At 37.6% G+C, this 144,179-nt stretch overlaps 1 long non-coding RNA gene across 1 annotated transcript; it reads right to left on the bottom strand.

Moving 5' to 3' along the window:
- Nucleotides 1-41,808: 41,808 nt before the first annotated feature.
- On the bottom strand, nucleotides 41,809-113,549 carry LOC149207239 (uncharacterized). Its single transcript, XR_016252617.1, has 2 exons — nucleotides 113,428-113,549; nucleotides 41,809-42,129 (listed from the first exon to the last, which is right to left on the bottom strand). It is a non-coding gene; the product is annotated as an uncharacterized LOC149207239 (long non-coding RNA).
- Between the last annotated feature and the right edge of the window lie 30,630 nt (nucleotides 113,550-144,179).

The raw sequence follows: 144,179 nt of genomic DNA, 5'->3' as shown, positions 1-144,179 counted from the left end.
TTAAGGAATGGAAAATCCCCACATCCATAAAGCATCTGCGAGGATTTCTTGGGTTGACAGGGTATTATCGCAAGTTTGTTAAGAATTATGGGAGAATAGCAGCACCTCTAACAACATTATTGAAGAAAGATTCATTTTCATGGACTCTGGAAGCAACAAAGGCCTTTGAACATCTTAAAGAGGCAATGTGCCAAGCACCGGTCTTAGCTACACCGGACTTCACAAAAACCTTTATTGTGGAATGTGATGCTTCAGGAAATGGAATTGGTGCTGTTCTAATGCAAGATGAAAGACCCATTGCTTTTGAAAGTCGTCCAATCAAGGGAAAGTTTTTAAGCAAAGCTATTTATGAGAAGGAAATGTTGGCAATACTCCATGCACTTAAGAAATGGCGACCCTACCTAATGGGAAGACACTTCAAGGTAAAAACAGATCATGATAGCCTTAAATACTTTTTAGAACAAAGATTATCCTCTGAAGAGCAACAAAAGTGGGTCACAAAGATGTTGGGTTATGACTTTGAAATCATCTACAAAAAAGGGAAGCAAAATGTGGTGGCAGATGCACTCTCAAGAAAGGATGAGGATGTGGAAGCATTGTTGTGTGCCATTTCTATTATCCAACCAGATTGGATAAACGAAGCAAGGGAGGAATGGAAGAATGACGAAGAAGTGTGGGCACTTATTCGAAAGCTACAACAAGATTCCAGTACTTCTGATACATTTAGCTGGAAAAATGATTCGTTATGGTACAAAGATCGCTTATACCTCTGTAAGAATTCCCAGCTAAAACAAAAGATTCTTATGGAATTGCACACTTCTCCCTTAGGAGGGCACTCAGGATTTTTAAAAACTTACCACAGGGTTAAGAAGGAATTTTTTTGGGATGGCCTTAAATCAGATATTCAAAAGTTTGTGGCGGAATGTTTGGTTTGCCAGCAAAATAAAGTTGAAACAATTAAGACACCGGGTCTATTACAACCTTTATCCATTCCAAGCCAACGTTGGGAGGAGGTTTCAATGGATTTTATCACAGGTTTACCCAAGTCTGAGGGAAAGAGTGTCATCATGGTGGTAGTTGACAGACTTACCAAGTATGCACACTTTTGTGCATTATCACATCCATTTAAAGCCAGTACAGTTTCTACTGCATTTATGGAAACAGTTCAAAAGCTACATGGAAACCCAAAGATTATTGTAAGTGACAGAGATCCCATTTTCACTGGAAATTTTTGGACAGAATTATTTTCTTGTCTTGGTACTCAGTTAGCTCATAGCTCATCTTATCATCCTCAATCTGATGGGCAAACTGAGATAGTAAACAAATGTTTGGAAGGATATCTTCGTTGCTTTGTATCTGATAAACAGACACAATGGGTCAAATGGTTGCCTCTGGCTGAATGGTGGTATAACACTTCCTTCCATACAGCAACAAAAATGACCCCATTTATGGCACTTTATGGGTATCAACCACCATCCATCACATCATATTTAAGAGAAAATTCTAAGGTTCAGGCAGTGGAACATCACATCGAACATCAACAACAAGTCCTCCAACTCTTAAAGGATAACCTCGTGTTGGCACAAAATAGAATGAAACAACAGGCAGATCAACATCGCAGTGAAAGAAGTTTTGATGTAGGTGATTGGGTATTCCTACGGCTACAACCATATAAGCAAATGTCCCTAAAGCAAGCTAAGAAGGATAATAAATTATCACCAAAGTATTATGGTCCATACAAGGTGTTGCAAAAGATTGGTACTATGGCATACAAATTGGAGCTTCCTGCAGCTTCTCGATTGCACCCAGTTTTCCATGTTTCATGTTTAAAGAAGGTTATAGGTGACAAGCTTCCAATTCAAACAATATTGCCAGAACTTGATGAGGAAGGAAAAATTATATTGGAACCGGAAGCAGTCACAGAAACAAGAACTCGACAGCTACGAAATCGATCAATTTCAGAGTATCTTATCAAGTGGAAGAACTTATCCGCTGAAGATTCCACATGGGAGGATGAGAATTTTATGCAGAAGTATCCAGAACTACTCAAGCGTTGAGGACAACACTTTTTTGAAGGAGAGGGGCATGTTGGGTCCCTATAATACTAGTGATTACCCCATTACTATTGTAGTTATACCCCTTATATATATTGTTGTGCCCCTATTACCCCCATATTGTTATTTCTGTGCCCCATAGAATCCCTCTATTGTTATTTTTGTGGCTTTATATTATTATTGTTAGGTCGGCTGGATTATATGGTGACTCCTTAGACTCCTATATATAGAAAGGAGGTTTTTTCATTTGTATCATCCAAGAATTGTTCATTTATGTAATGTAAAGGAGGTTGCCCCCTCGAAGAGGCTGAATTCTAAGGCGTGGATCTCTCTTTTCTATCTTTTTGTGAGCTGGTTTCATAACAGAGCGGTCAGGTGCACAGAGGACATGACCATTAGGTGCGGGACCGCAGGTAATGCTAAGAGAAAGTGCGGAACCAGAGTTTTAGAGACTTTTAAGGGCTTTCTCTTATTTTCAAGGCTTGACATGAAGAACTTAGGTTTAAGACTTGCAAAGGAGGAAAGTATGTGTGGTGATAGACCCACACAGACTGCAGAATGTCATGGTGACAGTTTTTGTGCAACAAATTGCCCCATAAAGTGCGAAGTCTGTAATAGATGAGGATAGCATTTGTCATCTAAGAAGAGTGAAGTACTTTATCATTTCAAAGATCATCCTGTGGATGCCCTGGTCGGAACCTGTAAAAACATTCAATACAAGATACATATATGTGAAGATATCATCGTTGAGGTAGGCATTCCCATACTCAAATCAAAACTAACTAGAGAACTAACTAAACTGCTTTGATATAGGAATGATTTTGTAATACATCACAAGTATAGACATATGTAGACACAGTATGGGTGCATCCATTTGTTTATGAATAGTCCACTGTATAATGAATAACAAAATTCCTCACAGCCTGGATGGTGGAAACTAGATCCAGGGTCTTGATTTCTACTTCCCGAACTAGTATGATTCTATCCATGTGAGTGAATGTGTCGAAGTCGAACATGGTAGAAACCACTTGATTACCAGTCAATGTTGTAAATTGTTAGCAAGTGTGAGAGAAACCACCAGTAATGTCAATGGCTCTCAAAGTACTCAGTACAATCCATGAAATGTGAATAAATGAGTTGATGTCGAACATGTCACAGAATCCTTTGATCGAAGGTCAATGATGAAACCTGTCGTCGAAGGCGAGAAACTTGCCATTGAGGCATGTAGATTCCAAGGTACTGACGGTTTCTAGATCATCTTTCTAGATAATGAGCCGAAGTCGATAAAAAGCTATCCATCGTAGGTAAGCCCACAACATCAAATCATAGATCAAGTTTGAAGAAATATATTTGGCAAGGACTAACTCAGGGATGGTCAAAGATGGATGACAGATATTTTGCAAATGAATGGTTTATTTGAACTGACCTCTTGAACACATAACGACACTGCAGATGGTTTGGTGACAATTGACCCAAAGCTAATACCCGGAAACTGGCTAAAGACTTTCAATATGGTTTAATTAACTGTTAGGCAAAGGATTTCCCAACCCAGGTGAACAAAAAGTGTCATGTTCAAGAGTGGTTAAATGCTTTTCTAAAACACAAAGTGTAACAAACAAGTTCATTTTTCTCTCTTTGCCCCCACCATTTCTGGCAAGTACCTCTTTATTTTTGACAAGCTTGAGGAGGATAACATTTGCTTGGTTATAAGCTCATCCTTCGGATGAGTCCAACTTAGTTTAAAATACGAACCCTAAGAAGGAGTGGTCTGTTCCTATTTAAATTGAACAGGTCCTTTACTGTTTGAATTTTAACGAGTCCAGTATAGGAAAAACTCGGTGTTTTTCAATTTCAGGGAGTCAAAAGAGAAACTTAAGGAAACTCCATGGTTGTCCTTTTTCGTAAATTTGTGTCTCCCAAGCCCGAAAAAGTATAAAATAATACTTGAGAGAACCGCTTGACCATTACGATCAAGAAGTACTTTTCATAATTAGTGGCCTTGATCTGAAAAAGTAAAAAGGTGATCAAAGACATGTCGTTTTATTACCAATATCGAACTTGAAACGACAAAAGTCCGGCAATCTTTTCATGTTTATACGGTCAAAAAAGCACTGTAAGTGGACCGTCCTTTTAATTCCGTTTTAACGAGTTTAAAAAGAAAAACTTGACAATCTTTTCATATTTTACGAGTCAGAAAAGAGCTTAAAGAGGACTCCAATGTTTTTCGTTGAAGATGATCAATTATCCCTGAAATTCCGGTATTTTGCACAAAAACTCATAAAATTACTCATACCTGTTTAAAATAAATAAAACTACATCAAAAAGTTACCTTTTTAAAGTGAAAATTAAACAAATTAAAAATTCATTTATTCAAAAAAGCTTATAAAAAGGGCTTTTATAAATTCATTTTTACCGTTTGAGTTTGGTGTAAGAAATAAGAGCTTTTGGGTAAGAAACTTCTTCTGAAGATTGCGGAAAATCCAACCGTTGGAATCAAAAACCGTCAGCTCTAGGTAATCCACATCATCCCTATCTTGCATTTCAATCATTTAATTTTCATTTTAGGGCTTTAAAAATTGATTTTTTAAGGAAAATTTTGTTTAAAAATCCGCTTGCAGGGGTCCAGAGGTACAACATGTGGCCCCTGCAGACCCTGACTTTTTCGTACAAAGGAAAAATCCGGGGTCCCGCACCTACTCTTAAGGATGAGTGCGGACCTATGCATTGTCCCTAACTAGCGGGTGTGGACCCCGCAGAATACGTTTTAAAACTTCAATTTTTTCCATTTCCGCCTAAAAATTTTGAACTAAAATGTTCTAATCTGCCTTTTTGCAATGTAGGATATACAAAATGCTCATTTGGCGGGAACGGGAGCACAAAGATGTGGACCTAGCCGCATTACTTCATCCACCTACAATATAGGCATTAAAAGCATGCAGACTATTTAAATTCTGGGCCATACTCGGCATGAGGGCTCAGGTAGACTTCTTGCAATGGCTGGTGGATAGGTGGAGTACATAGGACCAGTGCTTCATTATTGGTGGCCACTGGCTCGAAATTGAGCTAGAGGAAATATACTTCTTGACTGGTTTGCCCAAGAGAGGCGAACAATTATCTCTATTCGGGACTAGGCTAGGTGGCTAGTCTGTCGCTAGTCTCTAACTAGAGTTTTGTAATGACCAAACAGAGGACAAACAGATAGATATTAAAACTATTTCCCATCCTGAACTTAAAGTGATTTCATTTACTGTCACCAGACTATGTGGGAGCATAGCATTGCATGTAGCTATTGGATCCCATATGCGAATGGTAGTAGACTGTTACCGAGGCACCATATTCAACTGGTGCGAGGCAGTGTTGGCGAATGTAAAAAGCCAACTGACTAGAGCAAAGAACAGACAACTAAAAACTTTGGATATGGTTTCTTGGTTGTGAGCTTTGGCCTAGAGAGGGTCCCTATGTTGGACCCACAACAACTTTCCGTTGAGAATGGATTTCCTCGAGAGCCTAGGATTATGCGCTGGGTTGCAGTGATGGCCCGTCATCCTGAGGAGGGTTCAGAGGTTGTCCGATTTCCACCTGAGTATTTTCGTTGGTTGAGAAACCAACTTTTTGTGATTCAGGATTTTCCATATGCTGGGATGGATTATCGTGGTGATCCAGACATGGCTCTTCCACCAGGAGAGCAATGGGATGATTCAGGTAAAATTATTTTCAACACTTTCTAAATTTTAACTAATTTTTTTTTTGTTTTTTAAATCGTCCAAAACTGATAGTAAAAAGTTTTAAATGCAGATGTGGGTCCACGATGACCAGCCGCTCTCCAGCCCTATGAGAGGAGACACCCAGCTACAGCAGCACCGGCCCTATAGGACCCATCTACAGAGACCCTAACCGAATTGGCGAATCATCTAGAGCGTTTGACAGTAGACATTCCAGAGACTAGCATAGATGATATTCCACTTAGGTTACAGCGTTACGTGATTGGGGTCCTAGGACCTTTTAGGAGTTCCTTTGTAGGATTTCCTGAGCAGTGGTTTCTTATCGTGATCATCACCAGTGATAGGATGATCGCCTTTGTAGACTCACATGACATTTTATATCTTTTGTACTATCATTTTTGCTGATCATAAGGTGTTTTTCAACCTATGATCGAAGACGCTGTATATTTGGCACACTTCTACACTATGATATATCATTATTACTAGCTATCTTGTATAACATGTTATGGAATGTTTTTAGATTTATTGTCTTGATTATTGTAAATGTCTATTTAACATTCGAGAAGCAACTGCATCTGCTAATGTATTTAAATATCTTGGAATATGTTGATATTCAATGTAGTCAAATTCACGTTCCAAGAGATGAGCTCTCAAAAATAATCTTAATAACACTGGATTTCTAATGGAATAAACTCTGTTAAGCTGTAATACAACGAGTTCAGAATCTAACCTAACAATCAAACTCTGAATCCCAAATGAAATGGATTCAGATAATAACTCAATCTCTGCACTATACTCTGCAATATTGTTTGTTGTTTGACCGAGGCTTACCCCATGCATAGATACTAACTCATCAGAGAGTGAATAGATAATCCAGGCTGCAAAAGAAATGTTCCATATAGTACGACAAGCGCCATCAGTAAAACCAATGTATGTTTGAAGAGACGTCGACATCTGCAATATCAAGAGTAAAATCAAGATAAGCAGGAATAATGATAAAAGCACTCTCTAAAATAGGCACACTTTCCTAATCTAAAACACGCCAACTAGTAAGAAACTATTCTAACAAAAATATCCACACCAAACTTTAAGCATAATATCTCTTCAGATAAAGCCCATTTCTAGGTCTACCTAAAGAGACACCGTCAAAATCTTCCAATTCATAGGCCCCTTTTGCTAGCTTTTGCTTAACAATATAAGGACCATGCCACATAGGTAAAAATTTTCCAGCCCCTAGCTTATCGTTTTCTTGATCGTATAGTAAGACCAGATCTCCTTCTGAAAAATTACGGGGTGTAACATTTCGATCGTACTGAGCTTTTATTCGTTTTGCATGAGTCTCGATTGCTAATGCAGCATCACGTCGATTCTCATCTAGCTGAGCTAAGTACAACAAACATTTCTCCTCTTCGGAAGTGGCTGGGAGTAATTCTATGGCTATTTGCAATGACGGAATTTCGCATTCAATGGGTAACACTACTTCCAAACCATAGACCAGTTGAAAAGGAGTGAAACCAGTTGATGTTTTTACTGAGGTTCGATATGCCCAAAGTGCTGAAAATAACATGTTATGCCAATTCGACCTATGAATCCCAATGATTCGTTGGATCATAGTGACTAGAAATTTATTGATTACTTCAACCAGACCATTAGCCTATGGGTAATATGGAGTAGAACTATCGTGATGCAGGCCAAGTTGATCTGTTAGTTCAGTCATCATGATGTTTCGAAAATGACTTCCATGATCAGTAATAATCACTTGAGGAACACTGAATCTAGCAATTATATGATTGAAAACGAAAATTGCATCAGTTTTGCCATCTGCCAAAAATGTAGGCATCGCCTCGGCCCACTTAGTAAAATAATCTACTGCAAGGATGATATACGCATGCCCCCCAGGTCGAGTGAGGGTTACATGTAGTAAAATCAATACTCCACTTTGCGAAAAGACCGACAACAATTATAGGGTGGAGAGGAGCAGGTGGAGCACGCATCTTACGATAAAAAATTTGACAATTGTGGCATTTCTGGACTGCATAGATACAATATTTAAATAAGGATGGCCAGAAATAACCAGCGTGCAATATCTTTTGGGTTGTGGCATACCCAAACATATGACTGCCACATGCTCCAGAGTGACAGTCATTTAGAACTTTTTCAGCTTCTTCATGAGTTAGACAACGTCAGAAAACAGAATCCGCCCCACGACAATAGAGTGTATCTCCAATAATATTATATTGTTGGGATTGGAAATGTATTTTTCTTCGCTGAGATCGTGAGATTTCAGGCCGAAAAGACTGGGTTTGGAGATAAACAATGATATCTCCATACAATGGATCAAGAGTACTGATAAGAAATAAGGATTCATCCGCAATGGGTTCTTCCGCCACAGTTTCAGTATCAGTATGCGGGAAATCACACATCAGTTCTGCAAAAACCAAAGATTTCTTTGCCTTGGCTTTTTCAAATTCCAAGTCAAATTCTTGCAGGATAACTATCCATTTGGAATACTTGCTCCCTAGCAATTCTTTGGTCAAAATATACATCATAGGGTTACAGTCAGAAATTACCGTGGTTTTGCGTAATAAGATGTAATGACGAAATCTTTGGACAGCTTGAACAGCTGCCAAGGCCAATTTCTCCACATGCGAATATTTAAGCTCAGTCAGATTTAGGGTTCGACTAAGATAGTAAATCACATGTTCACTGTTGAATTCATCTTCCTGCACTAAAACCATCCCAATGGTGGAATGAGAAACAGTGAGGTACAAGAAGTAATCCTAGTTGTAGTTGGGAGGATGCAATAACGGTGCATGGGTCAACGCGTGTTTAAGTGCATCAAAAGATTTTTCAGCTATCTCATCCCAAAAGAATGGAGTATTCTGTTTCAACAACCTGGTAAAACCTTTCGTTATCTCGGCGTAGTTAGGAATGAAACGACGTAAAAAGTTTGCTTTCCCTTGCAAACTTTGGAGTTAGCAAAGATTCGAAGGAGGAGGTAATTTGACAATACCTTCAACCTTCGAGGGATCGACACGAATGCCAGATTTCGAAACAACAAATCCTAGTAAACGACCTGTTTCTATACAGAAAACACATTTGTGTGGATTCAACCTAATTCGATAATGCCTACATCTCATAAAAATTGCTTGTAAATGAGTGACATGATCGGCTCTACGTAATGAATGGGTAGATAAATCATCGAGATAAGGCTACACAATGTGCTTGATGTCATGAAATGCGTAAGACATAGCCCTTTGAAAAGTTGCTCCAGCGTTCTTCAATCCAAAAGGAAAATTGCAATAAGCAAATTTCCCCCATGGACAAATGAAATCCGTTTTTGGTTGATCAGTAGGGAGTATGTTGATTTGATTGTAACCAGAAAAACCATCCATAAAGGAGAACATTTCACCGCCGGCAAAATCATCAATAATTTGATCGATAGAGGGGGTTGGATAATTGTCTTTGGGACAAGCTCGATTAATATCCCTATAATCAATACATATTCTTATCATTCCTTACTTTTTATTAATAGGAACAATATTCGATACCTAATCCGTCAAGGGAATTGGATAAATGAAACCTACTCGAAATAATTTCTCAACTTCAGCTTTAATAGTAGTAGCTTTTCGTGGATGTATCTGACGCAAACGTTGCTGGATGGGTTTAGCATCTGGGTAAGTTTTAATTTCGTGGACAAAAATTGATGGATCGATTCCTGGCATTTCTTCATATGACCAGGCAAACACGTCACAGAATTCTTGAAATAGGGCTTTATAAGTTTGGATTTCATCGTCCATACATGAAGCACCTATATGAATGTTTTCAATAATTATGGGTTTAACTGAAATGTCAATAAGAACTGTTCGAGAAATATTTCCCAAATTCAACTCAGAATCAGGATGTTCCAATGGATTCTGTGGTTCTTTGACATAATCAGTAGTAAAAATAGATGAAAAATCATTTTCAAAATGATCAAGCTCAGGTAAAAACAAACATCGATGATGAAGATCTTCCCATGGTAAATCATCAACAGATAAAAGTTCACGAATCTACTCATCAGTATGAACAGGATCAGAAAATGTTGTTGAATATGAGGTTGATATTGAAAGTGATTCCCCATGGATCACATTCATTGGATCAATTTCGGTTGAACAAGGGTCAGAAAACGACTGTACAACCTGATATGCAACTTCAAAGGGACTCAAAGGCATCGTATCACCAAATGAGTCCACCTCAGTAATGGAAGGTACGATCCAAGGATCATCAAAAGCAATGGTGTTTGATGAAATCATATGAATAGTTGCAAAAGAAGGCGATCCATTAGGAGGAAATGAAAAGTTCCTAGTAAACCCAAATCTTTAACTAAACCTACCCCAACATCCTTGTAAGGGATAGATGTTTTACCGACATGTTGAATACTATCAGAAGAGGCTGGGTCGGATGAAAAATAATTTAACTGGTCTATTGTAATGATCTTTCCATTATGAGGAAACTTGATAAACCGAAAGAATGATGAAACAACAGCAGTTATATCGTAAGACCAACTGAGACCCAAGAGAAGGTTGTAATCTAGAGGGGCATCAACCACTTCCACATCTAGACTTACAGTTTTTCCTTTAACCCCTATTGGTAAATCCTGCAAAATGCCATAAGGATGAAACCCTCGGCTATCAAAAGCCTTTAGAATCATTAGGGATTGATTGAGTATCAGAGAACCAAGCGATCTCCAACACTGGATCGACATAATACACGTAGAAGGTCCCTCATCAATTACAGTCCTAAAGAAAGGTCCGTTTTTGACTAACACTGAAATCTGGAAAGCCATTTGATGAGGTAGGCGAGGTGTACTATTCTCTACATCGAAGATTATAAGATTTGAATCCTGAGTATCAACAGCTCCTATAGCTGACAATAGTAATTTACGCTATGCTGGACATGATTGCAGCACCTCCAAAGCCGACATTGCCGAAGGGGAAACAGCTAAGTCCTCAACAATGTTATAGTTCTGAGCAGCTCTTGCATGTGGATTGAAAGCTGACTTTCGAAGTATACCTTTAGCAGGCAGTTTGATTACTAATTCTGGGTTAGGTTTCTCGATCTGTAGTGGATCAGAACCAGAAGGAGTTGAAGTTGATGGGTTTGAATTAGAAGATTCTGCTTCCTTACCACCAACAGGACTTTTACTACCGTAATCTTGTGATCGTGTCACAATCCTAACATGGGACATCATCATTATGGGTCCTTATGAGGCATTTGAGGAAAAACCTATCATCTTACTATCTTGAATAGGAAAAGAATCCTTCAAGACAGCAGGTGTTTGAGAACCTTTGATGATTTTCGTAACCTCGGCTCGATGTGGGCAGTCTCTTTTAAAATGCTCCTCGTCACAAATGAGACAAGGATATCGAGGTTTACGTTTCTCGTCAGTAGATTCAATTTTATCTGATTTCTCTTTTGAGTTTTGTTTATTTTTCTTCTTCCCCTTCTTTTTACCACCGGATTTTGATTTGGTCGTAGATGATTCTATGACATGGATATCGGCAGGAATTTCAGTGGAAGAGTCTCATGTGGGGGAATTTGGTAAAGTTATAATAGGAGAAGAATTCTTCGAAGAATTCTTCGTGCGTTTGGTACTAATTGAACCAATCATACCATCAGCGGCATGAGACCCTGAAGGAGCTACAGTTATTTGATTGTTTTTCGGAAGGTCGGGGATTTTTTCATGTAAAGTACCTGACTATGTATAAACGAGGTCAAGGTACTGAGCCTGGGCAATTACTTGCTCTTTAGTAACAATTCCCGCCTTAGCTACATCCTTGGTGATTTTAGGCAATAATGATTTAACGAACCATTCTGCTAAAATTTGATCCGGAATAAAAAATTTCACTAAACGTCGTCTATGTCGCCATTCATGAATATGATCTGAAATATATGTGGACATTGACTGTTTTAATGAAGTTAATAATTCTGTGCCATTGTCATATCTGACAGGCAACTGAAAATGAGTTAAGAAGGAAGTGGCTAACTGACTAAAATTATAAAAAGGGCCTCGTGGTAACTCAATGTACCACTTGGCAGCAAGACCAATCAGAGTGCGTTGAAAAAGACGTAAGTGAATTGAATCATCGATAATGGAATTGGATGCACACTAGAGGTGATAAGTCATCACATGATTAGACGGATCTTCTCCTAACTTACCCTCAAACTTTGGGATATCACTAGGCAACTTATTTGGCATTGGCGGCAAAAACGGAAGATAATTAATTAGATCGTTCGTAAGGCGTGATAAGTCAGGTAAATCCAAAGTTGCTATAAATGGTAATTGACGGTTAGGGTCTCGAAAACCTTGGGTCATAATACCAGCCCCAGGAGGAGGATATCCAGGATAACTTGGAATTGGATTTGCATTTGGGATATTATATCCTCCTAGAAAACTAGGATTAACCAGACCAAACTGGGGTTGTTGAGGTTGCTGATAAGTATATCCAGGGTACAGTTGATACTGATAAGTTGGGCTTTGCACAGCAGGACCAAATTGGTACTGTCCCTGGTACGGTTGATAAGTGAATTGTGGTTGACTTGTGACAACCATAATTGGACCAGGTTGTCCTACAGGCATTTGAACCGAAGTCTGAATTGTAGGTCCGGACTGTGGTAAAGAGGCTTGAGGAGTTGATGCAGGAACAATAGAAATCGGAGCTGCTAATACTCCAGAAGTACGTGGGGTATATTGAACAGAAGCTGCAGTAGTCACAGCAGTCGTTTGAGGCGGAGTCCGAGGTGAACTAGGCCCAGACTGATGAACTACACCAGGTGCAAAAATTTGAATAGTAGGCTAGACAGGTTGCTGGGTTGGACCAGAAACCAAAGGTTGTCTAGATTGAGATGACAACTGCACATTGGGTTGCAAAGTCTGTTGAGATGAGTCCCACACCACATTCATTCCGGGGTATGGACCCATAAAAGGTTGAGCATATTGAGGACCATAACCGGGTTGAGTGTAGGGCTGATAATTAAATGGTACATTTCCAGTTCCTTGAACAAATGGTTGACCAGAAGGTGGTTGGAAACCTTGAGTTGGGTACTGACCTTGAGGTTGATAACCTTGAGGCACGTACTGAAACTTGGGTTGAATTTGAGGTACATATTGATACTAGGGTTGACCTTGAAGTATATATTGAGTCTGGGGTTGACCTGAAGGAATGTATTGTCCTGAAGGTATGTACTGTCCTTGAGGTTGCCCCCCAAGTGGTAACTGACTACCTTGAGGTTGCCCCCCAGGTGGTAACTGAGTACCTTGAGGTTGCCCCCCAGGTGGTAACTAACTACCTTGAGGTTGCCCTCCAGGCAGTAACTGACTACCTTGAGGTTGCCCTCCAGGCGGTAAATGACTACCTTGAGGTTGCGGATTTGGAATAGTACCAGACATCATAAGAATTTCTTCTACGCTCAACGGTTGAGTTCCGTTATTACCAGTTGATATCCCATGTTCAATTGGTTGAGGAGATGCTCCTGAAAAAGTACCAGAGAGTGACTGATACCCAGAAGGAACAGAAGGACCACCATATAAAAATGTTTCCGGTGTTTGGGAAAACATGGATGACCGTTTCGACATATTCAAAGGAGGATAATAACCTCTGGGCGTAGGATGGAAAGGAATTCGAGGTGGTGAAGAAGCAAGACCCGGGTTTTCTCAAAAGTTTGTCAATGATACGTACCAAGTGTCACTTCTAAAAGGACTGTAGAAGATTGATTCATGCTCCCTAAGTTCTAAAGTTTGTTGATTTTCAGGGAGAGTTGTATCTTTGTCCGGACTAATAAGTTCTTCAATGGAAATGAGTCCAGAAGGAAGATTTTGGGTAATAACACTTCCTACCCTAGGTGAAATAGGACCACTAGAAGTTGGAGAAGCAAATCCTGAAGATGGAGTAGCAGCAGGTTCAGTTTTAGGGTCAAAAATTTCAGGTTCTTCAGCTAATTCACTAGTAGGAGAAATACTACCAATAACTTCGGAAAATGAAATTGGTTCAGAAATATACTCTGTTGCTTGAACTTGATAATCAGGATGTATAATTAAAGAAGACTCTCCAGCTTCCGGTGATCCAACTCTACTGTCACTAGGTGATACAAGAGCTCGTAGCCCTTCAAGCCGACTTGGTGTATATTCGGGAGGTTTCCCCCGAAGTCTACGGGATTGCCTCCGTAATTCAACCACGATTAAATATTTAATTACTTCACACGCAAACAAAGAAAATGTCAATAAAACCACCTAAAGTCTCTAAAGAACCAAACAATTGAATCACACGCCTAAAAAAATCTAAGATTTCAAACCACGCACAAGTAGTAACTTTTCATACCAAAAACACTAGTTGGTGATGAAATCCAACGTCGCAGAATTCAAAACAGAAATGGCGGTTGGAAAAGTTACCCTGACAACATGCTTAATGAAATAGACTGGCACAAGTTTCTTCACAAAACCGTCTCGAGTGAAGAGAACCCCCCAGAAAGTCCAAGTGAGTCTAGTCGACGTCTGCTCCAGGTACAGTGAGACCCATCCTTCACCGTCACCTTAGGAAAGAATCTTAAGATTATGGTCACTAAGGTTACCAACAATAACAAATACAACTGGGGGAACAGTCTACAATCCGATCTACACACAAGGGTAGAGTAACAAAGCTCAATCCCCTTGAAGGCTCCTCGACATGATCAATCCGAGGTTTACCAACAAGTGACCCCAGGCTCCTCGACAATGGTTAATCCAAGGTTTACCGTTTTTAATATGCGCAAATCTTCTATCTTTCCCAATGAGACAGACTTGATTGTCTCAAAGGTTCGGACATGATCTCGTGATTGACTCCTTTAAGAGGAGCTTCCCAGATTATATCAATTACAATTGGATTTATTTCCTACTGCAAGATATAGCTACTTGTTTGTTTTAACTATCTTGGAGAGTTAATTACTCCCTACTCCAAGATACTAGCCTAAGCTATATTGGTGATAAGAGCCCTAGAAATAAAAAGATTGCTAGATCGATTTTAATTAAGCGTTATTTTTATGGGTTGTTTCTTAAGTCAATAGGTATGGAGATGAAACTTTGATGGTGTGAAGACTCGATTCCAAAAACACTAAAAAATGCACCTAAAATGATAAACAATTCATTTTTCCTTTCAATGAATTTCTAGCTAAAAGAAAGAGTTGAGAATGCAATTCTTTGAAAAACAAAGCTTTCCTTCAACATGTAAATGAAAAGATTTTTTTTTTTTTTTTTTTGTCTTTTTCAACAAACTCAAAACGAGACTACTAATTACGCTCACAAAAATCCCTTTTCTTTTTCAACAGTCAAAACTACAGAAAAAAATTCTTTCAAAAGAGAATCTATGATTTCTAGAAAACACTCAAAACTATGAAAAACTAATCTTGAGATCTAAAAACTTCTAAAAACCTAATTGAAATAAAAGCTTCAAATCTTTTTGAGGACGTTTTACTTAGTTATCCAGTCAACTAAGAATTAATTCGTTCTAAATAACAAATCAATCAAAAAACACCCAGTCGTGTTTGCTTTTATAACAATGAAATTCAAAACATACAAGCAAGTTCATTCAAAGTTTTGCAAAGAGAAAACGAAATCTATTTCTCTCCAAGGACAGATTTCACAAACCAGTCAAACTCATCAAGAAGACAAAAGAGACCAGGGTGATCTAAAGTTTCTTAGGCTTCTAATCTCTGAGTCACTACAAAGACCAAGCAAAAATCAATTCGGGCATGCAAAACTTCTAGAAAATCACCTAAAACAAAAACAATAATGGAACTCACTCACAAGAGACTTTTGACAGGACACATGCAGATCTGGGCAGAGACTAAAAGTCGTAAATAAAACCTAAACCTAACTGGACGAAATTTTTTTAGGTTTTTCAAAAATTTTGACAGGGTCCGCAGGCTTCCAGAGGAACCAGATGCAGTACTGCTCTGTGCACTAAAGGAACAGTGCGGAGATGTCTACACTCTATTGTAAACAGAACGTGCGGTCCTCTTTAAAAATTTCGAAAAAACAAAAAACAATCCAGAACTTAGAAACTACCCAATTCCACATACATCAAGCAAAAACCAGAAACAAGAACAAGTTTCTCAAGTCAAAGAGAAAGGAAAATAAAAAAAATTAAATTCAGATCCCCAGCGGAGTCGCCAATTTGTTGGCCAGATAAATCGTTCTTGCGGGCAAGACCGATCTCCCTAGTATCAAAAGATATCTAGCGACAAGCAGGACAAGAAAATCTACCTCTCTAAACATATTGCGATTCATTAATAAAAACTAAAGAGGTGTTTTAGACCCTACCTTAAGTCCAACACTAGTTTGTGACAGCCATACTTCAACCATCTGAAAGAGTTTCCTTTTGAGAACCTGCAATCATGAACAAGCACACATCAAATAACACTTGCATAGCTAATATAATAAATCATGTTCATTATGATGATCAAGGATTTCATAAAATAAACCATAAAACACAGCTTATTGAGAAAAATAAACTTGATTGTATTAACTTTGAAAAAGAAGAACTTTACAACCTTGGTGCCTTGATGCTGTACAAGCTCTTCCCAAGGTCCAAACAGGAATCTCCTCTACTTTGACAAGCCTCACTCTCTTCCAAATGAGATCAAAAGGTATGTAATCTCTCCTCTCAAAAGCTCAATTAGGAAGACTAAGTTCCAGCAGCATTTCACCTCAAAAATATTCAGCTTTCAACCTCCTCAGTAACCAGCCCAATGCTTCATTTTATAGTGCAAAGGAAGGAGGTTACAAGTCCACCTATGAAGGGATAGAGTCCTCCTTCAAAGGGATAAGCTCCTCACATCAAGGGGTTAGCTCCTTAAGGTATGGAATGCATGAACCTTAAAGGAATGAACTTGCCACCTCAAGATTCCTTCTAGAAGCTTCCAGAAATGACTCAAAGTGCGTTTTTAAGAATGTACTTGCGCCTTTTTGACTTTTACAGGGGTCCGCACCCATTACATAGAGACAGAGTGGTCAGGTGCGCAGAGGACATGACCATTAGGTGCGGGACCTCAAGTAATGCTAAGAGAAAGTGCGGAACCAAAGTTTTAGAGACTTTTAAGGGCTTTCTCTTATTTTCAAGGCTTGACATGAAGAACTGAGGTTTAAGACTTGCAAAGGAGGAAAGTATGAGTGGTGATAGAATCACACAGACTGCAGAATGTCATGGTGACAGTTTTTTTGCAACAACTTTAATAGCTGCTGCTTTCCTAAGATTGACCAGCCAAAGCTTCTGATGAATCGGCATAGTGTTTTCATACGTCTTGATCTCATGTTGAACAATGGATGGATCAATACCAGGCATTTCTTCATAAGACCAGGCAAATACATCCTGAAACTCTTTAAATAGGTCAGTGTAAATTTGAATCTCTTCAGGGGAACACTCGGCTCCGATGAAGACATTTTCTATCACATTAGGATTCCTAGAGATGTTTATCGATATAGTTTTTGAAATGACCGACATATTACCTTCGGCGCGGATGTGTGCTGGAGCCAAAGGGTTTGAAACCGTACAAACATCACTAGTAAGTAGATTGGAGAACCTAGATTTGACTTCCTCCAATGGGGGAAGAGAGTATGAACAATGGTGTAAATCTTCCCAAGGTCGATCTACACCCGTCATTGCTTCTAAGATTGCTTCCTCAGATGGTAAAATTGTATCTAAGTAATCCATAGCAGAAGTAGAGTCAAGGGTCCAAATTGGGGCCACATCACCATCTAACTCTTCCTCTGAAAAAGGAGTAGGATGGTCATCTGGAGAGCTAACGATAGACTAATATCTAAGCTCTGCTGCAGACATAGGAAATGACATTCCACCAACTTGTCCTTCATCTAATGTGGTTGTAGGCGAAGGTAAGGTCCAAGGGTCTGAAAAATAATGAGTCCGCAAGAACTCTTCCCGTGAAGACTCTTTGGAGGACGAAATGGCATTGATTCTAGCTATAGGAGTGGGAAGATCAAATGTACCCATTAATGAAGAATACATCCCAACTCCTAGATTCTCGATAGGTTGACGGGGGTTATCCACCAACGGAACAATAGAATCCGAAGTTGCACGAGGGTCAGTTGGAGAATAATCCAATTGATCAACCTTAACAATTTTCCCCTCATGAGGAAAACAAAGGACTCGAAACAGAGTCGAAACTACAACATCCATTTCATAAATCCAATTCCGTCCTAAGAGGAGATTGTAATCTAGGTTGGCATCAACGATTTCTACTTCGATATTAACGACCTTTCCTCCAACACATATAGGAAAGGCCGGGATAATCCCATGTGGCCTATGAGAATTCCCGTCAAATGTTGTCAAGAGAGTGGGTGAAGGAACAGTTGAAGGTGATCCAATGGCCTTCCAACATGACATTGACATTATGCTCGTGGAAACTCCCTCATCTATAATTGTTCGAAAAATATTAGTTTTCTGGTAATTAGACTTTATTTGAAAATCCATATGATGAGGAAATCTCTTTTTGACATTGAGCATATCAAAAGTGAGCACTAAAGAATTGTTTGGTTCGACTGCCCCGATTTCTGAAAGCAAAGCACTTCGTTGAGCAAGACACAACTGGAGTACCTATAAAGCAGACATAGCGCAAGGACTTTGAGCCAGATCCTTGACAATAGAGTAGTTCTAGGCTTCCCTAGCATTAGGTTTGATAGTCGCGCACTTAGCAGAACCTTTCAGTATCCGAGGTATAGACTCGACAGAGGGTCGCTCAATATGAAGTGGATCCGTAGTTCTGGGAACAGATTTATCCTTAGATGTTTCTGCTTCACCATAATCCTGTGACCATGTAGCCACATTGACATTAGAACTCATCATGAAAACATTTGAGGAATTGTCCCCCTCCTAGTTGCCCCCTGCAAAGGTACCAGGGTTTGAGTTCGCGCCAGCAAGCAACTGCTGCCCTTGGGGGAAAGGGTTAGTTAAGACAACTTGGGAGCTAGAAGAACCTTGCTGCACTAACAAGCGCTGAGCATCTTGAATTTTCAGGCAGAGATGAGTCAAATGATCTCCACTTCATAACTTGCATGGAAATTTAACTTTCTTCTTAGACTCTTTTCCACCCTCACCAGCACCATTGCCGGGTTTGTTCACATTACCATTCTCATCTTGATTCTTCTTTTTACCTCGTCCATTCTTCTTCCCATCAGAATTTTGATTTCCTTTGGGGTTAGAAGCCTGAACAACGTTTACAGAAGAAGGTTGAGAAGGTGTAGGAGTAGACGGTGCAGCCTGATTGGAAGAAGTAATTTGTATAGACAATTGCTGCAATTGGCTCAGAAGGTTCACCACATTCGCATCAATCGATCCAACAATACCATCAGCATGCGGGCCTAGCTTCAGTTTGGCTATATCAATCGTGGATCTAGGAGCATCAGGAAAGATCTTCTGAAGAGTCCTAGACTGAGAATATATCAGTTCTAACTGCTGGGCGCAAAAGATAGCCTGCTCTTCGGAATAAACTCCGGACATAGAAACATCCTTGGAGATCTCAGGTTGTAATGATTTTAAAAACCATTCGAGATGGAATTCAGGTGGAATTTCAGCTTTAATGAGCCTCTTTCTCCGTCTCCATTCCTGGATATGATCCGAAATGTGAGTAGCCGTGTCCTGATGAAAATTGGCCAGAATTTCAATTATGGCTTCATAACGGACAGGGAATTGAAAACGGTTTAAGAAAATGTTAGCCAAATCGGTGAAAGATGTAAAGGTGCCCCCTAACAACTCTATATACCACTTAGCCACATTCCCAGTTAAGGTATGCTGAAATAGTCTCAACCTAATCGAATCATCGATTAGAGAGTTAGATGAGCACCATAAATGGAACGTGGTTACATGGTCACTCAGGTCCTCACCACTCTTCCCTTAGAATTTGGGAATATCTGATGGAAGTTTGGTTGGGACCGGAGGCCAAGCTGGATTGTATCTGATTGGATCATTCGACAACTTAGTCAAGTCTGGCAGATTAAGCGTGGCCATAAACAAAAGTCGTGGAGGACCTTGGGGATTCCACCCAGATTGGGTGGGGTTCTCGAAAGTCTGAAAAGAATGACCTAGATTTGGAAAGGCACCAGGTTTCCCGAAGTAACTGGTAGAACCTGTTGGACCAAAAGGTGACCCTTGTGGTCCAGTAAAACTCGGAGTTTGACCAATTCCAGCCGAAAAACCTCTGTAACCGGTAAAGTTTCCCCCTAACGAACTATTGTAAGGAGCTGACAGCCCCTGGTAAGGGTGGAAAACTTCGAAATGAATTGACCGAGGGGTATGACACATTCCCTTGTTGGCCGAAAAACGGATTCCCAGCTCCGATCCCACTAACCGCAGGGTTAGTCCAACTCTTAAAAGGATTGCTTCCTTGAATCGTGAAGGGAAAAGGCATAGACCCTACCATTGGATTGGAATGTGGTATATGACCACTTCCAAAAGGGAAACCCCGAAAAGAAGTCGATCCACTCATCATGGACGTGGAGGCGGTTGATGGAACATTCAACGGAGCTGAAGGAATACCTTGAGAGGGCATTCTAAAAGGGAAGAATCCAAAGCTGGATACATTAGCTTGGGAACTTCCACTCATCGACGGAATGGAAGTAGACCCAAACAAGGATGTGCTGATAGTAGACCCAAATAAATATGTAGAAGGGATGGAAATAGTTCCTCCCCCTTGTATTGATATACGAGTCTGCATACTCATAGCACTCGTGGTGGATGCCATGCTTCCAGTAGTGGTCATCGAAGGGATGTATGTGTGTGGACCTAGGCTTGAAGGCCTGTGCGTCAGATTTCCAACGTATAACAATACGTCCGGATGATCAGAAGGGAGAGGAGAATTCAGAGCCGCAATTGACTCTAAGAGCTCTTCTACCTCAATATTATCTTCTGATTGAAATAGCACTCGAGAAAGAACTGGTGTATTCCTTTCTAGCTCTGTGGTAGTACCAAGTCTATTTTGTACACTGATGCCCCCAAGCGGAGGATCAATCTCTGATGCACCAACTGCCACTGGTTGAAAACCACTGCTAGAATCGCTCCTACGCCTTCTTGGAGAAGGATCTGGACTCGCAGGTGAAAGCCCACAAAGTCTATGGGACCGTCTAAGTGATCAGTCAGCCACTTTGAATTATTTTAATAAGATCTACTTAAAGACTCAAGAAAATTGAAAGCTAGGTCGACTAGGAGCACAGAACACACACTAAAAATGTCCCTAAAGAATTCAGCAGTCAAACAACTTCCAAGTATTTCCACTCCGGGTGATTAGGACCGGACACTAAAATACAAGAAAGTGAATAAAAAGTGCCTTCCAAAAATAGACTGGGGTAATTACGCCCCAGGTCTACTAGCGAAGGTATCAAAGGTAGTTACGCTGACCTCCAGACAACAACCTTTGTTGGTGCAAGCCCCCAAGCTTCACAAGGGTGCCCTCCAAAAGTACTGTTGAACATGATGCAACGTCAACCTCAGGTGCCACGGGATTCCCCTCCATAGCCACTTGTGTAGATCCCTAGGATTGGAAACTAAAGACACCAACTCGTATCAAAAGTCGGGCGGAACAGTTGTGAGGTAAGATCCGACAAGTAAGAGAGGGGGTATCTCTCATCCTTATCTTCACAAACCCTCGTGCTTAACTCCCAGTCACGGAGCTTTCCCAGTATCCCTAACGCTATTGGATTTCACTCTTTATTCAGACTTCTATGTTTCACAATTTAGAGTGGCCTTGGAGAGTTTACTCTCCTCTCGCCTAATCCAAGGCCCTAAATAAACCTAAAACTTGTTGGTGTATCTGATTGACAATATAAAAATTTCTATTTTATTTTATTAAGCGCTTGATTTTAAGTGGCTGTTCTTTTTAAGTCAAAGGGACAATATGGAAGTGAAACTGATGGTGTTCGTATGATGCAAAAGAAATTAATGAAAAGCTAACTTATATGCAATGCACTTGTTTGTTCTTCGATGAAAAACAACTTCTACTTGGGTTCTAAGAAACTTCTATAAAGAAAAAACTTTTTTTCCTTTTCTTTTCTTATAGCAGACTTCACACTCACAAAAACTAAAAAACTATTAATGCTTTAATGATGCAAAACTACCCTAATGCAAGGTGTACATGATAATGCAAAATTCTAGATTACTCTAAAAAGAAATGAAAGCAATTTGTTTATAAGCCAACTTAAGTGTTTTGAAAGGAATATGAATTTTGAACACAAAATCTTTCCCAAACAAGAAGGACTAATCAAAACGATCCCAAATCACTCTCAAAAACCAAAAGAAACCAAACTCAAATTTGGCAAAAGAAAGCAAAAATAATGTTTTTGAAGGACTTTTCTTTTTCAAGAAATAATAAAAACAACTTTTCAAAAGCACTCAGAATGCTACCAAAGACTCAAAGACCGAAAGCAAATCACAAGGAAACTTTGCAAGTTATCAATTCAACATGAATGAAAACTTGAACAAAATAGGTGTTTCAACTTGTAGTAAACGATCCAAAAGTAGCAAAAAGAGCGAGAAACTGATCAAGAAATTAGGAAAGACACACTTTCAAATTCATCAACAAGAAACGTTCGAAAAGAAAGAAAAAGTGAATGGCCACAAAAATGACGGGAAGAAAAGCAAGCAAACCATAAAAATGAAGTTTGACACAAAGATTGTAAACAATCTTTTGTTCTTAAAGAACAGAACAATCAAGAACCTCTATAAGAAGCCTTGTATGGTCAAACACAAATCATAAAACTCACTGTAAAGCAAACCGAGGCCAAAAACTTTTCAAAGCAGGAGAGAATTCGTAACAGTAAGCTCACTGAAAAATTAAATTCTGAAAATAGAAACTGACCACTCAAAAACCACACAAACCAAGAAACAAATCTTTCCAGAAAGAAAGATTTGAAAAAATCATGCAAAAAATTGTATACGCGACTGTGTCTCTACACAACTGTGTGTACACGCGCTTCTGCCAAAATAAACTCACGTATACGTGGTTTCAGTTCACAGAAACAAGTGTGTATACGCCTTTTTAAACAGAAAAAGGTGCGTATATGAAGTTTTACAAGAAAAATAAAAAATGAGGCCTCATGAGAAAGATCAGACTTGAAGTCTGAGTTCCTATAGGAGCAAGCAGTACAGTCGCAACAAGCAAACTAAGAACTCAGCCCTGATTGGCAATAAATAACCCAAACTAGTGGAGTCGCTAATTCTATTAAGGGAATAAGTTCCCTAGGGCTTTGGGTCAAAAGCCTAGCAGAGGAGTAATCTATAACAAGAAACAAGCATTCAACTCAGGCAACATGCTTAAACAAACTAACTATGTGAGGATGAACATACCTGGATGTCCTTCATTTGGGTAGTTCCATCCAGGGTTCAAACCCTCTGCAACTCTTGATGATCTTCAAACCTGCAAATAAACCAATTCGAATACACATAGCAGCATATAGATAAAGCATTGTAGTGAAATCAACTTTATATCATATAAGTAGATGGTTAGTTATACATTGAAATAGTCATTCATATATAAACCATAACAATAACATCAGATGCATAAACAAAGTTGATATCAGGAACAAGACAACGTTTCTTTTTATTGTAGAAAACTATAATAAAACATGGAAAGAGTTCACCTGAGTCTTCCTCTTCCAGCTCCAAGCGAAACCATCCTCCAGGTCCGTCCAGTCCCAGTCTTCAACAGCCTCCTTCCATAACTAATACCATGATATCTCCAAGCATGTGAGAGAATATCAAAACTCAAGGAAACAAGGGTTTCTTGAACTTGGGGAAGTGCTTGAAGCACAGGGATTCTTCAGACTTGATCAAGGGATAATCTCAGTATAGTAATTCTATCATTTCTCTCCTCCCTAAGGCCTTCCCTTTGAAGTCTTTTTATACTTCTCCCAAATTAGTTTTTTAGTTGGGAAACAGTTGGGAACAGTTGGGCCACGAGCACTAGTAGGTAATCAACAGGTAAAACACATGATCTTTGCCCATAGTTAAGGAAATTTATTTTTTTTAAGTGTTTTAACACGTATACACGGGTTGGGTAGACTGACCCGTGTGTACATGCTTTTAACACAGGGAAAAGTAGCATACAGGGAGTAAAACACTATTTTTTTAAATATTTGGATCAATTCTGGAAGGAGGGGTTGCCCTAGGCCATAAACCAAGCATCGCAAATACCAAAAGTGATATTTGGAGCTATAACAATATTGTTATTGTTTTACCCCATAGAAGCCCACTATTGTTATTGTTGTGCCCTTACATTAATATTGTTATGTAGGCTATGATTATATTGTGACCCCTTAGACCCCTATATATACAAAGGAGGTATTTTCATTTGTATTATCGAAGAATTGTTCATTTATGTAATGTAAAGTATGTTTACCCCTTGAAGAGGATAATTTTTAAGTCATTGATATATTTATTTGTGATCTTGTTGCATAACATTTGGTACCACAACTTTGGATTCTAGGGTTTCTCTGCTTCAAATAGATCATCATGGAATTTTCTCTATAACTTTTTTTCTACAAAGCTTTAGAAGTGGAAATTAAAAATACAAAGATCAAAAACCATGGTGAACCTTGTGTACAAATTTTAGATCTTCTCTCATTATATTTTCGGAGATATGAGCCAAGGAAGTTAGGGTTTTTGCAGGCTCTAGAATTCAATCTCAAATAAGTGATCTTGGGAAAATTGTCATAACTTTCTCTCTGAGCATTGGATTTAAATTTTGTAAAATGTGACAGAAACAGGATGGATGGTAGTGTTTTAGGTATCACTTTCAGGGTCAAAGGTGGAAACAGTGACATGTGTCACTCCGTACAATTTTGCTCTACTAAACCAAGCTATAATCAGGTTATCGTGGAAGAATCTGATATTGATTAGAATCGTGGGGTTGGAAATAAGACTCAGAGGGATACCATAGGATGAAATTTCAGACCTTGGAGATCTACAATTACAAATATACAACATATTCAATATCGAGCTCCTACAAAGCAAGAAAAAGGTGTGTATTTTCTAAAAATTTGCAGAAGTTTTGTTTGCAAAAATAGTTTTAAGTGATTCAAATGAATAATGTAGCATAAATATCATTAATTTATGCCCCGATGAAAGAAAATGGAAACACCTAGTAAGCAACCCGAAATCTCTACTATGACACATGAAGAAGAGGAAGAAATGAAACATGATATATCAAAATTACCTGACCAAGTGCAACAATTTCGCTCTCACAAAAAGTAGTAGAAGCTAAGATGGATGGTTTGAAGAATGGAATGGAATCTAATATAGATGGTATAAAAATGAATGTGGGAGTTTTGAATGACGATTTAAAATAATACATGGAAGAAATGATGAATGTCAAGATAGAGGGGTTGAAGGAAGGTTTGGAAAAGTTGCTAGAAGAAAGGCATCCTAGTGGCGACAAGGCAATCCATGGAAATCATGATGAAGACAAAAGGAATATCAATTATGATTTTAGAGACTCCAATGTGGGGTTTAAGAAAGACCACATTCCAAAGATAGATATGAGGAAGTTTGATGGCAAGGATCCGATAACTTGGATACTACATATGGAGCAATATTTTGATCTATATGACGTGAAACCCTCACAAAAGGTACATATTGCATCGTTATATTTAGAACCTAATAAGTTTGTATGGTATAGATGGATTTGTTCTCGTAAACCACTTGTCACCTAGTCAATTTCTTTAGAGGAAATGATAGCACATTATGAAGATACAAAGAGTAACACCTTCTTTAACCAATTGATATATCTCAAACAAAAGGGTTCAATGGTAGAGCACATTGAAGACTTCCAAAAATTGAATATTAGCGTAACTGATATTGTAGAGGAGCATATGATTGATTTCTTCATAGGGACATTAAAGGATAACATCCAACATGAGGTTCGCCTTTGGGAACTTGATTCAATGGAAAAGGCATTCAGGGTGGCAAGAAAAGTTGAAAGAAAAATTATGGCGACAAGAAAGTATACCACTCACAACTATAAATATGGAAGTGTTGCTACTCCTTGTCTTCCATAACCTACAATGTTGAAACTAGAAAAATTGGAGGAAAAAAGAACAAAAGGGCTTTGTTACAAATGTGATAGAAATTACACTAAAGGTCATAAGTGTGCTGAGAACAAATTATTCTACATAGATTGTGAAGAGGAGGAATAAAACAACCGAGAAACATCAAAAGAGGTGGATATACACTAGGAACCAACACCAGAGAAAGAAGAAATGAATCTGACCATATCTTATAATACATTGGCAAGAATTACCACTCCTCAAACTCTCAAGATAGAAGAATATATCAAGAAGAAAAAGGTAATAATGTTTATTGATTTAGGTAGTACCCATAATTTTATTTATTGTAAGATAGATAAGGAATTGAATTGCTTCCTATATCTAGCACTAGAGTATCAAGTGATGGTTGCAAATGGAGGAACTATAAATTGCTATGGAAAGTGCCATAATATCAAGCTAAACATGGGGGAATATTCCTTGAATAGTTCAATGCTTTCCATTCCAATGGGTGGTGTTGATGTTGTACTAGGAGTCCAATGGTTACAATCTTTGGGGACGATAGCTTTCAATTTTCAAGAACATTTCTTGAATTTGTTTTGGGAAGGAAAGGAAGTTGAATTAAGGTGTATCACATGGAAACTAGGGAAGATAATTAGCTCCATTGGCCTGAAAAATATTTTGAAGAAAGAACAATGGGGTGTAATTGCACAATTATGCTTACTAGGAGTTCAAACATCAAAATCATCTATTTCTCTAGATCTCCAAAAGATCTTGGAAAATCATTCCAAGTTGTTTGAGACTCCTAAAGGCCTCCCACTTATTCGTGATCATGATCATGCGATTCACTTGATTCTAGGAAGTGCTCCTATAAACATCAGACCTTATAGATATCCTTACGCCCAAAAGAGTGAAATTGAACGTATGGTTGCAAAAATGCTAGAGGTTGGTATAATTCAACATATTCAAAGTTATTTCTCTGCTCCAGTAGTATTGGTGCATAAGAAGTATGAATCATGGCGTATGTGTCCAGATTATAGGGAGCTCAAAAATCTCACTATTAAAGATAAATTTCCCATTCCTGTCATTGATGAATTGTTGGATGGATTACATGGAGCAATTTAGTTCACCAAGGTGGATCTTCGTTCAAGATATCATCAAATTAGAATGAAGACTGAAGACATTTTGAAAACAACATTAAGAACTCATGATAGTCATTATGAATTTGTGGTCATGCCTTTTGGCCTTACTAATGCACCTTCCACATTTCAAGGTTTGATGAATTCAATTTTCAAACCTTTCCTTAGAAAATTTATGTTAGTATTTTTTGATGATATACTAATTTGTAGGAAGTCTTGGAAGGATCATGTTCATCATGTTGATAGGGTGCTCAAACTATTGGAGGAGAAACAATTATATGTAAGAACATCCAATTTTTTCTTTGAAGTGCAGGAGGTAGAATATTTGGGTCATATTGTATCTCATGAGGGTGTTAAGGTAGACCCTAAAAAATTATAGACATTAAGGAATGGAAAATCCCCACAATCATAAAGCATATTCGAGGATTTCTTGGTTGGTAGGGTATTATCGCAAGTTTGTTAAGGTTTATGGGAGAATAATGGAACCTCTAACATCATTACTGAAGAAAGATGCATTTTATTGGACTCCGGAAGCAACAAATGCCTTTGAATTTCTTAAAGAGGCAATGTGCCAAGCACCAATCTTAGCTATGTCACACTTCACAAAAAAAATTATTGTGGAATGTGATGCTTCAGGAAATGGAATTGGTGTTGTTTTAATGCAATAAGGAAGACCCATTACTTTTGAAAGTCATCCAATAAGAGGAAAGTATTTACATAAAACTATTTATGAGAAGGAAATGTTGGCAATACTACATGCACTAAAGTAATGATGACCTTACTTGATGGTAATACACTTCAAGGTAAACACAGATCATAATAGTCTTAAATTCTTTTTGGAGAAAATATTATCTTCAGAAGAGCAACAAAAATGGGTGACAAAGATGTTGGGTTATGACTTTTAAATCATCTACAAAAAACGGAAGCAAAATGTTGTTGCATATGCACTCGCAAGAAAGGATGAGGATGTGGAAGCATTTCTTTGTGCCCTTTCTATTATCTAACCTGAGTGGATAACCGAAGCAAGGGACGAATGGAAGAATGATGAAAATGTGTAGTCACTCATTCAAAATTTTCAGCAAGATCCAAGTACATCTAATACATTTAGCTGGAAAAATGATTCATTATGGTACAAAGATCACTTATATATTTGTAAGAATTACCAACTCAAACAAAAGATTCTTTTGGAATTTCACACCTCTCCCTTAGGAGAGCATTCAGGATTTTTAAGAACTTACCATAAGGTCAAGAAGGATTTTTTTGTGATGGCCTTAAATCTAATATTCAGAAATTTGTGGAAGAATGTTTGGTTTTCCAACAAAATAAAGTTGAGACAGTTAAGACCCCGGGTCTGCTACAACCTCTAGCCATTCCAAGTCAACATTGCCAAGAGGTATCAATGGATTTTATCACAGGTTTACCCAAGTCTGAAGGAAAGAGTGTCATCATGGTGGTAATTGATAGACTTACAAAGTATGCACACTTTTGTGCATTATCTCATCCTTTTAAATCCAACAAAGTTGCTACTACATTTATGGAAACAATTCAAAAGCTTCATGGAAATCCAATGATTATAGTAAGTGACAGAGATCCCATTTTCATTGGAAATTTTTGGACGAAATTATTTTCTTGTCTTGTTACTCAATTAGCTCATAGCTCATCTTGTCATCCTCAATATGATGGGAAAACTGAGATAGTGACCAAATGTTTGGAAGGATACCTTCGTTGCTTTGTATCTGACAAACAAACATAATGGGTCAAGTGGTTACCTCTAGTTGAATGGTGGTATAACACTTCCTTCCTAGTAGTATGGTATTTTTACGGCTACAACCATGCAAAAAAATGTCTCTCAAGCAAGATAAGAAGGATAATAAATTATCACCCAAGTACTACAGTCCTTATAAGGTGTTGCAAAATATTGGTACTATGACATAAAAATTGTAGCTTCTGGCATCTTCCTGAGTACACCCAGTTTTCCATGTTTCATGCTTAAATAAGGTTATAGGCAACAATCTTCCAGTTCAAACAGTGTTTCCAGAACTTGACAAAGAAGGAAAAATAATATTTGAGTCTGAAGTAGTCATGGAAACAAGAACCCCACAGTTATGGAAGTGATCAATTTCAGAGTATCTCATTAAGTGGAAGAACTTACCAACTAAATATTCCACATGGGATGATGAGAATTTTATACAGAAGCATGCAAAACTAATCAAGCTTTGAAGACAACACTTTTTTGAAGGAGAGGGGCATGTTAGGTCTCTATAATACTAGTGTGTCCCCCTTATTGTTATTGTTGTTACCATGTAGCCCTTGTATTGTTATTGTTGTACCCCATAGAAGCTTACCATTGTTATTGCTGTGCCCTTACATTATTATTATTATGTAGCCTCTGATTATATTGTGACCCCTTAGACCCCTATATATACAAATTAGGTCATGTCATTTGTATCATCCTAGAATTGTTCATTCATGTAATGTAAAGGAGGTTTCCCCCTCAAAGAAAATATTTTTTAAGTCGTTGATCTATCTATTTGTGAGTTGGTTTCATAACACTTAATTCATATATATATCTCCAAGAAATAGGAAAATACTTGCACTCACCATATTTTCAAACAACAAATTAAATTTCATGTCCACTTATCAGGATGTTATTAAAAATTGAATACAACATAGAGGTACTATTTAATATGCTCTCCCCCACATTGTTCCCCATAGTTATTTCCATGTTCATGCAACTGCAATTTAATTAAATTTGAATGCAGGACTATGCATTACACTTACCAAGTTACTATGACAACAAATTTGGTAGGCACTCAAGATTTTACTACCACATTCATTATCTCATAATGCACCACTATAGTGAAGAAATGACTTTTTTTTATTTGAATAGAATAATTGAAGACAACATTCTCATAAAAATCTCTTCTCTTAACATTCATTTGGAACACTCCACTAGCGACAATCTTGTAGAACAACTAATCTACTCTAGGGCATCTCTTCATGGAGCAAGATAGTTTTGGAAAAAGTCGATGAATGAACTAAAATATATGTTTCATAGTTTGGTTTCCCAATACCTTTTTCTTTCTAATATTGGGTGCATTTGACACTAAATGGATTGAATTACATACAATCATGGCTAATAACATATCCAATGATATTGGTGGCAAGGAAAATAATTAATGTAATCAAAACATTATCTTCAATCCATATATAGAATCTATATACATGCATCACATGTTCATATCCATCCATGATGAGGTATCAAAGAAACAACTCCATGCAAAAGACTATTGGTACAAGTCTATTCTCTAAATCTTCTACCAAAATTATTTAGATAGTAATTTTTTTAAACCAATATTTTCTATTAATACTTCTTTTGACAGATATGAATGGAAACATAGAGTATATACATATATTCATGTTATATTATGATTGGATAATGCACACAGTATGTATGCTCATGACTAGGTTAGTAAAATTAAGGTTGTGAAATCTAATGATATCTTAGAACAATTTATTTCAGCTAGGAATGCATATGATTCCCAACTCAGGAACACCTTTTTTTTCACTCTAAACATAATGATCCTTTCTTTTTATAAATAGAATACATATTCAAAACCAACCCAAGTCATGAATATGAAGAACTAGTCAACTGCATTTAGTGCCACACAAAATGCACATAAAGTATTTTCTTGAGAAAAAAATGAACTAGATATGCATACCAATATATTGCGCCACAAGAATGACACACATTTTCTAACATTTTCATCCATAAACATGAAAATACAATGTACAACCTTTTTCATAATGGTAGTTGGATCAATAATCACAACACTTCCATCCTTTCAACCTAGTGTCGAAATGTTGACTACCAACTAGTACTCTCCCTCCATGCTATTCAAAATTACATTGTCAAGTATGGATCCAAAACAAAAATAAATTTTGAAATGTTTCACTATATTCTTCATAGAATTTCCCTTGCTACACATGTTGTTGATCTTTTCATTATTCACGTTTCAAAATTCCTTATAAAAGAACTTGTAGATTGTGACATAGGAACACAAGAAACATGCCATATGTTGTAAAAATTACCCCTCCCAATTATTAGTCACCCTTCTTCTCATTAAATTTTGGAAAACAAAATTCATAAACATATCTCACTAGAATAAAAAAACATACTTCTGAAAATTAAACTTCATAGATGTATAGCTTTTTCATCCATCCATGTTGCAATCCACACATCTTCCCAATGTTGCAAAATCTTGGTCATATGATGCTCATTGAAAAAATGAAGAATGGAAATTAAGAGAGCCAAAGCTAATTGTCCATGATCTACCACACTACTCTACAATACCTACCAGAGATGCACATTCCTATGTAGATTTTGATAGGAGTGCACTTAAGCTATATAAACATTTCCATAATATTACATTGGACATAGTCACTTTCAACCAATAAATTAATACAAACTAGGAACAAATGAAGAATGCATATTCTCTTTAGCATGTCAACCCTAAATCTCCCTACAACTCTTCCTCTTGCAAAAAAAAAAAATATTTTGGTGATGAAATGCAAACCCCACACCACATGGATTTGGATAAATGAAAATTTCTCTCCCAACTCTATTCTAGGAATGACATCCAACTCAGTGACCTTGACATGCTAGGCCATCATGATTTTGAAAACCCATTAAGGGAATTTTGAGGTCTAAAATGGGTCTCCTAAGAAAAATGTACAACAAAAGTAAAATTTATAAGAACCAATAGGATTCAAGATGATGATGTCAACCATGATGATGATTCACCATTTTTGGAGTAAAAAAGTAAAAAATTTAAAAAATAATAAAATAATAAAACTACTTTTTCAACTCGTATTTTCAACTTATGCCCCCAAGGTTTTACAAATTTCGAGCGGGAGTACTCGTTGGGTGCAAAATTTAATTCCTAATCCAAGGAGTACCCATGTTGCATACTTTTGATAGACCGTCTACACAAAAAATGAGAAATACATGAAAAATCGTGATTGCAATCACATTTTTCATGTATTTCTCATTTTTCATGTAGTAGGGTCCATCGAAAGTATGCAACATGGGTACTCCTTGGATGAGGAATCAAATTTTTCATCCAAATAATGTTTCCACTCGAAATTTGAGTAACCCGATAGGGAGATCAGTTGAAAATATGAGTTGAAAAAATAGTTTTTCCTTTTTTCCCTCTAAAATTTGATGATCTAATCTAATCTTATTTTATTATTTCCACTATTATTTTATAATTTCCTTAGGAGACACATAGACCTCAAATTCCCCTAATGATAATTTGAATACTACATTGAACCCCTCCTACTTGTAATAAATAACCATATAGTTCATAGAAAATAATCACTCACACCACTGACTGTCACAACCATGATATTCTAATACACCTATTTGAAAGTATTGTCCCCCACCCAAATCAAAACTCTCTCCATTGTCTTAAAGAGGAAATGATAAGAACCATCCACTAAGAATGATTGTACAAATTTATATAGGTACTATAAAATGATACATTGTTGGATGCATTAAAGAAACACTTTCTTCAATTGTAGATTTCCTTTAAATTTCATTGACATTGGTTGCTCCAACCAGTGTCATAGCCATAAAAAACTACATATATACAATCCATTTTACGCTATGTATTCTTATAAATCATTTTCTCCCATTACAAGGAATCTCACTTTCCAGCCTCTAAGAATACCTTAAACATATATAATACATTTTCATTGATGAAATGAGTTTAACTAGGCCAATACTTTTCAACCACATCAATGAGCATATTTAGGAAGCATTTTCTCTAGAGAAAAACACCCCTTTTGATAGCTACACAATTAGTCTTGTCAGAGACCTTGGACAATTGCCACTTCTCATGGACATTCCATTATATAAGGGTGCATCACATGCATCTAAACTCTAGTATACCTTTAACACTTATGACACTCTACAAACTATATTTCATCAACAAGGGGACAACCGACCACATGTTATCTTCAAAAATATCCTTGATGACATTAATGCACTTATTTATAGCCAGCAAAATAGCTACCCAACATAATCAATGAATGCTAAAAGTCTTTAAAATTTCCAGTAACACTACCAAATGTTGAGCAAAGTAAATGAACAATTGGATCCTAAAGTATTACTATGCACTAGCCAAGAGTTGATGTTAACACTTAACTTATAGGTTGCATTTGGCCTTCTTAATGAACCGCTTGGATCAAATTATTAACATATTCTACAAATAAAACAATGAGCCTTCGTATGTACCAATTTTTGTGATGGTGAGCTTAAGAAAGTACATTCACCCTCCATGAGATCCAAACAATATTACTTTTGTTCCAAATTTGCCTATACAAAGGCATATTTGTAATCAAATCCCACCTTAAATGGCATGGGCATTAATAATACATACATATCAAAGGATGACATTACCAAAATTTACAAGTAATATTGGTACATTTGAACAACAAAGATCTAATTTTCACTACAATATGTAGAATCCCTTCCCTAAAGGATGTTCACGTTTTGTTGGCATTTAATTTCAAAAAGTATAAAGGAATGAAGAAAAATCCCCATATAACACAAGGGAAGAAAGAAGAGGCCTTATCCATTCTAAAGTTTTTCCATCATTTATCCTCTATCAATTACATTTTCATATTTGTTAACCCAGTTCTCATGACCTTTTCACCATTACCATTTTACTTATTATTTTTATTTCATATATCTTTTAATTAAGGCATTGTCTACCGAGGCCACAATTTTGCTCGGGATTTTTTTCAAAAATTCCAACTATAGGAATGTTTAAATCTTTTTTTATGGTGGAAATGGATTCAACACCATCAAAAACCCTTGGGACACCCAAAATTCTGAAGCTTGACAGCTTTAACCCAAATTTCCCAAAATTTCTCCCCGATTTTAATCACAATTTTACAGAAATTTCTGTTATTTTCCAAACAAAATTATGTCCTCATTAGACTACTCTTTTAATTAATGCTCTTACTTATTGACCAAATTGTTTTTCTTAAGCCATTGACGACTCTTTCTTTAGTTGTTTTTTTTTTTGGGGTAAGATTTACATTTCAATTCACTACCAAATTGTTTTTTAAAGCCATTGAAGACTTTTTCTTTCGTTTTCTTTCTTAAGATTTACATTTCAATTCACTAGCACTCCAGTTACGTTTTGATCCCTCAGCTGAGGTGGCACACTCCCGCTGCGTTTTGACCCCTAAAGAAACAAAAACATGTGAAATCATAACATCTGTGAGTGCTAAATGTTGCGTTCCCGTGCGCAGACAGTATTGGATAAGGTGCCTTCCACACTCTGAAGAAAGGTATAATTAAAGGCAGAGCCAAAGTTGAGGAGTTCATTTATTTGCAATGCCAAATTTTGCTAACATATAAATAGCTTTTAAAAAGGAGTCTGGTATATTTTTCTTATAAATTTTCTATTTTATAACAGACATACGTTTCTTTCTATTTTTTAATATATTATCATTCCATAATTAAAAGAAAATCATTTCATTTCACCCGAGGGCAGACAAAGTCCCCACTCGTCATTCCATAATTAAAACAAAATCATTTCATTTCACCCTAGGGCAGACAAAGTCCCCACTCGCACCATGAAGAAGGCCTCGTTTGTAACCCAACATAAATCAAGGTTTGCTTTTCCCATTTTCCATCAGGAATTTGGTTGGAAATACTCAAAGGGGGAAATACAAAGTTGAAGGGAAAATGTTCTTTGACTTTGTTCCCGACCTTTTATAATTGCACAGGAAAAAGGATAAACTTACTTGATACAGCTATTTTTATCGAGTGTCGGGCCAAGATAAACCCTTCGTCTTGTTATTTTAATGGATAGTCCGGGAATCTCATAAAGGTAAATGAACACTTTTTGCTTGTCACAGGACAAATAGCGTTTTCCTTTACAGATTGTCTGAGAATATTTATAAAATGGTAAAATCGATTATTTGGAATTTAGGAGGGCAAACGGCCATGTAAAAATGGAGAGGCTAAAATTCATTGAAGAAGGATATCTAGCTGGAGGAATTTGTTTGGACAGTCAAAATTGGTCGGACTTTTGGTGGTGTTTGAAATCATATTTTTGATAATAGAAATAGAGTCAACGCCATTAAAAAATTTTGACACATCCAAAATCTTGAAATTTAATAACTATAAACTTTCTTTACAAAAAAAATTAACACATCCAAAATCTTGAAATTTAATAACTATAAATTTCCTTTACAAAAATCTCAGCTAAATTTTATCAAAATCTTATAATTTTTATGATTTTCCTGGCAAAAATGCAATCTGTTTAGACTACCGCAAATTGATTTTCATGTGGGTAGGGCGAACTGCCTTTTCTCCGGTTATGTTAGAAACGGAACAGTGAAGAACTTTAGCATTGTTCACTAACGATCTATTGTGATTGCAAAGAAAAAAGATAATTTTATTTGCTTCTGCTATATTTCTTCGTTGTCTTGGAATACTACATGAGAAAAATGGGTTTATTTGCGTGGCATAGGGCAACTTGCAAACTAAGAAGTTAAATTGAATCGCGTCAACTTTGTTCTCTAATCATCTAGATTCCAAAGGCAAGAACTAACCTTCATCGCTAATGTTATTTTATTGATCATCACATAACCTTATAGAAGCGAAATGCATTCATTTGCATGTAGAAGTTTTTGAATTTGAATTTCATAAAATTAAAATGAACTTATTTGTAGGATTATATTCAATTCATTTGTACGATTATATTCAATTCATCCATAGCAGTACATAAACTAGTGAGATTTTAAAAGTTGTTGAATAATTATATTAAAATTAGATTTAACATTTTATGAAAATAGTTTAATATTTATAATTAATTAAAATATGTTTATTTGGTGAGGAAACAATGGAAATTTTGGGAAATTTGGGTTACAACTATGAGTTTCAAGATTTTGGGTATTTTACGAATTTTTAATGGACTTGAATTCATTTCCACCATCAAAAACAAGATTCACACACTCTTACTATCAGATTTTTGAAAAAAAAATGGTCAAATTCGTACGAGTTTTTGTTGTTGTTGTCCGAGCAAATTTGCCACCTCTATACACAACACCATTAATATATTGAATGATATTATATTTTGTTCTTTTTGGAATGAAAAAACATTAATAATAATGTAGATATAAATTTTCAACAAAAATTGCATTCAAATTTGTGAAAAAAACCTCAGATTAGAGATTAGAGATTACACAAAAATATATATATATAAAATTAATTATTACTGTCAAAAAATAACCATACAATATTATATATTTAGGCTCTGGTTTAGTCATTAAATTACTACTGTCAAAAAATAACGATACATTTAAAATATTATTTTAGACAAATTAAAAGTCAATATAAAACAACCTTGCTGCCATTCTGGGTTGGAATTACTATTATTATATATTATAATTTATTATATTAATATACTATAGTGTATTTTTAATACCAATGAAATTGTATTTCAAAATATATTAAATTATTTAAGGTTAAAATCTTATTAATTTATCTGGTTCATATTTAATTAGATATTAAAATTTTACTCTTCATATATATATTTTAAATGTTTTTATAAATTTGAGTTTTTAATATGAAAATAAAATAATACTCAGTGATGTGGTATTTTAAATGTTTTTATAAATTTGAGTTTTTAATATGAAAATAAAATAATACTCAATGATGTGGTTAGTTGATAGTAAAAAGGCATTGAAATATTGATTTATTAGACATTTATATTTAATCTCATCCAAAAAACATACAAAAATGTATTAATCCACAAGTATGGAGGGAATATTATTATGTTTTTTTATTTAAATAAAATATATTTATATTTTAATCTTTATTTTAGAATAATATTTTAACTAAAATTAATAAATTTAGAATAAAATAGTATTTTTTTGTCGAAAATAGAGGCTTAATTTTATTAATCAAAATAAAAAATAAAATTACATTTTACATATACTATAAAGAATTTTTCTACAAAGAACTAAAAATAAAAAGAAACATTAACAAAATCGTTGGAAAAAATGAACATTAGCTCATCTTTTTGCCCTTGTTTTTTGCACCTTGTGCCAAACATCTAGAGTTGATTCAATATGAACCATTGCCAATGCATTTTCAATGACCACCTATGGAGATTCTTTATCAAAATCATAGCTTTTTGAGACGTGGAATCTTTTTGTGCCCCATAACCATCTGAGGTCTTCTTACTACTAAGGATAGGTTTTTGTTGTATCTATATAATTGTTCTCATCGGTAGCTACGAGACCTCTTCCGGTTGATATCCAGAGGGAGCCATATTATCTGCATCATGTTGAGCTTTGAGATTCTCTTTGATTTCGTTTGGGCTCTTTTTGTGCCCCCATAACCATCTGAGGTCTCCTTACTACTAAGGATAGGGTTCTGCTATATCTGTATCGGTAGCTAGGAGACCTCTTCCCATTGATATCTAGAGGGAGCCATATTATTTGCATCATGTTGAGCTTGCAGATTCTCTTTGATTTCTTCTTCTTCCTCTTGAAAATTGCCATCGTTTTGCATGATTGGGTTACCTATTTTTCTTTTTTGGAGTTTTCTTAGCTTGTGGGCATGTAAGCTCGGAAAATTGCCATCCTTTTTGGTGATTGGGTTACCTCTTTTTCTTTTTTGGAGTTTTCTTAGCTTGTGGGCAAGTATTTTGCAGATGACCTATTTTAAAACATTCACGACATCAGAATGCCATGTTTTCAGAGTCCAAAACTTGTGTCCACTGAAAGTTAATTTTCTTCGAAATTATGTGATTTGGAATTCCTTTGCTCAGATCTATTTCCATACATATTCTAGTAAAGATGAAAAAACCATTTTTTATTCTTTCCATATCCCTTGTTTTGAACTTGCCCAACCCATTTTTTATGTCTTAAATGACTTTATGGTGCCAAAAAGGAAGGGGGAGCACTGAAACCCTCACCCAAATCAACATGGTAGTGATCACCATTGTTGAGGAATCAAACTCCAGAAACCATGGATTGATAAATAAACCTGCACTTCCCCAAAACCATAGCCCTTCCTGAATTACAAAATCCAGGTCCTTTTGGGTGTCAAATTGGACTATGAAAAATTCTTTGGAAGATAGGTATATGTCACAATTTGGTGTCCATAACATGAATATCCATTGGGTAATAGCTTCTGGTTTAGGCTAGAAGTCATTGAATCTACATATGATTTCCCTTTTTGGAAGGGCAGAAAAAAGAGCAGAGACCTCTACATTGTTAGCCTCCAAAGATAGGGCATGTTCCATTTGGTCAACAATATAGGGACGTGGATTCACAAATTGGGGTTGATTTGCATGACTAGAGGCCTTATCTTTGAAAGATATACTAATTCCATTTGATGTTCTAGTACCAAGAGCACTTCCACATATTTTAGAATTCATTATTATTGTTGAGTTTCTAGATATACTGGTTTGTTTAAGCAAGGAAAAGTCATGGAGAACCTTTCCTTTATATTGTAGACATTGGTATTTTGTGGATATGCCCCATTTCTTTTCAATGGACAATTTTAGGGATATAATTAAATCTGAGTTTCTTACCCATAGAATAATTGATTTTTCTCCATTTTTTTTTTGTAAGCTTAGGTAGGACCTTCTCATTTTCGAGTTTTTACATGTCCGTTATTCACCCCATTTTCGGGGAGGGTAGCACAAGAATTGAACCCAATATCTCCGGTTTGGTGAGACTTCATTTCCACGGCCATTGCCACTTGAGCTACCCCTTGCAGACTCCTCCAAAAAAATTTAATAAAAATATAAAAATTTGATTATTTTCCTGTTTTATCACAATAAGATGAAAATCTGAAAAATGATAAGATGAAAATCTGAAAGTTTGATTCATTTTCCTGTTTTATAATGGTTGTTATATCTTTGTTATTTCCGTGCTTTTATGTTGGTTATAAGCATGGTTAATTGGACGTTTCATGTCATGGTTACTTCATGTATTTACTTGTAATGGTTAAATGATGGATGCAAGACCTAATTGATGTTAAAATATTTCAAGGGAGAAGGTAGTGATCCCTCTTGTCATGTTTCATTGGAGTTTTCTGGCATTCATGCTTTGTCTTGTATCCTAGACCTGTAGATTGCATTGATGTCAAGTGTTTGACAAAATGTCAGTCCCAGTTGAGTATGGTCAGGCCTATTCCTGGAGTTGATTTTTGGTTTATTATTCTTTTCATCGTGTGTTTGATGGATTCTGGGAGTTACATCAAGTTTTGGGTAGTGGCCAAAATTCTGGGCTAGAAAAGTGCCTTAAATTCGACGGACGCTGGCACAGGTTTGCTGGTAGAAGTCCTTGGACACAGGCATGCAAGCTTGTAGGAGAGTCCAGAGGTCCCTAGACACTGGAATTCCCATAGCATGAGAGCGTTGAGAGGTCAAGAGTTAAAAAAACTCAGTGGGATCCAAGGGTAGGATGCCTGAGTGGTTTAGATAGCTTCTGGGAGTTATGTTGCTCATATGGAAGGTATGGTTGAAGTGTTTTTGTCGATTCCATTTCCTTAAGGTCACCAAGGAGATTGAATCATACCATAGTAGCCTCTCGTTACATGTTTACCCCGATTGGATGGTTACTTGGGTAGATGTGGGAGGAGGGCATTACATTATGGTTTTAGGGAGACACAAGGATGATTTTTACATGTTTGATGTTGTATGCTTGTGGATATTGGTATGTTATATATGTGTGGTTTTATGATGGCGGTGTTCTTAATGATGTCATATTTAATTATATTTTGTTACATGGGAGTTTAAGATGAATAGAAATATATTATGGATATAGTCATCAAAACCATATACTAATTTAAAATTAATTAATTAAAATGACCCATTCTTAATGCCTTCTTCTGAATTAAAAGAGAAAAGATTTTTAAAATAACACACACATTAGTAATGAGATAAATTTTCCCTCCAACTACCTAAGGGAGGTATAAAAATAAATATAAGACACATAAGGGAGGATAGAAAATTCTAGTGAGGAGAGGTATGCATAAGTTTTAAATTTGTCATTTTTCTTTTGATTCATTTATTCTAGAGTACTAGAGCTTACCTTTTTTGGTGACAACAAAAATCCTTTCTCAAGTGACAAGGAGAAAGTGAGCTCATCAAAATTTTGGTTCTTTTATAAACCTTGTTGTTTATTTCTTGCATTAATTAGTGATATTATAAGGTATGATATTTCAACATATCAATGTTAAATGGTAAATTTTTTGTAGAAAACATTGTTGTTAAAATCTTATTGAATGAGTCCAATTTGCCTAGCAATTTGTTTTGCTTGATTATTTGCCATTACAAGTGTCTATGTATGAATTTTGTTACATATTAGAAATTTTTAAGTTGATTTATGGTCCTGAATTTTGCAAAAATCAATCGAAATAGTATGGTATACTCTCACTTTTATATTTCCTCCAAGAAGTTTACTTTATATTCTTAATTTCTAGGAGAAGATTTCTTTGATGTTATTGGCTAAAAATTATCACACTTGATAAGATACCTATGTAGTCTTATGGTTGGAAGGGCATGATCTTTTAAAACTCAACATAAAAATTGATCATTTGGTTGTTGTTAGTCTTTTTTTAATTTGAGTTTATTTATTTTCAGCAATGTATATGGTTGTTTATAATGTTGTTTTTCTGCTTATTATTATTATAAACAAATTTTCTTTGTTTTATTGTACGACTTCGTTGTAAATAGTGGAATTTATCTTTGGGCATAAAACTCCAAGTCTAGTCCCATGATCTCACTGGTGTCGTGAGATTCGAGGTTGTCCACAAAAAAGCCTAAGGAATTTTTCTCATCAACATATTGTATTGTCATCCCATTTTAATATGTAGAAATGAACTTAGTTATTATATTTATGAATTTGGTAGATCTTATTAAGATAAAAATATATTGTAAACATAGTAGCATTGTGTTCATTAACGAAAGAGAAATCTATATGTAATATAATATAGTAGCGAAAGATCAATCTTATACTTCTAAAAAATGAACATTATAATATTGAAATAAACATACATAAGGAGAAGTTGGTATTATATTTTTAACAAATGTTAAAATAAATATAACTTGTAGGCAGTATTTTATATTATTGATGGCTAATTTATAATTTATCTTGTTTTAGAGCATTTTTTCTTATTTCAAGATTGGTACTTAGTTTAAAGAAGGTTATGAACACTATTGTATACTAACCTAGTAGAGAGAATGAATGAGGCCCACATACATAAAGGTAAGTAACTTGGATATTTGATTGGAAACCTCTTACTTGCTACATGCAACACTCTATCAATTGACCTAGCACACATGGCTATTTCAATCCATATTTATTCTTTGTATGATGTACATTATATTGCTATTCACTGTATAAGTATATCTTTATCCGATACTAATAAGTATTGGAAAATTATATATTTATGTGAGTGAGTGAATCAAGGGTTGGTTCATTATTTAAAATCTTATTAAGTTTGATATCTATGAACTCCTTGTATAAAATATCATTGTAAATGGGTGGATGAGATGAATTTAGGAGTTTTGGAATCGGTGCAATAAAAGTATCCATTGATGGACCACATGCTGTGACCACTGATAATCTCTCTTTTTTGTAATTTGCCACAACTCTATGCATTGCACTCTTGTACTTTCCATTGCTCAATATCTGCTCAAAATTACAATATAATTATTATTAGTATAAACATATTTAAGTATGACACACCTACATGAAAAATAATTGAGAAGTGGTAAATAGAAATAACCTGTATTGTATCACCAAGATTGATGACCAATGTATTGGGTGTAGGTGTAATATGAAACCGATGATCCTCATGCCAAATTTGTAGACCCCCAATGTTATCTTGCATTAGAAGGGTGATGCCCCAAGGATCTAAATGTGCTTGTAAACCAAGGGCCAAATCTGGATTGGGGCAAGTAGGGTAGAAATTGCATCCCATGATTTGAGAATGATCCCCAAACAAATTTTTTATATATTCAATACTCATTCCTAAGCTTTCTGATATTGCTCCTAGTAGTGCCTTTGCAAGTTTCCCAATTTCAGTACAATATTGTGCATTAATCTCCCTGAAAAAATATTGTAATGCATAAGAATATAATGTATTAGTTTCAACATACAATCAAATTTTGGAAAGGAAAGTATTCATTACTTGCTTATTATAAAAAGAAATTTGATTTATATTAAAGATAATGTTGCCATAGTAAAATAATGAAGTGGTTTTAAAATCGGGGAAGACAATAAACTTGTAAAGAAAATATTTGTTAAGTCCCTGGAGCATTTTATTTTTATTATTATATTACTATTGTCATAATGGTTTAAATAGCCTTATTATTTATAACTATACCCTTTATCTCATTTATATAATGTGGATATCTAGTTTTATAAATCGTCAAAAAGTATTTTTAAATACAAGGTGTAAAGTAGGTATTCTCACTAGAAGTGTCATTTCTATTCACCCACATTTTATCATTCTAAAGGCATGAAATTCATATTCTTTCTATTTCCATGGTATTTTGGGTATTTAGTCCATAACATTTGGTATCCAAGCAGATGATCCTTGGTTTTGGCTTCTTTAAATGAGTCACCATACCATTTTATTTAAACATTTTTAAGTTTATCTTCAATGATACAAATTTCCAAGGTGAATGCAGGACAAAATGAAGTACATTAGGTCAATATTTTATATTTTGGTTTAAAATACTTTTGGAGATAGTGTAAATGGAAGTCGGATTCGAATAGTCTTAGAACTAGTCTCAAATAAGGGTTTTCAGTTAAATAATTATATGTGAAGCTAGCTAGCTCCAAAATGAGTGACAATAATTACATTGGAAATAATTTAGACTAAGGTGCTTTAGGACAAACTTGAAGACCTAGAAATTAAGTAGTTTCAACATGGTAGTCCATGCACTTTTTCTCTCCCAAAAACGAAAAAATAGTAAATTCTAGTAATTTGGCCATACATTTCTCTTAGAAGGTCCAAATTGCATGGGATTTGTGGCATATTGAAGTGAAAATATAAGAGTATTTTCTTGGAAAATTTTAGCATCAAAAAATTGGAATTTCAGAAGCTATAAAAATTAAAGTTTTCTAGAAGAATGGCTTTCAAACCTCTACACCTATCATGTCTAAATGTATAAGCCAAATGTATTTCCTTAACAAGAGAAAATAACGAAAATGTGGGATTTAATTTTTCCATTATGTAATAGAAAATGGTAAGCATAGAAGCTACAAGGTTAAAGAAGGTTGACTTCTTAAATATGGTGTAAAAAAAGAATTTGATGATTTTAAAAATTATCACAAAGAAAATATCAAAAATAAATTCAAGGAAATTGTCAACAAAGATCATCTTAGAGACATGAAGAGTGGCATTTTGACTAAGATAAGACTCTTTAATTAATCATTAAAAATAATATTTATAATTTGATAAATATGTTTCTATTACTAATTCTAAAATTAAACAATGCAACATTAAATAAAAATCTTATAATATAAATTGTAATGGCACACGATAAAAAAAAGCATTCTCAAAAATTTGTCATAGGAAAAAATTTACAAAATGAGTTGTTTAAAACCCAAACTTATCTCTATTTTATTCCAAACTAACTTTAATCAATGATAAATTCTAAAGGATAGGCTGGAGGTGGAAAGCGGAACTGGTAAGAACTAGGGTTTCAAGAATATTCAGGAGTTGAATGCCATGGAGAGGTGTAAGGGGGGGAGCTCCACTCCCTCCTACAGACAAGCAGTAGCCAGTCGAGGTAAGAAATCGTTGGAGATGGCTAGAAGTCTTTCAGGAGAAGGGAAAAGGAACACTGACAAGGAGTAGGACTTAACCAATTTAAGGGAGGACAATAGTTTAAAAGGAAATGAGGAAGAGGAAAAAAAACAGGAAGCAGAAATCAAAACGCAAAAGGGTCCATGTAAGACTAACGCTGAGGTCACACCCAGAGTAGTTTTAAATGATCTTGCACTGCAGGTGCACAAGGATCACATGTAGACCTATGCTATTATTTCTAAATTCATGGGATTATGGCCCCCCGAGAAGGCGCTGCAGGCGTCGATTAAATACCACTGGAAACCTAAAGGAGGCATAGACCTACATCTTGGATCAAAAGGTTTCTTCATGGTAGTCTTCACAAATATAGAGGACAAAGACAGGGTGTTTGAAGGAGGGCCCTACTTTTATGCAACTGAAGGCCTTTATATGCAGCCTTGGATGATGAATTTCGTACTGGAACGCGAGACTTTCACTTCGGTCCCGGTCTGGGTAAGACTCTATTCCCTACCTCTAGATTACTAGCAAACTGAATCTTTATCTGCAATAGGAAATAAACTAGGGCATTTTGTCAAAGCATCTGAGGCTACCAGAAGGGGAAAATACACTTCCTTCGCCCGAATATGTGTGGATATGGATCTCTCTAGAGCTCTACCAGATGAGGTCATCCTTTTGATGAAGAATGGGTGCAAACCGTGGATTATGAACATATTCCTTTCAGATGTCGAAGGTGCCATGAACATGGGCACCTATTTAGAGATTGCCCTCTTAGTAAAATAGAGACCAAAAGTAAAGCTACCACAGTGAAAGATATTGAAAGCTTTCACAAAATGGGGTATAGAGGAAAGGGGGGTAAAAGGGGGCCCAAGAAAAATCAAACAGAGGGGCAACAGGCTAGTTCGAATAGGTTCCAAGTATTAGAAGAAGAGGAAGAGGCAACAAAGGTAGATCAGGAAATGGAGGAAAGCCAAGGAGAGAAAGATAAGGAAGAAAATAGTGTGAAAACACAAGATACTTATAAACAGAAAGGGACTATGCTGAACAACGAGGAACTAGAAAGGGACCAAGAAATGACCCCGAGTGAGATGGAAACGGAGGATCATGAACTGCAGGATATTCTTGACAGAGAACACCTAGATCTAGAAGGTTTCTTGAAACAGGGGACCACGGGAGGGGTTGGCTCATTACCTCAAGAAGAGTTTAACAGAGTGCAGCAGTTGTTCCTATGGAAAACCTAGACTAACGAGCTGGAAGGACAAAGACACACAAAAAGGCAGGGAAACGAAGGGGTCAAAATTATGAAAACCACACCAAGACTAGCTCCTAGGAATCCAGGAAGGAAAAGGGGTAGGAAAAAACTAAATGAGTTATTGATGGAATGTGGAAAACTAATGATAGATTGATGTAAGATGAAATATCTAACTAGATACTCCTTTACAAATCTTTCATAATGAAGCTAACATCTTGGAATATCAGAGGTCTAGGAAGTAAAAGGAAACAAAGGTTAATCAACAATAGAATGAAACAAGAAGCTTCGGACATGATCTTTATCTAGGAAACTAAATGTTCCATTCAAAAAATAAAGGAGATACACAACAGATGGCTCAATAAATATGAGTTTCTAGAAGTCAAAGCAAACAAAACAGCAGGATATATCCTTACTCTTTGGAACCCCCAAAAGATTGGCATAATAGATGCTGAGGCATCAAGGAATTATTTATCAGTGGTTATTCAGCCTTTGGGAGACAGGGAGATGTATTTAATTACAAATTTTAATGGCCTTCAAATACCAGATGATAAACTCAAGCTTTTAGATTCTCTTGGGGAACTAAGAGATAGACACGTAGAAATACCATGGATAATGGGAGGGGACTTTAACATGATCAAATCACTTACGGAAAAAAATGGTGGGACTAGAACTTTAAGCAAAGACTCTATAGAATTTCAGAATTTTCTTGACAACATGAAGCTAGTTGACACAGATATGAGTAATGGCCTATTTACATGGAACAATAAGAGAGGAGGAGAGTCTCAAGTAGCCTCAAGGCTAGACAGATTCCTTATCTCAGAGGACCTCATGCTCATATACATGGATATGATAGTGAGAATTCTCCCCTTTGGTGGCTCGGACCATTGGCCTGTCCAACTTGAGGTTCAGGGCATTGGCACCCCCAAGAATAGACCTTTTATATTTGAGAATATCTGGCTCACCCACCCAGATTCTATCAACAACATTACTAAATGGTGGACAGAGGATCTGCAAATCCAGGGTACGAGAATGTTTCTGCTACACAAATGACTGAAACATATCAAGCTCAGACTCAAAGATTGGAACAAGAATGAGTTTGGCAATATTTTTGAAGTGAAAAAAGTTGTTGAAGGTAAAATGCAGGAACTCAATCAAGCCCTTATCACGGATGGCTTTGATAGGGAAAGGAACGATCAAGCCACCAAGCTTCATTAGGACTGGGAGAATCTATGTAAACAAGAGGAGATATTTTGGAGACAAAAATCAAGGGTTCAATGGCTAAAAGAAGGGGAGAGAAACACAAGGTTTTTCCACAGATCCACTATGGAGAACAGGTCGCATAATAGGATCTCAACGATCAAGGACTCTGAAGGTCAATTACTCAATACCCATAAAGACATAGAAGCTATGTTGGTTTAGCACTTTCGAAGTATCGCAGAGGAGACCATCTTAGATAGAGCTCATTTTATCAGGGACTTCACGAAGCACATTCCTAAGTTAGTAACAAGGGAAGATAATTACAATATCAATAGGCCGGTGAATGAAGATGAGGTTAGTGAGGTTATCAAAGAAATGTAGAATGGAAAAGCGCCTGGCCTTGATGGTTTCAATGTCGATTTTTTAAAAGCTTGCTGGAACATTGTCAAGCAAGATATTCTGGATGTCGTGGAGGACTCCAGAATGAGTAGAACCATTCTGAAGGTGCTCAATACATCTTTCATCTCTCTGATCCCCAAACAGGACAATGCTCTGCCTCCAGACAGATTCAGACCCATAGCCTTGTGCAATGTGGAGTACAAGATAATATCCAAAGTAATTGCCAATAGACTTAAACCCCTTCTCCCCACTCCGGTTTCTGTGGAGCAAACAGGTTATGTGGAGGGCAGACAAATTCGAAATAACATCATCCAAGTGCATGAGGTGGTGCACTCATTGTTAAGTAATAAGAAGGTGGGAATGATTATGCAACTGGACCTAGCCAAGGCTTATCATAAGTTGAATTGGAACTACATTAGGAAGGTCCTTATAGCCTTCGGATTTGACCACAATTGGGTCAGGTGGGTCATGGCCCTGGTGACTTCTTCTAGTTTTTCAATTCTATTTAATGGTTCTCCATCTAAAACTTTTAAACCTTCAAGAGGCCTAAGATAGGGAGATCCTCTCTCCCCCTTTCTCTTTATCCTCATGATTGACGGACTTGGTCGATCTATCAAGCATGCTAAAGAAGTGGGTACTATCCAGGGTCTCAGACTCTCTGAGACTGGACAAGCTTTGACCCATTAGCAATTTGTAGATGACACTATGCTTCAGGGCATCCCCACGGTCAAAGAGGTGCTAGCATATAAACAAATCCTAAGTGACTTTGCCATGGTAGCTGGTACAGAGGTAAGCCTCTCCAAATCTAAGATTTTCTTCTTTAATACTAATATTGCTATTCAGTGGAATATCTCTAGAATTATGGGCTTTCAAAGAGATGTGCTACCTTCCAAATACTTGGGAGTTCCACTAACTGACAAACCTCTACACAAGAGTATATGGGAGCCAGTGATTAACAAGATGCAGGACAAGACCAGGAAATGGACCATTAGATCTTTGAACTTGGCAGGCCGACTGGTGCTTACAAAAGCTGTCCTTCAATCAATCCCCACCTTCATGCTTTCAGCCCTTCTAGCTCCAAAAGGAGTCTTGCATCAATTTAGAATCATTCAAAGAGACTTTCTTTGGGGTAAGGGGGAGGAGAAAAAGAAATGGGCCTTGGTAGCTTGGTATACTATTTGAAGACCTAAAAAACATGGAGGTCTTGGTCTGGATGACCTGGAAGTGCTAAACAAAGTTTTAGGGGCTAAACTATGGTGGAGATGGGTAAAAGATCCAGAGGCACAGTGGGCTCATATTTGGAAGGAGAAATATGCTAGTAATTGGCAAAATAGTGACCTTATAAGGATGTCTGGCATCATAAAAGGCTCCTACATCTGGAATAAAGCATGGGAGAATAGAAGCATAGTTCAAAAAAATAGTTTCTGAGAAATTAGAGCGGGAGATCTAGCTTTGTTTTGGGAGGATAAATGGCAACAAGAACCTATACTGCTAAGAGAGGACTTTGTGGTGCTCAAGAATGATACTAGCACCAAAGGACTACTTAGGGTAAAATATTTTTGGGATTAGACTAGTAGTGAAGGAAAAAGGCATACCTGGAAGAATATGGAGTACATGGATGACTGCCCCTCGAAAATAAAAGCTGATGCACTTCTAACAATGTTGGACCAAAGGAAAATACTTGTATCAGAGGATCATGACCAACTTAGATGGGGCAATAATAATGAAGGCACCTTTAATCTTAAGGAGGCAAAGCGCTTGGTCCTGGAGCTTGATTCTTATGAATCAGATAGGGTTTGGCAGAACCTATGGAGACATCAAGGATGGATGAAAACCAAAATTTTCATGTGGCTGGTACATCATAAGGAAATTCTTACTTGGGAGAACATTAGGAAAAGGGGTGTTCTAGGACCTTCTAGATGCTAGCTTTGTGAGTCTCAAGAGGAGACGATGGAGCACCTACTCAACACCTGTATATTCACCTCCAACTTGTGGGATGCTTTTTCCTTCATTTTCAGAATGATAGACAGGGACAGAGGGAGCATCACCAATACCCTTAATAATTGGAGAGGAAACTTTTCTGATTATGAAATAATCAGCAAAGCTTGGGCTTTAACTCCAAGCTTCATAATATGGAATGTATGGAAAGAAAGGAACAACAAAATCTTCAAGCATAAAAAAAGTTCCTACCAGAGCATCATGACTCAGATCTTAAGTCAGATCAAGGAGATGGTGGGAAATTTATTACGGACTCACCCAAAAAATCCCCCTTCAGATGTTGATATGCAGATACTTCTTCAGTTGGGTATGCAGGGGCTTATTCCTCAAGGCATGGATGTGAAGGTAAAGAAACTGGTCACTGAAAAAGACTTCTAGCATTCTCCCCCTCAGGGTTTTATGAAATTCAACATAGATGGAGCCTCAAAAGGCAATCTGGGTATTTCTAGTTATGGTGGGGTGTTAAGGGATGAAAAGGGATGCATCCATTTTATTTTTCATTGCCATCTGGGAAGAGCCACAAATAATATGGCGGAGCTAATAGCACTAGAGCAAAGTTTAGATATCCTTAAGCAGGACAATCTTCAGAACATCATCATTGAAGCTGACTCTGAGCTAATCATCAATTCGGTCAAGAGAATCTGTTGTGGTTCAGTGCCGGAAAAGGTCTCAAGACACTGGAGGCTGCTTCAGGTCTTTCAAAGGATACAGTTCCACCTTCTGCACTTGAGAACCGTAAGCTTCGCTCATGTGCGAAGGACAGCCAATAAATTGGCGGACATTCTGGCTAATAAAGGGGCTCTCTGCACCAAAAGCAGTGTCAAGTTTAGATGGCAAGAGATGCCACAGGGCAGTTTGAGGGAGAATTGTCTCATTCAGGCAGATGAGGACCGATCGCTCTATCGAAACAGAGTAGGTCATCAGCCGCAGAGACTAGGTCTAGTTGATATGGATCCAATATGAAGTGGTGTTTCAGAGGGGTTTTTGCAATAGGGATGTAGGTCTCTGCCAGCTTTCTCAGCCCAGGAAAGCACGATCACAGGGGTCTTAGGTGGAAGTTGCTTGGCAGCCAGCGATTCTCGGATGCTCGGACGATGAATATCAAGGGTGGTAAGATGAGTTCCTTCTTCCTGGGGATCAAGCAAATGAGGAGCAGAGGTGATGTGAAGGACCACAGTCTCGGCTTTCTCAGCCGACATGAAACCCTCCGAATTACTACCTGTGGTGTCAATACCGGCCGTGGGGTGGTTTATGGTATATCACACACCCTTAAAGCTGGGAGTGGTTTTTCTAAGTTGAGTGCAATTCCACTCACCACTCTACACGTGGCCAAGGTAGGAGAGAGAATACCGCCCTCATCGGGTGGTAATTCTCTGAGATTTTTGATCATGCGATATGATCCTCCACCGTTGGATCGGGCAAGGATAATCGACGGCTATGATACGGTGTGCTTGTTGGTGGGTCTGGGTGAGGCATTACTACCCGTGGTGTCAATACCAGCAGTGGGGTGGTTTACGATATATAGCACACCCATAAAGCCGGGAGCGGTTTTTTTGAGTTAAGAGCGATTCCACTCACCACTCTTCACGTGGCCAAGGTTGGAGAGAGAATACTGTCCTCGTTGGGTGGTAATTCTCTGAGCTTTTTGTCCATGCAATATGATCCTCCACCGTTGGATCGGGCGAGGATAATCAATGGCCATGATGCGGCATGCTTGTTGGTGGGTCCGGGGGGGCCACTCATTTTTTGCTTTCATTCTCTCTGTTGGATGGGTCTCTAATTACTTCAACCTTTGGGTTTGGGAATAAAACCTTAGGCTAATTGGTTCAGCCTCTGGTTGTTTACTCTTTTTGGCTATTTGGAATAGAAGGCATGACTCTTGCATTAGCAAAGAAAAAGATAAATTCTAAAGGATAATAGGTATTCTCTATATATCTATGTGTTAATATACAATTTGGTATCATAATGACTTTGAAATCTTATGATTTATATGAAGTGCATCCTCATAAGTTTGTTTTATCCCTATCCCCTTTATAGTTGAATTACTCTTTTTATGGCATACACAAGCAACTTATTTACTTAAATGACAACATATTACATGGTAGAAGTGGATATCAATATATTTCCAAATTATAAATGATTTCATAATCAACGAGTTTTATGTTAGTATGATAACATAGCCTTATCTTTTTTATAGAATGGATGTATACGCTTCTAACATTAACCCAAAGGGTTACTAATCATTTTATTTATACTTTTATTTTAAAAAATATAAAGTAATATAATTTCCATTTTCCTAATTTACCTAAAAATAAGTATGCGAGGTGAAATCAACATAGTAAAATATAAGGTACATTTAACATTTTAATGTGACCTAATATCAAGTACTTTGAAGGATGCTAGGGAGTTTACATACTTCTCTTAATCTTCTCGAAGGACCATATTATTGACCTCAAGTATTTTGTCTAGTTGAACATTATGAGAACATTAAGCATCAAGTTTGCCTTGAAATTTCAAAATCATTGTCAGGGATGATCATTATTTGAAAAAGAATATTAGAGAAACCATGAACATTAAAAAGCATAATAAAAATGTTAATAGGGAAGAAGTTTTCAAACTCACCCTATTTTGCACCAACATAAGAACAATACCTAATTAATGAATTTGACTCTAATAATTATTATCATTAAGGTTTCTTCAATTATAGTTGACCATCCTTGATAAGCCTAATTTCCTATATTTATTACAAGCTAATCATTTCATCCCTTTAAACGTCCTTGTCTCCTAACAATGATTCTATAATGTTAATCAAAACTTCAAGGAAAAAAAATCTAATGTGTCATCGAGCTATTATTTCCTACCTCCTAGATTGATGCATAGGCACATTGAGCTCAATGAGAGTAGATTCCATAAGGCCACTTGGAAAACTAAGAATAAAGTGTTTGCACGAAGATATGATTAGACATTTTTTTTTAAATGACTCTAGGTTAGATGTAAATGTATTTGCAAGAAGATAATATCATACACCTCTTTTGATATTGAGAGTAAACTAGGATTATCTGTTATAAGAAATATACCAAAAGTATAAAATTAGAATTTTTTTCCAATAAGTATAAGCAATTGATATCTCATAAGGATAACGATGAGAAAACCTAAATGTTTGGAAGGGTTAACTATTGGTTGTAATGATGTATTCTTTTATCTTTCTATTTCTTTATTGATTTTGTTTTGTTAATAGTTATCTTTTATAATATTATCATGGTATCAAGCACATTTAATTTTAGAAATAATTTTTTCTGTGAATAATTCCTTTTGTATGTGCTTTAATATTTTAGTTCCAAGAAATTGAGTACAATATATATAGTATTATATATAGTATTAGAGTAGGCATTATGGCAAGTAAATGATTTTCCTTTGATTGGGAACAAAGGGCGAGGAGAATTGAAAGATTGTGTGCAAAAAATAAATTTGTGGATGCCATCCTAAAAGATAAGAAAAGGGTATGATAAAGAGTTGAAGATTGCATAGCAAAAAATAAGGCTCGTGCATTAAGTGACATAAATTTCAATGAGGAAGAGTGGAGAAAATAAGCATAGTGTATGGGTGATAGAATTCTTCCATCCTTGACAAAATTGGAACATAAATTAAGTGTGGATGTTTCCACGTATCCTAGAAATACTAATCTGAAGAAGTTAGTGGATTTGATAATAAAGATGTGTTGGGTATGTGTTATATTCATAGTTTTAAAAACTAGAACCGGTGACTAGGCTAGTCCACCTAATAAGCTAGGTTTCAAACCGGGAGCCGATTTAAAAAAAAAATACATTAAATAATTAATTTCTAATTAAAAAAACTATTTTTAAGATTTAAAACCATGATTCCAAACCAATATAGATAAAATATGCAAAGTTTTCTTATCTATATACCATGTAAAGGTGAATATCTCAAAATGGGACTGAGTGCAATACATATCATCGATAAAAATACATAAGAAATGAGGCTCTAAATGGCCTATAAAGTCCAAAAACAATGCTACAAGCTATGGGGCCATTGGCCTACTACAAGACTACAAATCTATTGGTACATATCAGTGATCAACATATTCAATCATCATCATGATCAAATTCATCACCACTAATAGATATACGATCATCAACAGGAGCTACATAAACATCATATGGATTAGAGTTTGAGGATGCCTAGGCCTCATTTGCAACCTCAATTGTAGCACTACCACCAATAACTATAGAATTGGACCTAATGGAATAACGAGTTGGATAGGTTGCATGACTCGTGCCTTCCATTGGTTGTTTTCTTTTGCTTGATGCAGCCACTAATTCTAGTTCTGATGGCACTACCAAATATGCTTCATCCCCCTGAATGCCATGTCAATATCAAAATCAACATCAAACTTATGATCTTCAGTCTCCTCCACCCATTCTGATGTTGTATCAATATCGTCCAACACAATGGGATCTAGATCAGGTATTTTGTTCATCATGTGGTTGTGCCTTAGTAAAAGGTTGTATTGAATGAAGACAAGATCATTTAATCGTTTTTATTCCAAACGATTTCTCTTCTTCGATGGACCAATCGTGCTCACAACTTGAAGCACTGCAAGTTTGGTTGAGGACTCTAAATGCAGACTTTTACAATTGAGGACATTAGCTGCCAAATGAATCCCACTGATGTGCTACAAAGAAAAAGACATTAATTAGTAACTTGTTTCATTTCATTACTTATTTATAAGTATTTACATATAATTTGAATTGTAAATTTGTAGACAATTAAACTTTAAGAGAAAAACAAATTGGAATTTCTTACATAGTTTATCCACATCTCTTGCCATCTTTGCCAATTTTTTGCCAAAGGTACCAGTTGCCATAATGAAAAGAGTAAGTTGTCTATGTATTTCCAATGGGTCTACATAGTTAGGTACATGCATTCTAAGCAATCATATAATCCATCTCTGATCTCCCCAGCCTTCAGATCTCCTAGTCGAACTTTACAATGATATTTTGGGATCAAAATTACACAAGTGCATGTATAGGACGATGGAGTGGATTGTTCCATCTGTTAGCAATGATCTCCCATATATGCCCATATTTATCCAACTTATCCATGTAAGTTTCACATATCTCCTCCTTTCCTTGATCCATAGCCTCATAAATGTATCCCATTGCAAATTTTTTCCCATCCACCATCCATAGCAACTTAATAAGGGGCTCGTAATTTTCACAAACTCTATAAACATTTTCCAAAAACAATTGTCAAAAATTTTATTTTTGGTCACTTTCCCATCTTTTCTATGAGCCCGCCAAGATTTAGTCCAATCATCAGAAGAAAATATTTTCTGCAAGTTTTTTTGTTGCAGATTGAGACATTGTAACGTGAGGAATTGAGTCGCAAATATCGTAATTGCAGGCCTAACAAGCTCTTTTCCCCTAGTGTTTTTCCTCATTAGGCTCAATACCCATGAGTGGTTGTATATGTATTTTGTAATGCACTTGGCATTCTCAACAATGTTTTGTACCCACTCCATTTTGCCTATGTCCTCAAGCATGAGGTTTATGCAATCTGCAACACATGGAATTCAAAATATGGTCTTATATTTGGACTCATGCTTCTTTCCAGCAAGAACATAGTTTAAGGCATTATCTGTGATGAACTGTACAACATTTTTCTCCCCCACTGCCTAAATATTCTCATCCAAAAGCTCAAATAGAATGGTTTCAGATGCATCAACAGATCTCAAAAACATGGTTGGTTGAGGGAAAGAAACAATGAAATTAATGATAGTTCGGTTCTTTCCATTAGTCCATCCATCTGACATGATGGAACAACCTATTTTGAGACATGACCCTTTATACTCAGCCAAATACTCATCAATGGAAGAAATAACTTTTTACAAAAGAGCTCCCCTTAGGTCATGCATAGTAGGGCCTTTGCAGCCCTTTCCTATAGCTATAATGGAGTCCCACATAGCTTGGTAATAATGTGAGAGAGAAAAAATAATGGGATATTTGAATCATACCACCATATAGAAATGTATCAAAAAGAAGATTATTTGCATTGTTTTTTCCAATGTTCATCCAAAGTGGGTTGACGACTTGGATGGGAGGAATTGGGATTAGTAGAGGCAGTGGTGGTAGATGATGAGAAATAAATATGGATGTTTGGCCTCTTTGTTCATTTATATTATTTGCCTTGATGATAATAGCCAAGAGCGAGAGGAACATGGTGAAGGGGCCATTCGTAGAAGGGATAAAAGAGGAGTCTTGAATCTCAAAATCATCATACCCACTCTCTTTCATGGCTTGTAATATGTCCCGTTTTGTTGCAATTTCTTCTTGGATAACCTTATCCTTAGCCTTATTCTCCTCAATCTTCTCAAACTTGGCAAGGTATTATGCCTTAAAAGGACCTAACACTTCTTTGGTTCTTCACATGGGTTTACTTAGCCTCTTATCCTAGCCAAGTGTTGTTTCAACATGACAATAACCCCACCTCTAATAGATTTATAGCAAAATTTGCATATCATTTTTCCATCAATCACATCACAATGAGCCCATGCAATGTCCTTGGATTTTGGAACCATGGTGACTAGAAATAATTGAAATTTGCAAAGAAATCTACTAATACAAAAAATTTGCAACTAAGAAAATTGGAAAACCTAAGAAAAATTTAGGGAAAAAAATGCATATTTAGCCTACAAAATTTGATAGCATAGAACTAGAGATTTGATAGCATATAACACATAAAAAATTAAATACATGGAAAACAGTGAAATATGGAAATTTTCAAGTGAAAATCCTTTCCTGGAAATGCAAAATAGCTTCCTTAGACTCCTCTTGAATATTCCAACTCTACTAACAGCTCCAAACTATCTCTAAAATAGCTTCGATTCCAACTCCAAGCCTCCAAGATGACTACTCCAACAAAAATTCAACAGTCTCCAAGCTCCCAATGAAACTCACAAAAACTCCAAATGAGATGTGTGTGGAAAATGAGGGGGGTGTCCTCCTTTTATTGGCTTGGAGATGGTATTTTTGGAGGGAAACAACCCTTAGTTTTCCTCTAAACCACCTAAGAAGCCTCTAAAAACTAGCCTAGTGGGTCCATGATAGTTGTGGCAGTGAACTGACCGGTTTATGATAGAATCAGTTGGTTTACCCATAAACCAACTAGTTTCGTCATAAAACAACGAGTTAGGTTTGGTTTATGTGGAAAAAAGGTGAAACTGGCTCATGAACCTAGTTTTTTGCCTGATCCAGCTTGATTTTCCAGTGAACCGACTAGTTCGACCAGTTTTTGGTTCATACGAGTCGATTTTTTAAATTATGGTTATATTATTTTCACAACTAGCTCTAGGCACTGTTACATTGCACTAGGTGTAGCAGGGGGTTACATGGGGATTTCCATTGGGGCAGTATTGCCTCTTCACAGGGTTTTGGTAGCACCGAAAAAAAAGTATGTAAACCAAAGGATGGTGGGGAACCCACCTATGGTTTTTTGCATGGTTTTTTGCATATGGTTTTGGGAATGATGGTTTTTCCCATGGTATTTTTTTGGATCCAGTCAAGGGAACTACAATTATGTTCTAATCAAGGGTTAATGGCTTGGGGGTTTATAAATTCTTCGACATGTATATATTGTATTGTAACATTGAAAGGAATATAATGAAAAAACAATCTAGTTTTCCCAATTTTGGGTTCCATGAGAAAAATATCTATGTATATTTTTTGTTCTCACCATTGTATATAAATATATATATGTTTTGAAGAATTTGTTTGTAGGTAATTTCTATACAGGGTTAAAACCTTCAACATTGATAATTTTCTTTTTTATTGAACAAACTATGGAGCCTCAATGTGTGAAATTAGTATCCACTGATTAAGATTCCATCAAATATTCATGGTAGAAGCATTTGTAGTAAGAAAGGGTGATAAACATGATGAAAAAGATTCAAAATTGGAACAACATTCTTTTCAAGCATAGTAGAATGTTTTTCTTCATTGGTTACAAATGAAATTTGTTTACTAAGACGTAGAACCTCTGGTAAAAGGATCTTGGTATGAAATATTGCACTAAATAATTTTACAAGCTACCCATTCCATTTAGCAATAGTGAATATGATAAGGATATTTCTTAAGGAAATGTGAATTGAGCTAATACACTCATTTAAGATGAATCAAGTATTCGTGAGAAGGAATATCAATTAACCTTCAGATAAGATAAGACCGCACCAAAGCTTTTTATTAATGTCCACAACTGGCCAAAAAGGGAAGTCACCAAGAATTAAATGCAAAATATAATAGTAACATATAGGAGGAGTTCCTAAGAATCTCCTATAAGCTACAAGGTAAAATATAAATTAATGAAAAATGTTAAACAATTACATGATAAAGTGATCAAAATCATAACTTGGTAAAATGATATTCAACATCAAAACTAGATGCAAAATATGAGGGGGAAGAAGCCCTTACACCAATATCTAAAATATTGGTGGAGGTGGGAGTAAAGGTAGTATGTAGAAAATATCATACTTAAACCATCAACCAACAAGGATCCAATACAGTGTTGAATAATGTATTGAGGGAAGACATTAAATTTGATAGGGTTGGAATGTGAGAACATTAGAGGAAGACTGAAATACCAAGATTATCCTAACACTCAAGGATATGGGAAAACACTTATAATGAAAAATTAAAGCCTTGGATGAGGGGGTGGGTGGGGGATCAGAAACCTAGTTTGCCTCAAGAGCTAAGGTGAGAACCATGGTGAGATTAGGAACTTGAACTTTTGCAAGTCCTCATGGGGTTGAGATTATTACTGGAATACGGAGGTGAGGTATGTGGACTCATTAATCTAGTGTCAAATATTATAGACTTATGCACGAAATTTTCTACCACTATTAAACATTAGATATGGAAAAAAATAAACTCTTTAGCAACTTGACACAAGGGGACAAGGAAGATTAACTTTTGATTTCTTAGATACTGATGTAATATTTGTTTCCTTATATGTTCATGTTATCTTTATTTGGTATCAAATTCCAACATTCTATAAGTCATATCAAGAGTATTGATCTTTTGAAAGGCAAGGCTTCCACTCTTTTGACTTCAATAATCTAGGTTCCATAGAATCTATGCGAGCATAAAAAACTAGGATTATTGTTGATATAGATTAATTAAGGGATCAATAGTGTGACACATCAAAGAACTAACATTTTTCTAGACCATTAAAAACTGGGACCACTTGATTTTCAATTTTAAAAGCCAAATTTATCATAAATCTACATGATTGTTAGTGATTCATGACTACTACCTTTTTTTAGAGCTAGTATCTTGCTATTCTTACTCTGATATTAAGATTGGCGGTTGGAGGATAATGTATTTTCACTGTTTCTCTCTATTTTAGCATCTAATTTCTCGTTTGTCACTTTTATTGTTGGAATCTTTAGCCAACATCATGTTAGAAGGAAGTCATTGGGTTATTTGGAAATAACTAAAATACATGGAAGCATCATGTTTTGGGAATATTTAAGTACACGTTCTTAGTTGTTATCAGCCTGGGTAACAATACTTGACCACAAGTTTTAGAAGAGGCCAAGGAAAGTTCAAATAGTGAAATGGAAAAGCAGTAATGTTGCTCTAGTTTTATAGAAAAAATAAAATGCTTGGTAATTTCCAAATAGATAAGACTTCAGTAAATATCTGGAAGAATTTGAAAAAGTTGAATGAGACTTTAGACAAGGGCATAGCCATATTCCTAAGGAATATGCTTTTTCTATCATGATAGATGAGAGTGCTCAATTGTAGGAGCACTTAGTTAAGATCAATTATATTAGATAATAGATGTATGATATTGGTACAAATATGGAAGAAAAGGTCATGTGGTCGTCATGTTGAAAATTTTACCACATGCTTATAAGAACTTTATTGAGAACTTGAGCATCACCACCACAAACTTTAACCTAAAGTTTGATGAGTTATGTAATACGCTGATAAAACAGGACAAATGGAAGAAATAATTTGGTAATAGCTACAAGGTTCAAAATATTCCTTTGGGACCCATCTTGAGGGGAAATGAAAATGGGCAAAGTAGAAAGGTTAAGGAAATAGTGAAAACGCAACCAGGAGTCGAAAGAACATGACATGTCACTATTGTGGCAAGGTATGCCATATGAAGAAACACTACCAAAGGAGGTTGGTTCATCAAAAAATAAACCAAGTGGAGCCTCGAAAAAGGGCTAATGTTATAGAGAATATTGAGGAAATACTCATCCTTTTATGCATTCATGGCCAAGTGGCCAACAAATCAGCTTAGGATATCTACTTAGTACATCAATTCAAGTGCAACAAATCACTTCATCAATAGATGATATTTAATTATGGAGTTTATTTCTCATTCCTTTGAAGACTAGTGATATTTGGCAATGAGGAAGAGTACATGGTGGCTGCAAAAATGAACATGAAAATTTCTTTTTCAGAGAAAATATTGATTTTCCTTAATGTACAACATGATATAAATGTGGATATTAATCTACTATTATCTGGTCAAATTATGAGATTATTTCTAGCCAGATGTCAACTTTAACAATCACAAAAGTTGCATAGTTGACAAAGGGACGAAGAAAATTTCTCTTGGCATGGAGGATCATTGATTGTTTAGATTGGTTAGCATTGGACAAGTTAGGGATCATGTTTTGGTTCGCATTAGTAGTACGAGGAGAATAACTTGACTTACATTTTTCATTTAACTCAAGAAATTTTTAGTGATGGACTTCTTGACATCCAAAAAAACATTTAGGGTGTATTTAGAGATTTCTAGGTAGTGAACAAACACCAAGCATTTTTTACCATAAGGACAATATTGGAGAGCATAAAGATCCCTTTAGTTGGTTCATGCATACATTTGTGGACCCATGAACACAACATATATCACTAGTGTAAGGAATTTCCTTATGTTTGTTGATGACTATAGTGGAAAATGTGGGTGTACATTCTGAAATTGAAATGTGAAGTGTTCAATGAATTTCAAAAGTTTGAAGAATTAGTAGAAAGAGAGTATGGGTGTCACATTACCACTCTTAAGTATGACAATGGAAGTTGATCTTCTTCAAAAGGGTTTGATAATTTTCATGTTAAAAGTGGAATCAAAAGATATTTCACTACACCCTACACTCCACGAGAAAATGTTGCAATTGAGAGTTAAAACCATGTTATTATATATATTTCCTAGTCCATGTTGGAGAACAAGTTTGTGCCCAACTGATTTTGTTCCAACATTGTATTCATGGTAGCCTACCTACTAGATAGGTGTCTAATGATATAAGTGGTTAAGTAGAACACCCAAAGGAAACATGGTATAGGAGGAATCTCAAATTCCACCATCTTAAGGTCCTTACTTCTGTAGCTTATGCTTAGATTTTGTATGAGAAAAGAACCAAGTTATACCCGAACAACTAGAAATCGATGATCATAGGATATAACAACAGTCATACATCCTAGAAATTGGTTGATGTTCACACCAATTCGTTGAAACTCAATAGAGATGTCATAGTTGATCAAAAAGCTAAACATTTCTAGACTTCTTTAAAGATCGAAATCATAGAATAACAACCTATTTTAGCTAAGGATTTAGACATCAAGATTTAAGCATCTCCATCTAAATAGTAGGAATATTATAATCATGAGGAGTTTCCATGATTTTTATTTTATGATATTGATATAGATACAGGTATCCCCAAACATAGTGATATCATTGATGGGGAATATCCTAAGAAGAAATCGAATTAGTGATATAATAATAGTGGAGATGTTTGAGTAGGTGAAATCATTAAGGGGTGATCGTCAAGAGGTAAGAGAAAAAAAATCAAACATTTGTGAACTATTCTTTGATGGTTAATTTTTAGGAAGTATATGAGCCATAGATGTTGGAGGAGGAAAAAGAAAAATTGAATTGAAGGAGGCCATGCCTATTGAACATGAAAACATGATGAAAAATTTGACTTGGGATCTCATAGCTCTTCCACTAAGTAAGAAACTTAATAGCTGCAAATGGGTATACAAAGACAAGCACAAGGCACAATTGGTTGCAAAATGGTTATCTTATTGAGAGGGCATTGAATATGAGGATATATTTACTCCTATGGTAAATATGAGCACCATCCAATTAGTTATAGCCATGGAAACATAGTTTGGTTGGAAGATGAATTAGATGGACATGAAGAATTATTTTCTCAATGGAGACCTAGAGGAGGATATCTACATATATCAACCACAAGGGTTTCAAATTCTCGAGAAGGAGTATCTTGTTTATAGAATAAATAAAGCTTTATATGTCTTGAATCAAGCACCCTAATCATGGTACATTAAGAGTGACAAGTGATTCAAAAGTTCTATTGAATAAATCATATCTAATTTGAGTAAATCTTTTCACGTGACTAATATAGTCTTCCTACATTTTTTTCTATGTGTAGAAGTTTGGAAAATAGGTAGTGAACATTTTTATCGCACAAAAAAAGTCAAAATTTTCTTGGATAGGTTTAGAATGATAAATTATAAAATCTTCTCAACCGATATGGTGAAGAGTTTAAGCATTTATCCAAGACCAACTTGAAGGAATTTACTAATTCCATCTACAAGCTGTTAGTGAGGAGCATGATATATCTTACAAACATCACACCTAATTTTATTTATACTAATTCAATGGGTTTATGACAATGTCTCTTTCTTATTTTGAATGCAATCTTTGTTTTCTTTAGGTGTTCAAGTTATCATTATGTTTGGAAATAATACAATGTGAGGACAATGGATGAAGTAGAGAGTAATTTATCAAGAATACCCCAACACTCAAGGATGCGTAGGAATACTCATGATGAAAAACTAGAGCCCTAAAGTTGGGGGGGGGGGGGGGGGGGGGGGTGTGGGGGGGTGTTCGAGAAACTAGCATATGTCAAGTGCTGACTTGTGAACTATGTTAAGATGACACAATTGAACTCCTTTGAGTCCTAATGAGGGCATGATTACTAGTGGAATATTAAAACGAGGATTATGGACTCATTTATCTAGTGTCAAAATATTATGGGCCTATGAATGCCATATGATACTACTAGTAAAAATGACATAATGAAAAATAATAAACCATTCACAAAATTTATTGAAGGAAATTCAAAACAGAAGAATGCCACTAGATTATAAAAAAATGAGTTAATGACATAGTAGAAACCCTAACATTAGGAAGAAAAGAGGAAGGATAATATTGTTCTTCTCAAGTTTCACCAAGATATAACCTTTATCTTCATAGAAAAAGGGAACTTGGAGGAACATGTTGTGGAAAAGTATTGTGCATTTGAATGCACAAGCAAATGTGGCTTGGGAGTAAGAATTTATATCTATTCAAGAAAAAACCTTCATTGGACGTAAACAAGGAGAGAATTTAATGTTAATGAGAATGTTATTATACCTAGAAAAGGAGGATGAAGGATAATGGTCAAAAACATAAATTTTAGAAAAAAAATCAAATTTTAAGGAAAGGGTTGCACATATATTATAGATGGAATATGCATGAAAATTTTGGTATCCATTAAATTGGTAAGGAATCTATAATTGAGGTGTACATCTCATTGTCATCCTCACAATATTTCACTATGGAAAACAGGTCATTACATCATTGGTGCTCAGAAATGTAAACTAAAATTTTACATTGGGGGTTAATATTATAAAGTGGTATGCAATGTCATATAGATGGATGTGTGCCATGTGATATTAGGAAGACCATCAAAATTTGATAGAGGCATGATACATGATAAGAGAAAAAGGATGTGAAGATATTTCAACTATTTCTAGTAAATAAAGTGGAAGAGGAAGGTAATAGAATATTGTTGGTTTGTTCCAAGGAGCTCTAACATATTACCAAGAAATATAGAATATATTTTTTCTTGATTTAAAAATGACAAATTTAAAGTGAATAAATGTCAACATAAGCAAAGATTGCATGAAAAATAAAAGGAAATAATTTATAAGGAACACATACTAGAATGTTTCCATTGTGAAAGACTACACATCACATGGATGCCATTCCAGGAATTTTTTTGTCAAATTAGGTTTCACATATGTTAATACGATGGCAAAATGAATAAATAAATTGATAAGTATACCATTTTCCCATAAGATTACTAAATAGAGAAGAGGAGGAGAGAGGAAGAGAGAGGGGGAGTGAGACAAGGAGAGAGAGAGAGAGAGAGAGAGAGAGAGAGAGAGAGAGAGAGAGAGAGAGGGAGAGGGGAGAGAAATATATGTGGGAGAGGAGCCAAGTTAGAGTGTCGGCAGGGGTGATGGAGGGGGTTGGAGGGGGAGAGAAGGCGAGGAGGGTAAGGGAGGGATCTAAGGAGGGAGAGAATAAAGTGGATTCAAAGGGGAAGAGAACCGGTGGGATAAAAAGAGTAAGTGGGTTAGAGACGTGGGTGGAGAAAAGTAGGGGTGACAAGAAGAGTTTTGGGGGGCAGAGGGAAAGAAGGAGAGAAGAAGAGAGGGGAAAGGAAGAGTTTATGGAAGGGAGGGGGACAGAATGAGTGAGAAAACACATGAGAGAGAGGGAGAGAGGGAGAGAGAGAGAGAAATTGGAGATCGAGGGAGAGATAGAGGGAAGGGGGTAGAGAGAGATATATATACAAAGGGGGAGATAGTGTGAGTCACATAAGGGGTGGGAGAGAGAGAGATTTACAAAGGGGGAGATAGTGTGAGTCGCATAAGTGGAGATAGAGTGGTGAGGGAGAGTGGTAGATTTGTGTGTGTGTGTGTGTGTGTGTGTGTGTGTGTGTGAGTGAGAGAGAGAGAGAGAGGAGAGAGAGCTTGGTGAGAGATACAAAGAAAGAATAAGGGGGATGAGTGTGGTAGGTAGAGAGATATGGGGAGAAAAAGGGAGGGGAGAGGGACAGAGAGAGAGCAGGAGGAAGTGAAAGGAAAGTGAGAGGGGAAAGAGAGAGTAAGTGAGAGAGATGTGGGGTGGGGGATAATGGATGATATGCACTAATTCAAGATGTATTAACAAAATCACATTTCGACACATATTTTCACTACCTAAAATGGATGAATTTATTTCCATTTTTTGAATGAATCTTTATTATGTTTCAATGATTAATTTAAAAAGTGATTACCATAAAATGTATATAAAGAAAGGGGGATAATTGGAAGATATCCTTTAAAATGAAGGAAGCGCCATATAATTGTTTACACTAATAAATGTTCCAACCACTTTTATGGACTTTGTAAAAAGTAGCGCTCTAATCATTCTTGGAAAGAATTGTGATTCTATATCTTTATGATATAGTAATTTCATTAAAACAAAAGTGGAACATGTGATTAATTGAATGAGGTGATGGAAAGGTTAAATTAATAAAAATAGTGAATGACTTTGAGAAAGTTTTCATTTTTTTTTCAAAAGAGTTGGTGTCATTAGAATATATTCTTTCTAAGAAAATGTAAAAAATGGTTCTAGTGAAGGTGAAGATTATTATAGAATGGAAAATCTTAAAAAGTGTCCAACTAAGTAAGCTTCCATTAATTGGTTAGGAATTTTATTAGAAGTTGTAGTGGTATTTGTGTCCCACTAACTAATTCCTTGAATGAAAATATATATTTGGATAAGAGAGGATCAAAAGAGTTTTGAGCTTGTAAATAAGGAAGTGACAAAAGAAAGCTAATATTAAAATTGCTAGATTTTAAGAAAGTTTCTGCGATTGAATTGTGATGTTAGAAATGTGGCCATTAAATTTATCCTTTGCTAGGGGAGAATACCCATGGAATATTTTAGCAATAAATGTAATCATATTATATTTTAGGAAGAAATATAATGAGGAAAACATAAGATACACAATATAGCTTGACACCATAACACAAGCATTGAAGAATTGGATAAACTATCTTTTGACAAAAGAATATGTCTTGTTTATTGACCACTAAGCTTTAAATATTTTAAACAATACAACCAAATTGAACACAAACCTTATAAAGTGAGTTGAATATTTGTAAATTTATACTTTTGTTAAAAAAACAAGTTATGCAAATCGAACATTGATGCATTGACTAGTTGAATTTCTTTGTTGGCAACTATGCTAATAGAGGTAGTTGGATTTGAAGATATGAACATTTTAAAGTTGTGTGGAAAGAATACTAGTAATTATTGATTGGAGATTAAATATCCCACCTGAAATAGTTTCTTCAAAAAGTGAATTTTGTTCAAGGAAAAGTGGCAGTGTGTACCAATAGGTTCCATGAGCTAGACAATTCAACATAGTAATCACATTGTGGAGGATCAAATCACCATTTTGGAAGGGACACAACGCAAGTGCTCTTGGAATAAATATTTTTCAGGTCAAACTTTTAAAAAAATATGTGAGAAAGAATGTGTAAATATGTGTTATACATTAATTATAGAAATGAGAATGCCAGATTATGTAGTTTATTACTTATACGAAGTGGATGTTGAGAGGATATATCTATGGAGTTTGTGATAGATATCCCAAGAACATACCAAAGTGGTGATTTTATATTTGTAGTATTGAATATAGTTTTGAAGATAATACACTTCATGCCATCTAAGAATACAAGCAATGCCACATGGTTATTCTTCAAATAAATTGTAAGGTTTCATGTGTTTCCTATAGACATCAACTTATATAGAGACACTTGATTCATGGTTATCTCTATAGAATTTTTTTGAGGAACTTAGAGTTAAAGCTTCAATATAGTTCTTCTTGTCACCCATAAATATATGAAAAAATTAAAGTAGAAAATGGAAGCTTGGGGAATTTGTTGAGATATCTAGGGCTCATGGGAGAGTGATTTATTTGTTAGATTGTGAATAAATAATAAATGAAGTGAAAATGAAAAAGTTTAAGAAAAATGGGATAGGATGCACATACTAGGGAGGAAATTTTTTTAGGTTTGCAATAAAAAAATAAAAATAAAGTAATAATAACTCTAGGAGATTAATGGGGAGGATGGAGCAGGAGGGGTGCTCTTTAACCTCGAAGAAAAATCTGAAATAAATTTCGCTTGGGGACTTGGGAGAGCCTCGAACAATCAAGACGAAGCGCTCTCACTCTGGCAAGGCCTGAAGATCGACATCTCTAAAGGCATCAAGAATTTGGTCATCGTAGGTGGCTCAATGTTGGTAATTCAAAAATGCATAAGACTTTCTAGGAATGAGTGCCTTCTTGACTCAAAAACTTCTCCATTGATCATAAGGATAATGCATCTTCTCATAAAATTAGAAGATTACAAAATTTTTCATGTCAAAAGAGAAAATAACCATTTGGCGGATCTCCAAGCCAATAAGGGAGTGGAATTAGAACAAGGAATTTTACTCATTGATCAACATAGTTTCATATGTCATGTCCCTTAAATAAAACTTTAACCATAATCCAAATGGATCATAGCTATAGCACGGGAATTAATGAGGATAAGCAGGAAATTAAATATGATAACATCATGACGATTTGAAGGACTTCCTCGGGAGAGGACAATGGTAGATGGACATTTAAGAATAGGTGGGTGCAGGGGAGTAAAGCAGCCATGTTACAAAACAAGTGGGCTCTCTGCCCTTGGTTATTAAATGGGACTTCACGTGAGTGCATTTTCAATACCATTGCAGTTCGAGTTGATAGGAAATTTGTGGTGATGGAGAGGGTGGAAGGTGGCTTCGATATGCTACATATAGGAAATGAATTTATGTTTTATAAGATAGGAGGAAAATTTAGTAAGGAGCAGGCAATAATATATACTAGCTCACTGAAGCAGCTCAACCATTGAATTATTCTGGTGCAAGGGAGAATTACAAAAAAGATGGCTTCTGCAAGTAATGGAAGTGGGAATGATGCAGAGGAGCTCGGATGCAATGGGAGTGTTGCAGAAATGGTTGAAATCTCAAGCAAGTAGGTCGTTAAGGAGGTTTTCAAGGAGATAAATGAAAACATGACGGTTGTGTTTTCCCAATTATCTGGTTTAGGGAAGGACATGGAGTTGATACAAAATTCGTTGGAACTCTTGAACAATAGTGTGTTGAATTTTAAACATAAAGTGGATAATATTGAATTATGAATGGAGATAGCCACTGTGGGGGTATTGAAGGAAGTATTTGGGTTATGTGATGGCTCTACTCCAATGGAGGAAGGAAATGTTGATGCTGCTAGTTGAGAGTTGGAACTTGGCGCTGGGAGGAGCATGTTACTGGGCATGCCATTTGACGAAACTTGGAAGGAATTTGAACCTAGAAGTCGCGCATAGCCGTCATTTTACAATTTCATGTTTTGTCAGATAGTAAAGTACTGTGCATTTTTTTGGAAAATTTATAGTTTGAAAGATGTGAAGAATATATATAGGAATACAATATGTAGCAACATGATATCCTTGTTTATGTATCTACAAAAATCTTAGACAAAATTCTCCTCGATTGTAAGGGACCTAGCTCGTTTCCAGTTTATCAATGAAAAATGCTACCTATTCCTTTAAGAAAATAAAATAAAAACTCTTGGAAATTAAAATATCGTATAGTTGTGGGACTAAGTGCTAATATATTTAAGAAAAAGTTCCCTATCAACACTTATAACAACTTAAATATAAAAATATTTCTTTATGGGATTTTATGAAGGTTTTAGGAGAATGCATGTGAGTTAGATACCTAAAGGATTAGATATTTTACTATTTTTCAATATAGTAGATATAAGACTATTTAGAAAGCAAATAAATATAAATGGAAGATGAATAATTTGTGTATTATCAATTTTCTTTAAAATTTGGTTAAATATTGTTGCAGGAGCATCAACCCCAACTTTATATTTTGTTTAAGGCCCCAAAAGGGGACATGTAAATTCCAGATAGAGTTTTATTTTCACATTTTATTTAAGAGATTTGTGATTTGTAATCGGGCCAATTTTCCTAATTCTAGAGAAATCTAGGCTGTCAATTGTTAGGATATTTTGAGATGTCTTTGTAAATTTTGACAAATGTCTAGCTTAGTTAGCGAACAGTTTGGATAGGTGTCCATTTAGCTTTTTTGCTCTATTAAGATATTTCTTTCAGCCATTAGGATTATATACATAACTTTATAGATTAATCAAGCAGGGAGCCCACTCTTCTACCTCTATAAACATCCTTCCTAAAGCTAATGAAATTGGCATTATATCATTGTGCTTTAACTTCCTATCTATATTTATGCTCGAGTCCTGCCGAATTCAAAGTGTGTTCATATAAAAAGGAGCTAATTTTTAAGAATTGTTGGTATTATCAGGGGAGAGTAGTGTCATTGATAGGTCGATACTTTTGTATCACATGTGTAGGTGATTAATTCATTCATTGATTGTTCAATGGCCTCCTATTCTTTGTTGGAGATACTCCACAAGATCATTGGGTTTTGAGTGAGTGGAAAAAATTGAATCTTGAATTCCCATTAAGCATGAGAAGCTCGAATCCTTTGGGTGCTAGGGTATACTTAGTATACATGCAAGGAGTGCATTTTTTTAATAATAGGAAGGAGGAAGAGATTTGAAGCATGCCTTCACAAAGCTTTATGAAAGAAATTTGTGTCAGCGGGAGCATTGATTGTTTGAGAACCGAAATGAAACCCATAGTTAGGCTTGAGAGAACTATCAACTCTAACATTAAGTGCTATGAGAATGAAAGGAAATATTAGATCCCTAACCCCAACACCAGCGGGCCACCAGTTTGATGTCGGGTTTTGGATCTAAGCCACGGAGCGGAGGTAGTAAGAATCCCTGATTCCCGACAGGGAGTGGGGTCGTGATGCCTCAATGTTGCTAAGAAATAACTTTTGGATTCAGGAAGGATCAAGCAAGTGGATGGTTAGTTTGAATAAGAATCAAGAACCAACCATTTGTGGGTTTTAGTAATCCTCATCTGGTTGTGGGAATTTTGTGAAGTGACCAACATAATAAGGAAGTGAATCTCAACATTTGTTCACGAGTCCTGTTCCAAGAAGGATCTACAAAAAAAAATATAGGGTTCAAAGTTATGTTGGAATGTCAAAGGGAAGAGAGTTTCCCATTATAGGGGAATACACTCAGTGCTAACACGTGGATTAGAGTGGACGTGTGGACCTAGAAGGAGTCAAAACAAAGGAAATTTGTTGACATGGATGTTAATGCATGGGATTCAATGGATAATAACTTTGACAGGAACAAAGGAAGAGAGGACAAAGTCCTTTGATCAATTTAAAGTTTATGTGCATGAGTTCATAAAGGGCAATAGAAAGTTAGTCCAAAGGAACTAAGTTAAATTAGAAAATACCTGTTGTTGTAAAGAAAAGAGACAAAATCATAGGGTTATAAAAGAGGGGAACGAAGGGGCCCTCTATCATTGTGGTATCAAAGAATTATTACATAAATATTGTAGCAAGTGTATGTTGCATCTAGTAGAAGAATGCACTAGACTAGAGAGGTAATAATTTCTTTGTTTATTTTAATAGTGATTGATGGTTTGATAATTTTGTAAAGACACGATTGAGAAGGCATGATATAAAAATGAGATAGAGGGAAAAAAGATAGGCAAAGGAAGATGACCAAGAGAAGGTACACAATACCATATTTTGAAGAGGAATGAGTCTAGGGGCAGACATTAAGAGGAATCCTCAAAAGAGGAAGTGGCACAGAGGGAGAAATTTCCAGCAAGGTGCAGATATGGAAGGAGTGTAAGAGAACCTAGCTTTGGAAGAGATACCAAGAAGAAACCCTAATAGGTAATTGGTGTATTATTTTTCTTAAATTTTGGCAAGCTAATAATTGTGGGTAACAATAGATGTGGGTGGTGTAACTATAGCCAACAAGAGTTGTAAATAATTTTCAAAAGAGGTGGCAAACAACCCTTGTAATAAGAGAGGCTACTAAAGATGAAGACCTAGTCGCAGTTGGAGAGGGAAGTAGACAGGGAGGTCCTTAAGAGAAAAGAATTACAAGAATTCTCAAGACATGACCAAGGTGCATCAGAATCCGGAAGGAAGCAAGGAGTGATAAAAAATATCCAAAGGAGGGAACCAAGGGACACAAATAGTTAGGTGGAGGTGAGGTATTTAGGTAAAAAGTAATGGAGAGTAATGGTTATGGAGGATTGTCTATAACTCATAGTGTTGGGTGTGGGATCCCCCCAAGGCGATTTTTGGGGCTTAAAGCCCAAGTTTTGACTAAGTCCGCTATAAATACTTCGTGATTTGTGGGCACGGAGCGCAAAGTTGTAATTGAGTCATAGGGTTGTCCACCCTTACTTTTGTAAATATAATGTCAGCTTGAGTGTTCTAATCATTGTCTGCAGACCATGGGAATATATAAATAGAGTGAGGCTCTAAGTGTAAAGATATCTAAGGAGATAGAAGGAATAGAAGAAGATCTAATGATGAAGCATTGAGTCTAAGTGGAAAGTTGAGTCTTTGGGTCGTAGAATAGGAGAAGGCTCTGCAGCTGAGTGCGTAAAGGCCTAGTAGTTTGTAGCTAAGTGCGTGGACCCCTGCAGCTGAGTGCAAATGGCAGGTTGAGTCTGTAACCGATTGAAGCATTAATAAAGAGAAGTTTTACATTATTTCTATGTATGGTTTCCTGTTTTATGCATTGAAGTATATTGGGTATGAATTGCAAGTTTATTGTTTATTTGTTGCACGAACTTATATGAATATGTTGAATAGGTGAATATAAGATAAAGTATATGTTTACGCGAAGATAACTAACTATTATAAGAAGATAAGTAAGAACTGCAGTAAATAGCGCAGATCGCTGCTCTAGCAGCGCAAAAGCTTCACAGCCCCTAGTTAGGGTTGCGCGAAGGAGAATATAATAGGGAGCGAAGGCCTCACAAGTCAGGAAAGTGCGTGAAGGTAGTCACAATTGGACTAAATCGGCCCCTCAGACATCTCAAGGGTGCGGAAACTTGGTTCCAGCATCCCCCCATACTGCTTTAGGTGAGACCTCAGTTCGCGCTCCGTGGGCTATTGTCGAAAGGGTCAATAGTACAGGGATTTGTTTGGCTAAATAACTCTAAACCTGGGATGGGCCCCATCAAGCCAACAAATGGTTCTGTTGCCGAGACTGAAATCTGCATAGAGATGTCTGATGTTGTATCATTGGAATCCAACTAAGAAAGAAATTGAAGGTTGGTTGGACAGGAGAATTCACGAGTTCGCGACGTAGGAGAACATGAATTGGTGGCTATCAAAGGAAAAGTGGTTAGACTACTACATGTACACGGAGATCCATGAAAGTTTCTTCGCATCTTTCTCTACTAAGTTGTACGAGTGGATCGCGAAGCTAGCAGATAGTCAAGGAAGGTGGAAACTCGACAAACCTATTGTGTGGACCCCAGAGTTGGTACGCAGATTGGAAGTATTAGAGGATACGATCGCGTGCGCTGTTGATCACTGGCTCGATCAAGTGACAAGAGGATTCATTACTGAGTTCACAGTAGATACTTTAGTCAGCTATAGCAAGGAAAAGTGACACTTTCTCAAAGGACCGTGAGGTAAGTACATAAAGTCTCTAAATACTTGGATTAAAATGTTATTGTGTGAAAAGAGGGTTATGCAATTACCTTGATTTCTGGAGCTACGCAAAGTGGAAAAACCTACATAAATGAAGGAAGTAAGGGGCTCGAGAATAGCCCTTTGATTTCACCTCCATGAAGGGATGAGGAGGAGCTCGCGAAGGTCTCACCGAGGAGTACGATCAATTTGATAAGGCATAGGATTCCGCGCATACCACCCCCACCCACACCACCACCAGGGAAAATTTTAAGAACCCCCCTAAATTTATAAATATAATAAATGGGCGAATCTCCATGGTATATAAGAAAAATGGAAGGCGATTTTATCAATAATATAATATTTATATATAATTTTTTGGCAAATCTCTCACCAGGCATGGCGAATATTTTACTCAATTATAAAATCTTGTAAGATCTTGGCGAGTCTTTCACTAAATAATAAAACTTTGTAAAGTCCTAGTGAATCTTAGCATAGGCTAGATGCTGGTTTAATTCCCCCATTTAAATAGGCTACATTCCAGGTGAATACCATGGGTCAATACCATGTGCCATTTTGGTGAATACCATGGGTCAATACCATGTGCCATTTTTATTTTTATTAATTCTAATATTAGGGTTAATAATGGTTTTTTGCATGGTATTAATAACACTCTAGTCCATGGTATTTGTCCCATAGTATTTTGGCCATAGGTTTCACCTAAATATAACCCATTTTTTAAGTGTTCGTAAATATAAGGTGACTTATGGAGTAAATATTAAAAAATGTTTTATTTGTTTACCATACCGCTCGTTTATTTATATTTTTATTAATTTACCATACCTCTTTTACAAATATGGTATTTGGCCCATAGGATTCACTTAAATAAAACCTCTTTCTTGAGCCTTTATAAATAGAACGAGGGTTATGGACTAAATATAAAAAGAGGTTTTATTTATTTACGATACGTCTAGTTTATTTATATTTTTATTTATTTACCATACCTTTTGATTAAGTATAAAGAGACGTTTTATTTATTTACCATACCTCCACTTTACTTATATTTTTATTTGTTTACACCCTTACATGTATATAAGGTGACTTATGGAGTAAATATAAAAAATGTTTTATTTGTTTACCATACCTCTCATTTATTTATATTTTTATTAATTTACCATACCTCTTTTATAATATGGTATTTGGCCCATAGGATTCACTTAAATAAAACCTATTCTTGAAAATGGGCGAATGGATTCACTTAAATAAAACCTATTCTTGAAAATGGGCGAAGTGGAAGGTTGTAAGTCCTAATTTCAAGGGCGAAATTTACCTTTTTTACCATCTCCCTTAAAATAAGGTGGGCTATTTGAGGTGATTTGTAAAAATGTACTATGATACAAAATATTCGCCCACTAAAAATTTAAAACCCCTTAATTTCGCCAAAGGGCGAACATTCGCCCCTAAAATTATCCTTGACCACCACCAACATCATCGCCTTCACCCCCATCTTTTCCCGTACCACCTTCGCCACCACTGCGAGTCAATATGGCAAGCGCGATAAAGTCGCTGGTGTTCAAGGGAGTAGGAAATGAAGATCCGGACCAGTTTTGGTTCATGATAAAAGCTATATGGGAAGCGCAGGGAGTTACATATGAGAATATAAAGAAAGCGACGCTACTCAGTGTTCTACAAGATCACGCATTGACCTGGTATATTAAGCATTCTAATGACAATCTGAATGCGAGGATCGCAGATATCCAAATTGTGCTAAAAAAAGAATTTAGCAGGCCGAAGTCAGAGGCACAGTCAATCATTGGGTTCAAGGATATCACAATGCTACTAGGCGAGACCCCTTGGGAATTGGATCAGAGACTGAAGTGCACGATTCGCGAAGATAATATGACTTTGACGGATGGACAACACTGCGAATGGTTTGTAGCATCGCTAGCGCCGCATTTGAGGAACGCGCTGTCAAAACAGAGCTTAACGACTCAGGTAGTGGATTTAGAGATCGTGATGAGGCTGCATGAGACCATAATAGAAGATCCTAACCTGGGAGTTCAGCAGATCCACACACAGTTGAAAAACTTATGCCTTGAGATGCAAAGTCTGAAACAAGACAAAATAACTCGCCTAGAAGTGCGGGAAGAGGTATGGTGTGTTAAATGTAAGGGTCAGGGTCATGAAAAGGACCACTTCTTAGTGTTTGCAAATTACCTCATAGGAGGAGGACCGATGCCATTAAGACTAGAGGTAGAAGCAGGACCTAGCATGGTGCCTGCTTTGTGGTGCGCGATTTGTCAAATAGGAGGAAAGCATGCTATGGACAGCTGCCATTTGTTACAGAAGTCAACACAAAATTCATAATAGTTGTTCTGTAACTTTTGTAGATTGATTAGACATGATGAGCGCACCTGTAGAAGCTATGAGCTGATGATGGATAGGACTCCCACCTACAGAGTTCAGGCCAAAACGTGACCCCTTGACCAAAACGCAGGAGTAGCGTGAACCGGATTTCAAGGGCGTGGATGAGGCCAAGGTAGAGGAGGACCTAGAAGAGGTCGTAGATAGCTGATATGTTACAATTGCAGAGGACTAGGAAATTATGCCCATGATTGTGCGAATCCAACATGTCCATCATGTCTGTATTGTACCTTGTTTGATCACGATACGGAGGATTAACCTACACTGATAGCTAGGCTATGCAAAAGGGAGCGCTCCAACCTCCCCCGACTCAGAACCTGTAGATGATGAGGTCCGAGCCACGAGAGGAAGACCCAAATGTGAACATTCTGCTCTGAAGTGGAATTACAACAGGAGATGATAAAGGAAAATAGCCTGAAGATAGTACTTGGGTTTTCAAGGCGCCGATGAAAGAACCAGAGTTTGATTTGGAGCGCACTAAGGAAACCTTCATGGAAGCTAGGAAGAGCTTCATTGATGCCTCCAATTCAGAAAGAAAAGATAGATCAAAGCTGAAAATGGACCCATCTATGCTTACGATGTTCCTAGAAACATGCATGAAGCTACTACATGACAGTAAGGCTGTAAAGGGATTGCAGGAACTCATTATAGATGTGCTGGGACAATGCTGGGAGAACCGCCCATAGTTTGGAAGATTGGAAATAATGCGACAAGGACGGGAAGAGAAATGAGGTTGACCGCACATATTGGAGAATATGAGATGGACCAAGTAATTTTGGACCTAGGGTCAGACACGAACATTCTGCCGAAGTAGACATGGGAGCACATGGGAAGGCCTATGCTACAATGGTCTCCTATCCAGCTGTGAATGGCGAACTAGCAAAAGATCATACCTATGGGGAGATTGCAGGGAATCACCGTGGATATTGAAGGGGTAAGTGCACTAGCAGACTTTGAAGTGATAGAGATTGTTGATGACAACAATCCATACCCTGCGTTCTTAGGAACCGATTGGGCCACTGACATGAACAGGGTGATAAATCTAAAGAAGCGCAAGATGATTTTTGAGAAAAAGTCTCTACACGTAGTCGTAACTTTGGACCCTGTAGAAGGATCACACTACCCAAAGCCGTTGCGTGACTATGAAAGCAATGACAATTTGGACTGCATCTACAAGATAACCGCGCAAGAGGAAGACTGGGTAGATCACATCGCAGATGGATGAATCTCATGGGAGCGCGAAAGCTCCTGTATGTCGGATTCCGATGAGGAAATAGAGTGATGGCAGAACTGGTTACAGGAGGTAACCACGCCGAACTGTAACATGATGACAAGATCGCTACACTGCGTATCGACAGAAGTAAGGGATATGCCTACTTATGATGGGTTAAGTGAGGTAGATGTTTTCTTGAATAGATTTGAAAGGGAGGTGCCGGAACAACAATGTTTCAAGGCTTTGAAGTGGGTACTGTGCACTATGCGCACAAGGTGGTGGGTACGCACCAAGGAAGCTTTGAGGATTGCCGCGAATGCAGGAGAATGATGCACATGTGGTTTGGGAAGCCTCGGCTGCGACTAACAGATATATACAATGTACAGGATGGTCCGCGCATGCATCTGTCGAAGTGGGTACAGGCATATGGTAAACAACCTGCGTAGATTCACATGAACTTTGCGTTAGGGAACATGGTCAATAAGCATGTGTTGGGGAGGCAATTGCGTGAATGGTCCCTCTAGTTGGAATGATAAAGTGTGAAAAAAACGAGTGTGCAGAAGGTTACCCACGCAGAAGCATTTAACGAAGTACGCGAAGCATTGAACAGGGTATATAATGTGCAGGGAAGTGATTGGGACCTATGCGTACCGACAGTTTTGTGGGCTTATAGGACAACGTGCAAGAAACTGATGGACAGACGCCTTCTAGGTTGGCCTATGGAGCAAATGTTGTAGTCCCAATAGAGTATAATATGCCTAGTCCGTGCATAGTAGTTCCGGTAGATATGACGGTTCATGGAGCCTTGGAAGAAGTGATCATGCAGTTGAACGAAGAAGAACACTAGGGACCCGAGGAAAAAATCCAACAGGGTGAGCTTAGGATCTAAGAACTCATGAAAGAAAGAGTGCGGTTAAGGGAGAAAAGCGTTCTGGTGGAAGCAGAAGTCAAGAAGCTTGAGGAAGAAATAAAGAAGGATTTTCTCGATAAGAAAATCAGGGTGATAAAACAGGGTGTGCACAATTACGTTGACAAATTTGGGGACTACCATCGAGAGTTGATTAGCTTGATGCCTTGGATTGGACCGTATATTACTAGAGGGATCACCCATGGTGGCGTGATGCAGATGGTGAAGTGCGTGACATAGACAGTAAAAATAAAAGGTGGATTTTTTCCAGGAAAAGTGATGGATGGTCGGTTGAAACCCTATATAGGTGGCGCGGCCACCTGACTAGCCATAGGAAGCACAGTCTTAGCGCTCCAACTAGTTGAAAGGAGATGCGGGACTATAAACTAATCTACCTGAGAGCTACACAATGTTGGGGCTGCACATAGGAGAGAAGTGTCATAGGGTCCATGACAACGCAAGGGTAGCTGTGCTGCTGTGCGGGTCGGTTGCAAAGTAATAGTTATAGTCACTATTCACGATGTGATGCCTGGTTTGAGACCAAATGGAGTGGACAGCATGCATTTAAGGCAAGTTTTATGGGCAAGATTTGGGAAAATCTGCCACCAAGGGAGCATTAATGGACCGGATTTGGGGGGAACGATCGAATTCAAATTCAAAAGGCACTATAAATTACAAAGGATTGCCCAACACACAACACTTGGTCATTTGAGAATTGAGCTATTGTTCGCCCCAAATATTCTGAATCGAGACTTGTTTGTCCTGTGGAGAGTGTTGTTTGAGCACCTAATTGAACAGTTAAGAGATTTTTGAACGAACAAGATGGAAACGTCTGAAGAAGCCAGGGAAATCATAGAAATGACCACCGAAGAAGCCATGTAGGCCATGACAGTAGAAGATGCCCATGAGAGCATCGGGATTGTTGTGGAAATCCCTAAATCACCATGGATGCCGAGACCGAAGAAAGATAAACAACTCATGATTCCGGTGTGTGTGTCCCCTCGAAACCCGCTGTGAACTAAATTAAAAATGGAGGAGAAAGGGAAAGCGGTTAACCTGGAAACCGATGATGAGGAAGAAGACCTTGAGGATATCATAATCAAAGAGGATGAGGACGAGGGCATGGAGGAAGAAACTGAGGGTGCAGTCCCTCTAACCAAGCTGCCCGCATATGTCCCTCCGCAGAAGGGGAAGGGAAAGGTGACCAAGGACCTGGACGATAGTAAAAGCCCTTTACAGACTCCGTTGTTACCTGATGATATCATTTCCAAAGGAGCACACTTGGGAAGGGTGCCAAGCTTAATGTTCAAAGACTGGGATCTTGCTAACCACGAGAAATTCCCTCACTTAGTGACCGCTCACCTCATGAAGCCAAAGAAACACTCCATGATGGGAGTTATAGAGTTGGAGCCCCACAAATAGTTGTGTGGGTTCGAAAAGGAAGGGTTGTTGAACCTGCTCTGGGTGTCGCATTACCATCGTGCCCCAGTAACTATCTTCGTCATCAAGTAGCTGCTCTTCCTGGTGCATGGTGGGTGTTTGTGGTTGGAGGAGCCCATCCCCATCATGGACCACCTGATCCATCGAATTACCCGACTCCTGTGTAAAGGAGAAGACCCCACAAACATTTTGGAGGGTAAAAGCAGTGATTTAGCCATCGCGGAGGCCATGAAAAAGAAATACAAGCTAGAGAAGAAAAATAGGGGCTAAGTAATCTCCAGTATCAACAACAAGGTAGTCAGAGTTGCAACTCAGATACTGGCAAGTAAGGTCATATGGAAGTGTTGTGTGGATGAAGTGCCCGTGTCGGTGGTTTCACTTGCCAAACAATGCACGGAGGGGGTCCAGTTTAACTGGTCCAAATTCTTGTGTAAGGAGTTCCTGGAGAATTGCCGCGATGCATAGGAACAAGGGAAAACCTTCCACTAGGCATGGCTTTTGTTGTCCATAGTGCTGGTGGCTGGGGAATTGCCTAAGGATAGCCAGTTCCCCACAATTGCAAGGGATCTCCTGGAAGCTGCGAAGTACACTTCGTTGTGGGCTACTAAAGATGCGCACCGCATCTGTGACAGTAAAACATTTTGGGTGTTTATGGAGATGAACATCAGGATGGGGATTAACGACAAGCCGCGATTATCACCCACTGACTACAACAACCTACAAAGTTTCATAGAGTTTAAAGCAGACTTTCATCACATCTACCTCAGGACACACAAGGACCCTGCAAAGAAGTGGAACGAACTACCATATATGGCCACAGATGATGTGATCTTTGAGATACTTGAGACGTGGCTGCCAGAATGATGCACTCCAGACATCTCTGCGGTGGAAAATTATTCTACGCAGAAAAAGAAGGAGGCAAAACTGTGCGTGGCATAGTTGGCGGAAAAGAGAAGAAAAGAAGCAGCAAAAGCAAAGGCGCAGGAGGCGCAAGATGTTGCACAGATAGCAGTAGAACAATAGAAGGCCACAACAGAAGCACAAAAGGTAGCAGAAATGGAGTGTGAGGTTGGGAAGTCACCTTCACCTGAGGAGGAGAAAAAGATGGAAATAGAGATAGAGGAGGGCCACGCAAACCCACAGACAATGTCAATACTATTGAAGCGTCAGCGCTCGAGCAAGCAAATGGGGTCGCACAAGAAGGTAAAAGCGTCTAAAATTTCTATCGACCCGATCACCCTTACCAAGGGGGATCTGCACGATATAAGAGAGATGGTGTGTGATGTCACCACAGAGATCATCCAAAACTTTGCGGAGGAGAATCATATTGTCTTGGGGGCCCTCCGAGAACAAATTTAGGAGTTGCATGTGCGCACTCCTCACGCTAGTACTCTCTCGACCAACCTCACAGTAGGAACAGTTGTAGCCAAGGAAATGTTGTGCGCTCATACGACCAACACAATAGTGTTGCCAGAAGGGGAACTAGTTATAGCAAATGAGGCCGACAAGCCTACAGTCAGTGTGTTGAAAGGAATAGGGATTAACATGGCTGCGCTCCCTCGGGAGACGCTCTATGTTCTGCAGGATGGGATTACTACAGAACTGCAGGCTAGGGAGTGTAGAAATTTCTCTATGGATCAGCTACCTCTGATACCATGTAGAAATTCTCATTGTAGATCACCTGATAATGAAATATACTAAAGCAAAATACTTGATCTACTTCTATAAACAAACTTGTGGAAGCTTAATCGATTCTGAGAAAGATCAAATACAACACATATAACAAAGAAGAAGATTTAGTCACACATGAACACAGAAGAATACTCTGGGGAAATCCTCTACTAAAAACATCGATCTCTGTATTATCATACAAGTGGAAATATGTCCGGATTACACAAAGCTTTAGCTCACAAGCTATCTAGCTCTCAGTACAATCCCTCAATGCTGCTCATAGATAGTCAAAGGCTTCACACAAACCTTCTCCTCTACCCTCCAAGCCTCCTATTTCCTTGAGTAGTTTCTCCTGGGGTCCAATGCTACCACCTATGTGAATTCACCTCTCACACAACTCACCAAACTCAGAAATAACTGTGCAATCCTGAAGGAGATAATTCCTTTTGCATGGATAAGTTTCCTATATAGGAAAAATCCTCCAACTAATAGTACAGTGTCCAATCATCTGATCTCAACTAGGTCTCTGACTGAACTGACATGAATGACTTATTTATGAGAGAATATTCAGTTATCTGAAGTGCAACAGTTACATGCATGCATGCATTAACTAACTGAACTCACAATCAGTTCCACAAACTGTTGGAACTAATCTAACTGGACTTAACTCAGTTAACTAAGCTAACTAATTACAACTCAAAGTACAACTCATCCTGATCTCGTTTAATCAAGGGATAACTTCCTCAATCAAAGGGAAAACTGTTGCAAGTCTTCACATAGACTTCATGTTTGGTTTTCTCCAACTAATTAACTCAAGATGAATTTATTAATTATTTTTCAAATAGCTGCTAAGATCAAATTCGAATTTTGTTATGCTCTTGACCTGCGAGAAGATACCAGAATACCAAGTATGCAAATACAGAAAAACTGAATTAACAACAGCTATTTTATTATTTGAAAAGGAAAGCAATGTTCACTTGCCTCTTCGAGGGGGCAACCTCCAATAGAGCTAGGCTCAATTACAAAATAAGAGGTGATGCTCCTCAAGGGGAGTCTCTATCCTTTATCTAGGATTCATACATGCAATACCATGGGTCAGTACCATGGTTCTTATTAATACCATATATCTAATACCATGGCCCATTTGCAACTAACTGTGGTCCCTTCTTTAAATGCAGGTCAACCACTTACAATTATAAATATGGGCTTTATTGGCTCTTTAACTAAATATAACTATGACTCAACCCTATTACATAAATAAGGGGGTTAGGGTTGGAACCTAACATGCCCTCCCCCATAAAAATAGCCTTGTCATCAAGGCTGAAGCTGCAGAAACTGCTGAAGAACAGTGGTTGTTTCCCAGGTCACATCTTTTGGAGAGGTGTCTTCCCACTTGACGTGGACTTCCTTGAAAGTGCGGCCATGCAGGTGTCGTTCTCGCATGTCAAGAACATGTTCAGGTTGGAGCCATATTGAACCTTCTTCATCCAATTCCGGTAGACTGGTTTGAATTCTACAATGGTTCCCAACCACTTTCTTGAGGCATGAGACATGGAAGACGGGATGGGTTTTTGCAGTGGGTGGCAAGGCTAGCTTATAGGCTACTTCTCCGATGCGCTGAAGTATTTGATACAGTCCATAGAATTTTGGAGATAATTTTTTACAACCCTTCTCTTTGAGTGATGTTTGCTTATATGGTTGTAGCCTCAAGAATACCTAATCCCCTTCTTGAAATTTGTGCACTGAACGATGTTGGTCTGCCTGTTGCTTCATGCAATTTTGAGCTTGATGGAGATTCTCTTTGAGGTGAGCCAACATGGTTGCACAGTTCTGAGGAATTGATCCACTGCTTGTACCTTCGAGCATCCTTAGATATAAGAAGTAGGTGCAGGAGGGAGTTGACCATAAACTGCTTCATATGGAGTCATTTTGGTGGTGGCATGATAGTTAGTATTATACCACCATTCGGCTAGAGGTAACCACTATACTCATAGATGTTGCTTTTCTAAAGTGAAGCACCTGAGGTAGGTCTCCAAACATTTGTTGACTGCTTCAGTTTAACCATCAATTTGTGGATGATAGGAAGTACTGAGTTGTAGTTGGGTACCTTGTAGCCTGAAGATTTCCTGCCAAAAGTTACTAGTGAAGATCGGGTCACAATCAAACACAATGGAAGTGGGCATGCCATACAATTTGAAGATTTGGTCCATGAAATATTGAGCCACCAAAGCTGGTGTAAAAGGGTGGGGTAGGGCACAAAAATGAGCATACTTAAAAAGTCTGTCCACAACCACCATGATGACTGACTTGTTGCCTAACTTCAGAAGACCCGTAATGAAATCCATAGAAACCTCCATCCAGATTAAGGCAAGGATGGGAAATGGCTATAATGTGCTAGGGGATTTGATTGTTTCTCCTTTGTGGCACTAACACACATCACACTCAGCTACAAAAGTAAGAATGTCCTTTTTCATGCCTGTCCAAAAGAATGAACATTGAGTGTGAGCATAATTCTTTTGAAAGCCTGAATGGCCTGCAGTGGGAGGTGAGTGCCAAAATATGACTTTTGAGGGTGGATGTTGGTGATATCACTACTTTGTCCTTGTAGCGAAGAATCTCATCCTACCAAGAGTAGCTCGCTGTGGAATTTGGATCCACCTGCAATTTATTAATGAGTTGGGATAACAAAAGATGTGAAAACCATTCCTTGTGAGCATCTTCAATCCACTCTAGAATGGGAAGAGAGATTGCTAGCAGGGTGCTTTCCTCCTCAAATTGGCGTGATAAAGCATCTGCTACGACATTTTCTCGTCCTTTCTTGCAAATTATATCATAATCATATCCCAACATTTTGGATAGCCATTTATTTTGTTGTGGCGAGGATAGGTGTTGCTCCAAAAAATATTTAAGGCTTTGATGGTCTGTGTGGATTTGGAAACGTCGCCACAATAAGTATGGTTGCCAGATATCCACTGCATGTAAGATGGCCATCATCTCCTTTTCATAGGGAGATTGTCCCAGATTTGTCCCACTTAGTTGTTGGCTAATGAAGGCCAAGGGTCGACCTTCCTGCATTAAGACATCCCCAATATCCATACCCGAAGCATCACATTCAATCACAAAAGATTTGGTGCAGTCGGGTAGTGCCAATACGGGAGTGGAACACATGGCATGTTTGAGAGCTAGAAATGCCTGTTGCGCTTCATTATTCCAGAGGAATGAATATTTCTTGAGAAGGTGAGTGAGGGTTCTAGCAATGTGACCATAATTACGAACAAATTTGCGATAGTAGCTGGTGAGACGCAAAAATCCTCTCAAGCTCTTCAAGGTCTTTGGTTGAGGCCAATCTTGCATTGCCTGGATCTTTTTGGGATCCACCTTGATACCTTCACGCCCCACAATGTGGCCCAAATAATCAACTTCTTCCATGCCAAAAGATCACTTGGAAAATTTGACAAATAATTTATGCTTCCCGAGCAGTTGCAAGAGCAGATCTACATGCTGAAGATGTTTTTCCCAGGTGAGGTTGTAGATGAGGATGTCATCAAAGAAAACAAGGACAAATTTTCTGAGATATGGTTTGAGCAGGTGATTCATGAGGCTTTGAAAAGTGGATGGGGCATTACAAAGACCAAATGGCATTACCAGGAATTCATAATGGCCTTCATGAGTTCAGAAAGCAGTCTTTGGAATGTCTACTTCTTTCATGCGAATTTGGTGATAGCCCGAGTGAAGGTCGAGCTTAGTAAGGAATTGAGCCCCATTTAGTTCATCCAGCAAATCATCGACAACCAGGATTGGAAATTTATATTTGACCGTCAGCTTGTTGAGGGCCCTGAAGTCTGGACACATACACCATTCCCCATCTTTCTTGAGCACCATGACCACAGGTGATGAATAAGGGCTAATGCTAGGACGAATGACACTGGCTTCCAAGAGTTCCTTGATGATTTTTTAAATTTCATTCTTTTGGGCAAAAGGATATCTATATGGGCGTACATTTGGTGGTTGTGCCCCTGGGACCAAAGTAATGCTATGATCATGTTCCCCTCTCGAGGGTGGAAGCTCATGAGGCTTTTCAAAGACCTACAGATGGTTGTTTAAGACCTGTTGCATCTCAGGATGAATATGAAGAGAAGTGGGTTCAAAGGCCTGGATGGAATTAAATTGGGCTATAACTCCATGGTGGCCCTTTCTTAACAATTTTTCCATCCTATGCAAGTTGATGATAGGAGGGGCACCTGCCTGGAGTCCGCGGAGGGTATGTGTGTGGTTATTCTGCTTGAAGCTCATATATAACTCCTGGAAATCCATTGTGATTGGGCTGAGTGTGCGGAGCCATTCAGCACCCAAGACAATGTCACACCCACCCATGTTGATGGAAAACATGTGGGTCTTTAGGTGATAATCCCCCATTTGAAGTTTGACATTTTCACAGCAGCCTTCACATTTCATTGTCCCCCCATCAGCAATCTGGACCTAGAAATTAGAGACTGCTCTGACAAAACAATGCACTGCTTCAGTGACTCTTTGATGGATAAAGTTATGTGTATTGCCACTATCAATCAAGACTATTACAGGGCAATACTTCATAAAACCTCTGATTTTGAGAGTTTTGGGAGAAGAAAGTCCTGCCAAAGCATGAAGCGAGATAACTGGTTCTTCAGGTGTAGCTAGGAGCTCATTGTCTAGCTGGTTTTCCTCATCTTCCTCCTCTGGTCACTCAAATGGTGGGGCTTCCTCAGATGAACCGTGATCAGTAGCATCAATTTGAAAGAATTTGGGTTCCTTGCATTTATGCCCCGGGGATTATTTCTCATCACAGTAGTAACATAATCCTTGCTTTCTTCTTTCCACCATTTCTGCTGGTGACACCTTTTGAACCTTAAGTGTTTGGGTAGTGCTCAGAGCCTCGGTGGGGCATCCCTTAGCTATGAAATTTGGATGAGTTGACTGGGCCGCTAACGCGCGTTCTACTTCACGAGATATCTTGCAAGTTGCCAACCATGAGACTAGGTGTTGTAGTTGGACGTGGGCTTGTGTGGCATCTTTGAGACCACTGATAAAACATTCTAAGTAGAATTCATCTGCTAGACCTCCTGTGCGGAAGGCTAATGCTTCAAAGGATTTAATATATTCTTGCACTATGCCTGTCTGTCGGAGCTTAGTAAGACAACCCAAAAGGTTAGATTCATGGTCAAAGTGATCAGAAATGGCTTTTGAGAATATCTGCCAAGTCAGTGGCATTGCATATCAGCGTTGATGCCACTGCCACCATTGCCATCTTTCTTGGTCAAAGTACAGGCTTCCCACACTTAATTTAGTCGCATAGTCTCGGATGTGATTCAATGTGAAATATTGCTCCATTTGTGCTAGCCATATGGCCAAATGAGAGCCATCAAATTTATACATATCCAACTTGGGTGGTCGATGTTGGGACTGTTGATGGTTTCCATAGAAGTGAAGAGAATGGCTAGACTCACCCTCAAGGTTTTCACTAAAATCATATGCCTTCGTTTGTGCCCCTGACTTTCCCTTTGTGATTGTGTCAGTTAAGGTCTGGATCTGCTTCGTTAATGCCTCCAATGTTTTTTCAAGGGTTTCAATCTTCTCATTAACCATAGCTTGAGCTCTGGTTTGTACCATGCATTGATCCAGTGCACTTGTTGTTACTATGAAAAAAAATTTGGGACCACCCGAAATTTTGATGCTGACAAGTGAATGGTACCACCTTGCTCAGCCCGTTGACCCGATTCTTATGGGCTAAGTCTCCTATAAGCATCCTAGGAGTTTTTTTTTTTTGTACTTCGAACGGATTTTTACTCCTCACTTAGAAATACTGCAGCAGCTGATTCCCAAAAAACTTAATTCTGCCCAATGTCCTGCGAGAATCACGCCCAGGTATAGGAGCCACATAAATAGTCAGATCTGTCGGCAAAACCCTCAACTGCAGAGTATGAGTAGAAATGTGGCATTGATCGAACTCCTGTTGCTAGATCTAATTATTGCGACTACTACCGAACCCAAACTACTAGATCTGAATGGCAGATCTGATAGATCTGATTGGCGGATTTGATAGATCGGAATGGTGGATTTGAGAGATCTAAATGGCAGAAATGATTATTGCGGCTGGGACAAAACCCAACCTGCTAGATATGATCTGGCAAAGATGATGCATGATCTAGAGAGAGACAAGGGTACTATGGTCTCAAGGAGTGTTAGGTGCTACAGATCGTAATATATATAAGGGTCCAACAGTAGTACTCAGAACAATATTTCAAGGCTCTAACGAAGGAGGATCAACTGTTCCCTTAGCCGTACAATCCCACTACCCTATCGTACACGTGAGTAATCTCGTTGAGTGCTGTTCTTGATGTACTGTTGCAGCAAGACGACCGACAATTTATCTATGGCAAGGTTTCAAGAGAGCCTAGGGGGCTTTCGATATACCCAGAGGGTACTTGGAAGACAGTCTATGTACGGTTCTGTCTAATGCTCTACTCGAAGGGGTAACCACAGGGGTTACAAGGGAATCCAACAAGCATGACCACCTCTTGTATTTTTTGCGTGCATGCCTCCCCAAATCCACAAGTTTATGCGCTCAATGACAAATCCCATGGTTTAAAGACGCCGGAACATGTCTCTAGCCAAAAAAAAATTCTACTAAAAATGGAGATCCCACCGGCCTTGTAAAGTGCTCTGATACCACTTTTTATGCTCTTAACCTGTGAGAAGATACAAGAATACCAAGTATGCGAACACAGAACAATAAGAAATAATAGCAGGTATTTTATTATTCAGAAAGGAAAGCAATTTTCACTTGCCTCTTTGAGGGGGCAACCTCCAATAGAGCTGGGCTCAATTACAAAATAAGACACGATGCTCCTCAAGGGGAGTCTCTATCCTTTATATAGGATTCATACATGCAATACCATGGGTCAATACCATGGTTCTTATTAATACCATGGCCCATTTGCAACTAACTGTGATCCCTTATTTAAATGCGGGTCAACCACTTACAATAATTATTATGGGATTTATTGACTCTTTAACTAACTATAACTATGACTCGGCCCTATTACATAAATAAGGGGGTTAGGGTTGGACCCTAAAAAATTATAATTCTCAATTTTAGTTTAGGGACTAACTAAAATTGGAATCTATCCCGAAATGCTATTTATAGCAGTGCTATTTTTAGCATTTCTATTTTATCATTCCTTGTTGCTATATCCAACATTAGTGCCTGAGATGCTATTTATAGCAATTCTATTTATAGCATTTCTACTTTTAGCATTTCTTGTTGCCATTTTCAACACTCCCTCTCAACGAGAAAGGCATTCAACTCGAACTCGATCCTGAACCTTTGGAATGTTCTGCATGCAACACTTCTCCCTAGTGTTGTTGCTCCAGCAACTCTAGAAACAAAAAAATATCCAACCTGAATCAGAATGATGCCTCTATCATCAAAGTCTCTGACTGCTATTGCCTCTGTCGATTGAAAACTCTGCACCTCTGTGCTCTTCAGTATCTGACTGCTCTAGCCTTTGTCACTTTGATCTCTGATTGCATCAATCACACTGATTCCTACTGTTGCATCCATGTTGTTGTTGCATCTGTGCTCCCAACATGCATCCGCACTGCACCTACTCTCATCATGTTGCATCGTGCTGCCCACTGTTGCACTGCAATTTAGTTACTGAGAAGTAAGTAACTGATCTCCCAACTGACCTCCTTGTTGGGCTAGAAACATCTTTTGATGCTAAAGCTTCCTCTGCCACTCCATCCGCATCTCTCTCTACCCACTCAACCAGTTCTACCACTCCTCGTCGGGGCTCCCGTAGGAAGGTCCAATCAAAGAGGTTGGGTACCTCAAAGATCCTACCCCTATTTCAGCCTTCTTGGGACTGTCACTCCACATCGCCGCACCTCCTACTTGGATGTATGGATGCATGTGATCCCTCTGCCCACTTGGCTCGAAATTTCCCCCTACTGGAGGTCTCTGAATGACTCGATGCCTCCACTCGATCTCCTCTCGGTTTCTCCAGTTGTGGCTGCTCCACAACCTCCTGAAGCTGCTTCACCAATTGTGGCTCCTTCACAATTGTCTGAGATTTCTTCTGGTGCTGCATGTTGAGAGGTAATGTACTCACCCTTTCAACCACCAAGTCTCCAATAGTTGCCTTGCTCCTCAAGGCTTTACATGCATCTTGAACCTCAAGAGCATACAAGTTCTTGACTCGTGAACCGATCTGCTTCACCTGTCTCGTGGTGATGTGTCTAAGGAAAGCCTTTCCCTTACTGAATACTACATCATATCCTTTGTCTTCTAGCATTGCGATCGATACCATGTTTTTCCTCAATCCTGGCACATACTTCACATCTGTCAAGGTAATGCGAGCTCCATGCTCTCTCTATAAAACAACTGTGCCTACTCCTGAGACACTATAATTTTCATCATTACCCATCTCTATGGGTATCTGGAGATCTTTCTCCTCCAAGGTATTGAACAAACTCTTATCGCCGATCATGTGGAAGGAAGCTCCATTGTCAAGAAATGAACCACATCCCACCATGGATGAAACCATGCATGCGATGAGGGTGAAATCCAACTCGAACTATGAGGCCATTGCCTCACCTTCTGATCCTTCCTTGGATCCCTTCTTGGATTTCTTCAGTGGACAATTTGTAGCAAAATGGCCCACCTCATGACAACGAAAGCATTGCACTTTCGATTTGTCAAACTTCTTCCCACCATGGGAAGAATTGGATTTGGGATGGGACACCTTCCCTTACCCTTTCCTCGCCTTACTCGCTAAGGCTATATTTTCTTCATCATCTTGCTTTGATGAAGATCCATCTCTGGTGCTTCTTCTTATCTCCTCCTGCATCAGATTCGACCAAAGTCGTTCCCAATGTGGCAGTTTCTCTCTTCCATTTACCGAGTCTTGGTAGCTATGCCAGCTCTTAGGAAGACCGAGGAGAGCAAGACTCACCATTACATCATCGGCTGTCATGATCCCTACTTCCAAGGTCATCCCTACAAGTGATGAGCTTGTTCAGATATGTAGAGATCATGTCGCCCTTTCCACACTTGATTTTCTGAATCTTGTATTTCATTGCCAGCTTCCTCTAATTGCTGTTGTTCTGATATAGATCTTTCAATGTTTTCCACATTTAAAATGGTGTCTCCTGCCCATGGAGGCTCGAGACAATGTGGTCTCGATCTCCCTCTAGGAGGATTCTCCTTGCTCTAGCCACACATTTCTTCCATTCCGCCAATTCTGTAGCATTAGCTGTTGTTTGCTTGGGGACTTCTTGATCAATGAAGTCATTCAAACCGTTGTCCTCTAATAGTGCTTTCATGTGATCCTTCCAGGCTATATAGTTCGAGCTACCATCAAGGACATACTTAAGTCTTAAATTGTTGAACCCCATTGGTGAAATTTCTCTATGGATCAGCTACCTCTGATACCATGTATAAATTCTCACTATAGATCACCTGATAATGCAATATACTAAAGCAAAATACTTGATCTACTTCTACAAACAAACTTGCGGAAGCTTAATCGATTTTGACCAAGATCAAATAGAACACATAACAAAGAAGAAGATTCAATCACACATGAACACAGAAGAATACTCTGGGGAAAGCCTCAGCTAAAAACCCCGATCTTTGCATTATTATACAAGTGGAAATATGTCCGGATTACACAAAGCTTTAGCTCACAAGCTATCCAGATCTCAGTACAATCCCTCAATGCTACTCATAGACAGTCAAAGGATTCACACAAACCTTCTCCTCTGCCCTCCAAGCCTCCTATTTCCTTACGCAGTTTCCCTGGGGTCTAATGCTGCCACTTGTGTGAATTCACCTCTCACACAACTCACCAAACTCAGAAATAACTGCGCAATCCTGAAGGAGATAATTATTTCTGCATGGATGAGTTTCCTATATAGGAAAAATCCTCCAACTAATAGTACACTGTCCCATCATCTGATCTCAACTGGGTCTCTGACTGAAATGACATGCATGAGTTATTTATGATAGAATATTCAGTTATCTGAAGTGCAGCAGTTACATGCATGCATGCATTAACTAGTTGAACTCACAATCAGTTCCACAAACTGTTGGAACTAATCCCACTGGACTTAGTTCAGTTAACTGAGCTAACTAATTACAACTCAAAGTACAACTCATCCTGATCTCCTTTAATCAAGGGATAGCTTACTCAATCAAAGGGAAAATAGTTGCATGTCTTCACATAGACTTCATGTTTGATTTTCTCCAACTAATTAACTCAAGATGAATTAATTAATTAATTTTCAAACAACTGCTAAGATTAAATTCGAATTTTAATTCTCAATTTTAGTTCAGGGACTAACTACAATTGGTATATATCCCGAAATGCTATTTATAGCAGTGCTATTTTTAGCATTTCTATTTTATCATTCCTTGTTGCTATATCCAACACTGGTACCTGAGATGCTATTTATAGCATTTCAATTTTTAGCATTTCTTGTTGCCATTTTCAACACTCCCTCTCAACAAGAAAGGCATTCAACTTGAACTCGATCATGAACCTTTGGAATGTTCTGCATGGAACACTTCTCCCTAGTGTTGTTGCTCCAACAACTCTAGAAACAAAAAAATATCCAACCTGAATCAAAATGATGCCTCTGTCATCAAAGTCTCTGACTGCTATTGCCTCTGTCGACTGAAAACTCTACACCTCTGTGCTATTCAGTATCTGACTACTCTAGCATATGTCACTTTGACCTCTGACTACATCAATCACATTGATTCCTGCGGCTGCATCCGTGCTGCTGCTACATCTGTGCTCCCAGCATGCATTCACATTGCACCTCCTCTCATCATGTTGCATCGTGCTGCCCACTGCTGCACTGCAACTCAATTACTGAGAAGTAAGTAACTGACCTCCCTATTGGGTTAGAAACATCCTCTGATGCTGAAGCTTCCTCTGCCACTCCATCCACATCTGTCTCTACCCACTTAGCGAGTCGTGCTACTCCTCGTCGGGGCTCCCGTAGCAACGTCTAATCAAAGAGGTTGGGTACCTCAAAGATCCTACCCTTATTTTAGCATTCTTGGGACTATCACTCCACATCGCCCCACCTCCTACTTGGAGGTGTGGATGCATGTGATCCCTCTACCCACTTAGCTAAAAATTTCCACCTACTCGAGGTCTCTGAATTCGATCTACCATCAAGGGCATACTCAAGTCTTAAACTGTTGAACGCCATTGGTGAAATTTGAGATGTGATAAGAATTTGAATTCTATAATCAGGAACTTGAAACTTGAAACTTCTCCCTTCTTTGATTATTATTCTTTGCTTTGATCACCTTTCCTCTGATACCATGTAGAAATTTCTCTATGGATCAGCTACCTTTGATACCATGTAGAAATTCTCATTGTAGATCCCCTGATAATGCAATATACTAAAGCAAAATACTTGATATACTTCCACAAATAAACTTGCGGAAGCTTAATCGATTTTGAGCAAGATCAAATAGAACACATATAACAAAGAAGAAGATTCAATCACACATGAACACAGAAGAATACTCTGGGGAAAGCCTCACCTAAAAACCCCGATCTTTGTATTATCATACAAGTGGAAATATGTTCGGCTTACACAAATCTTTATCTCACAAGCTATCCAGCCAAGGATAATTTTAGGGGCGAATGTTCGCCCTTTGGCGAAATTAAGGGGTTTTAAATTTTTAGTGGGTGAATATTTTGTATCATAGTACATTTTTAAAAATCACCTCAAATAGCCCACCTTATTTTAAGGGAGAGGGTAAAAAAGGTAAATTTAGCCCTTGAAATTAGGACTTACAACCTTCCATTCGCCCATTTTCAAGAATAGGTTTTATTTAAGTGAATCCATTCGCCCATTTTCAAGAATAGGTTTTATTTAAGTGAATCCTATGGGCCAAATACCATATTTATAAAAGAGGTATGGTAAATTAATAAAAATATAAATAAATGAGAGGTATGGTAAATAAATAAAACATTTTTTTATTTACTCCATAAGTCACCTTATATACATGTAAGGGTGTAAACAAATAAAAATATAAGTAAAGTGGAGGTATGGTAAATAAATAAAACGTCTTTTTATACTTACTCAAAAGGTATGGTAAATAAATAAAAATATAAATAAACTAGACGTATCGTAAATAAATAAAACCTCTTTTTATATTTAGTCCATAACCCTCGTTCTATTTATGAAGGCTCAAGAAAGAGGTTTTATTTAAGTAAATCCTATGGGCCAAATACCATATTTGTAAAAGAGGTATGGTAAATTAATAAAAATATAAATAAACGAGAGGTATGGTAAACAAATAAAACATTTTTTTATATTTACTCCATAAGTCACCTTATATTTACGAACACTCAAAAAATGGGTTATATTTAGGTGAAACCTATGGCCAAAATACTATGGGACAAATACCATGGACTAGATTGTTATTAATACCATGCAAAAACCATTATTAACCCTAATATTAGAATTAATAAAAATAAAAATGGCACATGGTATTGACCCATGGTATTCACCAAAATGGCACATGGTATTGACCCATGGTATTCACCTGGAATGTAGCCTATTTAAATGGGGGAATTAAACCAGCATGTAGCCTATGCTAAGATTCACTAGGAATTTACAAAGTTTTATTATTTAGTGAAAGACTCGCCAAGATCTTACAAGATTTTATAATTGAGTAAAATATTCGCCATGCCTGGTGAGAGATTCGCCAAAAAATTATATATACATATTATATTATTGATAAAATCGCCTTCCATTTTTCCTATATACCATGGAGATTCGCCCATTTATTATATTTATAAATTTAGGGGGGTTCTTAAAATTTTCCCTGTATCCAGCTCTCAGTACAATCCCTCAATGCTACTCATAGACAGTCAAAGGCTTCACACAAACCTTCTCCTCTGCCCTCCAAGCCTCCTATTTCCTTGTGTAGTTTCTCCTGGGGTCCAATGCTACCACCTATGTGAATTCACCTCTCACACAACTCACCAAACTCAGAAATAACTGCGCCATCCTGAGGGAGATAATTCCTTCTGCATGGATGAGTTTCCTATATAGGAAAAATCCTCCAACTGATAGTACACTGTCCCATCATCTGATCTCAACTGGGTCTCTAACTAAACTGACATGCATAAGTTATTTATGATAGAATATTCAGTTATCTGAAGTGCAACAGTTACATGCATGCATGCATTAACTAACTAAACTCACAATCAGTTCCACAAACTTTTGGAACTAATCTAACTGGACTTAACTCAGTTAACTAAGCTAACTAATTACAACTCAAAGTACAACTCATCTTGATCTCCTTTAATCAAGGGATCACTTCTTCAATCAAAGGGAAAACTGTTGCATATCTTCACATAGAGTTCATGTTTGATTTTCTCCAACTAATTAACTCAAGATGAATTAATTATTTATTTTTCAAATAGCTGCTAAGATCAAATTCGAATTTTAATTCTCAATTTTAGTTCAGGGGCTAACTAAAATTCGAATATATCCCAAAATGTTATTTATAACAGTGCTATTTTTAGCATTTCTATTTTATCATTCCTTGTTGCTATATCCAACACTGGTACCTGAGATGCTATTTATAGAAATGTTATTTATAGCTTTTTTATTTTTAGCATTTCTTGTTTCCATTTTCAATAGGGAGAGTCACGCACTACAAGTGTTGAGTGAACAGAGGATCAACATGGAGCAGTTGAGCTTGCAGCGCAATGAGGTTGTGTCTCAGAACAGGAAGATGGTATAGGTAATTGAAGAAGCCTACCAGATAGTCCCTGAGCTGGCCATCCCAGTAGAAGCACCGGCAAAGGCATGCATCCAGAGATTAGTAGCAGGGGTGCGTGAGGCACGAGAAGAAATGGCCAAGGTGCGGTTGAAGGTGCAGCCTTCAACTCCTCCAGAGGTAAGGGAATCAGCAGTGCAGTGAGGGACTGCACCAAAATGTTGGAAGAATCGTTCGAGGTCCTCACCACTTTGCAGGAGGACCTGAACATACAGTGCTTAGAAACAAAGGCGCTTGAGCTATAGCAACAGTATGACGCGTCAAAGGGACCACGCAGATAGTGGCCCTCACATAGAGGCTCGCGTGAATGCAACAGGCCAAAGTGCTTAAGGAGCAAGTATATGTAGCGTGACACAAAGAAGCGATTTTGAAGGTGTGTGTTCATCCTTGGATCGACAAGGCCTTCGTAATCATAGCAACAATTGAAAGCAAGCTCACATAGATGTAGGGGACGCAGGAACAGAGATAAGGGAGCAGTTCCGACACTGCGGTCTCCGAACAATGCGTACATGAGATACAACAGGCAACTTCTCAGTGCTCTGTCGACCTTGTAGCAATCCAAGCAGAGTTGGGAGGTCTCCACTCAAAGATCTTCGCACCGACAGAGTGACTCGAGGGAGAGTCACGATGTTTGTGTTGGGTGCCTATTGGGCGTGGGATCCCCCCAAGGCAAGCTTTGGGGCTTAAAGCCCAAGTTTTGACTAAGTCCTATGTAAAGACTAGTGAGCTCCAGTATTGTAGCAATAATGCTACAACTCCTGGGGCTTCCTGTCTCTAATTTTATCAACCCGGTAGTTCGTACAAACTTGGAAGCGACGGTGCTGTATGCACAAGTACTAGCTCTTGTCGCAGCTGTCACTTGGTCAGCTGGCACAAGTCCGCTAGGGCTCAAGCCAACTTCTATATGCTCTCAGAAGAAGCTTGCTAAATGATGGACGAAAGCTAGCTCAAAGAAAACTAATCTACTTGGCAAAAATGAACTGAAAACCAACCATAACATGGAAACCCTAGTAAACCCTAATCTGACTAGTCTAACCTCTATGATGCAATAGTGAGAGTGCAAATGTCTAAAAATGATTCCATTACTTCTATTGATGTGAAATGCATGAACTCAAACTACTTTCATTGAAGAGAGCATTGTTTTTATGTTTTTGCTTAAATGGTTGGAGTGATTGTGATTTTGTTCTTATTAGGGTTTGGTTGTGCAGAGGTGGTGCAAAGGGAAGGAAAGCTTGGTAAAGGTCAGGGAGGCTAGGAGAGGTCCCAGGGGATCTCTAACATCATCCCACAGAAGTTCCTCACGTTCAGATGCTCAGCAACCGAGTGAGTGGGCTCCTACAGGATGTCTGCAGGGGATCCTACAGGAAACTCAGGAATCCTACAGGAAGTCTATTAATTTCTACAGGATGTCCTACCGTGGGTGTTTTGGGTGATGGTGAAATGATGGAGCGGTATGGGGACACAGGTAAGATGGAGATGGAGCTGGTGATGGCTCAGGAGTAGAGAAATAGGATGGAGAACGAGTGCATGAAGTTGGTTGGGGGATGGAAGGCTAGAACAACGAAAGGTCAAGAAAATGAAGCTACGTGGGGAATGGAAGAGTTGGAAGATAAACGAGCTGAGCAGAGGTCGAGGATGTGGCTTTAGGCGTGGTCAAGACGATGAAGAAGGAAATGGAATGATGTGGAGCAGTGTAAATAAAACAAATTGCTTATGACTGTCACAAAAAACGAGAATTCATTAACCTATGCTACCTGTGCTATGAACTCAATGAACAACAATGTAAACCGTGAAGAGAAGTTGTGCATGGAGTTGTGATGAAGGAGTATGGCTCAGGATCAAAGTGCATGGAAAGATCTCTAATGAAAATGACCGTGTTGCAGCTTGCATAAAGGTAAAAGACTGCGTTTTTTTTGGTGGTTGGTGTAGACTGCACCCCAATCTCCAAACAAAGATGGCAGTGGGGTCTCTCTCAACCTTTTTCTTGGAGCTCCAGTAAGTTACAATCCTCCTATTCTAGCTAAGAAACTGAAAGCAATTTAACCATAAGCTAATCCTACTCAATCTCATAAAAACTAAATCAGCAGACTGTAATTTCGAATTGCATGTTAAAGCAAAGAAACAAAGTGCTGGAACGAAAGGCAAATAACACTACAAAACAGAGGAGGTCTATTGCTCTCAGGTTGGGCCCTAACCTGAGAGCTATAGCTCCCTTAAAAACTCAGAACTAGATCCAAATCTGCTTGCCTTTATTCATAATCAAAAGTCTAATGTCATGCCAAAACTGGCTTACAAAACAAACAAACACCGAGCTGTAACTCGTGCTCAGAAATTACAATGATAATTCCAAAGGTCAAAAAGCTTCTAACATAGGCTACGACCTGCATATTTATACACAATGAAGATTAGGCTGGCTTCCTCCATTCGTGGGGCTTGGCTGTCCAACTGAAGTCAAACTGCTGTGAAACTGCTGATCCTGTAGAACATGTTGGCTGCCTTTGAGCTCGGTGGGGAGAGCTGTTGGAGCTCGGAGTTAAGGTGATAATTACGAGGGAAGTCATTTAAGGCTGTAAGCAACCTCCCTATAAACCTGCAACGTCACCTTTGCTGTCTCCTTGTCTCCATTTACGTGGTCTTTTGCTCTCTTTAATGCCAAAAACCTGAAATCACCATGTATTAGCCACATAGATATAATGCCTGCCCTTCTTCCTACAAACAACACGAATATACTAAGAAATGAATGCATAAGTAATAAAAGATTAATGGTTGAACAAGTAAAGTAGGCCAAAATGAGCCCAAATTGTACCAAAAATTGGGGCTCATCATCACCCCCCAGCTAAAACATTTGCTCATCCTTGAGCAACTTTGCTCCTGCTCCTTGTCCTTGGTCGAGAACTAGGCACCGGAACATGCTCTTCCTTTCCTGTTTTTGGTGGCCCTGCCTTTTCTGCCCCTGGTGGTGATGAGGGTGGAACTTCTTCCCTCTTTCCCGTTTCCTTGAGCCGGGCTTCGGAAGGCGATTGGCCTATCTTTCGTGTCCAGGAAGTTACTTTTGGGCTTCCCTTCTCGGGGGTGGCCGATGTTTTAGAGGGAGATTTCTCACTGGGTGAAGTAGGGACACTCCCTAAAGTGGTTTGGCTGCTGGGTGGAGGCTGCGGCTTGCCCGTTTTTATTCTCTGATTTCTCCTGGCTTCAAAAGGTAGAGGGATCTCCCTCTCTCTCTTCTCCTTTGGCTTTGCAGGTGTACTGAGGGCGCCAGCATAGCTGCTGCCTCCTTTTCGAGAATTCCAGCCTTCTCTTTCTTGCTTTTTACTTTCCCAGGGCTCCCTGTAGAAGGCCCCTTCCTTTCTGATTTCGGGCTTCCTGTAGAAGACCCTGCTTTATCCACTTTCGGCCCTCCTGTAGAAGACCCTTTCTTTACTAATTTTGGGCTTCCTGTAGAAGACCCTGTCTTGACCAATGTCGGGCTTCCTGTGGAAGACCCTTTCTCTGTTTTTGGGCTTCCTGTAGAAGCCTGTTTCTGTTTTCCTGTAGACACTGTTCTCGGGCTTCCTGTAGAAGCCTGCTTCTGTTTCCCTGTAGACACTGCTTTCGGGCTTCCTGTAGAAGCCTGTTTCTGCGTTCCTGTAGACACGGATGTCACCACCTTTTCTTGCTTAGCTGCGTGGGTTTTGCTTTTTGCTTTGGTTGCAGGTGCTGATGAGGTACTCGGGCTGATGTGGACCACCTCAGCTTTGTCTGTTTTGCTCTTCAACCTCTTTTCTCTTGCTGACAAGATGGGTGTGCCACCTTTTGCTTTGTCATCCTTTTTCTCATGCTTCTTCTTTTGTTCTTTCTTCTGCACTGTGGTCGGGGTCTTCTGGCCTTTTTCTCTCTTTCCCTCGGCCACTGCTTCTTCTTCCTCACTGCTAGAGGAACCTCCTTCTTCAGCCAGCATCCTTATGTCTCCATCTCTTGTTAAATTTCTGAATGATTCCCATGAGAGGGGAACCTTATATGAATGGAGCACATCCTCCACAAGAAGCTTGATCAACCCATGGTGGGCTACCTGATCTGGTATGCCTTCTTTGAGCTTTGTAGCACACTCAATCAAAGACTGTAGCAGGAAATAAGGAATGCTCAGTTTCTGTTCTACAGGGAGATCAATCCGGTGTCTTAATTCAGTGAGCAACCGAAAGTGATATGCATACACGATGCTATAACGACCTTCACAGGTTATATACTTCATGATTTGCAGGCTGACTTCGTTCCATGGTGGCAACAAACTTGTTCTTCGCACCCCATTTTTGTCCTCCGAGAATTCCTCCTCAGGTGGGAAGAATTCTTTCTTGGCCTGCTAGCTCAACTTCCGCGCTTCCTTATCCCACGGCAGACCCATTGGAAGTTCAGTGATTCTACTGATATATTGCGGGGTGAGCTTGAGGCTTAGGCCCCTAAAATTCACTGTGGCCAGTGTCTTGGATTTCGGCCTCAGGGCCTGCAAGAATTCCTCGGCCACTTCATCATCGTTACCCTGCAGCTTATCATAAAATGATATCCATTGTGCTCGTGTGAAGAGCAACACCACTTCTTGATTTCTCCTTAACTTGGCTGAATTAGTGGGTTCTCGTCTAATAAACCCACCCGGCATGATAACACAGTTTTCTTAACCGGAGGTGGTGATTGTGGAAGAGATTTTAGTTTACTGAGACAGAGCGTAGAATTATGCACATAACCCACAAAATTTATCCCTGAGGAACTTAACACAGTCTAATTACTTGACATCCTGTAGGATGACAGTATAGGCACAGCAGACAACAATTTCACCACTTTCCTATGACCAGACTGTGGATGACAATTCTGCCACCTTTAATAACCAGTTGCATGAAGAGTTCAGGGTTACCTCTTTAATTGGCCACCTTTTTACGTGAGGCACCCGCTTTCCTGTAGAAAACTGCGTTCCTGTAGGATGACAGCGTTCCTGTAGAATGCAGCGTTCCTGTAGAATGACAACGTTCCTGTAGAATGCAGCGCGTGACTTTCGGGAGAGACTGCAGTCGGTCTGCGCCTTGGGTGTGCTTCTTAATCGCTCTGATAGCCAAAGGCTCGGCGTATCGCACTGCAAAAGGATCAGGATAGCTGCTCGAGTTCAAACCGGTGGTTGATACATGCATGAATGCAATATAGCCGATTAGATTTTGAATTCGGCGGAATTCGTGGCGCGGGGGTGAGCTGTCCCCGCCGGACCGTTGGGTGACGTCACCCCATCATTCAACTGTGCGTTCACTTGCTGCCGCATCAATTCCCGTAGATCTGCCGCCGCCTCTTCAGTTAAACTCGTTTTCTCGACAGGATTTCTCTCACGTGCGTGCTGCTATTCTTTTTGTCATGGCCGCCACCCTCTCATCCAACTAGACCATTAACTGGCCGACGTGGCCGGCCAAATGGCCATACGGCCGCTCAACCCATTCACCTTTACACTTAGAAATCAATCAAAGTAACATTCCTGCAATCTGATGGAAGGAAGGGTCGAGACACTTACCTGCGCGGCTGCACACGATGTTTCGGTTCTTTGCACGCTGATGAGTCGATTTACCTGCTGCTGGTGAACTTACACAGTCCCGGAGGTTCATGTTTGCAGGCTGCCCGATGGATTGGACGCTTTGGTTGCATGTGCCCGCATTTCATTGTATATGGCCAGCGCTGTGAATGGTATCCACTCTAGCAGGCTTAACTGTTACAGGACTCCCGCGGGCGTCTTGGAACAGTTCTTCCTCCTTGGGTGCATGCTGCACGACGATGGATGGCCTCATGATCACGCTCCCGGAGCTTCTGGATGACTGTGATGAATATTGTGTGAGATCTCTAGCGTTTGTTTCATTTACAATTTGCTTTTTCTTGAGAACTCATCGTCTGCTTGCTGGTGCAGGTAACTTTGCTGCATGTCGACAAGGATGGTGGAGCAAGATAACAGCAATGTGCAATAGTGTCAACAGTGGCTTGCATGCGTCCAAACCGATCCTTAGCCGTTAGATCTCCTCATGAAATGAATTCTGGGCCGTTCTGAGCTTCTACAGGAAGTTTCCTGTAGAAATACAGAGCTTCCTGTAGAAAGGCGGCTCTTCCTGTAGAAAGTCTGCACCTTCCTTGGAGAAAATGAGTATTCTTGGAGGGGGTGCTGGTGAGGTGTCCTGGCTGCATGATGAGGACCCTTGGCTTTGAGTTGAGAGGCTTCCTCTCCTCCATAGAACACCTGCAATCTGCATGCAATTTTCACATGATAAACTTGCTGATCTTGTTTTTTTCTTTTGTTCTTTTTTCTTTCTTTTTTTTTGAAAGATAGCAGGGGCGCCTCATTGAGGTTTTCACCCTTGCCATCTGCCTTAAGCACCTCAAAGAGGTTTTCACTCAAGGATATTTTTCCAATCTCTCTCTTTTTTTTTCTTTTTTTTTTGAAAGACAATAGGGGTGCCTCGATGAGGTTTTCACCCCTACCACCTGCCCTGGGCGCCTCAGAAAGGTTTTCACCCAAGGATCTTTATTATTATTTTTTTTTTTTTTTTTAGATTCTTCAGGGTATGCCCAAAGCAGAGGCAGAACCCTTCTCTATGACCAATACTGCCTTCTCCATAGTTTTGATGAACTCTTGTCTTGAGGGAGGCTTCCTTTAGATCTTCAATCGATGCCCATTGAAAAGCATGGGGATGGCTTCCTCATCAATGGTCTGAATAAGAACAGATCCATTGTCATGACATTTTTCCACTGAATATGGCCCTAGCCATCTGGTTCTCAGCTTCCCCTTGAAATCTTTGTATCTGGAGTCATACAACAAAGCCCAATCTCCCGGCTGAAATTGCTTGTCATGGAGATGTTGGTCATGCCACACCTTTCGCTGAAGTTGAACCACTTCTGAGTGAAGGAGGGCCTACATTCGGTGCTCATCCAGTCCATTCAGCTGCAAGAGCCTTTCTTGTTGTGCATGGCTGAGATCTAGACCCAGCTGAGCTGCCATCCTTAAAGTGTTGTATTCAAACTCAATGGAAAGCAAAGCTTTCTTCCCATAGACCAGCTCATAAGGTGTGAAGCCGGTGGTGGTCTTCCAAGTGGTGTTGTAAGCCCATGTGGCTTCAACCAGGCGATCTGCCCAGTCCTTTCTGCTGCTGCTCACCACCTTAGTCAAGATCCCTTCTAATGCTCTATTGGTGACTTCCACCTGCCCATTTGCTTGAGGGTGATAGGGGGTGGAAGTCCTATGCTTGATCTTGTGATGAGCTAGTAGATCTTCAACCAGGTTGGAGGTGAACTGGCTCCCTTGATCGGTGACCAGCTCTCTTGGATAGCCAAACTTATAGAAGATGTTTTCTCTTAAGAACTCGGCCACCTTTTCTTCTGTTGCTGCTTTGATTGCTTTGGTCTCTGCCCACTTTGTCAGGTAGTCAGTGCACACAATGATGTAAGACCTTTGCCTCGAAGGAGGGTTGATTGGGCCCACAAAGTCCATACCCCACTTCTCAAATGGCTCAAGAGTCACCTGAGGTTGGAGAGGCATCTCATCCCTTTGGGTCGGTTTCCCCATTCTTTGGCATTGGTCACACTGGCTGACATATCTTCTGACATCTTGATGAAGTGTGGGCCAATAGTAGCCTGCCTGCAGGATTTTGAAGGCAGTTCTCTTTGCTGCAAAATGTCCTCCACAAGGCCCATCATGACAGGTGAGGAGGATATCAAAGAATTCCTCCTCCCTTACACAACGCCTTAAGATCTGATTGGGGCCAAGCTTAAACAGATTGCCCCCGATCCAAGTGAATGAGGCACTTTTTCTGATGATTCTGCTCTTCTCCCTTGAAGATAGGTGCGGAGGGAACTGTGCTGAAACAAGGTAGTTTGCTATATCAGCAAACCATGGAGAGAGTACTGAAATAGAAAACAGATGTTCATCGAGCATCTGGTCATCCACTGTTCCATCCTCATCTGCAGACAAATCCAATCTAGATAAAAAGTCAGCAACAACATTTTCTCTACCTGGTTTGTCAGCAATGGTCAAATCAAACTGCTGCAATAAAAGTAACCATCTAATAATACGAGCATTCACATCTGGTTTATTCATTAAATATCTGATTGCAGCATGGTCAGTATGTACAAATGTTTGATAGCCAGTGATATAATGTCGGAACTTGTTCAGTGCATGGACCACAACTAAGAATTCTTTCTCAGTTACGGTGTAATTCAGCTAAGCTTTGGACAAGTTTTTGCTAACAAAGTAGATGGCATATGGAAGTTTCTGCTCAACTTATCCTAAAGCTGCACCTATGGCTTTGTTCGAGGCATCAGTGTGGATGTGGAAAGGTAGGGCCCAGTTTGGACCTCTCAGGATTGGGGCTGACACCAACTTGTCCTTCAATTCATTCAAAGCCCTCTGACAATCGTCAGTCCAATTAAACTCCACATCTTTTGCCAACAGGCCAAACAATGGTGAGGCTAGCTTGCTGAAGTCTTTAATGAATCTCCGGTAATATCCTGCTAATCCCAAGAAACTCCTAACATCCCTTACCTTTTGAGGAGGTGGAACCTTCTTGATGAGAGCAATTTTGTTAGGATCCACCTGTAACCCTTGACAAGAGATGGTATGGCCTAGCACGGTCCCTTCAGTCATTAGGAATTCACATTTTTCAGGACTAAGGGACAAGTTTATCTCAATGCATTTGGTTAGGACTTTTCCCAGATTGGACAATGCTTCCTGGAAGTTGGCCCCATAAGGAGTGAAGTCATCCATGTAGATTTCCACTGCATCATGGACCAGCTCCGAGAAGATGCTTAAGACAGCTCTCTGGAAGGTAGCAGGAGCATTGCATAGCCCAAAGGGAAGGACTCGGTAGGCAAAGGTACCCCAAGGAAAAGTGAAGGTGGTCTTATCTTGGTCTTCCAGGCTGATTTGGATTTGGTTGTACCCGCTAAACCCATACAGGAAAGAGAAGAACTTCTTTCCTGCCAGTCCATCCAACACTTGATCTATGAAAGGTAGAGGGAAATGGTCTTTCTTGGTAGCTTTGTTCAATTCTCGGTAGTCCACACAGATTCTCCATTTCCCATTTTTCTTGGGAACCAAGACCAGAGGGGACACCCATTCACTATCTGAGATGGGGTAGATGAATCCGGCATCCAACAACTTTTGCAATTCTTCCTTGACAATGTCCTTAAGGGCTGGATTCATTCTCCTCTGGGGTTGCCTAACCAGTTTACAATCCTCTTTGATGTATATGTGATGGGTACAGGCCGAAGGATGGACTCCTTTCATCTCCTTATAGCTCCAAGCAAAAGCATCTAGGTGGCTGGCCAACAGGCTACACAGCTCCTTTTCCTGAGAAGGAGACAGGGAGGAGCTGATCTTTAACGCTCTCTCAGGGTCGAACTCCACATTCTTGACTCTGGGAGTGACAGGGTTGGTTGTACAAAGATCCACTAAGGTGCTAGCTTGGGCATCCTCCACCAATTTCTCTAAGGATAGTGCACTGGAAGGTGGATTCTGGATCAAGGTCTCGATCAAGTCATCCTCGGTTGGAGGGTCTCTTCTAATGGTATCTAGGGGGCACAGAGGTGCTGAGTACACCTCGTCTTCCTCTCCTTCTTCCAACCAGAGTGGTAAGTCATGCTCTAAGGAGGGTTGGGCAGGAGGGTATAGGACTCGTTGCTTGGACATGGGACCATTTTTGATGGTCATGTTTCCTGCACGACAACTTATGTAAGCATCTGCAGTAGCTAACCAAGGCCTTCCCAAAATGAGAGGATATCCAGTAAGCTTTTCCTTTGGTTGCAGAACGAGGAAGTCTGCAGGGTATTCCCAAGAGTCAAAGAGACCAAGACATCCTCCACAATCCCTTCGGGAGTCACGGTGGAGCGATCTCCTAGTTGCAGTACGGTCGAGGTCTTCCTCAAGGAACAATGAAGATTGAGTTTGAGCATGGTATCCCTGGTCATCACATTAATGGCAGCCCCCAGATCAATCAAGGTGTGAGGTATGATGGTGCCATTGATGTGGACATCTACTACAGGACTTCCAGGATCTAGGTACTTTGGGCAGATGACTTGTCCTAACATAAGGTCAGATAGTTGTCCTATGACATTGATGGTTGAGGCATCTTTCTTCCGCCTGCCTGGGTGTTTGAAGAACTTTTCCTTAACCAGTTTGTTGTATATTGGCACATCCTTGATGGCTTGGAGAAGTGGTATTTTCACACACAACTACTTGAGCTCTCCCAGAAGCTCATCCTCCTCTGGGTTGAGTTGTGTGGTGGCTGTTAGTCTCTCAGGAAAGGGTGGAATAGCCTTTGGTTCACTTTCCTGTTTATCTTCCTCATCCTCTGGGGGAGGAGGTTGGCGATCCGGAAGGGTCTTTCCAGATCGAAGATTGATCTCCTGGATCTCCACAGCATAGGTAGGACATGATGTTTCCCCAGTGTATACCTGCTAGGCCTGTCTATTGTTGGGGTTCGGGTTCGGTTGAGCAGGCATTTGAGGTTGTCTTGGAGGAGCAGGAGGTAAAGGCTGAGGTTGAACTGGTGGTGGAGGCAAAATGGCAGGAGGCGTGTTGTACTGGGCCTCCACCCCGACTGAGGTGCACTCCACTGAGGCTGTGACTAGGCATGTGAATGATATGAGTGAGAAGTGGGTTGAGTAGGGTACTAAGGTGGATAAGACCATGGAGGAGGCATGGACCAGGAAGGATGAGCAGGGGGACCCCAGGAAGGCATAGGAGTCGATTGGTTGGGGCTGTAATAAGCTTGAGGTGCCCCTTGCATTCCCTGCTGATAAGGTCTAGATCCTTGTGGCCTCCTTTGGTTGATGAAATAGATAGGTTCAGTGGGGGCTTCTATCCCTTGGTACATGGCTTTAAACCCAGGTAAGGTTGGACACTGATTTGTGGGATGGTCCTCCTCACAGACGAAACATACTTCAACCGAATGCAATGGGCATTCGTTCTTAGGGTGTCTTCTTGTGCACCTAGGGCAGAAGACAGCCAAGGCTCTCTCAACTTCTTCTTTCTTCTGCTGGATCTTGAAGGTGTCCAGCTGCATGGCAATGGTCTGTCTCACCTCACTCTTAAGATCTTCTAACTGGTTTGCAAACTCATGTTTGGAGAAAGGGACACCAGTGGAGAGGAGATTTCCTCTACCTCGTTTCCTAGCTGCCTGGGAGTGATTTCTAAACACAGCCTTGATGTCCTCATAAGGCAGTTGGTAAATGTCCCCCCCAGCTAACATGTGAAGGGTATCTAAGAGGTCTTCAAGGACTCCTCGGAGCAGGACCAACTTGAGGGATTCAGGGTCAAGTGTGCACCTGGCCCGCTTATAGCTAAGTTGGAACCTCTCCTCATAATCCTCTAAGGACTCATCATTTCCCATGGTCATCCGAAAGATTTCTCCCTTAGTTTCCTTGGACCTACAGTAATCCTGGTACTTGGTATTGAAGGCTTGCTACATTTGAGCCCAAGTAGTGATACTATTCCCAGGTAAGCCCATGAACCAGCATAATGCTGCATCCTTAAGAGTTGAAGGGAAGAGTTTCAGCTTTTGCTCATCTTCAGTATAGTCATAGGTTCTACAAAGGACAGCAAACTCAAACAGGAAGGTATCAGGATCTTCAGTAGTCAGTCCATGGAAGTGAGGTAAGGCGGAGGGGCTAATGTTCTTCATTTTCATCTCTCCATTGGTCTCTCGGATGGGGAAGGCACCTTCTATTTTCTCATCTTCTCTTCTATTGTCAGCCATAGCTTCAGATGGAGTGGTCTCTAACTCTTCTTCTTCTATAGGATCTTTGTATATCTCAGGATGTTCACCTATAGGTTCTTCTGGGTCACTGTCACCAAAGAAGAGAGAAGGGTGACTCAGAGATGTGGTGGGGGTGTTGGGTAGGAATTTGCCTGATTTATCTCGGTTCCTACGAGGCATGAAATGGAAAAGACTTTTTTTTTTTATTGTTTTTGCTTTTTTCCTTGGTACCTGCAAAACTGAAACAGATTGATCTACAACTAACTATAAAGATGCAGAATTAAACTGAAAGCAGGAAAGAACTAATCTACTTTGCTCAAATGAAATTGCAGGACTGGAAACACTAGTCTACGCTTGCATAATTGAAAGGTTAATCTATGAAAGCAGGAAATGCTAATCTATGAAAGCAGGAAATGCTAATTTATGAAAGCAGGAAATACTAATCTATGAAAGCAGGAAATGCTAATCTATGAAAGCAGGAAATACTAGTCTATGAAAGCAGGAAATGCTATGCTACTGTTGCAGAATGGAAATGAAATAAACTACTTAGCAGAAAGTTGTAGTAGAAAGTAGAAGAATAGCGACAATCACCAATACTCTGACGCTTCCCCGGCAACGGCGCCAAAAAGATGGTGAGCTCCAGTATTGTAGCAATAATGCTACAACTCTTGGGGCTTCCTGTCTCTAATTTTATCAACCCGGTAGTTCGTACAAACTTGGAAGCGACGGTGCTGTATGCACAAGTACTAGCTCTTGTCGCAGCTGTCACTTGGTCAGCTGGCACAAGTCCGCTAGGGCTCAAGCCAACTTCTATATGCTCTCAGAAGAAGCTTGCTAAATGATGGACGAAAGCTAGCTCAAAGAAAACTAATCTACTTGGCAAAAATGAACTGAAAACCAACCATAACATGGAAACCCTAGTAAACCCTAATCTGACTAGTCTAACCTCTATGATGCAATAGTGAGAGTGAAAATGTCTAAAAATGATGCCATTACTTCTAGTGATGTGAAATGCATGAACTCAAACTACTTTCATTGAAGAGAGCATTGTTTTTATGTTTTTGCTTAAATGGTTGGAGTGATTGTGATTTTGTTCTTATTAGGGTTTGGTTGTACAGAGGTGGTGCAAAGGGAAGGAAAGCTTGGGAAAGGTCAGGGAGGCTAGGAGAGGTCCCAGGGGATCTCTAACATCATCCCACAGAAGTTCCTCACGTTCAGATGCTCAGCAACCGAGTGAGTGGGCTCCTACAGGATGTCTGCAGGGGATCCTACAGGAAACTCAGGAATCCTACAGGAAGTCTATTAATTTCTACAGGATGTCCTACCGTGGGTGTTTTGGGTGATGGTGAAATGATGGAGCGGTATGGGGACACAGGTAAGATGGAGATGGAGCTGGTGATGGCTCAGGAGTAGAGAAATAGGATGGAGAACGAGTGCATGAAGTTGGTTGGGGGATGGAAGGCTAGAACAACGAAAGGTCAAGAAAATGAAGCTACGTGGGGAATGGAAGAGTTGGAAGATAACCGAGCTGAGCAGAGGTCGAGGATGAGGCTTTAGGCGTGGTCAAGACGACGAAGAAGGAAATGGAATGATGTGGAGCAGTGTAAATAAAACAAATTGCTTATGACTGTCACAAAAAACGAGAATTCATTAACCTATGCTACCTGTGCTATGAACTCAATGAACAGCAATGTAAACCGTGAAGAGAAGTTGTGCATGGAGTTGTGATGAAGGAGTATGGCTCAGGATCAAAGTGCATGGAAAGATCTCTAATGAAAATGACCGTGTTGCAGCTTGCATAAAGGTAAAAGACTGCGTTTTTTTTGGTGGTTGGTGTAGACTGCACCCCAATCTCCAAACAGAGATGGCAGTGGGGTCTCTCTCAACCTTTTTCTTGGAGCTCCAGTAAGTTAAAATCCTCCTATTCTAGATAAGCAACTGAAAGCAATTTAACCATAAGCTAATCCTACTCAATCTCATAAAAACTAAATCAGCAGACTATAATTTCGAATTGCATGTTAAAGCAAAGAAACAAAGTGCTGGAACGAAAGGCAAATAACACTACAAAATAGAGGAGGTCTATTGCTCTCAGGTTGGGCCCTAACCTGAGAGCTATAGCTCCCTTAAAACTTCAGAACTAGATCCAAATCTGCTTGCCTTTATTCATAATCAAAAGTCTAATGTCATGCCAAAACTGGCTTACAAAACAAACAAACACCGAGCTGTAACTCGTGCTTAGAAATTACAATGATAATTCCAAAGGTCAAAAAAGCTTCTAACATAGGCTATGGCCTGCATATTTATACACAATGAAGATCAGGTTGGCTTCCTCCATTCGTGGGGCTTGGCTGTCCAACTGAAGTCAAACTGCTGTAAAACTGCTGATCCTGTAGAACATGTTGGCTGCCTTTGAGCTCGGTGGGGAGAGCTGTTGGAGCTCGGAGTTAAGGTGATAATTACGAGGGAAGTCATTTAAGGCTGTAGACAACCTCCCTATAAACCTGCAACGTCACCTTTGCTGTCTCCTTGTCTCCATTTACGTGGTCTTTTGCTCTCTTTAATGCCAAAAACCTGAAATCACCATGTATTAGCCACATAGATATAATGCCTGCCCTTCTTCCTACAAACAACACGAATATACTAAGAAATGAATGCATAAGTAATAAAAGATGAATGGTTGAGCAAGTAAAGTAGGCCAAAATGAGCCCAAATTGTACCAAAAATTGGGGCTCATCAAAGACTCCGTGATTTGTGGGTGCGAGCGCGAAGTTGTAATTGAGCCATAGGGTTGTCCACCCTTACTTTTGTAAATATAATGTCGACTTGAGAGTTCTACCCATGGTCCGCAAACCATGGGATTGTATAAATAGAGCGAGGCTCTAAGTGTAAAGATATCTAAGGAGATAGAAGGAATAGAAGAAGATCTAATGATGAAGTATTGAGTCTAAGTGGAAAGTTGAGTCTGTGAGTCGTAGAGTAGGAGAAGGCTTTGCAGTGGAGTGCGCAAAGGCCTACTAGTCCGCAGCTAAGTGCGTGGATCCTTTCAGTTGAGTGCACAAGGCAGGTTGAGTCTGTAATCGATTGAAGCATTAATAAAGAGAAATTTTACATTATTTATGTGTATCATTTCTTGTTTTATGCTTTGAAGTATATTGGGTATGAATTGCAAATTTACTATTTATTTGATGCACGAACTTATATGAGTATGTTGAATAAGTGAATATAAGATAAAGTATCTGTTTACACGAAGATAACTAACTATTATAAGAAGATTAGTAAGAACCGCAGTAAATAGCATAGATCGCTACTCTAGCAACGCAAAAGCTTCACAGCCCTTGGTTAGGGTTGCGCGAAGGCGAATATAATAGGGTGCAAAGGCCTCGCAGGTCAGGAAAGTGCGCGAAGTAACCTGCACGAAGGTAGTCACAGTTATACTAAATCGACCCCTTAGACATCTCAAGTGTGCGAAAACTTGGTTCCAACACCCCCCCATACTGCTTCAGGTGAGACTTCAGTCCGCGCTCCATGGGTTGTTGCCGAAAGGGCCAGTAGTGCAGGGATTTTTTTGGCTAAATAACTTTGAACCTGGGTTAGGCCCCATCAAGCCAACACATAGTGAGCAGGTGAAATCTCACAAGAAAGGAGGAAAAGAGATGGCCATTGATGGCCATCATTAGGGCTCAAAGAAAATCCACAAAAAAGGAGGAAATGATGCCAAGAGGAATGGCATGCAGAATAAATTAATCCAATAAGAAATTGATAAGGAGATGGTTGAGCTGAAAGAGAGGCTCAAATTTGTGGAGATGATGTTGGAATGAGAAGACCAGAGATAGAGATTGGACATGAGGAGGAGGTTCAAGTTTCTTTTTAGATATAAGGGTTTCATGAAGAAGATCCCTAAGAGGCTACGGAAGGAGTTGAAGGACCTATTGAATGCTTCAATAAGAGAGGAAGAGCTTAGAGCAGTTGAGCTTAAGGTTAGATAATTTCACACTTGTGAACTAGTGAGAGATGACATCCTTAGAGAAGAGGGTGATGAGAAATTGTCTAAGAGTCTTAGGGACTATGAGCAAAGTTTGAAGCAACAAAGGGAGTTGTCAATAAAGGATGTTGGTGAGCTATTGGAAGAAGGTCAACAAGGAGAACTGGTAGAAAAAATAGCAGAGGTGGACACATAGTCTTTTGTCTTTAAGGTTGGGTGAACTTTATGTGAATGCAAATCAAGGGAATGGGCATGATGTCCAATAGAGAAGAGAAGGCAGATGGAGTGCCTCACAAAACTAAGATCAGGAAGATAAAGAGTGTTGTAATAGTTTCTAGAGACTTCCATAATGGAAAAATAAGAACAATGATATTGTGGGAAAAGAGAAACCCTCAAAATGTATTATGTAGAGGAGTGAAGCCAATGATGAGGATGAAGAGAAGAGATTCGCCAAGCATCTCATGGACTACGAGGAACGTCTAGAACAACAAATGGCACTAGGAGCATTTGTAGAGGCTCAAAAGCCTCATATTTTTTAAACTGATGTGTTTTGTTCATGTGCAGGTCATGGAGACCATGAAAGAAGATAGTCATTACAAATTGTCATAAAAGAAGGGAAGGATATGAATTTGCCTTTAGGTGATAGAGGCAACAATAGAATTCTAAGAGGGACATCTCTGCATTTGGGCAAAATAGACACTGGACACAGTTTAAGTAAAGAGCTCATGAAACATGATGTAGAAATTGAGTTGCTAGAAGAAATGTTGTCATAGTTTGATAGAGGAGAATGGATGATAGAGGATGAGACTGTAATTTTAATTCAAATTAGTTTTTTTATTTGTATCAAGAAATTAACTCCTCGGAGGGAAGGATAGTTGGTTTAAAGGTATGTAACGTGCTAAGTTAGAGTTGGAAGAAAATGTAGCTACAAAATGTTGACAACAAGAGTTGTATAAAGGGTTTGTAACCCACCAGAAAATAGAAGACTGTAAGGACAAAATAAAAGAGAGGATTCAAATCAACATGGAAATTTGGATGCAGAGATTTCAAATGAGGAAAAATATATTTATATTTCTTTTCATTTGGATGCAGGTTCCAATAATAATGGGAGACATCCATACACAATTGTCACATTATCTTCCCAAGATATTGAGGGAAGAAAGGAATTGGAATTTTATAAAAATCACCAAGAGGAAGAATTGTTGAAGAGGACAGTAAAAGAGGATAGAAGGCCACATATTTTAAAAAATGATATATTTATGAATATTACATGGTACACAAAGTTGAACAAAGTGTCCTAAAGGATGGAGAGTAGGAAAAATTATTCCAAAAGGCCGAATTTGGCTTGTTTAGGATAGAGACATCCAAGAAGTCTTGAGTCAGTTAAAGGATATCATGACCAATTTTTTGATAGGGGAAGTACATATAAGTATAAATCTTGTTGAAGACAAATTTTCAGTTCATAGAAGTTGCATGGAAGAAGCAACCACACAACGATGTCCAACCATTATGGAGTTCTTGGAAGAAGAACATGATGAAATGACTATTGGGATTTTGGAAAGGAGGTGACGAATGATGGCAAGAGAAGGAGAGACGCAAAGTAATGGGACTGGTTTGTCTTAGGTAAATTCTTTTCATTTGCAGCCAAGGAATACATGGTAGCAAATAGTGATAGGAAGTTTCCATTAGTTTGGGATTACGCATTATATTTATTTTTATAGGGATGTCAAAAGATGGAATCCATTTGATGAAATGGAGGATACGACGGGGATGATTGGTACTAGCATTATGGATTGACTAGGAAGGAGCAACATGTACCAGAAATAATGCAAATTGAACATGAAGGTTAAGGAATTCATGATGGTGACGAAGGGGATACCTAGATAATAGTACAAGGACGAAGAAGATTCAATTGGCTTCAACACTTAGTTGATTTTTTACGAATGCAACAAAATGGAAAAGACGAGATTGTTGCAAAAAAAATTTGGGATCGTGGAAGAAGAAGGGCAACCAACAACAAGTTGATTGCAAGAGATTGCTTTGGCAATGAAGGTGGAGTGCAAAAGAATAAAACTTGGGATCCTGGCATAATGAAGTCAGTGTTGGTACTACAACATTTTTTTTGGGACCCTGTAGGATTCAACATATTGACTAGGAGGTCAAACTTTTCCCACCCAAGAGTTTGATGCAGGAGAATCAGCCCCAACTTTATCAAAATTTTAAGGCCCCAAAAGGGGATATGTAAATTGTAGATAGAGTTTTATTATCTCAATTTACTTAGAGATTTGTAATAGGGGCAACTATCTCGGTTCTTGAGAAATATGGACTTTCAGTTGTTAGGATATTTTGAGATGTCTTTTTAAATTCTGAGAATTGTTTAGCTTAGGTAGAAAACAATTTGGACCAATCTCCATTTAGTTTTTTTGGTTTGTTAAGATATTTCTTTCAGCCACTAAGATTATATACGTAAGTGTATAGACTAATCAAGCATGGAGCCCACCATTCTACCTCTATAAATATCCTTCCTAAAATGAATGAAATCGGTATTATATCACTAAACATCGAGAACCAACCCTATGTGGGTTTTAATAATCCTTGTTTGGCTGTGGGAATTGTGTGAAGCGGCTAGCATAAGAAGGAGGTGAATCTCAACATTTGTTCGTTGGTCCTGTTCCAAGAAGGACCCACCAAAAATAAAAATAAAAAATAGAGGGTTCAAAGTTATGTTGGTATGTCGAAGGGAAGAGAGTTGCTTAGAATAGGGGAATAGAATCGACGCTAATGTGTGGACATCAAAGGAATCAAAACAAAGGAAAGTTGTTGAGACGGACGCTAATGCATGAGTTTCAATGGATAAGAGCTTTGACAAGAACAAATGAAGAGAGGACAAAGTCCTTTGATCGATTTTAAGTTTATGTGCACAAGTTCATAAAGGGTAGTAAAAAGAAATCCTAGAAAATACTCATTGTTATAAAGAAAGCAAAAAGAATCCAATGATTATAAAGTAAGCCACCAAAAAAACATGCTCTAAAATATTTAAAATAATTGTAAAAATTATAATATCAATTTGATGCAAAAACAATAATTTTTTTAATAATCAAATTCCAATAATAATTATGAAAAAATCCAAATCATATAACATTTAACATTTTCCAAATACAAAAAACCAATTAATACAAGAAACATATAAAAATTATAAAATTTTGAATAGAAATAACATTAGTACTTAATAAAAAAAATAAAAAAATACATAGAAGTGCATACTTCTTAGAAGTCAAATAGCTCATTGGATATAAGGTAAGGGAATTTTAAAATATGCTTGTAAAATAAAATGTTGGTATAAAGATAAGATTAGATATATTTTTTTTAATGTCAACTTTTAAAAAATATTAATATTTTAAAAATATAATTATATAAAATTAAATAATTATTTAAAAAATAATAAAAAATTAAAATATAATATTATAATTTAAAATATAATTATATAAAATTAAATAATTATTTAAAAAATAATAAAAAATTAAAATATAATATTATAAAAAATTAAATTAATTTTATTGTTATTAAATATAAATTATTAATATTTAATAATAATTTAAAAAAATTAAAGTTTAAAATTGTTCTAATTTTTGTTCTATTTTTAAATATATTTAAATTTTTGACTAGACATGACATAACTAGTACTATAAGCTTCTATAACATAATTGGTCATAGAAGCGTAAATGACATGCATTCCATGTGTAAAAGTTTAAGGACACTAATCCGGGCCCCCCTAAGATGAAAAAAAAATAATATTCCCCAAACTAATATAAATCCGAAGTTTAAATCTGTTATCATGTTTATTTTGAAATTATGAAGTCCAAAGTCTAAATCTGCTATGATGTACTTTGAAATTATGAGGTCCAATGTTGAAATTTTAGACGTTCAAGGACCCTAATCTGGGCCAGCCTATTATGGAAATACAACAAATGCCAAACTAATATAAATCCAAAGTCTAGATCTGTCATGATGTTTACTTTGAAATTATGAAATCCAGTGTTAGAAATTGTAGAAGTTCAAGGACACTAATATGGGTTTTAAAATGGAAAAAATAAAATAATTGTCAAACTAATATAAATGCAAAGTGTAGATTTATTATGATGTTTATTTTAAAATTATGAAATCAATTTAAATCTATAGGTTTATTAGAATGTTTATTTTGAAATTATGAATGGGAGAGTATAAACTTGTTATGAAGTTTATTTTGAAATTATAAAATGTCCACGCAATTTTTGAGTGATATATTAAATATAATGAAAATGTAATCCACTTAAATTTAAAAATAAATAAAAAATATTTTAAAAATTAAATCTGGAATATATTAAATATAATGAAAATGTAATCCATTTAAATTTAAAAATAAATAAAAAATATTTTAAAAATTAAATTCGGAAAATTATAGAAATTTACTTTGAAATTATAAAATGTCTACACAGTCTTTGAGTAATACATTGAATATAGTCTTTGAGTAATATATTGGACATAATAAAAATATAATCCACCCAAATTTAAAAAAATAAAAATTATTTTAAAAATTAAATCTTGAAAATCATAAAAATTTACTTTGAAATTATGGAGTGTCCCCACAGTCTCTGAAAATCAAGGAAGTTTACTTTGAAATTAAGAAGTGTCCACACTCTCGAAGTGATATGAAGTGATATGTCTATATTAGACATGAAAAAGATATATTCCACTCAAACTTCGAAAAAAAAAAATTACTTTAAACGTTAAATGAAAAAAAGATAGTCCACTCAAACTTAAAAAATAAAAAAATTACTTTAACAGTTAAATCTGCTATGATGTATGATGTTTACTTTATGAAAATGTCAAATATCAACTTGGAGATGAATGTTTAATGGGTTGAATTAATTAGTGGGAACTAATTGTAAATAATTGTAATTGTTTTGTTGGGTTTCCAATCATGAGAGGTTAGGGAACTGGTACCTGAAATCTGCGGGCTTGTCTGGCCATAGCGGCATCATCCCCTGTATAGGTTCGCAGGGATAGCGGACGAAGTCTATCCAGTTGAGGATTTTTTCTTCTTTAATATTGAAGCTGGTGGCATAAACACATATTTTATTAAATTTTGAAGTATTTAATGGATCTAGAATATGTAACTTTAACTAGATTAAATTTTTTCAAAATAGGGAATTAGAAATTCACTTAGTTCACTAATTTTAATGTAGATATTCATCATTTTTTTGAAAACATTATCATGATAAACTTTATTAAATAAATTCATATAAACTTGCAAAAGCAAATCTTTCACGTCTTAATCTTGGATTCCTTACATTATCTATTTTAATATTTTTCTGGTTTGTATTAAAATATAAGTTTGTTAAGGTTATTTTATGAAAAGAATGATATGTATTTTACTATTATTAACCCATTTAATTATAATCCGATATAGTAAATATCATGTATGTGTTAAGTTACAATTATTACTAAGACAATGTTGACACAATTTAAAAGTCTATCACCTTTGCAACACTAGTAATATCGTTGAAGATTTAAAAAATCTCATAGATCATCGAGTTTATACTCATATTGGATTTAAATTTAAAAATATTTGTGACGCTACCAACCTTCTTGATCTTTTAACTAAACATAATTATGATGAGCTTGAAACACTTCTTTTAATGCTTTTTGAGCATAACAATAAAATTCTTAATAATTTTGGGTAATATCTTTTTGCCTTCTTATATACCATATTTGGTCTTAGTGGATGATAATCATGGTTATCACCGTCATCATTTCATACTATTGTAGGAAATTTGCACCATTTTAGAGTTGAGGAGAAAATATTTTTTTAGGATCAAATTAAATGTTGAATGTGAGTAGTAGCATAATTTATTTTTATTTATTATTCGTCCTTTTATGTTAAAAACTAAGTTGATTGAGGCTTACTTAATGAATAATAGATTAATATGCAAGATATATATTAAGTATAAAGTTATTTAATGACAAATGGTCATAGTAATGTGTCCAATATATACCATCATAGATCCATCTTAAGTGTGGATGTAGGGATCAAATTTCTTCACTTGCAAACATTTTTAGAGTGCAAAATACAATGTTTTATTTTTCATTGTTCAAACTGTAATTTTGAATGCTAAATAGAGTATATATAAAGACCAAACAAAAATGTTAACCATATATATATATATATATATATATATATATATATATATGAAGTTGATATTGACATAAATTAGTTAACATAGATCTTCAAATAGTTTATTTGAATCTATAGGTGAAATATTTTTGAAAAGTATAAGATTTAAACATCTAATTCACACATTTTTTTACTTCTAATTAATTTACAACATATTCATTTTTTTATTTTTCTATTTAAAACATAATTTTTATTTTAAAGAGGCACAGATGGACAACAAACTTACACATCCTGGCACACTGGGTTGTAGAACAATTACTAATCGTTTTAATGATCAAAATCAATCATGAATTAGAATAGTAACAAAGTAGTGAAATTTGATTATTTTCAAATACAAGAGGAAAGAGAGAAACTTGACTAAGCTATTTATTACAAATGTTTAGTTTTTATTCCTGTAGTGTTTAAAGATATTATATTGAAAAGAACATATTAACATTAATCTAAAACTTAGATTCCTTATATTATTTATATTATCATTAATATTAATATTTATATTTATGTATTAAATTTGACTCATGAATAATAGATTTTGTAAAAAAAATCTTACCTATAAAGTTATTTAACAATATATTAATATTGTTTTTCTTACTATTATTGACCATTTTAAATTGACACTAACTACTTTTCCTATGTTGAGTACAAATTTATTATACTAGTACAATGTTGGCACCTCTTCCAAATCTATAAGATGAAATATTTTATAATTCTAGTTGTGTTGTTCAATGATCAAAATAATTTTTTTATAAATTAGAGTGCAACAAAATAGCAAATTTGATTTATATCAATTATAATAAGGAATATTAAGGAAAACTCACTTCAAACATTATTACAAGTGTCTAGCATTTATTCATTAAGTGTTTAAATGGTTTATATTAAATAGAATACTAATTAGGTACTCCACTATTGTTTTAATAGACCAAGTTTAGAATATGTTTTTAAGTGCATTATTGAATATGATTATGCATATTTGATATGGTGAAAAGTCATGTTGGTCAAATAAAGCTTTGAAAACTTAAATATTTTATGGCACTGTCATGTAATTTGTATCAACACATGATTAAATTGAAATATTAAATAATATAAAACTCCAAAAATAATATGAAGAGAATATTTTATATACAACAAATATTGAAAAGTGTGTTTGAGTGTATATTAATAGATCCTTCAAAAAAAAATTACATTCATGAATCATATAAACCTAATCTCAAGATATTTGCTCAAGTAGATCAAGAATGGCTTCTACACCATATTTATTTATCTTGGTCTTCTTGCAATGTTTTTTCTTTGGCATCCATGCCCACATTATGGTATTAATTGGAATAGAGCCAAGTTTTGTGTCATTGGGATTTGGTACCCAATATTGCTCTAAAAAATTTCCATTGTATTTCCCTGACATAGGCTTCCACCAAACAACCTTTACATGAAGATTCTCACTTTCATTATCCGTAAAGATATCTTAGAAGGATTTTTCCATCCAAATCATCTCTCCTGCATCCTCATTTCCTTATCTAACTAGCAACATATTTCCTTTATCAACATCAATCATAATATTGAATGTTGGCTTTGGCTTGTTGCATTTGGGTCCAACATATACTCATTCATCTATCACATTATCAAAATCTCCATCCATAATACTTGATATAACTTGGAGTGCATTACAATCAACATCAACAATGTGCCTTGTCTTGGGCCAGAAAATCTTGGAAAATGAATCACTTTCATTTATTATTCTATGATCATTATAGATTCCATCTAATGTATCAAGAACTCTTTCCCAATACACTACTTTATTTTTCCATTCCTTTGTAACAATTGGTGAATCCTCATTCCCAATAGTGTCTTTCCACATTTTTATGTATGATGTTATCCATTCCTTTAGTTCTTTTAAATAGACATCATTCTGTTTGGAAGCTAAGAAATATGGCTTCCCTATGGGAATTATAGTTTGACCTTCATCATCTATATTCCATAACTCAAGTGGTTCTGACCACTTAATATCTCTAATTAATTCTTTGTACCTTAGTACTGGAACATCATTGAGTACAAGAAATTGGAAGTATTGGACATTAAGATGTCCAACCAGTGCATTTTTCCCTCCTTGATGTATCCATTAAGGAAACTTTTGAAGTAATATACCTTGTCAATAAGTGTAGGTGGAAACACTCGATTTTCTTCAATTATGCAATATGTATCCATCATTTCAAATAAAGAATAAATATCTTTACTTTTTAGGTTGGAAGACATTCTTCCGTAGGTTCCATTTATGTCTTCATGGGTGTGCCCCACATGCAAGAACCCAACTGCAATAGTGATGAAGACAACAAGTGTAGTTAAAAGTGATAGAAACATGAAAAGATATCGATTCTTATTATCACTTGTTGCATTGTCCATATGTAACAAAAAATGTGGAGGAAGAGGTTTAAAATCAACATTTTGACTTTTTGATCTTCCATTAGATATAAAATCATCCTTGTACACTTGACATTTTGAGTAAATAGAGGTGTCAAGTAATGCATTTGTAAGTGGGCTTCTTTAACTTCCACTTTCATAAAGTAGATCACCATACATATCCATTTGTGGATCTTCAAGGTCCCTTAAGCACTTTTCAAGGGATGTAATAGTAAATTGTGATCCCATATGTACAAATGGTAGGGAGAAATGACCAAAACCTCTTGTCTTATGCCCATGTGTAAGCATACCTATCAATGACAAACCTAAATTTGTTCCTACAATAGATTTTGATTTGACATGTAGCCTTGGGATTGAAGTCTTTGTTTTTTCCATTTTATCATGCATAATGCTCTAATTCTCCTTTGGAAATCGCTCTGACATAATTCTATGGGCATAATAGCAATATCTTCCACGCATAACAATCTTGTTATGTTCGTTCAGCCTACCTCGTGCCTTTTCTTCCAACTATTTTGTAGTTGTTGACTTCATTTGTGCTTTCAACACAATACATTCACTGCATTTACTGAAGTTGGTGTTCTTTGAAAATGCCACATCTCGAACCTTAGTATTCCAGATCTTGCTCATTGTTGACTGTGATATTGATGGGTAATTGAGATTGTGAAGAGCCTCATTAATCTCTTTTAACAAAGAATTTTGTGTGTAAATTGAAGGAAGAAATATTAAAGGAGTAGATGTTCCATCTTCTTCAACTTAACGTGTTTGGTTTGGTGAAAAGTCTGAATTATCCATTACAATTTTGTGTAATATTTCTATGGCTATGTGAGCTCGTGCTTTGCATGTGTTGGTGTTACCATGAATAGCTTTGATATGTCCATGTTGGAAATAATGTTGGTAGTTATAGAATGTGCTTTGAGGAATCTTATGTATCTTATACCATGCTTTCTTACAAATAATATTCCCATTAAATCTCATGTCCTTTACATTTCTAGCAATAGATGGCAAGCCATGGTCGTGGCCATGGCCCTTTGACATGATTATGTTTCACATGAATGAATTCAAGACAAATTCCCTAATACCATTTTTATTTATTTCTCATACCCCTTCTAGCACCTGCAATGGCCTTCCTATCCACATATTGAAGACAAGATTTTCTACAACATACATCTGCTGCCAAAAGTCAAATTTCTTTCTCTTCATCTACTTTTGTTTGACATTTTGCAATTTTTTTTGTATCCATAACTCGTTTAATCCTTTTATACGACCTTGTTACATGCATATCAATTGAGTTTCTATATTTTTCATTACAAAGATACACATCCCATTTGTTTAAGGGATTTGTGTCCTCTATAACATCCCATATCACCATTTCCTTGGGTGGCTCCTTGAACTTTTCCTTGACCCTTAATATCACACCTTTTTTGTCCACCAACTTATTTATTGGCCATATAACCAAACAATGTATAGACTTATCCCCAATTCTACATTTCTCGCAATTTCCATCTACCTCTTCCAAAAAAACACCAAATTCCATTTCACCTAGTGTTTCACCCTCAACAATGTCATCCTCGCGGACATTAACTAGAATTCCTTTGGCAATGCACATGCTTGTTCCCATGCATTCATTTGTAAGAGAAACCTTTGTAAATATGAATCTAACCCTATCTTGGGGAATATTTATGGCATGATCATGATAGTGAGGCTCCAAATCTGATTCTGGCCAAACCTCATAAGATTCCAATGCACCCCCTAGTGTATGCTCAAATTATGTTGGATGTGGTAGAGGAGCATCATCTTTTAACACCTTCTCAAGTTTAACCACTATGAATCCTTTCTTTACCTTATTTCTATGCACTTTATGCCCAAGCTCTGCATTGAATATGGAGCCCTCGCCCACCTTCACTCCATGTTGCAAAAGATCTACCTTATCTCCAATAGAAAATGTACAAGAAACATTTGCACCTACAAACGAATGTAAACAAGGTTAGTATTTACTCAAGAAAAAACTTATTATACTATCAATAATATTTAACACATACTTCAATATTTTGATTTACATATGTTGTGTCTCAAATCTATGATCTTTCATGGATGTATGTCCTCTTCATTAACATCCTCATCAATCAAATGTGGTTGAGTGACATCAATTATCAAAATTGTAACATAACCTGCATTAACCCTTTCTCCGATATAATAAGTTCCAGACTCTATAAATTTGACCCTTCCTAGCCCAATGACTTGATCATTAATAAGGAAATAAACATAGTCCCCTTCTGGCAAAATTATATTTTCCATTGTAGCTTGTATAAATTCTCCAACAACAACTAAATCGTAATTTGTAATTAACAGGTTGAACCATGTAAAGTGTGACTTTATATTTTCACAAAAACACACAAATTACGAAAAAGTAATATATATGCAATAATTTAAATAATATGGTAGTCATGTTATATGTAATGAAACATTATTTCCCACCATTTAGTGCCTACTACTAAAAATTACTTTACATACAAATTACACAAAAAATATATATGAAGAACAGGAAATTAGAGATGTAGATAGTATCATAGAATGACAAATATCAACTCATATCAAACCACCAACTTCCTATTTAACTTTAGAAATGACACTTGTAGTTTTGATGCATGTGTATGAATAATGATCATAAGAAATTTGTAGAAGTTGAAGAACCAAAACATGGTCCTTTGGAAAATATAAGAAATTCTGAGATCGATGCTACATAAGATGTCTAAAATCCCCATGAGAAGGACAAAATATATTTATATTTCACTTAGTGAGGATGTTTCATGTTTGAACTTGATAATCGAAAGCCAAAATAGAGGTTTTCTTCCAAATAAAGTTTTTGGTACTATAAATACTAGATAATTTTCATTTTTATTCTAAAAGCAAAGAAATTGCATTAGAAGAAAAATATAGTATACCTCAATAATAAATTTATTCATAAACTTCAAAATTATACAAAGATCACGTTATTCTCCATGGATCAAATAATTATGATTGGATTATTATGTTTGTGCAAAAAGGAAAGCTATACAATTATCTTTCCTTCCAACTCAAGCACAAATGTAGTGCCAACAACAACATATATTTATATACACTTCTTTTGCACTATCATTGATATTCATAAATTGTTCCAAATTCAATAAAAGGGCACATCAAAAGCTATAACTCTAACCATTGTGACTATTGATACAATGTCACTCCTAGAGCATTGGTTGCATAAGTGTAATGTTGTTTAGAAGAAAGTTAGTAATTACTAGGTATCCTTCTTGCATGATCACAAATGCATTTCCAATAACAATATCAGAGCACTAACCTTTGTGAGGGTGAAATCTTGATAGTTTTCCTTTTTGCATAAGAACAAAGAAATCTAGTGCATTCTATAATTCCTTCTAACACAAATACAAGTACATTTCCAACAATAATGTTTCATTGTGAAAAAAATTTAATGCATGAAAGATTTACTTGTATCACAAATACAAACACGTTTTCAACAATAACATTTCAATATTAAGGAAATTTAACACATTCTAACCTTCCTTCTAGCATAATGAGAAACATATTTCTAATAACAACATTGCCTTTATGAAGGAAATATAATGTGTGTTAGCTTCCCTTCTATCACAAGTAGAAGCCCATTTCCAACAACAACATTGCACCTCAAATGAAAGCTAACAATCAATATCATTCCTTCTACTACAAATGTAAGCATATTGCTAGAAGCAACATTACATGGTCAAATAAATCTAGCACATGCTAGATTTCCTTCTAGCACAAACACAAGCACATTGCCAATAACAATATTCTAAGGCGAATGAAATCCACCACATGCTAAATTTCCATCTAACATAAATAGAAGCATATTACTCTAAAAAAAATTGCAAAGTAAAAAAAATATTACACATTCTAGAGTTTCTTCTAGCACAAACACAATCACATTGCCAAAAATAAAATTGCAGGGTGGAAGATATCTAGCATACGCTTTATTTACTTCTAGCACAAACACAAACACATTGGCAACCGTAACATTGTTGGTGGGGGGGAGGGGGGGAGCGGGGGGAGAATCCAACGCATGATAGAATTCATTCTAGCACAAACACAAGTACATTTCCAACAATATTGGATTTAAAAAGAAATCCAATGTAGGTTATATTTCATTCTAGCACAAATAGAAGCACGTTGCCAACGACAATATTACGTTGCAAAAGAAATCTATTGCATACCAGATTTTATTCTAGTACAAACACAAGCATGTTTCTAACACCAATATTTCATTAAAAAACCCCTGATCGAGGTGTGACAGAGAAGAGGAGGTGGGCCAACGGCGATGGGAAGTGGAGATGTTAGGGACCATCCTCTCGAGCACAAGGACAGAGAACACATCAAGATGTGGAGGAAGAGGACAACAAAAAGGGTAGGTGGAAGGACAAGGCAAGGAGGGAGAAAGCCCCAAAAGAAGACAGGCGGGGTTGTGAAGGGAAGGCAGAGAGAAAGGCATGGGAGCCATCGAGAGAGCGGGCAAAGAGATGCCAACAAGTGGCAGGAATATAGAGAAGAACCCACGGTAGGAGTAGCTAGAGGCACGAGGGAGTTAATGAGGGTAACATCTAGAAGGGACAAAGGGCCATCATTCTGAGGAGTAGGAATGAGGAAAAGGGCAGTGAGAAAATTAGGAGGATAGGTGGTAGGTGTGATGAAAGGCAGTAGGGACAGCGAGGTAAAACAAAAGGTAAGAGAGAAAGAAGATAGTTGCATGCAGAAAGAGAGAGTGAGAGTAAGGGCAGAGAAAGGTGGTGGATGCAAGATGAGGACACAGGCCAGTGGATGTAGCTGCATCAACTCAGGTCGACGGTATGTATTCTTCCATTTCCTTAACATCAGAATTATAGTAATGCCAAATTTAGTGGTACTAGGGAAAGAGACTTGGGAAAGTCTAGACTTAGAAAGAGTCGAAACCAGGGTCTCTTGGAACACTATTTGAGTCAGGAATGAGGATGAAAGGGAGAGAGAAGAAAAGGATAAAGAAACGCTCCTGAAGAAAGTGCAAAGAAGGAAGGAGGGCAACCGAGGAGAGAAGAGAGAACCTGGTAAGGGAGAAAGCCGTAGGAATATAACTCCAGCCAGGTGGATCCTGAGGCAAAGAGGGGATAATTTGGGTAGTTGGTTTAGAGAGGAAACTACCTTGGAGGCCTCATTAGCTAAGACAAGGGACATCTGGGCCACTTAGAAACCTAACTGGAATATCCAGAGTAAAACTGAGAGGAAAACCAGGGGCTCAATTAGAGCGAAGACTATAGAGAGGTGCAAGAACGAAATGAAAAAACATCGTACAATTCAGAACAGGGACATGGTCTCCCTTTGTAGACTCCCCGGTAGGTCTTCTAAGGTAAACCATCTGAGAGAGGGTAGACAAGGAGAGATGATTCTGAGAGAAGAAGAATTAAGAAGCTGCAAAAAGCTAACCCAAGAGCTGTCAGCGGGAAATATGAGGGAAATGAAAATCAAACTCAAGCCGCCAGGACTTGAGCGAGAGACCAAACATGGAACACTTAAATACAAAACAGAATGGGAAGTATACCTTCAGACTACTGATACTTCTTATGGTATTGTTTTAGGTTTAATCATAATTTGCGTCCAGTACAGTGTGAAGGCAAACAAGCACATAAAGGAAAGCGAATTGGGTGAAGAAAACGACAACTGAGACAATGCCAGAATGGGGAGAGACAGAAAATAAGTGGCTAAGAAGAGCAACAGAGGTGCAGGAAATGAAAGGAAAAGGATCGTCAGGGGGGACCTCCAGCAGAGAACAATGCAAGAGAGGGAGAAAGATAGAACAAGAGCATATGAAGACCCTTATCGATGCATACATGGCAGGGAATACACCCAAGGTCAGAGTGAAAATAGAGGGTTGGCAGCAAGAACTAAATGACAGTATCACCAACCAAGATATTCCCACAGAAGAATGGGAAGACATGGTACAAGACCCGAGGAACACCCACGGCTGTCACACTCTATTGAGACAAATGATCTAGCAATATTGGGTCATGAAGAATGTAGTGGCCCGAGCCATGACTCTCAACAAAGAATAGGCAGTAAACAAAGGACAGGAGGCATAGGAGGAAACCAAAGTGAAGGAACCCAACATAGTATATCTCCTTAGAGAGGTAGCAGCAATTCAGATTCAAACATATTTAAACAACCTGGCACTGAGTAGGATCGAGTAAAGTTTGCAAGACATGAGGAGAAGTGAGATGTCGGGATCCAATGCTAAAGCCTTAGCCCCCATGGAGTCCTCGGACGAGGAGTAAACATAGATCCAAGTAAATTTTTTGTTTTTATGCCAAGTAGCTTTTACTTTTCAAAGTTGATATTCAGTATAGACAAAATAGATAATGTTGTAAGGATGATACAAAAAGACTTATTTAAATTTTGGACAGCTTTTAACGCTAACAGGTGGCCAACCTGGTTTCCTACGGGCAGGTTGAGGCCACCTGTTACTATTGAAAAAACTTGATTATGGTTAGTTAATATAAATAGAGAAAGTACTACCAAGTTTACAAAAAAAAATTATTTCATTGCAAAATAAATTTAGTGCATGTTAGAATTCCTTCAACCAAACACAAACATATTGCCAACATCAATATTGTAGGGTAAAAGAAATCTATCTCATTCTATATTTTCTTCTATCACAAACATAAGCATAGCTCCAATAACAATATTGCAAGGTGAACTAGATCTAACATGCTATTTGTACTCATATCTCAAACACAAACATGTCACTAATAACAATATTGCAAGGTAAATGAAATCTAACACGTGTTAGATTTTCTTCTCTCGCAAACACAAGCACATAAAAATATTGTAGGGTGAAAGAAACATACCACATATTAGATTTACTTCTAGCACAAACAAGCATATTTGCAAAAACACCATTGCAAGACAAAATAAATCTGGCGTGTGGTAGATTTCCTTCTAGCAAAAACAAAAACACATATCATTGTGGGGCTAAAGAATCTAGCACATGCTAGATTTTGTTATAGCATAAACACAAACATATTATCAACAAAATTCTAGGGCAAAAGAAATCTAGGACATACTAGATTTCCTTTTAGCACAATCACAAGCACATTGTTAATAACATCATTGTAAGGTGAAGGAAATATGATGCATACTAGATTTCCTTCTAGCACATACTAGATTTGCTTTTAGCACAATCACAAGCACATTGCCAATAACATCATTGTAAGGTGAAAGAAATATGATGCATACTAGACTTCCTTCTAGCACAAACAATTGAATTGTCAACAACAACATTACAATGCAAAAGAAATCTAGTGCACACTAGATTTCCTTCTAACGCATATACAACCATATTGTCAATAAACTCATAGAAGGGTGAAAGAAATCTAATGTATGCTAGATTTCCTTCTAGCACAAACACAAACACATTATAACATTTCTAGATAAAAGAAACTAGCACATGGTAATATTTACTTCTACCACAAACAAAAACATAGTGCCAACAACCACATTGTAGTGAAAAAGAAATCTAGTGCATGCTAGATTTCTTCGAGCCAAAATAGAAGCATGTCGCCAATAACAACATTGAAAGGTGAATAAAATATAACACGTGTTAGATTTACGCATAACACAAACACAAGAACACAACAACATTGTAGGGTGAAAAAAATATAGCATGTTAGATTTGCTTCCAGCATAAACAAAGGCATATTGCCAACAACAACATTGCATGGAAAAAGAAATCTAGAACAACTTCTATCACAAACACAATCACATTTCCAAGAAAAACGTCGTAAGGTAAAATAAATTTAATGCATGCTAGCTTTACATGTAGCATAAATACAAGAAAACTACCAAAAACAACATTTCATACCAGAAGAAATCTAGCGCATCCTATATTTCCTTCTAACACAAACACAAGCACATTGCCAAGGTGAAGGAAATCTAACACATGTTAGATTTCCTTCTATAATAAACAACCAAATTGACAACAACAATATTGCATAGCAAAATAAATCTAGCACAACTTCTAGCCCAAACACAAGCACATTTCCAATAACATTGCCAAGGTGAAGGAAATCTAACACTTGCTATATCTCCTTTTATCATAAACAACCAAATTGATGACAACAATATTGCAGAGCAAAAGAAATCTAGCATAGTTTCTAGCCCAAACACAAGCACATTTCCAATAAAAACATTGCAAGGTGAAATAAATTTAACGCATGTTAGCTTTACATGTGGCACAAATACAAGCATACTACCAACAACAACATTTCATGCCAAAAGAAATCTAGTGCATGCTATGTTTCTTTTTAACACAAACACAATCACATTTCTAATAAGAACATTCCATGGTGAAGAAACTCTAACACATGTTAGATCTACTTCTATCATAAACAACCATATTACCAACAATAACATTGCATTGTGAAAGTTCCTTCTAGCATGTCAATAAAAATAATGCAAGGTGAAAAAAATGTAAGGTGTGCTAGTCTTGGAAATATTGAGAGGGGGGTTGAATCAATATTTCTTTACAATTGTTATTATGGCAGTTAAAATCACCAATTACAGCAAAACACAAGATGTGCAACAAGAAAATAATTTTATTAATGAAAATGATGAGGACTCTAAAAACCCAAGCTTCAACTTGTACAACAAAGTATTTAACTCCTTCAAGGCTCCAACCCTAAATGAGGACTCTAATATTCAACTACAAATCCAAGCTCCAACCTGGTCTCTCACAAGGGTCCAAGCTTGTATGAGGACTCCAATCCTCACATATTAATCTAGGCCCCAACCTCGTATGATGACTTCGATCCTCTAGGGATCCAACCCTCTCATTTTCCTTCAATCCCTTAAGGTGACTTCAATACTGCTTCACACTTGAGCCTTAAAAAACATCAAATAATTCTAAAAAATTTATCCAAGATAGGTATACAAAGTTCTCTGAAATATACATCTACAAAATCTTTAGGTCTGCTTCAGAAAAACTTTTATGGTTGTGCCAACAAAACATGTCTTCAAGTGTTGATCTTCAACTATCCTCCAAGGATGACTGCTCCAACAAAACAAGTCTTTAGGTGTTGGTGTTCAACTATACTCCAAGGATGTCTGCTTCAAAAAAACAAGTCTTCAAGTGTTGGTTTTCAACTATGCTTCAAGAGTGACTGTTGTTTCAATAAAGTCTTGAAGAATGCTCAATTAATGTCATCATGAATGCACTCTACTGTCAACTCAAAAGATGCCTTAAGTATGCTATCATTTTATCATTTGATGAAGGTGTCTCCTAGTCTCTTCATGTGTGCTTTAAAGAATGTCATTCGGTCCACAAGGATTACTTTACTTCTGTTTTAGATCTGACTTTAAGTCTATTCAGCAATTCTTCAAAGGTTTTCTTCAAAGGCACTTGAAATAATCTATTACAAAAAACTCCTCAAAAACTAGTTTGAGCAGTACAGTCAAATTGGTGTTGATGACAATATTTACTTCACAACAACTCCAATTGGATTATAGTCAACTCATACTTGACAAGCTCGATCACAACCTTTCTCCCCAAGAAAACATGAACCTTGATCACAGCCTTGAATCCTATCAAAGTAGCCTCTTGTCACATGTTTACCCTAGTTGGTCGGTTACTTGGGTAGATGTGGGAGGAGGGTGTTATAATGTGCATGAATATCAACATATCTAGTAAAAAAATAATTAGCACAACAAAATCCCTGGCATGAGCTCCAACATTACTGCTATGGCTCCAAGTGCCAATCTATATCCTTCTTGAACATGTCAAGCCTTGTTGAACACGGAGAGCCAAATATTATAGGAATGTGGAAACTTCTCTCAAACCGAATGGGGATAATGCCTCATGAAATTTTGCATGACACCATGTTTGATGTGAGAAAACTTAGTGTATTTAAGGGACCACATCTTCCTAGCAGCATGTTGGACCATCCATTTATTAATTATTTGTGAGAAAAACTCCCTTCCAATGAAGCAGAGCAACAAAACGAATTCTGGTGAATATATCCAATAGAAATCAAAGCCCAAAATGTGTAGACAACTAAAAAATTCCACGTCACATGCTTAACCACTTCATGATTGTGACAAATTAAATGATGTCCAAGTAAAACCAAAGTGTTGTAACCAATCCTTGACTGTGAAACTATCACAGAGAATCTACCATCCCAATAGGTGTGTATGAAAAGGAAGAATGAGACTTCTATATGCCTTGGCCCTGTTGGATGCACCCAAACTCAAAATTATTGACATTACACTTTGTTGTAACTCTCAAGAGACAGTTCCTGGCTGTGGGGAACTAGTGCCTGATATAACTTGAGATTGAATAAAAATAACTAAAATCAATTGATAAAAGAACAGACCATGAGGGCTTGCAAGCAAAGCTTCTAGTTCTGAAACCCTAGCATTCCATAAGCCATATTTTAGCCAGAGAAACTCTAAGAGTTGCAGAGTGTTGGACTAAAGGAATGGATTGAAGAAGAATAAAAAGTAGAGTTAAAATTAGGCACTTAAGAATCAAAATTTAAACTACTGCAGAAAGGATAATGCAAGACTAAGAAAATGTGAATTGGATTCTTGGGTGTGGAGCGCTTCATTAAGGACTTCAAGGTTAATTTTCATGAGTAGAACTCAGTAAATTCATTAAAAACTAAACTAAAGCACAAATTGCATCTTAGACTATCGAAGAGAGGAAACGACACATATGAATGTTGGAATAGAAGGGAAAAATAGTCACAGCAACTTCCCAATGCTAGAATCAAATTGCAATATATATTCAAATTTCAAAGATAATTTTTGTTTACAATGCCAGTCATGGGTGACTGTGCCCATTCGAACCCCTTCGATGAGGGGAATTATGGTATTTTATTCTTGATGCTAGCCCTAACTGTCTAACTATTTTAATCAGTTTGAAAATTGATTCTCAAACAGTTTCCAAACCACTGCTTCTTGAAAATATTCTAAAAATAATAAAAAGTTACAATGATAACTTTAAATATTATATATATTATATAAATAATATATATATATCAATATTAAATCTACTTCCTTTATAATGATTGTCACATTAAATAAAATTAATTGCAAAACAAAAGGGTAGGACCAAAGATGGACATGGATGGCATGTGGGTTTAACTGTTGTACATGGGAGGTTTTTGAAGAAATTGGTTCCTGCCCAGGAGCACCTGTAGCGGTTTCTGGAGATGAGGAAGGTGTTTCTGTAATAATTAATAGTGATCAATTTTTAGATGGGTAGTTTGAGAAAACTGCCTCGCAACACCACATAAACCATTGAGATACTTTGATCCATGTGCCCTTGGGTAACATTGGATCTTGATCAATTCGTTGAAGCTTCAATGTTTGTGTCTTGGGATTCAACATTTTCATTTCTAACCCATAAATTCAAGTTCTCTTTTTCACCCGACTCATCATCCTTTCTTCCTTTCGCTTCCTTTGAACACCCCACATAATAAAGGTTCATTCTTATTTCACGTTGGTGTGTCAAGTTGGTGAAATTTGGTGTTTGGTCGAAGGGGATTGACACAGACATTGGTAGATATATCTGAGAGGAATCCACCCCATGTGTATGAATCTAGATCTCTTTCTATGGGTATGATCTAAATCATGGATTTGCATCACTGGTTTCCAGCAGATGAAGAATATTTTTCCATATAGGTTTGGTTGACATTCTTCATTTTCCTGTCACCTAGAGCTTTTACTTCTTGAGGCTTTCTTGTAATATATCGGTTAGTGCACGTAGTTTTCATCTTGATTTCTAAGGAAGGCTTTGTTAAGGATATTTCTGATAAATTAGCATTGTTTTTACCATCTGAGAGCTTATGAGCATTCACATTGGCAGTCTTGTTCATGGTGTCAAAATATATTTTCTCTTCTTTTCCACCATTTACTTTTGTAGATTTAAAAGTTGGTCCTTCAGCTTTACTGGAACGGTAAAGCTTGCCAAAAGTTTTCTTTGAGAGTTCTTGCTGCAAACAAACTCCATGTTCGAATTCCTTCTACCAGACATTGCCACTTAGTGTCTGGAATTGTCGAAGTACTCTTAAAACCTTTAGTAGATGGAAGTTGAATAGGAGATTATTTTAGGCTTTGTTCGTGGCCAAAACGAATAAAATTTATTAGTAGAGGGATGAAGGATCCCACTCACAAATTGAGAAACAGATAAGTCCACAAGTGAAGTTAAAGGATCCTTTCTAAGTCTTTGAAATTCCACCATTAATTCCACATAGGAATCGTGAACACCAACCATCAATTCCTTATTCCAAGAGGCAATAAGTTGATTGTGTGTGTCATGTTTATTTCCTAAAGAAGTTACGAAGGCTTCATTTTCAAATAGATATCACCCCTCATTGTGGCATATAAGAAAACATCCAATGATCGTCACTAGCATGTTGACTGAGAAATTCAATGGAAGGGGGGATAAGATGCAATTATCTAAACAAACCCTCATAGTTTTTCCATTCTGGGACACATTTGTAGCAACACCAACAATTTGGACCAAGTTGTAAGACATATACCTCCTGTCTAATGCCATACTTATTGTTTGTCCGGAGACAAGGGTAATGGAAACAAGCCATTTGTTAGTAACTTTGCTCCCATCTTCAACTACGCATACATCTGTAGTATGCAATTTTGTCGCAACACTTGAGCTAGTGAATAGATTTTATATTTGAAATTTTCTCCACTTTTTTGGGGAAATAAACTCCTTACAATGGAAAATGTGGGACCCACAGAGACAACATATTTCCGGCATGGAAATGATAATCCTGTTTCCCGAGTTGACAAGAACACCTATTCAACTGACTTAAGAAACAATAATACAACATAACAATGATCTTTAAATTTTTTAAATAATCATTTGATTCTCTGATCACCACTTTCAACACTGTCTTCTGCATAGTTAGACTTCGAAGGCATACAATCAGATGAGCCCCAAGAAAGAGTTTTGCTAACATAAAATGGAAGAAATTGATCTTGGAACCTCCCAATACATTTTTTCACTTACTAATCTTGAAGGTATAAAACCACCAGGGTTCAAAGATGTTTTAAGGACCAAACCCAAAGGATCCAATAAATAAATAAATACATCAGAAACTATAAATGGAAGGTCACATAGTCAGTAACAACTAAGTAAGCCTGAGCCATAGCAAAGGGTTTGACCTCGAAGTTTCCATGCAGGATTAAGATGGAGAATGCATATTTCCTCCATACTTAGCACAATCTCTTCAAAAGAAATTATGAGAGCAGGCCCCTAGAATTCACCTAGATTAGGTTGAAGTAAATATTGTCGCGGGTTCTCCCACTTATCATAGATAATGTGTAATTTCTTTGCTTGGCATTGGTCTATTATCTTTGACAGGTCAAAAAATATAAGGTCGCCATTACCATATCTCTGAAACAGTTCAGCTATTCTAGTATGATCCATACAAGGAAAATATTTTATCATTTCTTGATCTATAAATGACATATGTCATAGTGACCTTGCACCAAGTCACTCAACCAAATCATTTCTTATAAATCAACAAAGTGTAATGGTGATTCTCTGTTGTGAAGACCCATATGAAAAGTGGTGTAATGCTAATAAGACCAATGCAGCTACTGGCAACATACCCACTCACCTTTCCCTTTATCCTACAAAACACTCCCATGTGTGAAATCCTTTTTTTGCCAAGTGTTTGCTTGTAAAAGGGGAAAGTAATGAATAATTTTTCCTGCTAGAATAACTTTCTTTGGGGAAAATAGGGTGGAAAACATGAAGCCTTGTCTCCTTACCAAGAAAGTAAGGCTAACTAAGACTGATTGATATCCATGCCCGATGAACTATATTAGTGGTAAAATTTGTTGTTTGCACTATGATTGGTAATGAACCTTGAAAGAAACATGTGTTATCATCTTCAGAATGTTAACAGTTACACATCCATGGCATCCCTGTTTCTTCCAACTTCTATGGCATAATCAATGTAGTTGAAGCCTTCGAGATTTCTGAATCTAGTGTTCTTAGAAGAATGTGGCAGGCTTAGAATTTAGTGTCCAAGTAATTACTCACCTGTATCACAAGCTGACCAACTAGTTTTTCTATTCTAGATTACTCTCAAGATCTGTTTATATTCCACAAACAAAAGAAGGTATTGTAAATAGAATCTTTCTCTGTTTCTAAAGGAAAACAATCTCTGTGAAATTACCAAAGATATTTTTTTGTTATTTTTGTAAGAGTTGCCTTGAGAATATTGCCAGAGAACTCATAATACATCGAGAAGAGTTTATATAATCTCAAAATCTTCCAAGATCACGTAATCACAATTGAGCCTCAACGTCGATACAGTTACAAGGCAGTCTAACCCATATTCCTGTACTCTATTTTCCTTTAGATGATTACGTAATAAAAAAATATACAGACAAATATGCATTCCATTGACAAGAATCAATATACCCCTATCAAGGTCTTACAAGGAAAGAATATTTGTACCAAGAAGATCCACCTGAAGGGATCAATTCCTATTGGCTCAACCAAAGGAGATCCTTGTGAAATCTATTGGTATCAAGCAATAATCCCACATAGCAGTGTCTAGGTTTTGTTGGCATCTTACTAAAAAAACTTTTGTTTCTCCCCATGTAGGTTGACCATACTAATGTAAGGTTTCATTTTTAAAAATTTTAGGCCTCCTTAGTACAACCATGCATGTCATATTCAATGACTATGGCATACTTTGAGGTAGATTCGGTAATAAATTTTGTGCATCAATAGAGTTTTGGCATTTTCTGGCTAAGCTAAGGCACCAACACCACAACTGTTATGAATTACCTAGTCAAGTGTCAAGAAAGAGCCTCTAATGTCCCATCACCATATCAATCCATGAAATCATGGAGAGCCTAACAACCTTATCTTTTAATCACCCAAGCTAGACCAAATTGACAAGTTGTATTCCTGTCTAACTAGACATTTGCCATGTTTTTTCTTTCTCTAAAAGGAGATCCGTGTAGGGTTTCTCTTGATGCAAAATGTACCTCTCGGAAGACTATGTTAACACCTTGTTTGAGGAGATTAACCCACTGACCTTTTTTCTGTGGTGACTTTCCCAACCCAACAACTCCTCCATAAGATTACTCTCGTATTGAAACTAAAACCATTTAAATATGATTAATTGGTAGCATATGCAATTTGCAAGGAAGGGTCACAGTTTTAGGTTTGGACCATTTAGCCAAGTTTATAGCTTAGATGGCAGTTTCATACTTCACGTTAGACTATCTTTGACATATATGATATAACTTACCTAGTCCATTTTTATGTCACTACTACAACAATCCATGAAATGTGCATGCAAGGTCTAATATCAATTCTTAACTTGGCTTCCATAGTAATGTTCCACATTTGAATGGAATTCCCAAAAGATTGCATTCTGTTTATATAATGCTTCATGCATCTTTAGTAAAAGCTAAAGGCTAGATGCCAAAGTTTTTTTTCAGATGTTACTTATGAATTCATAGATAAGATTGATTTATTTCATATATTCTCATGCATCTCTTGTAAAAACTAAGGGCTAGTTGCCAAAGGTGTTTGTCAGATATTGCTTTTGAATGCATAGATAATATTGGTGTATTTCATATACACTCATTGCAATACTGAATGTTGGATCTAACTCTTCAATGGTCCATGGATTGAATTTTAACTCGTTGAGATCTCTGTTTCTATGGAATGGAGCTCAGTAGTAGCATAACCCTTTGAGTGCTATTATTGATTGAGTTTTGTACCTCTTGAATTGGAATTGGGTTAGGTAGCTACATAGAAACTTTGAGTTTTCTTCCAAGTTTGGGTACTTGTCTATGATTTCTAGCACATATGAAAGACTTGAAAGTGTGAGAATGCACAAGAATAAACTCCTGGGATAAATACCCATTTGATTATAAAGACTTCTCTTACATTGATGTAACAATGTCAGCAAGGACATTTGCAGGTATCTTGACACAAATAAATAAGCAATCAAATTCCCTTAGAATGCACTTAACTTTCCATCTACCCAAAAGCAGAGGCAATAGCTAAGATGGAATCCGATCCAGGAAAATGCCCCATATTATCATACTATGCTTATTGATGCTTATAAGGAAATGGGTTGGGTATGTGTTTAAAGTGTGTACAATAAAAATGAAAGAATCTAAAGGTAGCCCCAACAATCTGAACATGCAATAAGATATCAGTTTACCAAGTCAATCTAATAATGTAGTGTGTATGGACTCATCTTGATATTTCTGCCTTGAGTTTACTTTTTGTTTCACTTGTCAAAGTGAAGGATATTCCCTTTGATTATGTGTATACAATGGGCCAGTATCTTGAGCACTGAGGAATCAGATGAACTTGCAGATGGTCTTATCTCTCTAGAGGTAGCACTGGTGTATTCTCGCTGTGTAAGTGTCATTTGATGCGGTTGCAACTTTTCACATATTACAAAAATAGGTCAATATATGGAAAGATCTTCTATGTGCCTGGCGGTAGAGGGAGTAAAAATCCATTAGCGTCAGAAGACAAAGGTACAGTAGGCAATGAATATGACCAATTTTTCTATCTTACTGATGCATAGTCCGAGTTGTTGCCATAGAAGTTCAATAGCTAAATTTAGACTCGTTATTATAATAACACTTTCATCATGATATCTATAAGTTGGTACCTAATCATCCTTTCCCTCATTAAGTGAGGAAGAAAGAGAGCACAATTCCTAAAGTACCCTGAGAATTGTAGCACTAGACATTTGACTTGAAAGAAGCATGGCTTCTGCCTCAGTAAAAACACTGGATTTCACTCACTGCAACCTTGCTCAACTTTTTTTTTATAGCATTTGGAAATTTGGTAATGAAAATATGTCAATGGGGAGGTGCTAGTTTCACTAACTTAATGAATACATCTATATCATGAGAATATACAAGGCCTGACAAACCTTCACATGCCAACAAGGATGATAATAATTTAAACTTTGTTCTAGGAACACTGAGCATCATTGTTTGTAAAATTCCATTTCTGACCTCAGCCCAAGCACAAAATTGAATCATCACTGTGGTGTATGCTTGTGCTGAAGAAGCCACAAATGCACATAAATATGCACCCTAAATAGATGTGTTAATACCTTCCGTTCATCCAAAGAAGGTGGGTTAGCCCTCAAAGTTGTTTTGAGATTGCATGAAGAGAAGGCTGGTACTTTTCCTCTGAATTGAGGATCGTTCAGCCTAGTTGGAATGGAGAAATATTGAAGAGGTATAGGAATGATTTTGGCTATTGGGTTTTGATGTTTAGAACAATCAGATGATAAGTTTTCTCCAAAACATAAGTAGAAGCAGGCCTGTCTGGGAGACTGTTTTTAATAAATTCACAAGGTATTATTTCTATCCATTAGGAAGCACATCCTCTGGTGCTCGAGAATAAATAATAGCACATTCAGTTGGATAAGAAGGTCTAATTTACAAAACCTCACCCAAAATCTCACTCAAATCTACTAGTATCATTTCCATGATTTAAATAATGAATGGAGGAGTCTTAATACTCCCAATCACTTAACATAAAAGCGACTAATATGGTCAGAGGATAATATCACATGACTCTCATGCCACATATGCCTAGGTATAATTGGAAAAACACATATGGCATGAGAGTCATGGCAGCTAGCTTACCCAAGGTCAAAGACTAGTCACACAGTATTCTTTGTGCTTAGTCTTTGCAATTGAAAATTCTTTTGTAGGGAGAATTAAGAAGTAAAATGTTTTTCGATTTCATATTTTAAGAAATCCTACCCTTGGTTGATTTGATAGTGGAGATTCTCTTCAGGCCTTGAATGTAGGTCCCCTGAAAATCCTTGCACTCTCATGTTCTGCAGATGATTGGATCACAAACAACCATACAAATGGCAATTGTTTTCCATTGAGAAGAATCTATATACCCCTCTCAAGGTCCTACAAGGCAAGGACATGGATTCAAAACAATATATATACTCTTCTAAAAATATTCCTAGTTCTCCAAGTCACAATAGAGCCTCAACAACTAAAATTTGTGAAGCATTGAAACCCATATTCGTGTACTTTGGTTTTCGTAATATGATTAGGACAATAAAGAACTATACAAACATATGTGTCCTATTGAAAGAGTACATATACCCCTATCAAGGTCTTGCAATGCAAGGGCATTGGCTGATAAGAGTCTATATACTCCACACAAAATATTCCATGTTCTCAGAGTTGCAGTTGAGCCTCAACAACTGTACATTTGTGAGGCATTTAAACTTTTATTCTTGTAACTCTGTTTTTCTTCAGATTATTAGATAATAAGCAATTATATAAATTCAAAAAACATTTGAATTCCACTAATAAGACTCTATATTCCCCTGTCCAAGTCTTGTAAGGAAAGGACATACATTGGGAAGAGTTTACATACTCTCAAAATCTTCCAAGATCACGTAATCACAATTGAGCCTCAACAACTATACAGTTACGAGACAGTCTAACCCATATTCATGTACTCTGTTTTCCCTTAGATGGATACGTAATAAAAAACTATACAGGCAAATTTTAATTCTATTGTCAATAATCTATATACCCCTATCAAGGTCTTAGAAGGTAAGGACATGCATTGAGAAGAATCCCTATACTATTCTCCAAATATTCTGATATCTCATAGTTGCAAACTGGGCCACAACAACACTATACTTGTGACCCTGAGGCATTAAAGCCCATATTCTTGTAATTTTCTTTTCTTTAAATGATTATATAATAAATAATTTTACAAATAATATATGCATTCCACTGAGAAGAATCTACATATCCCTCTCAAACTCTTGTAAGGCAAGACATAGATTAGGAAACTGTGTACTACTCTCAAAACCATATAAGCCTTGGAGTTGCAACTGAGCGTCAAGAACTATACAATTGAAGGTGTCGATGAAACACATATTATTGTACTCTATTTTTCATTCATATGATTAAATAACTATCCAAGACCCATCTAAACCTGTGTCTCATATGCAGCTTGAGGTTCAGAATCTTGAGGTTGCATATTTCAAGTTCCAATATCTAATATCCATTTATATAAACTAAAGATATGCATCCTTGAGCTTCATAACCTCTAGGTGCATAATGTACTTAGGTTTGAATAGGTTTGCACTCATGCTCATATTAAATGTACTAGTCCATGCTCTGGATTCAATGTAGTGTTACACGGACACCAGCACTGCCATTCCCACCCAATTTGTAAAATGTACCTTACTACTCTTGTGCACTTAGATAATTTCTTCTGTAAAAACACAAAAAATATAATAATATTGGATCCTAGTACTCTATAAGAAAATAAGTTATATTTCTTCCTGTAGCTGTACTTCACCCTGATTACATAAAACTTCCCCAAATTTTGGAGCATTATTTGTCAACAAACCTCCATTATGAAACTTGTCAAGAATAATGGAGGTTGTCAAATATCAGTATGAAACTTTGTGTTCCCCTTAATCTACTCCTCAATCTCATCAACATAGATCCCAAATAAAGTCAAGAAGCAGGAACATCCCTACTTAAGCCCAATGGTTCTCTTAATAAAGTCAAAGTCCTTGAGTTCTACAAAACCAACCTAAAACAATCTCAGAGTTCCTCTCATAATAGCAAGTTGCAACAATGAGAGGACCAGAGATTGCAATATCATGCTATCTCTGGAACAATGAAATCCATGGCACAAAATTAAAGGCTTTCATGAAACTCACAAAACAATAAAATGATTTTGAGCATTGTTGCCTAGCCTTTTCAACAATAGCTCAAAGTGTGAAACTGTGATCAATAATCTAGTAGTCCCTTTAAAAGCTTACTTAGCCTTCCTTTGGATTAAGTTTACTTCTCTCCAAATACTTCTTAATTTATGTTCAATCTTGGCCCTCGAGATCATCAACATCATTAGAATAATATCTGAGTAGTAGAGTTATTTGGCCTACCTTGAGCTAAAATAAATCACGTATGGATCTTTACAGCTCCCAATATCAACAGGAAAAATTTAAGAGTTCTTGCAATCATCTGAAGAAAATGATTTTGTTTAAAGCACATTCTGTCAGTAAACCAAAGACCTTCAGGACAATGATTTTGTGAAAAAATAAGACAGTGACAATTTTTGTAATAAAGGAAGTGGCCTTCTAAAATTTTGACCTATGATTGAACTTGGTTGTGATCCTACATTGATTTGCCTTACATTAATCTTGTAGCACGAAGCATAATTGACATGAAATCTTGGTGACAACTGAAAATCATTAATTACTATGAGCTTGCAGCTACAAGTGGAAACAAGAAACAACAAAGGACCAACAATTCTAGGCCAAAGTCGAACCTCTCAAGGATCTACCAGTAAAGGAAATTGTAGCACCTTTGATAAGAAGTAAACCTCACCTAAAGCCTTCAATCATGAAGGTCATCTAGAAGAAGAGAATAGCACTCTGACCAATTCTCTATCAATCCTTGTGAAAAATAGAAGCAAGTATATAAGCAAAATAAGAAAAATAACATGATATCTTGATTGCATTAAATCAAGATTTTGTGAAGAATGGTTCTACAAATATGAATGCCCGATGAGAAATTATTCTTCCCATCATGAATTGGGTAATTTGATGCAATGAAGGATGAGACAACTAGGACTATGATGACTCAGACCTTTTTTCTAAAGTTGTTGCCTCATTTGACTTCAAGAAAGGCTTAAGAGGGAGCCATAAAATCTTCAATGACTGTTCTTGTATGATGATTCCTGATGAAAGGCATGTCTTGATAACTGAATTTGATATAAGCTGCATGATTATGATTGGATAATTCCAGCACATGGACCATATGATTAAAAGAAGGTTGCATATAGCTCAATGCTTATGTTTTAAGTAAGCTTACCTTCCAAACATTCAGAGGGAGATGTGATGTTATAATATGATGTCTAATGACTCTTGTTACTTAAGAAGCAGTATGATTGGCTGACTTTGGTGCATACATGAATAACAGAGTGTTGATAGCTTGATGGATATACTCTGAACAAGAATTATTTTCCAATGTTCAGAGGAAGATATGATCTGACAGATAATGATTCCCCAAATTATCTGACTTCCAAACTTTCAAACTAAGTGCACTTGTCAGTGCCTACTCAATACTATTGTTATTGCCACCCACTGATGCTTAGAAATAAACAAATATTAATTTAAAGAGAAGGGATCTCTGAATAGGTTGGGATAGAAAGCTAAATAGGCTTGATTATGGTGAAAAACTGCATGGTTAAGTGTCCTTTGAGCCAAGAAGCCTTGCAATGGTGATTTGACCTTCCTCTGAAGTCTTCGTTACTAGGTATAAGCCTTATAGGTGACAATTGATGCCATGTGATTTCATTTCACTATATTCAATGCCACTTCTTCACCCTCTCACCTTATGCAATGAGAAAATGAGGAATTTGTCATTATGACCAATGCTCATGCGAGATGGGTCACATTGAATAGCTTTATATTCTAGAAAATTCCCTTGACTCAATGAGTGCATGAAAAATTGTTCATTATGACTAATACTCATGGGAGGTGGGTCGTGCAGAATGACTTAATATTCTTGCAACCTCATTGTAACTTGATACAATGAATAGATGAGAAATTGGTCCTTATGATTAATGTTGATTGTAGATGAGAGTGCACAAGAAATTGAGCATTATGACTAATGCACATGGGAGATGGGTTGTGCTAAATGACTTAATATTCTAGCCAGTTCCCTTGATGCAATGAATGAGAAATCGATCATTATGACTAATGACTAATGGTCATGGGATATGCGTCATGTTGAATAACTTAATACCCTAGCTAGTTCACCTAATGTAAATAGATAACGCAATGAAGGATGAGATAACTAGCACTATGATGACTTAGACCTTTTCTGAAGTTGTTGCCTCATCTGACTTAAAGAAAGGCTTAAGAGGGAGGAATAAAATCTTCGATGACTGTTTTTGTTTGATGATTCCTGATGAAAGGCATGTCTTGATAACTGAATATGATATAATCTACATGATTATGATTGGATAATTCCAGCAAATGGACCATAGGATTAAAAGCAGGTTACATATAACTCAATTCTTATGTTTTAAGTAAGCTTACCTTTCAAACATTTAGAGGGAGATGTGATGTTATAATATGATGTCTGATGACTCTTGTTACTTAAGAAGTAGTATGATTGGTTGACTTTGGTGCATACATGAATAACAGGGTGTTGATAGCTTGATGGATACAATCCAAACAAACATTCTTTTCTGATGTTCAGAGGAAGATAGGATCTGATAGATAATGATTCCACAAATTATCTAACTTCCAAATTTTCAAACTAAGTGCACTTACCAGTGCCTACTGGATACTGTTGTTATTTCCACCCATTGATGCTTAGCAATAAAAAAATGTTAAATTAAAGAGAAGGGAGCTCTAAATAGGCTGGGATAGAAAGCTAAATAGGCTTGATTCTGGTGAAAAATAGCATGGTTAAGTGTTATTTGAGCCAAGAAACCTTAAAATGGTGATGTGACCTTCCTGTGAAGTCCTCGTTACTAGGTATAAGTCTAGATTGAAGAGTCTCAAAGAAAACTATTGAAGGAAGAAAAGTTTTGACTAGGTTTTCCCATTGAGGGGGGTTTTTCCCTGACAGACTTTATGAGGATTAGCTTGCCAGCGTAGTTGAGCCACTTCCCACCCCAAGCAACTATCTTGGTTTTGATCTTGCTGATGACTTTAGTCCAGAGTGAGGCTCGGTTAGTCCCCAGGGTTAAAGGTAGTCCCAGGTATTGTATTTTGTCCCAGGAGGCATAGCCCAGAAAGTCCAGGATTCTAGCAATTCGAAGGATGGTTTGTTCCTCTGTATTCCAACTGTACACTGCACTTTTTCTTTTATTGATAAGTGCTCCTGAAATGATACAAAATCTTTGCAAGGTCTCATTGAATTATTTTGCTATTCATGTGGAAGCTCCTCCCAACAGAAGAGAATCATCTGCGAACAAGGCATGGTTGATTGATTCTATTCCGGTCATCGGTCGGATGCCCAGGAGAGAACCTTTGTTTCTTTCCGCTATCAGTTTCCTACTCAAGGTGTCTACCATTATAATGTACAGAAAGGGTGATAGCGGGCATCCTTGCCTTATCCCCCTTGAAGCTTGGAAATAAGAGGCAGGTCGACCATTTACTAGCGGGGCTATCCAAGGTTTGTCAGTGCAGGCCTTGATTAGGTTCACAAAGGCTGGGCTGAATCCAAAGGAGATGAGGGCTTTGTAGAGAAATGATATTTTTACTCGATCAAAGGTGTTGGTCATGTCCAACTTGATCAACATCCCTTGCTCCTTCCTCTGATGGCTGGAATGCATGGTTTCCTGTACAAGTATCACATTGTCCAAAATATGCCTTCCTACTATGAACCCTCCTTGACTGGGAGAAATAAGCTTACTTAGCAGGGGCTTCATTCTGTTTGCGAGCAATTTAGCAAGTATTTTGTAAGAGACGTTACATAATGAAATGGGTCTAAATCTGTCAAAGGTAGCCAGATTCACTTCTTTGGGTATTAAGGCAAGAAAGGTGGATTTGGTGCTGCCTCCCACTTTTGCCTTTTTCTGGAAAGCCTTTGCCATTCTTAGAAGGTCATTTTTGATGATTGTCCAACAAGATCTGTAGAAATGTGTTGAGAAACCATCTGGGCCTGGGGCTTTGTCAGGCTCCATGTCCCATATTACATTACTGATTTCTTCCTCTGTGAAGGGCTTCATAAGATTTGAGTTATTTTCCTCATTAACCAAGGAAGGGATTTGGAAGAGGAATTCATTGGAGATCGCCTCATCTCCTGTTCCATCCTCTGTATATAACCACTGGAAGTGATTTTCAACGACTTCTTTAACTTGGGAAAAACCTTTGACGACTGTCCCTTTTGCTGAGGTGATTTTTGAAATGTGATTCTGGGAGAGGCAGGCTCTGAACTGCCTGTGGAAGAAGGTTGTGTTATGGTCACCTACTTTCAACCATAGGCTTTGGGACTTAAGCCGCCAAAATTCTTCTTTTTTTTTTGAAGGAGCTAAAAGAAGCAAGTTGGGCAGCTTGTTCCTTCTCCAATTCTTGCATGGTTATATCTTTGCCCTCCATCTCCAGTTGTAATTCTGCTAACTGTTGGAAAATTTCTTTTCTATGTGTGGTGAAAGTGTTGGGAGGCGTTTTGACCCATTCTTTCAAAGCTATTTTGGTTTCTTTCAGTTTTTGCTCCCATACATAACTGGGTGACCCGGTGACCATGATAGACCAAGCCTTGGTAACAACTTCCATAAACCCTTCCTGCTTTATCCACAAAGGGCTGAAGCGGAACGATATAGGCCCCAGATTTTCTTCCTCATCCAGTTGTAAGAGGATGGGTTTATGGTCCGAGGTGAGCTTTGGTAGGATTCTCAATGACAATATTATCTTTTCCATCAGAAGAGTGCTCTCCACTAGGAATCTATCTAGCTGGGCTGAGATGTGTGTTGTCCCTGTTCTATTGTTGGTCCAAGTGTATCTCCCCTTCTTGGGTTTAAGATCAAGAAGATCCCACTACTGAATTATGTCCTCCACAAAGGGTAACAAAGGATCTCTGCTATTATTACCCCCTCTTTTTTCTTTTGGATCTAGGACGATGTTTAGATCTCCTACTATTACGATGTTCATAGGAGAATAGCTATCTACAAAGTCAAAGAGTGTTTGCCAACACTCTTTTTTCTCAAGGTAAAGAGTGGGAACATAAAGATTAAACAGGGCGAAAGTGAGCTTACTTGCTTTATGTCGAAGCTCGGTGTAAATCCAATGTTGAGTTTCGAAAGAGTTTTCCAGCTGGAACAGTTCCTCCATCCAAATCGTGGCAATTCCTCCTGAGGTTCCCCTTGCGCTTACGGCCATCCTAGCTTTGGTCTTCTAGTTCGTTCTGCTTAAATCTAGAAGGGCTTCCCTTTCAATTTTTGTCTCTTGGAGCATGAGGATCTCTGGGGTTTCTATTTTCATAAGATCTTTAATAGATGTTGCCTTCATGGGGTTCCCCAAGCCTCTACAATTCCAAGAGACTATACGCATTATTTATTTGGGGTAGTGGAGGAGAGGCCTCCCTTTGGTGGTTGTGTTCTGGTATTTCGACTTATAGACATTTCTAGAGAGGATTGACTTCCTTGCATTTTTTGCCTCTCTGTTTCTTCCTCTCTTGCTTCCTTGAGGGATTTCCTCCCTATCCGCTTTGGTGGTCTTTCAAATGTCTCCTCTTCCAATGAGCCTGTTGTTTCCGAGGGCTTCTTTCTTATCATGTTTGCATAAGAGGTTGACGAAGAGCTTCTTTCTGAGGAATTAGTTTGGGCAAGGGAAGCTTCTGCATTTCCTTCCTCATTTAATGGGGGATCAGCCTGTTGTTCTGTGTCACTTGTTGTAACAAGGGTTTTTTCTTATGTGCTGAGGGCTACAAAGGAGTTTGAGGGGAAGTCTGTTCTAGGGGTTGCTGCCCCTTCCGGCTGTGGCTCTGTGGATGGCGCTATGGGTCCCGCTTGAGCCCCTTTCCCTCTCGGTTTACTGGGCTGCTTTGATGAGGCCATCTTCTGCACTGTTGTCCATTGGTCTCCTTTCCTTTTCTCTGCTTCTTCCTTAGTTTTCTTTTTACAGTTTCTTGTAAAGTGTCCGTATCCATGGTAGTGCCTGCACTTGAAAGGCAATTGCTCATAATCCAGTTCTTGCACGTGAGACCATTCTGCCACTATTAGTTTTATGGCTTCTGGAAGCCCCACTTCCAGGTCAACCTCGACACATATTCTAGCACAAGAGTATTGTCCCTTCCTATCTGCTCTCTCAATGTATTTTCCAAGGGTGTTTTCGATGGATTCTAAGGTCTTCGGACTCCAACAATGCAGTGGTAAATGAGGAAGGCGCACCCAGACTGGGACTGCCAAGGGTACATCTTGGCCTGGGTCAAAGTCTGGTGTCCATTTATTCAGATACAAACCTTGGGGGCCCATGAAGTATGGCCCATTTCTAAATATGAGGTTCCTATCTTCAATGCAGTCAAATATGAAAACAAAATAACCCTTACCAATGAAATGGCATTTTAGTCCTTTTGAAACCAGCGGTCGCCAGTTGCATTGCACCCATGATTCGATGGCTCTTGGTGATGGCCATAGCCCAGTGAACTGGCCAATGAGTCCTCTCTCTGCGATGTTTAGGCAACCTAGTAGTGTTCTTCAACTGGAAGAGTGACGGTCGAGATTGCTTCCATCTTCATGACGAACTTCTGCTAGGTGGTTGAGATTGGACGCTTGTTGTAGTCACCCACAAGCTTCTTGAAGGCAAGAAGCTCAAAAGGGAGGGAGAAAGGAGGCTTAGGGCCTCCCTTTGAAGCCATGGATGTGAGGAGGGGGTTCTCAAAGGGGCGCACGTAGAGGAACGCGCGCGAAAAAAATTGAGGATCACTTTGAAGATTCTAATTTTTCAATGGCAATATGATGAAGTTAAATCGACAAAAATGAACCTTACACAAAAGTTTTGTATCATTACTTGGGTCAAAATTATCAGTCCATTCATCACTGCAATTACACAATATTAGAAACATATAAACACCTCAAGTCTCTAGGAAAAGAATATGGTGTAAACTCATTGAATCCAGACGACAATGATATTAGAGGCGAGCATCAGAAATACGATGTAGCATCCAATGGGAAAATATGTTTTACACGAAATGAAATGCAGCCAGAGAATTTTCTAATGTTAGAACCCTGGAAAATTATGGAAAACGTACTTGTTCATTTTTATTAAAGGTAAAAATACTGATTGTAATATAGTGCAAGGCAATTCCAAATATCTCTTTATTGGAGATAGAATACACTTTCTATTAATATGTGTCCAAAGGTAAACAACTACATTCGTAAATGAAAGAAGGAATTCTTTGAACTATTCAATACTTCCTAACAACTATAACCCGTTCCAAAAATTAAAAAATTCTATTTCATCTAAGGATATTAAAAAGAAAATGGAAGAAATAAGTGAGTGAACTGACAAAA

Source organism: Pinus tabuliformis, chromosome 1_2 (genome assembly GCF_031772625.1).
Source record: "Pinus tabuliformis cultivar Carrire ecotype Pingquan chromosome 1_2, CPIR1, whole genome shotgun sequence".
NCBI classification, from domain to species: Eukaryota; Viridiplantae; Streptophyta; class Pinopsida; order Pinales; family Pinaceae; genus Pinus; species Pinus tabuliformis.
This window is presented reverse-complemented; position numbering and strand designations above follow the sequence as displayed.